General features: G+C 43.6%; 1 protein-coding gene across 1 annotated transcript; it reads left to right on the top strand.

Moving 5' to 3' along the window:
• The first annotated feature begins 43886 nt into the window (after window positions 1-43886).
• Window positions 43887-120925, top strand: ATP6V1H (ATPase H+ transporting V1 subunit H). Its single transcript, XM_083187097.1, has 16 exons — window positions 43887-44043; window positions 46837-46885; window positions 48865-48911; window positions 51698-51817; window positions 58386-58485; window positions 59898-59987; window positions 69137-69250; window positions 70232-70336; window positions 75570-75623; window positions 84284-84381; window positions 88600-88792; window positions 96835-97013; window positions 106353-106478; window positions 110863-110964; window positions 114196-114309; window positions 120535-120925. The coding sequence occupies exons 4-16, from the start codon at window positions 51714-51716 to the stop codon at window positions 120593-120595; spliced, it is 1440 nt and encodes a 479-aa protein (XP_083043223.1). The 5' UTR covers window positions 43887-44043; window positions 46837-46885; window positions 48865-48911; window positions 51698-51713; the 3' UTR covers window positions 120596-120925.
• Window positions 120926-144179: the final 23254 nt, after the last annotated feature.

The raw sequence follows: 144179 nt of genomic DNA, 5'->3' as shown, positions 1-144179 counted from the left end.
ACCACACATTTTTGGGTAAAGTAAAAAAATTTATTTCTATACATGTCACAGTCAATGCCACTGTGATGCAATGACCAAAAAATACAAAATCAAAAAAATAAACAACATGGCAGGAATGTAGCAAAATAAATAATAATACAAAACAAATATAATTGCACACAGATGGACTCCAGCACCTCCTATGTGCCACTGCACATGCAGCCAGTGGGAAATGAGGATGCTGCTGGCCCTTCTACAGCAGGGCAACCTGCACCTGACCATTCTACAGCAGGGCAACCTACACCTGGCCCTTCTGCAGCAGGCCAACCTGCAGCTGGCTCATATGCACCATCAGCAGAATCATTTGGAACACAACTGGGGACTTCACAAGATAGTACCATGGCCATCACTTAAAGTACAGCTGACAGTAATGGCAGGCAAAAGAGGGCAACAGGGGAACCAAAAAGGACATATGAAGCAAGGGCTCATCTGGTTACCCTCAGCACGTGATTGGACACAAGAAGCTGACACACACAGCACAATGGAAGATTTGGGACCACATAACGGTGGAGATTAATGCAGCCACAAGTTCATTTGCGACCACGTTTGGCCTTGGTAGGCTCCTTGGCCTGTGCAGCAGCTCTTCGGGGACGGCCAGATGCTGGGGCAGGTGGAGCAGATGATGTTGAGGGGTTGGCTGGTCTACCCCTCCTGCCAGCAGGGAGTGTTGCCGGTGGTAATGCACCAGAAACGGATGACATTAGGACCCTGTTGCTGGTAACCAGCTCCACCATAAGCTCATTATGGTGGAGGAGGAGATCATTTTGGCGGGTGGCTTGCTCGGCCAGCACCTGAGCACTTGCAGCCATGGCCTGATGTGACTGAGCCATGGCCTGCATGCTCGCAGCGATGGCCTGCTGGGTGCTGACCAAGCTCGCCAGGATCTCCTCGGTCCTATGCATCCGTTCTGATGCCAAGTCTCCCTGCTGGTTGATGTCCCCAAGCATCTGGGCCAAGGCGGCCAAATCGGCTTGGGCCGATGGCTGCTGCTGCACAGGCCTACCGCTGGGGCCAGGTGGCACGGACTCCTCCACCTCCTGAGCAGAGTCGTCACCAAGCGGTGGGGTGTCTGTGGAAAAAGATAAACACAATTAGGAGACATTCTAAGATAATTACTTGCACAAGTTTATGGCATGACCAATATTTACCTTCCAGCAAAGACGCAAACACTTCAGCTGGGGCCTCGCTATCCATCGTGCTCACCCCCCTGATCTCCTCAACTGATATACAGCTCTCGGCCATCAACTCCAGGGGGGTGAGCTCTAGCCCTGATGGCATGGGCCCGGCCCCAGATGTCTGGCTGTGTTCCCACCGCTTGGTCATCTTCCTCTTCAGGTTGGTTTTGAAGTCCTGCCACCTGCAATGTAAGTTGACATATTAATACATGTCACTCCAGATGTTAGCTGTTGCAGCCATTGCTCTGTGCTACATATTACGACATGTGATTAATGTCCAAAAGATAATATTATATGCAACTATGATATCCACCGTTACAATACACATTCACAATCACCCTACTCTAACTCTCACCGAAATAACATGGCAATAATGTATGTGTATCGTAACAACCTCACGGGCCATTTGCTAAATCCATCTAAGCATCAATTCAATCATTACTTGGCTATTACTGGGCACATGTATGACAAAACAACTTGCCTCTTCTTCACATGGTCCGTCTCACGAACTTGTGGCGCTACTTCATTAATCTCTGCCGTTATCTGTTCCCAAATCTTCCATCTGCGTGTGTGTGTCAGCTTCTCCGATGGACACTCAATCCAATCACGTGCTCGGGGAACCAGGATGGCAAGCTCCTGTGCTTCATATGCCTTATTTTTTTTGGGTGGTTCCTCTGTTGCCCTGGCTCTCCCCTTGCCACGTCCTTGGCCACGCCCCCTGTCACGTGTCGCTGCACTTGAAGTGCTGGCCATGGTACTACCTTGTGAAGTCCCCGGTTGTGTTCCAATCAATTCTGCTGATGGTGCATATGAGCCAGCTGCAGGTTGGCCTGCTGCAGAAGGGCCAGGTGTAGGTTGCCCTGCTGTAGAATGGTCAGGTGCAGGTTGCCCTGCTGTAGAAGGTCCAGCAGCCTCCTCATTACCCACTGGCCGCATGTGCAGTGGCACATAGGTGGTGCTGGAGTCCATCTGGTCAAATAGTTGCTGCAGATCTGGGTCCACCTCTGGTTGTGATCCAGACATGTTAGCAACAACATGGTCACCTTCTAATACACCTTTATATACTGTTTGTGTAGCCTGTTTGGCGGACATCAGCGGCAGCTGCGTTCCGTGCGTGAGCGTACGTCGCTGTTTTTTCGCGCCGCATACGGTGGCGGAAATTCCATTGTGTAAAACCTGGCGAAAGTTCCACATGAAATACTGGGCACCAATGCTAACATTGCATAGAATCTTCTGATACACCTGTGACTATTGCATAATACACATGCTATTTGCTAGCATGACATGACATTTGATTCATGACTACTGTGGTATTGTGGCGTTTGATTGCAAGCTAAAAGTAGCCCAATCCCTTAGATAATCCAGGCCACAAGTCATGCAATACTCATCTCTACTGTTATAGACCACACATGTGAGAGCCCTATAAATAGTGACTTGCTGCTAGAATCATTTGTCTCCAGATCTGGACTTGTCAGGGTCTAAGGTAAGCTCTTCCATGCTCCTTGTAGATATGATATCCATTAACAATGTAAGTGTATGAATGTATGCACAATTGCCTCACTGACTACAGATTGTTGGGCCAGCAAAGTGCGTGTAGCATTATTGCAACATGTCACATGTTCACTATTTCACTCACAGGTCTTAAACCTGTGTGGGTTCATCTATTGCAGGACAACATGTCCCAGCAATAGATGAAATGTCTCATAGTACATGATGTCGGCAAAAAATGCTGACACCTTTATCTGTGTGTTTAGGACGGTGTGTATTGAGTTCATATTATTGTTACATCATTATAGAGTCAAATGGATCTGCGGGATTTCACGGGGCGGCCATCTATTGTACGTATTGAAGCCTACAAATCTAGTTGTAGTCGGATATGGCCATTATGTGCATAGGTGCATCAGTATTTATGTTCATTTCTTTATAGGTTGCTGAAGCAATGATGCGCTACATGGAGAGGAGGCTAAGGGCACTTGCGGCTCTCCCCACTCGTCGCCCAAGGAGGCCAGGACGTGCTAGAATCTATCGCACACGGGTGACTCTGTTTGCTATGCCCGATGATGAGGTACTTACTAGGTACCGGTTACCGCCACATGTAATTCTGGATCTGCTCACGTTAATTGAGAGCGATCTGGAACCTCTTCACGGGATCACGACAGCAATTCCGCCTCACACACAGCTGCTGGCGGTGTTGCATTTCTGCGCCTCAGGATCATTCCAACAAGTAGTGGCAGTACTTGCTGGAATATCTCAGCCGGCCTTCTGCCGAATCCTGAGGCGTGTGACGTCGGCCATGTTTAGGCGCAAGGGGCACTTCATGGCCATGACATTTGCCACCGAGACCCTGCGCAGAAGCCAGCAGGCCTTCCATCAAATTGCTGGCTTCCCTAATGTGATAGGGGCTGTGGATGGCACCCATGTACCATTTGTGCCTCCATCTCGAAGTGAGAAGATATATAGGAACCGCAAATTGTTCCACTCACTGAACGTGATGGTGGTATGTGGCCCATCCATGGAAATTCTCTCCTTCAACTCGAAGTTTCCCGGAAGTGCCCATGACTCTCATGTTATCCGACAAACCGGGATTTGGCAAAGACTACAAGAGCTGGAAGGCCGTGATGCGTGGGTTCTGGGTGACTCCGGTTACCCATGTACGCCCTGGCTACTTACGCCGTACAGCTCCCCAGCAGCGGGCCCACAGGAGGCATTCAATCGGGCGCATGTTGCCACCAGGCAAGTGGTGGAGCGCTCAATTGGCCTTTTAAAGGGACGATTTAGAGTGCTCCACCGCACTGGTGGTGACTTACAGTATGCGCCTGAAATGGTGTCGAGGATCGTGGGCCTGTGTGTATGTTTTCATAACATTGCTGTGCGGCGTGAGATACCCTTTGATGAGTGGGAGGTACCATCTGAGCCGCAAGATCCGCCCATGTGCCCATCCCGCGCCCCTGATTGCCGGAGGGGATACCAGCTGCGGGACTCTGTGGCGCAAAGATACTTCAGGTACATTTTATCGAGTTGACAGAACACACCAATTGTAGTCAAAATCAGCCCTTCAAATAAGTACAGTGTGTTAGTTGTCAGTGTTACAAAACTAAAATTAGCCAGCCTGCCCTCCTAATGGCAAAGAAATAGGAGATATTTATCATATGTGCTTAGTTTTGGGGGAAGTTCAATATAGGTGCTAATTATTATACCTTGTACAAGGGATCTTATGTGTTTGTTATATCTTCATTATTGTAGTTGATACTATCCCTGATGACTGGTGAGTACATTGATTTATTCTCTAATGTGTTGGGGATTTTTTCCTGTGTTGATGTATGATTTGTTTGCAGATATATATATATATATATATATATGATATTTGAATTTATTCACATGTTTCAACATTTCAAGGAGCAGGCAGGCAGGCAGGCAGGCAGGCAGGGCTGGTGTATAATGCTGGTCTCAGGATACCTGCAAGTATGTGTATGTGTCTTTGACACATAAATGTACGCATACACATAGATGCATAGAGTAAGTAATGCTAACTACAGCTATGCGTTGCTAAGCTATAGCACGCGTTGCTTGGCGGAGCCAGGCGTCATTGGATTTGCTAAGTGCATACACACTGTGTTTTATATATATCAGATTTGTTCATTGCCATACATCAGCACTACTGTTTTTAAGGCATGCGAATTTGTCACCATTTGTGTTGGCGCAGAGACGCTGTTCATGTAAAGATGAACAATAAAGTTATTAACACAAATAACTGTGATCAACCAATGCCACCACCTGATTGGTTGATAGATGCCATTGTTAACATGGCGGAGACACGAAGGGCAGACCCCTTTACACATGCGGAGCTGAGGGTTCTGGTCTCTGTCATGGAGACAAGGCTGGGCCGTGCGGGGCCCTTTATAACTAACCGCCATAAGCGGAGGGCATATGCTGCGGCAGGGCGCCGTATTTACGCCCGCACTCGGGTGCGTAGGTCCCTCGGGCAGCTCGAGAGGCGGTGGTCGGACCTCCGCAGGCGCCAGCCCCAGCTATTGCAGCAAATCAGGGGCGAAATTGCTGAATGTGAGTATTTTAGCTATGAAATTTCGCAATTACAACATAGCATATATAAACAATAACATGTGTCTCATGATAAGTGGGTGTCCATGGGTTTAAAAGTCCATAGACTGTTATGTGTGCTTCTTCCTGGTTAACATGCAGTCATGTGGCTTTTATATGTAATGACATAGCATTGAGGATTCTGATGCATACAATGTGCCAGATCTAATATGTGTTACACATTGATAAATGCCAGGGTTGTAATGTTTGAACAAATTACTAACAATCACATAATAATTTAAATGTCTCATTTTTGAGTCCATTAACAGTAAGGAGCTACTTGCCTGCATCGTTTGCCATCATTATCACCCTTCCATGTATGTCTTGTTATGGATTAATACATGTGCCCCAATGACCCGACATTGACCATGATTTTTTTTTCTACCACACAGCACGAGCCCGAGGCCGACAGGCCCGTGAAGAGGCCGAGGCAGCCCTGGCCCAGGAGGAGGCCCAACACCCAGAGGAGGAGGTGGCGGCAAGGGTGGAGGAGGAGGAAGTGGAGGAGGAGGAGATGGTGGAGGAGATGGTGGAGGAGGTGGTGGAGGAGGAGGAGGTGCCTGAGGAGGTGGTGGTGGAGGAGGTGGAAGAGGAGGAGGTGTTGGTGGCGGAGGAGGAGGTGGAGGAGGAGGTGGTGGTGGTGGAGGAGGAGGTGGAGGAGGTGGAGGAGGAGGAGGAGGAGGTGGAGGTGCTTGTGGCGGAGGAGGTGGACGTGGTGATGGTGGCAGAGGAGCTGGCGGAGGAGGGGGCTGAGGAGGCCACGGTTGCCCCAGAGGAGTCAGATTCAGAGGGGGAGGAGGCGTGCCAAGCCCCGGAGTCCCAGCAGATCGGTATGTTTACATAATGCATCATTCATGAAGTAGTTGTACTGGTATTTGTTATGTAGCACTGGTGATTAAAAATTGTGTTCCAATACTATTCATATAGACCCCAAAGTGGGTAGCTACAGATACAGGTACGGGTTAGATGGGGTGTCCAAGGCATCCCTTTCATCCAGGACACCTCTCAATTACACAGGTTTGTGGGATGGGTTGGAGCTCCATTTTGAATGCCACATAACCGTTGTAGTTAAACAGGATCCTGGAGTAAAGGGATGAGTGGATCATTTGTGGATTAAATTCACCTGCTGCAATCGTAGATTATGACCCATCAAATAGTGGAATCTATATTGTTGGTGAATGTTATTTATAAACTCTAGGATGTATGCTATAAATGGAGTATGGCCCGGCCTACCTTGGAATGGAGTCAGAAGTTGCCAGTGTCCCAGGAGCCTCCTCTACCTAAACACCCCCTGTAGTTCAGATTGTTTTTTTGCCCTCACAGAATTGTAGGTTGGTTTAGACAGAATTATGATTTTGAGGATGTGTACTGTGCATTCCTGACATTTGCATAACTCCCATGCCACGAACCATCACTGAACTTAGACTGAGCAGATTGTGACAAGTTCTTATTGACGGAGGCCATGACATGCTTGTCATTGGTTAGTCATGGGTGGGTTGTGACTGAGAAGAAACACTATGACTGTTATGTCTTCTGCAGAGTAAAGGGTAGAGGCCAAAAAAGACAGTATGTAGTAAATAAGTTTGCATGTATGTATTATGTATGTGTCATATCTATTTATCTATGTGTGTCTCTATCTCTCTACATAGATAGATATATATATATATATATATATATATATATATATATACACACACATGTCACCTAGCATTTGTGCAATTTATGTCGCAGTATGTGAAATGTATGCATGAATAACATGACTAATTTTTGCCCCTTTGACATGCCCACAGATGACACCACACCGGCAGATGAGGGGGTGCGTGGGGCCCTCCTGCGGGCGGAGCACCACTTGAGGCTCCTGCTAGCCGACCTGCAGGACCTCAAAGATCTGCTTATTTAATTTATGTTTTGATATTTTTTTATTTATATGTTAATTGTTTTTTCTAATAAATTCTTTATGCAAGTTCACAGTTGTTGGTTTTCTTTGCACATTAAACAGTATATGTGTAGATTGTTTATAATCTTTTACACAGGGTCTAATACAAACCATTGCACTTAAATTGCTGTAAGGGTTAATGTGTGCAATGCATGTGTTAGGCATGCTTGTAAGGATATATTGGCATCTAATTGATTCCAATTCCAAATAAGCAGTTTTTTATGAGGATAGGTAATTGAATAAGTGGGTCATGTGATGTCTTGCAGAAGATACTTAATAGTGGGTTGTTTGGCGTAAATACTCCGCTTACGTGCGGTAGCACCGCTTGGCTCCCGTTCGGATGCGGTATTCCCGAGCATACTCTGTAATACTCTGTAATACCGTGCCGAATCGGAGTGTTTCTCCCGCACACGCATGGTTTGTATGTCGTCCGTAAACACGCCCTGTTCTTAAAGAGTGAGTCCGTCCGAATGCGGAGGACACGTGGGCGTTTCTACGGACGATGGCCGCATGCGGCAAAACACCGTAGCGTGCGGACCGCTCCGTAAGAATGCGGGAATATCCGCACCGATCAGAATAAGGGCCATTGTTAGGATCTTTTAATTTTGCATGTCGCATTATCCCTATGGGTAGGGTGTTTTGCCGTAAGCTAGAGAGGTCCACGGCGGGGGTTAGGCACCCTCATCACACAGTCAGATTGTGTCGAGAGATGCGGGACGACCTTTTGGTTTGGTCCGCGTTTCTTGAACAGTTTAATAGGGAGCTCATCTGGCCTTCCGACCCCGCCTCTAACGTGGAACTGCAGTTGTTCACGGACGCGGTGGGATCCACGGGCTTCGGGGCGTCACGGTCAACCTGCTGCTCCTTGAGCTGTTCCCTATTATAGTTTCAGCAGAGCTGTGGTGCTCCCGGTTAGCTAACCAGAACATAGTATTCTGGTGTGACAACCTTGGAGTGGTGCATGACATTAATAATCAGCGGGCGCCCTCCCTCGAGGCTTTACGTCTTCTAAGGCATTTAGTTTTGCTCTGATTACGGCACAACATTCAGTTCAGCGCCAGGCATGTCCCGGGGGTGGATAACAACATAGCAGATGCCCTTTCGAGGTTTCAGTTCACGAGGTTTCGCGAGTTGGTGCCCGGGGCTTCGCCACTAGGGCTTAATCATCCCCCTTTTGTGTGGCAGATCATAGAGCCGGCATGAAGGACCTGGCTTTATTGTCCTTGGCCCCTTCCACCCGTAGAACTTATGGGGCTGGCAGGACTGGGTGAAATTTCTGGGCTCTCCCGAGGCCAGCGGTAAGTCGGTCGAGGACCGGTTACTCGCTTTTGTTTGGGGTCACCATAGGCGGGGCAGGTCAAAGTAGGCTATGGCGGCGGCATTGGCAGGCATCGCCTTCTATTCGTGCTTGCGCTGCGATTCCGACCCCACTCGGTCTTTTGTACTGTCCAAAGCCATGAAGGGTTGGGCGAGGGTGCGTCCGGTGCCCCCGGATTCACGCAAACCCATAGACGAACATATGCTGGGTGAGCTGATAGGTTGTTTAGCTAGAGTTGCTGAGAGCGCATACGAGGTGTCATTATTTCGGGTTGCGTTCACATTCACGTTTCATGGCGCATTTTGCATCAGCGAGCTAGTGGCTGCCAGCAAGCTCTCCCACTCTGGCATTCTCGGGGAAGACGTGGTATTCCGAGAAGGGCAAGTGTTATGCAAGATCAAGAGGTCCAAGATGGATCAGATGGGTAGGGGCCACTGGGTTACCCTAAATGCACAGGCTAACGCGGCTGTATGTCCATTTTCCTTGGCTAAGGAATATAGCTCCCGCAGACCAAAGGCGGCCGTGCAATTCTTGGCACATAATGATGGGCTACCACTGACCCGATTCCAGTTTTCGGCGGTGTTTTGGCGATGTCTGGTAGAATTGGGTCTGCGGGATTTCCTTCTATTGTGGACTAATTCAATTGGCTGTCCCCTAAAGTTCACAGGAGGTTTTTTTCACCTTCACTTGGGCCGTAGTTCATGCATTTTCGTTGTGTTTAAAGTATATCATGATGTTAACCACTAGGTTTTTTCTTTTTTCAGCCCCTCCCCCTTCCGATTTGACTCTGGGTAGGGTTTGGTTCGTAGGGCACTCTATTTTTTGGGCTGCTAGGCACCCACTAGCCTCCAGGGCTCCTGTTCTGGAGAGGGCACTTGATGTTCAGTGGTTCGGAGTCAGGGGCCTCCGCTGGGATGTTCTATGGGAGCTTTTATCCGCCAAAGCCCGTAAGTGGGGCCGCCCCAATGTTATAGTTATTCACTTAGGTGGGAATGACCTGGTCAAGAGGATGGGCATTGAGATTACTATCCAGATTGAAACAGACTTGGTAAGTCTGGCGGACCTCTGGCCCGGTGTTAAGATTGTTTGGTCCGACATAGTTCCCCACGTTAACTGGCGGGGTTGCCGGAACGTGATAGCAATTGAAAGGGCCAGGAGGAAGTTGAACCATGTGGTGTCTAGGCATGTTGTGGCTCAGGGCGGCACGGCGGTTAGACATCCTACTATCACAAAAGGTTCCATGGGAATGTATTGGCCGGACGGTGTCCATCTTTCTGACTCAAGCATGGCAGTGTTTTAAGAAGACATTTTCTCTAGTTTAGGTTAGTTTAGCGTAGGTTGTTATTTGTTTAGGATGGCGGGGCCTGGTTACGAGTGGTGACCCTGCGGGGTCTTTGTAACACAGGCTGTAGCGAGAGGGCGCTCTCGACCAGCAGTCAGGTGGGGTGTCAGGTGGTCTCTGTGCGGTATTGCCCCCCCTTTGCCAAGAAGGCGGGCGAGTCCCCAGCTCCTGCTGGGGGCGTTGGACCCTTCATGGAAGGTCCACGTCATGCAATAGAAGGGGGCGGTATGTCCGTCACAGCGCGGGCTGTACCCACAAGAAGGGGTGTTGTCAGAGGCGCTCCGGTCGCTGCCATGGCAACACCCGGGACTGGTGCTGGTCTCAAGTGCTTTCTTTGCCATCCCTTATACAAATAGGGGTCATACCACTTAAATAAACAATTATGACCTTTTTAAACTTACGCAGTTGGTGTCCGTGTCGTTATTTTTAGATATGGTGTTTGTGTCATTTAGTTCTAGGTATAAGAGTTAAGTAATGGTATAGGTTAACAGCAACATAATTCATTAGGCGCCTTATAAGATGTCAGCTGTCCCAGAGCTAATTCTTGAAACCAGTTATCTCACGGCTTAGCAAAACTATGGCTGGTTGATTGATGTACAATTTTAAAGGAATTACAAGGATTCAGGCAACACAGGAGCCAGACTGTATTATAATGCAGGGTTATTTCTGTCTGAAGGTCAAAGCAAAAGAACTGAGAACTGAGAAAACATTTCTAAGTGATGCTTAGGCTGTTTTTTTTTTTTGGGGGGGGGGGGGGGTGTTTCGGGGCGGGGGGTTCAAGAAATTGCAGAAACCATGAATCAACACAAAAGGTTTTATTTAATTTCAGTGCTATAAGCAGCGGCTCTTACCTTGATGGAGGTGCCGCTAACTGCGCTGCGGGTCCATGCCACCTAGTTCTTAATGCCGGCACATGTACAAGGATCCTGGCTTGGCACATGTGCAGTAGTGGTCTGCCTGTATAGTGTTTGTGACTGCCTGGTAGGACTTTATTTCCAGTCAAAGTGAAAGCCAGTGCAATCTCTCAGACGGCATTTGACTCATTGATATAAACTGAGGTAACTTATTTTAATTGGGGGGGGGGGTTTGCCATAAAAAAATCAGAGACAAGAGACAAGAGGAGCGGATAAGCAAAATGGATGCCAGTGCACATGCCACCACCCATAACAATCAATCGCAAAACCTGTTGTTGATACCACTTTGGGGTGACCAACTGTGAAAGTTAACAGAAGCTGGAAGCTGCAGGTGGACTTATGCCTAAACTGTTGATATGCCCTATTAGTATAGAACTTAGAAGATTTACAGTAGACACCAGTGTAATGGTGTGCCATGCTTCGGGCACACCATTTATTCTCCCACCACGCCCTAGTGGATGGTAGGGCATGAAATACCGACTGTCGCACATGATGGCTCAAAAAAAAAAGAAAAACCCCATGTCGACCTAACGATTGTCGACCTAATGACCCTGTCGACCTTCCTGCATGTTGATGAAATTGATTAATTCATGCCTGTTTCTTTTCAGTCCTTAACAGCAAGACCTACATTTTTCACTGACAAAAATAACGAGCAACCAAAGAACCAAAGCAACCAAAAAAATTACATGGATTCAACATCAGAAATTATTATTCTCGACTGATAGAATTAAACATTTGAATTTTTTTTTTAAGGAATTTCATGACAACACCAACAAATAATACTTCAATAGAAACATTCTTCATATTGATTTAGAATGAGATTAAGTCGGAACAGAATTTGAATAAACCGTTCCGCTAAAATTTCTGTAATTCATAATCACTTGCCATACGGTCCTTACATAACAACCTGAATATTATTATCCACCCCACGATAAAGGCAGAGGGATAGTAATTATGAATAGAACCAATTACATTGCAGAAAATAATGAGGCAGTTAAGTGATGAGAATTTTTATAAAAAAAACTTACCTACCTCAAAAGAGATAGATGCCGTCATTAAGATTGGTTTATCCAGTGGATGGACCTACTCTAATACAGTCTCCTTCCTTGAACAGGACTTCCTGAAGATACCATTATTGTATATACTGTATTAACCAAGGTCCACAAGAGGATGGTTCCCCCCCTCTTCACCCTCAGGCAGGCCACTAAGCCAACCCAATATTTATTCCATAAAGTTGAAGTTTATTCCATAAAAAAATGCAGGGTATATAAAAATACACAAAATAAAACGAATCCCTCCTTACCCAGCTGAAGAGGTGGAGCCAGGGATGGTAATAACAGAGTGTTTCCAAAAGATATGGGCTCACCCTGTAGGCTCCACAGGTTTCTGGGCTGGGGACAGGTCCTCCTTGCTAGTCTGCAACCCAACGCGTTTCGAGTCGTGGAGACTCTTTATCAAGAAAGAGTCTCCACAACTTGAAACGCGTTGGTTCAGGATTGCAGACAAGCCTCCCCCGCAAGCTGGGACTTGGAGAACCACAAGTCCCAGCATGCGGGGCATTAAAGGGCCCGCTGGCACTTGTAGTTCCACAGTATGAAAAATAGTCAAATAAACACACACACTGACACATGAAAAATAAAACTTTAATACATCCAAAGCCCACACATACTGATACTTACCTATCTTGAGCCCGTCGGTAGGTCCCTGGGTCCGGGGCTCCATGGTCCAGGGTCTGGTGCCTTGGTTCCTTGGTCCGGGGCTGCAGAGTCCAGGGTCCGGGGCCTTGGTTCCATACAGCATAACCACCATATATAAGTCATGACAACAACACCGAAAATATACTGAAGTGTGCCGGTTAATGGACAGTCAGAAACCCGCCGGTCAGTATTCCGACATTGGAATCCCGACTGTTCATATTCCAGACATGACAGGGGCTATTCTCGGAGAATAGAACCTGTGGCGAGCGCAGTGAGTGGGCAAGGGGCTTCTTTGCGCTCGCCACCATCAGAGTAACAGTGGTCTGGATTTGGATATCGATATACTGATAATCGGAATCCCGACTGTAGGACCATCATAACACACCCATACTGAGAGGGCGGCATATCTGATCACAGTACAAATTTGTTCTCAAACTGGACAAAACCATGCTGCACTGCAAGTGGGGCAGATGTAACATGTGCAGAGAGAGTTACATTTGGGTGCGGTGTGTTGAAAATGAAGTCTAAATTGCAGTGTAAAAATAATGCAGCCAGTATTTACCCTGCACAGAAACAAAATAACTCACACAAATCTAACTCACTCTATACATGTTACATCTACCCCACCTGCAGTGCATATGGTTTTGCCCATTTTGAGAACAAATTTGTACTGCGATCAGATCTGAATAAGGGCCCCTGTCCCAACAAGTAATGAACTGTCGGCAGTGGCGTAACTATAGCACCGCAGCCCCTGCGACCGCGGAGGGGCACTGTGCATGTGCGGGCGCCGGGGGCTGCAGTGCTATAGTTACACCCCGCCGCAACGCCGCCATCCCCCGCAGTCTTTACCTGTCTTCAGTATGCCTCTCACCAAATCACCTCCTCCCACTCCCGTGTCCAAGACTTCTCTCGCGCTGCCCCCCTGCACTGGAACAACCTCCCGCCACCCATCAGGCTTTCTGATTCCCTTACCTCCTTCAAGCGCTCCCTCAAAACCCACTTTTTTCGACTAGCCTATCCCTCCTCCTAAACACTTTTGATCCTCCTATCCTGCCTCCGTTCCTCTCCGTTCCTACTTATCCTATTGTTTTTCGTTCGTCCACCCACCTATTTTTAGTATGTTAACTCTTATGAGTAGGGTCCTCCTTCCTTACGTACTCATCCTACCTCTTTACCTCACCTGTGCTCCTGTCCTGTTCCTCCCTTCCTCTACTTCATCTTCAGTCTCCTCGACAATTTTGACACCTACTTCTGAACTGATGCTGATTTTAGTTCTACCAGCTATACCCCTATTTATGCTGTATTTTATCAACACACCCTGTACGTTACCTTGTAATTTGTTTTTTTGTTTGCTATGTACGGCGCTGCGGACACTTTGCGGCGCCCAGGGGCGGATTGGGATGTAAAACCAGCCCGGGAAATTTATGGAAGCAGCCCTGGGGGTGGGGTCTGCTGAGGGGGTGGAGTCTGTCAAGAGGGGGCGGATCTAGAATCTGATTCAGAGTTGCATGCAGTTGCAGCCTTCCTTTTATTTTTTGATGTAGTTGCATATGCAACTTTATGCTAATGCTGTTCCACCATTAGCTACATTATTAAAACTTTCACCAGCCCTATAATAGGTGCAGTCCATCTGTCTCAGTATGGCCTCCAAAGCGAGCAAATCCGCTTCTCTGTATGCAACCACTATCAGCAACTCGCCCATATTACTCCCATAACACGCCCATACTGTGAATAGCTGACACCCTGTATCCCCAAGGAAAACATAACACATTTATAACAGATTTGGTGGTGCTTGCGCATCAGCAACTCTGTACGAACACCATTACATTGGCACCCAAATAAATAAAAAGCATTAAACCCACAGGAAAAAAAACCTGACCCCCAACAGGTAACAAACATACTGATCCCCAATAGGGGGGAAAAACCCCAAAGAAAACAAAAACCTATTCCCCTACACGAAAAAAAAAAACACTGACCCCCAAAAAAACAAACATTGGCCCAAACAGAAAACAATGCACCAGACAAAAAAAAAAAACATTAAATGCTAGCCCCCACAGGAAGAAGAGGTGTGGCCGGACCATTTGGGGCAGGCAGCTTCAGTGCTTCCCGCTGTACTTTGTATTAAAAGTGAGCAGTGTGTCCGGCACCACCATTACATTACACAGCGGGCAGCACTGCAGCTCTCACCGCATGCCGCTCCTCCACTCATTAAGGGAGTGCCTTTCTCATACTTGGGGAGAAGGCATAGAAAAATAGAAACATAGAATTTGACGGCAGATAAGAACCATTTGGCCCATCTAGTCTGCCCCTTTCTTATCCTTCAGGTAATCTCAACCCTTTTTGATCCTTATTTCTTTGTAAGGATATTCATATGCCTATTCCAAGCATGCAAGCATGTGCTGTGGGTATGTATATATATATATATATATATATATATATATATACTCATTACAGAACCTCCCCATACATATATATTAGAGCAAAGCTTTTCCCTGGTCATATGCTTGGCTCTAAAACAAATAGTGTACCAATATCAATATATATATATATATATATATATATATATATATATATATATATATATATATATATATATATATATATATATATATAAAACAAGAACTGGTGCTCCTTAGTGCAATAACGCTTTTTCAAAAGCATGTATTCCATTTAAAAGACACCGATAAAGCGGAAAGCTTTGCAGTTTACCGAGTCAACAAGAATGAGGGCCAATATGCAGAACACTGTAATGCCCATTACACATTAAGCCACAACGTAATGCTCATTGCACAATAAGCTGCACACTTTAATGGCCAAATGACGTTATGCCACACATTATGCTATGTGTAATGCCCCAAGTACTTTTTATACACATAATGCCAACAGTAGTGCCCCTTACACAATGCCCCATTAGTGCCCCTTACGTATTACACCCAGTAGTGCCTATTACACATAATGCCAACAGTAGTGACCCTTACACAATGCCTGGAGTAGTGCCCATTGCAGTATGCCCCCATTACTGCAAACTGTGTAATCTAGTCTAGTCCAGCCCGGAGCCGAGCATCTGGCATCCCGCCACCGCCGCAGCTGCTGCTACTGAAAACAGAGAGAAGAGCACAGCCTGCAGAGGCGCTGAATTGATTTTAAATATGGTGCCGGCTCGTGAGCCAATTGAAGAGAGCAGTGGCTGCTGGCAATTAGCAGTGAGTGGTGTAGTAGGTGGTGCACCCACAGTGCAAATGGGCAAGGCACCACAGGCACACACCTAGTTACGGTCCTGCACATCACCTAGTGCCCCATGTTCACATTATGCTTCACAGTAGTGCCCCTTACATAAAATATCCACAGTAGTAGTGCTGCTTATACATATAATGCCCACAGTAGAACCCTTCCACACACATAATATCCACAGTAGTAGCGCTGCTTATACATATAATGCCCACAGTAGTAGAAACCTTACACACACAAAGGGGGACATTTACCAAAATGGATTCGTAGAAAAAAGGTGTATTCGTAGGCAGAAATACACCTTTTTTTTTACGAATTTGTATTTTCGGGATTTACAATCCCAAAAATACAACAATTCGTAGTCCTAAAGATGGAACATTCGTATTTGTATTTACAAATACGAATGTCCTACACCATCGATAGGATACGACAGAAATCACCATTCAAAAGAATGGTGATTCCTGATTTACTAAGCAGCCGTATGGATAATACGGCTGCTAAGTGGTGTAAAACACCCAGGCATATACGACAGGAAAATACACCTTGCTTTCCCTGTCGTATTTGCTTTAAGCCTGCACGGATCAGTCAGATCCGTGCAGGCTTTAGTGTAAAAAAATAGAAAGAAAAAAAGAAAAAAAAAAAACGGCGTGGGGTCCCCCCCACAGCCATAACCAGCACCAGGCTGACGGAGCCGGGGCCGGTAATTAAAAATCAGGGAACCCGACAAATAGGGGTTCCCCGATTTTTAACAACCAGCTCCAGGCTCCTGCTCTGGGGCTGGTTCCCAAAATACGGGGGACAAAATGACTAGGGGTCCCCCGTATTTTAAGAACCAGCCCCAGTCAAAACCAGCCAGCAGGGTAATGCCACAGCCGGGGGGAGACTTTTTATACAAGTCCCCCCGGCCAAAGCATTCATCCCTACCGACCAGTCAGCCTGGCCAGGGGCCCTGGGGGAGTGGGGACCCCCCAATGAAGGGGTCCCCCCCTCCAGGACTTACCTGACCAGGCTGAAGCCTGGTACTGTCCCCGATGCCCCTGGGCGGTGGGCATCGGGCTGATTATGGGGTAAAAAAAAAGATTAAACTATTTGTTTTTTACTGTGGCACTACAAGTGCCAGCAAGCCTCCCCAGCAAGCTGGGACTTGGAGAACCACAAGTCCCAGCCTGCTGGGCATTAAAGGGCCCGCTGGCACTTGTAGTTCCACAGTTAAAAAAATAGTACAATAAACACACTGACACAATGAAAATAAAAGTTTAATACACACATAACACACACACTGATACTTACCTTTCTTGATCCCGTAGGTAGCCCTGGTCCTGATGTCCTGTGTCGTCCTCCAGGTCCATGTCGGCTGTCTGCGTCGTCCTCCAGGTCCATGTCGGCTGTCTGCGTCGTCCTCCAGGTCCATGGCGGTGCCTGGGTCAGAAGAAATCCATGTTGGAGCTGTGGAAGGAAATCCTACTCACCTGGTCCTGCGCTGAAGAAGTCTTCTCTTGGTCCGACGTAATCCAGGTAATGTTGAAGCTGTCGCCGGTCCCCGCTGTCTCCGCATCGCGCTGAGGAGAGATGCTGAGATATTTCATACTCGGCGCCTCTCCTCAGGATGAATTCTATTGGCCGCCTAGCGGCCAATCAGGAGCCGAGAAAGTCGGCTCCTAATTGGCCGCTAGGCGGCCAATAGAATTCATCCTGAGGAGAGGCGCCGGGTATGAAATATCTCAGCATCTCTCCTCAGCGCGATGCGGGGACCGGCGACAGCTTCAACATTACCTAGTACCCCTAGTCATTTTGTCCCCCGTATTTTGGGAACCAGCCCCAGAGCAGGAGCCTGGGGCTGGTTGTTAAAAATCGGGGAACCCCTATTTGTCGGGTTCTCTGATTTTAAATTACCGGCGCCAGGCTCTGTCAGCCTGGTGCTGGTTATGGCTGTGGGGGGGACCCCACGCCGTTTTTTTTTTAATATTTATTTATTTTTCTATTTTTTTTTACACCTTGCAGCCTGCACGGATCTGACTGATCCGTGCAGACTGCTAGAAAAATTCGTATTAGCGGCCGTATATATGGCCAGCTAATACGAATTGTTACACCATCGGAGGGTTACAAAGCAGTCGTACATGACTGCTTTGTAATTTCCCCTCCGGAACACGACTTTGCATACGACTAAAACAGTCGTATGCAGCCGTAGGGGAAATACCAATACGAAAAACTAGGTTTTTAATATTGGTAAATTTCCCCCATAATGTCCACAGTAGTGGCACGGTTTACACATAATGCCTACTGTTGGCCACAGTAGCAGCATCGCTTATACATAATGACCACTGTTGGCCACAGTAGTAGACAGTAACAGCGCCGTGTAACGCCCGCACCAGTTGCTGACAATAGTAGCACTGCATAACACACTCACCAGTTGTCGACAGTAGTAGCACTGCGTAACACACTCACTAGTTGCCAACAGTAGTAACGCTGCTTAATACCCTCACCAGTTGCCGACAGTAGTAGTGCTGGGTAACGCTTGCACCAGTTGCCAACAGTAGTTGCGCTGCGTAATGCCCACACCAGTTGCTGACATTACTAGCGACATTACTAGCGCTGGGTAACACCCACACATGTTGCCGACAGTAGTGGCGCTTTGTAACACACTCACTAGTTGCCAACAGTAGTAGCGCTGCTTAATACCCTCACCAGTTGCTGGCAGTAGTAGTGCTGGATAATGCCTGCACCAGTTGCCAACAGTAGTAGCGCTGCGTAATGACCACACCAGTTGCTGACAGTACTAGCCCTGGGTAACACCCACACCAGTTGCCGACAGTAGTAGTGCTGCTTAATGCCCACACCAGTTGCTGACAGTAGTAGCGCTGCGTAAAACCTGCACCAGTTGTTAACAGTAGTAGCACTGCGTAATGCTGATACCAGTTGCTGACAGTAGTAGCACTGCGTAACACCTGCAGCAGTTGCCGACAGTAGTGACACTGCGAAATGCCCTCACCAGTTGCCGACAGTAGTAGCGCTGCGTAATGCCGATACCAGATGCTGACAGTAGTAGCACTGCTTAACACCTGCACAGGTTGCCGACAGCAGTGACACTGCATAATGCCCTCAACAGTTGCCTACAGTAATAGCTGCATGATGCCAGCACCACAACTTTATTTACCTTAAAAGCTGGCTGGCTGGCAGTGGATCATCTACTTCTTTCTTCCATTATCTGTGCAGCTCCGGTGTAGCTCCGCCCCCATCCAATTCCACGCATGTAGCTCCGCCCTCCACTTCGTGTAGCCCCGCCCCCTTTCCAGGACCAAATGTCATGATTACTGATGACAATCAAAGGAGGATGGGAGCCAGGAGGAACTGCAGCTCTGTGGCTGTGCTGCCGGGGCTGCTGCAGTTCGTGTGACAGTGTACTGGCAGGCAGCCGGCAGCCACAGAGTGAGGACAGCAGCGGGGATTTATAGCAGGGAGAGCGCATCTCACTGCCAGCGCCTCCCTGCCAGCGCCTCCCTGCAATCAACCATCATCAGGCTCACACAGAGGTGGCAGTGCACAGACAGAAGTTGGAACCGCGGGAGCAGCTGCGTGCGGCCGCACATGCGCACCAGCTCTCCCGCGGCAATTTAACTTCTGTAAGAGTCAGTGCTGGCCGCAGCCATATTTCTATGGGGCAAAGTGCTGCGGCTAGCAGAGATGGCGGCTGCGCGGTCCGCGGCCCAGCCAGGCAGGTAAGCGGCCACTTTATCACTATTATCGGAAATACCCCGGTTTCCCGCCAGGCCAATCCGCCCTGGCGGCGCCTTATAAATAAATGTACTACTACTACTATGCGCTGGTCCCGGCTCCCTTCTTCTGCTATGAGGACCACCACAAAATGTCCGCCCCCATTTAGCAGACAGTTCTCTGAAACTGTCTGCTGTATGGGGGCGGACATTTTGTGGTGGTCCTCATAGCAGAAGAAGGGAGCCGGGACCAGTGCGTACTGAACGTAGGTAAGACTGCGGGGGATGGGGGGGTTTGCATGGGCGGCGGGGCGGGGGTTGGTGCGGCGGGGTGGGCGCCGGTCGCCCTCCCTTTAACGGCGGGGGGGGGGGGGCGCCCAAAACCGAGTTATGCCACTGACTGTCGGTAATTAGAATGAAATGCATATAAAAGCTGGCCTTAACTTTTCAGCTTATAGAGCCTTAACAAATCAGTTATTCTGCTGGTAAAGTGCATGTCAGAGACGTTTCATAAATCCCATCTGCTGATTTTAGCCTCAAGTTTTATGTGAAATGTTTTATTCTTGCATCTGACACTTTGCTACATTCAAGTACAGTCTGACAATAATTTGTGAACAACATTTATTGCATTAGACATGCAAGAACTGTGGCCACTTCCTGTCAATCACATCAGGTTTTTCTCCTCTGATTTCTCTTATTATGGCCCTGTGTATTCCAGACATCCACATTAATCAGACGTAGTTTGTTCCAAAGTCAGGCAGCGTATTATACCAGCTGTGCACATTAAACATTATAATTGGAAAGCATACCTCCCAACTTTTGATCTCTCGAAATAGGGGCGGGGCATATGCAAATGAGGGCGCGGCTTATGCTAATTAGCCGCGACCTCATTTTCATACGAGAATAGACGCTGTGCGCATGCGCACAGCGTCTATTCTACTAGTTTGGGGGGTCTCTAAACTGTCACCCCCCCGCAGCGGGACAATGCCTGCCGCGGGTGGGACAGCGGGACAGTACCCGAAAATCGGGACTGTCCCTCTAAAATCGTGACAGTTGGGAGGTATGGGAAAGTTGCTCTCTTGCTTACACCATGGTGCCCCTTGGCAAGTGGAACACTACTGGCAGAATTCATTTTTAGGCATACTCCTAGTGAGATGAATAATAGGTATGCAAAAACACATGTTTTTTGTATTATACGCTGTACCCTGGAATTATATAAATTTAATAGTGTAGTTTGGAACATGCATTAAACTGTTCAGTATTAAAATCTACGGTATAAATCCTTTTATATGGTCAGAATATTTGTGTGCTAAATAAAATCAAACTACTTTACTGTAATTATCAACAGTTATAACTTGTTTAACAATATCCCAGTACTTGGCTGATGTGAAATTAGGTTTGAGAGGTACTAAATAATGCATGGCATGAATGTGAAATGCCAGCCAGTGGGTTAATAACTAGGTAACTAGGGGGCAGATGTATGGACTAGCGTTAAGTGCATATCTGCACTTCACACTAATTAACTGGGGGGGTTACGTTTTTTATATATGTACTAACAGCGCACCATACGTGCGCTAGGGACAGCCTGCCGAGTAATGCTTGATGGGGCAATCCTATGCAATCCCTCCCAGTAATTAGCGGACGGATAATGTATGAACAGCCTCCAAGGCGTTAATCCACCCCGACCGCTTCGCCAGCTCAGGGCCCACTGCGGGAACAACACTAGCCCTGCTGCTGGCTCCGGGCTGCGCACGGGATCTCCTGATAAACACAAGATCTCGCCTAAGCCCAGAGAGCCGGCCGGGGGAGAGAGGGAGAGTTTTATAGAATGCGCATGCGCAGGCCTGAGGGGACACTGATAAGGAGACCTCTCCTTATCGTTGGGGGGGGGTGGGGGGTGGGGGGTGGTGGTTAATACATTCGGCTATAACAGGTTTTATGGGCAGGTTAATACATCTGCCCCTAGGAGTGTGTCAGTGGTGCCTAGCCTACAACGCATCTGCGCTGTGGGTGCATCTGCTGCCACACTCCTAGTCTGGAGTGCTGCAGGAGAGAGAGGCCGGCAGGAGAGAGAGGCTGCAGAACTGCGGGGAACAGACAGGGGCAGCAGTGAGCAAGCATCACTCTCAGAAGTCATGGCTCTTAGTCAATCAGCAGTTTCCCAATTGACAACGCACGTAAGAAAGCACCCTCAAACTGATTACACCATTGTCTTCGACCTGCACTGTATCCAGCCCACACTGTATCCAGGGCCGGTGCTAGAGTGTCCGGCGCCCTCTTGCAATCCATAAATTTTGCGCCCATTGCAACAAGCTGCAGCTCAGGGTGAGGGAGCAGCTTTTCATACTGCCGCCCGCTGTCAGACAGGCGCTGTGGGCGGCATGCAGGCAGTGACAGTGAGGGCTGAGGCAGCTTTAGCAGAGCAGGGAGAGAGCGCCTTTTCAGCATGGCACCGCCCTGCTTTGCAGGAGCTGCTGAGTGGGTAGCACCTGACTGTATCCCAGCTGTATCTAACCCACATGGTATTCATTTCTCATTGTATCCAGCCCACACACTATCCCACATTGTACCCGACCAATGCTTTATTCCACCTGCACTGTATTCTTCACTATATCCAGCCCACATTGTATACATCATGCCCTGTTTCCAGCCAGCACTGAATCTGATCCATACTTTATTCAACCTGCACTGTATCCAACCCACCCTATATCCAACCCGCATTGTATCCAACCACACTGAATACAATCCACACTGTATACAGAACTATATGTAATCTGAAATGGAAAGGTAGGTATCAGGGATACCAATCAGATCAATCCCACCACCAGCGCTGTTCAGAAATATCTACCATACGTCCCTTAGGATAAATGGGTGTCTCCTCTTCTCCTGAATGCTCAATGCATATTATCCCCTCTGGACACTTTCATATATGTTGCTGCCTCAGTATGGATGATCAATTCCACAGGGTGGGAGGAGCGGTATATGAAATTTGAGGAAAAAGGTATATAGTGTAACACCGTTCTATTGACAAAACCACATCAATGGTAAATTAAGAAACAAAACAAATGACGTCCCACAAGAAAAGGGGTGGATTGCCAGATCGGCTCTCAATCAGGCATGGAGTGGAAATGGATGTTAAAGTCCTGGGATGGTTCCACTTGTAATGCTAGATGAGAGCCCACCCTTTATTCCGCGGGTTCAGTACAGCCCCCCAAAGCATTTCGGACACCTTCCTTTGTCCTTTATCAAGGAGAATGACTGCATGTGGTATCCCCCTGCTTAAAATATGGGAATCTGTAATTGATGGTCCAATCCCTGGGTTCCGCTGTGCCACGGGCGGTGACTTCTGGTCACGGCTGTGAACTTCCGTTCCCGGTTCTTTGCTTGAGATGTCAGGACTGTGGAGCACGAGGTGCCTCACTTCTGGTGGCTGTTGCCCCACTTCGGGTCACAGCCATCATGCAAATCTTTTTGCAACACTTCCTCTTGATGTTGACTGTCTGGCTGCGGCCATATTTGTTATTGCATAGATAAAGTCTCTATATTTAATGTGATCGTCATATAGAGGCGGGCAGATGATAACTATAATTTTTAGAAAAATAAATATTAACAAATATATATTACAATATAAAAGGTGTTTCATTTAAAACCATGAGTACACAGAATCTATATAAATACACATAAAAATGCAAATAATTCGCACATTAAGACGACAGACATCCGTTTTAAAAATCATTATAAAAACCTTTTAACTTCGAAGTTGGAGTTTAAGCCTTTGGGTTTAAACTTTAAGGGTATCAAATTCATAAATCATTTTTATCTCCTTCGCTAGACGGGTATTTATATTCTTATTCCTATAATCGCCTTGTGCAATTTTTATGCCAAAAAAAACATAGAAAGTGAGACTGAAGAATTATGTGTGCTTTTAAAATGTTGGGACAATGAATGGGATTCTAATCCTTTTTCAATATTATTTAAGAGCTCACTGAGTCGTACTTTAAAAGTCGTTACAGGTAATAAAACCATCAACCATCAAGGTTCCATTGATATTAATCTCAGTTATTTTACTGGTCCCATTACTTTTTACCTCTTTACATGCTTTGCATAATGATTTAATTGGGTGTATTGTGCTCCACTATGGGGTAGGGGTGGGTGGGGTGGTTGCGGATGGGTAGGTGCTGCACTCTAGGGTTTTTCCATAACCCTAATGGTACTGGTATGTTTAGATAGAATGTACACTCATACGGGGCTGGAGAAAGGGGAGGGGGGGGGGGGTGAATTGGGAAAGAACGAAGAAAGGCTCAAATTCAGTATGGGGTGAACGATTAGTTTATTGATGCTTGATAATGGGGGATGGTACCCTAATTGGGGTACTGGAATCACTGTGGTAATCATAGGTGGTCACCACAGTGTCACACTTGGGGGACCTAAGAGAGGGTAGAGGGGATTCCTTTTAGGGGAACCCTTTATCATAGGATCCTTTCCTGGGTCCTACTGTATGTTCCCCCTGGTGATTTGTTGGTGACCTTGTTGCTATGAGGTGAATACATCCAGTTCAGAAAAGTGCCTCAGCACCTCTACCTATAGGTAGGTCAATAAATGTCACTGTGTAAGTCGGGTGCCGGACGGGTTCCCGACAGTCGGGATCCCGACAGTCATTTACCCGACGTCAGAATCCCTACAGTCAAAACCCTGACACTCGAGGTCCCGACGGCCACCGGCTATTCTCCCTCGTGGGGGTCCACGACCCCCATAGAGGGAGAATAGAATAGGTGGAGAGCGTAGCGAGCCACTGTGCCCGCAGCATGGTGAGCGCAGCGAGCCCGCAAGGGGCTTTGTTGCCCTCGCCATGCTGTCTGAGTCCGGCCAGTCGGGATCCTGACATCGGTCTAATGACTGTAGAGATCCCAACTGTCGGAACCCTATACCGCACCCGTGTAAGTCTCTGTGGGTTTGTGTAGTGTGAGCACAGCGGCATCCCGCTTGTATACACTCACTCTTCCTGGTATACAGTCTGCCGTGTTGAGGTAACGGTGGTCAGCTCCTTCCCTCCTGTCACTGCAGATGGTGTGCGTCTGCACAGGGGTACATAATCCACATCTATGGAACCCCTTTGTTTGGGTTCTCCCTTGACATTTTGCATTGGGGAGAGCGCTCCTAACTATTCTTGTTTTAATGTTTGGAGCCCTCCTGTAAATAAATTTGGGACGTATGGGTAAATGTTCCCCCAAAATGTGGTCAATATTTAAAATATCCCAATTTTTCTTAAAAAATGTTCCAAACTTTTATATTGGGCATTATAGCCTATGATAAAAGCCAAATTAAAATCTACTTTATGGTTTTTTTCTGAACTCTTTAAACCTAATAGTTCATTCGTTTCTAAGGCTTCAGTCGAATTTATTAGGGAGTTCATGGCTTCTGAATCATAACCACTTGTCGACCATTTTGTTGGCCTGTTCCTGGAACACCTCTGTTGTTTGAATTGGCCACCAGGGATGGCATTAAGCCAATTTCGGTAGTGACAGCTGGTTTTATGAATGTATGATTGTGTGTCCGTGTGTTTGGAAAAGGGTTTTGTTTCCCACCCATCTTTTCCTTTTGAGATGGTTATATCCAAAAAGTCAACTGATATCTGACTTATATTGAAGGATAACTCTATATTACATTAATTTGTGTTGCGGTGGGTACAGAAGCTAAAATTATAGAAGATAGAACTGCGCAACAGCAGGAATTTGGGTTAATCAATATTACATTTATTAATATTAAGCTCCAATAATGGGCACAATATTATACAATTACGTAACAGATAAAAAATACAATAAAAAAGAAGTATAGAAAAAGCACAACCGGTTGTGGGACAAATAACACCTAAAAAGGCATAATACCTATATTGCACATGTATTAATTAATCATTAGGCGGCAAGCGTTATGAGCAAAATATTGGGTTAGTGGATAAGCAAGATAGTTTTGGATTAGTCCATTCGTACTTATTAATAGGCAGTCCTGTATCATGAAAATAACACCATTAGTTGTTAATGTAAATCACCGGTTAGGCTTAAATACTTTTAATAAGCAGAGATGATGCAATGATATTTGGAGACAACTGTCCATTTTTTTTTATGCAAACTCCGGATAAAGTTGTTCTACAGATTAATCAGCACCAACGACTGGGAGGCTTGGGAATGAGAAAGTGACAATCTGTAAGGTACCCTTGTGAATTAGTCTGGCCACACACACATAAGAAACTGGAAATTTGTCTCCAAATATCATTGCATCATCTCCGCTAATTAAAAGTACGTAAGCCTAACCGGCGATTTCCATCAGCATTAACAACTAATGGCGTTATTTTCATGACACAGGACTGCCTATTAATAGTACTAATGGACTAATCCAAAACTATTTCGCCTATCCACTAACCCAATATTGTGCTCATAACGCTTTCCACAACAGGATGTGCTTTTTCTTTTCTTCTTTTTATTGTTTTTTTATCTGTTACGTAATTTTAGAATATTGTACCCATTATTGGAGCTTAACCCCTTCCTGACAGAGCCAGTTTTTGCGTTCCTGACAGAGCCCTTTTTTTCAAATCTGACATGTCTCACTTAAGTGGGGATAACTTTTTTTTGCTTTTACTTATCCCAGTGATTTTGAGATTGTTTTTTCGTGACACATTGTACTTCAAATTAGTGGTAAATTTGGGTCGATACAGTCTGTGTTTTTTTGTGAAAAATACCAAAATGTCGGAAAAAAATGGAAAATTTAGCAATTTGCAAAATGTTAAATTTTCTGCTTGTGAGACAAATAATCATACCACTCAAAATAGTTAATAACTAACATAGACCATATGTCTACTTTATGTTTCCATCATTATTTCAACTTCCTTTTAATTTTTTTGGACACTAGGAGGCTTACAATATGAATAGCAAATACTCAAATTTTCAAGAAAATTTCAAACACTGATTTTTTTAGGGACCAGTTCAGTTCTGATGTGACTTTGAGGGACTTGTATGTGAGACACCCCCATAAATGATACCATTTCAAAAACTGCACCCCTCACAGTATTCAAAACAGCATTTTGGAAGTTTGTTAACCCTTTAGGTGTTTCACAGGAATTAAAACAAAGTGTAGGTGAAATTTCAAAATTTCATTTTTTTTGCAGATTTGCAATTTTAATACATTTTTCTAAGGAACACAGTACATTTTACTAGAGAAATGTGACTAAAAATTGATTCCCCCAATTCTTTTGTTTTCATAAATATCCTATATGTGGCCCTAGTGTGCACGTTGACCAAACCACAGGCTTCATAATAGAAGGAGCACCTACTTGATTTTGGAGCCTCCTTTTTATGAGATAATTTTTTAGGCACCATGTAGGTTTCTAGGCACCATAAGATGCTAAAATGTAGGAACCCCCCCACAAGTGACCCCATTTTGCAAACTACACCCCTCAGGGAATTCATCTAGGGGTATAGTGTACATTTCAAACCCCCAGGGGTTTCACCAATTGTGGTACAACTGGGCAGTGAAAATGAAAAATTATTTTTTTTACACAAAAATGCAGTTCTGGCTCCAAATTTGTCATTTTCAGAAGGTATGAAGGAGACAAAGCACCCCAAAATCTGTGCCCCAATTTCTCCCGAGTACGGCAATGCCTCACATGTGACCAAAAAATACCATTTGGGTGCATGGCAGGACTCAGAAGGGAAGGAGTGATTTTTGGATTTTGCAGCTCAGATTCTGGTGGAATTTTGGTGGGTGCTATGTCGCATTAGCAAGACCCCCCAAGCACCAATACAGTGGAACCCCCCCACAAGTGACCCCATTTTGCAAACTACACCCCTCAGGGAATTCATCTAGGGGTATAGTGTACATTTCAAACCCCCAGGGGTTTCACCAATTTTGATACAAGTGGGCAGTGAAAATGAAAAATTAAATTTTTTTACACAAAAATGCAGTTCTGGCTCAAAATTTTTCATTTTCACAAGGAATGAAGGAGAAAAAGCACCCCAAAATCTGTGCCCCAATTTCTCCCGAGTACGGCAATGCCTCACATGTGACCAAAAAATACCAGTTGGGTGCATGGCAGGACTCAGAAGGGAAGGAGTGATTTTTGGATTTTGCAGCACAGATTTTGGTGGAATGAATGGTGGGTGCTATGTTGCACCAGTACAGTGGAACCCCCCCACAAGTCACCCCATTTTGCAAAGTACACCCCTCAGGGAATTCATCTAGGGGTATAGTGTACATTTCAAACCCCCAGGGGTTTCACCAATTTTGATACAAGTGGGCAGTGAAAATGAAAAATTAAATTTTTTTACACAAAAATGCAGTTCTGGCTCAAAATTTTTCATTTTCAGAAGGTATGAAGGAGAAAAAGCACCCCAAAATATGTGCCCCAATTTCTCCCGAGTACGGCAATGCCTCACATGTGACCAAAAAATACCAGTTGGGTGCATGGCAGGACTCAGAAGGGAAGGAGTGATTTTTGGATTTTGCAGCTCAGATTCTGGTGGAATTTTGGTGGGTGCTATGTCGCATTAGCAAGACCCCCCAAGCACCAATACAGTGGAACCCCCCCACAAGTGACCCCATTTTGCAAACTACACCCCTCAGGGAATTAATCTAGGGGTATAGTGTACATTTCAAACCCCCAGGGGTTTCACCAATTTTGATACAAGTGGGCAGTGAAAATGAAAAATTACATTTTTTACACAAAAATGCAGTTCTGGCTCAAAATTTTTCATTTTCAGAAGGTATGAAGGAGAAAAAGCACCCCAAAATCTGTGCCCCAATTTCTCCCGAGTACGGCAATGCCTCACATGTGACCAAAAAATACCATTTGGGTGCATGGCAGGACTCAGAAGGGAAGGAGTGATTTTTGGATTTTGCAGCTCAGATTCTGGTGGAATTTTGGTGGGTGCTATGTCGCATTAGCAAGACCCCCCAAGCACCAATACAGTGGAACCCCCCCACAAGTGACCCCATTTTGCAAACTACACCCCTCAGGGAATTCATCTAGGGGTATAGTGTACATTTCAAACCCCCAGGGGTTTCACCAATTGTGATACAACTGGGCAGTGAAAATGAAAAATTACATTTTTTTACACAAAAATGCAGTTCTGGCTCAAAATTTTTCATTTTCAGAAGGTATGAAGGAGAAAAAGCACCCCAAAATCTGTGCCCCAATTTCTCCCGAGTACGGCAATGCCTCACATGTGACCAAAAAATACCAGTTGGGTGCATGGCAGGACTCAGAAGGGAAGGAGTGATTTTTGGATTTTGCAGCACAGATTTTGGTGGAATGAATGGTGGGTGCTATGTTGCACCAGTACAGTGGAACCCCCCCACAAGTCACCCCATTTTGCAAAGTACACCCCTCAGGGAATTCATCTAGGGGTATAGTGTACATTTCAAACCCCCAGGGGTTTCACCAATTTTGATACAAGTGGGCAGTGAAAATGAAAAATTACATTTTTTTACACAAAAATGCAGTTCTGGCTCAAAATTTTTCATTTTCAGAAGGTATGAAGGAGAAAAAGCACCCCAAAATATGTGCCCCAATTTCTCCCGAGTACGGCAATGCCTCACATGTGACCAAAAAATACCAGTTGGGTGCATGGCAGGACTCAGAAGGGAAGGAGTGATTTTTGGATTTTGCAGCCCAGATTCTGGTGGAATTTTGGTGGGTGCTATGTCGCATTAGCAAGACCCCCCAAGCACCAATACAGTGGAACCCCCCCACAAGTGACCCCATTTTGCAAACTACACCCCTCAGGGAATTAATCTAGGGGTATAGTGTACATTTCAAACCCCCAGGGGTTTCACCAATTTTGATACAAGTGGGCAGTGAAAATGAAAAATTACATTTTTTACACAAAAATGCAGTTCTGGCTCAAAATTTTTCATTTTCAGAAGGTATGAAGGAGAAAAAGCACCCCAAAATCTGTGCCCCAATTTCTCCCGAGTACGGCAATGCCTCACATGTGACCAAAAAATACCATTTGGGTGCATGGCAGGACTCAGAAGGGAAGGAGTGATTTTTGGATTTTGCAGCTCAGATTCTGGTGGAATTTTGGTGGGTGCTATGTCGCATTAGCAAGACCCCCCAAGCACCAATACAGTGGAACCCCCCACAAGTGACCCCATTTTGCAAACTACACCCCTCAGGGAATTCATCTAGGGGTATAGTGTACATTTCAAACCCCCAGGGGTTTCACCAATTGTGATACAACTGGGCAGTGAAAATGAAAAATTACATTTTTTTTACACAAAAATGCAGTTCTGGCTCAAAATTTTTCATTTTCAGAAGGTATGAAGGAGAAAAAGCACCCCAAAATCTGTGCCCCAATTTCTCCCGAGTACGGCAATGCCTCACATGTGACCAAAAAATACCAGTTGGGTGCATGGCAGGACTCAGAAGGGAAGGAGTGATTTTTGGATTTTGCAGCACAGATTTTGGTGGAATGAATGGTGGGTGCTATGTTGCACCTATACAGTGGAACCCCCCTACAAGTCACCCCATTTTGCAAAGTACACCCCTCAGGGAATTCATCTAGGGGTATAGTGTACATTTCAAACCCCCAGGGGTTTCACCAATTTTGATACAAGTGGGCAGTGAAAATGAAAAATTACATTTTTTACACAAAAATGCAGTTCTGGCTCAAAATTTTTCATTTTCAGAAGGTATGAAGGAGAAAAAGCACCCCAAAATCTGTGCCCCAATTTCTCCCGAGTACGGCAATGCCTCACATGTGACCAAAAAATACCATTTGGGTGCATGGCAGGACTCAGAAGGGAAGGAGTGATTTTTGGATTTTGCAGCTCAGATTCTGGTGGAATTTTGGTGGGTGCTATGTCGCATTAGCAAGACCCCCCATGCACCAATACAGTGGAACCCCCCCACAAGTGACCCCATTTTGCAAACTACACCCCTCAGGGAATTCATCTAGGGGTATAGTGTACATTTCAAACCCCCAGGGGTTTCACCAATTTTGATACAACTGGGCAGTGAAAATGAAAAATTACATTTTTTACACAAAAATGCAGTTCTGGCTTAAAATTTTTCATTTTCAGAAGGTATGAAGGAGAAAAAGCACCCCAAAATCTGTGCCCCAATTTCTCCCGAGTACGGCAATGCCTCACATGTGACCAAAAAATACCAGTTGGGTGCATGGCAGGACTCAGAAGGGAAGGAGTGATTTTTGGATTTTGCAGCACAGATTTTGGTGGAATGAATGGTGGGTGCTATGTTGCACCTATACAGTGGAACCCCCCTACAAGTCACCCCATTTTGCAAAGTACACCCCTCAGGGAATTCATCTAGGGGTATAGTGTACATTTCAAACCCCCAGGGGTTTCACCAATTTTGATACAAGTGGGCAGTGAAAATGAAAAATTACATTTTTTTACACAAAAATGCAGTTCTGGCTCAAAATTTTTCATTTTCAGAAGGTATGAAGGAGAAAAAGCACCCCAAAATATGTGCCCCAATTTCTCCCGAGTACGGCAATGCCTCATGTGTGACCAAAAAGTGGCAGGACTCAGAAGGGAAGGAGTGATATTTGGATTTTGCAGCACAAATTCTGGTGGAATGATGGTGGGTGCTATGTCGCATTAGCAAGACCCCCAAAGCACCAATACAGTGGAACCCCCCCACAAGTGACCCCATTTTGCAAAGTACACCCCTCAGGGAATTCATCTAGGGGTATAGTGTACATTTCAAACCCACAGGGGTTTCACCAATTTTGATACAAGTGGGCAGTGAAAATGAAAAATTACATTTTTTTACACAAAAATGCAGTTCTGGCTCAAAATTTTTCATTTTCAGAAGGTATGAAGGAGAAAAAGCACCCCAAAATATGTGCCCCAATTTCTCCCGAGTACGGCAATGCCTCATGTGTGACCAAAAAGTGGCAGGACTCAGAAGGGAAGGAGTGATATTTGGATTTTGCAGCACAAATTCTGGTGGAATGATGGTGGGTGCTATGTCGCATTAGCAAGACCCCCAAAGCACCAATACAGTGGAACCCCCCCACAAGTGACCCCATTTTGCAAAGTACACCCCTCAGGGAATTCATCTAGGGGTATAGTGTACATTTCAAACCCACAGGGGTTTCACCAATTTTGATACAAGTGGGCAGTGAAAATGAAAAATTACATTTTTTTACACAAAAATGCAGTTCTGGCTCAAAATTTTTCATTTTCAGAAGGTATGAAGGAGAAAAAGCACCCCAAAATATGTGCCCCAATTTCTCCCGAGTACGGCAATGCCTCACATGTGACCAAAAATTACCATTTGGGTGCATGGCAGGACTCAGAAGGGAAGGAGTGATTTTTGGATTTTGCGGCTCAGATTCTGGTGGAATGAATGGTGGGTGCTATGTGGCATTAGCAAGACCCCCGAAGCACGGTGAAATTATGAACCTAAAAATCCATAGATGTGTGGTATATTTTAAAACACTCCTTTATACATAGGCCGGGTTTGTCGGGGCAAGTGTCACACTGGAAATTAGTTTGCTTTCTTATTCCCTTTTTATAGCAAACTTTGCACCTTTTTTGTGTCCTGCCCTTTTTTCCAGTGGAGGGGATTTCATCAGGAAAATGCTGCCCTGGTACAATACGGGGGCCAGTACTAGAAGTACTGGGGCCCTCTGCCTGCTGGTTCCCAAATATTAGGCCCTTTATGACTTCCTCTTGAAAGTGCATAAATGTCCCCCTCTGGCCGGTAGAACGGAATAGCACGTAAGCGTTATACAGTGCCATCTGGATGATATACACGGCCAGCTTCTTGTACCAGATTTTTGTTTTCCGCAGGGCACTGTACGGCTTCAGTACCTGATCTGAAAGATCCACTCCGCCCATGTACCTATTGTAATCCAGGATACAATTAGGTTTTGAGGTGTGGGTACTGGTACCTCGTACAGGGACGGAGGTGGTACTGTCTCCGTGAATTGTTGTCAGTATAAGGACATCCCTCTTGTCCTTATATTTGACCAACAACATATTTTCGGTGCATATTCCCCTGCTTTCACCCCTTCTCATTACTTGGGCAATGTGCGTTTTTGGGAGGCCTCTTTGGTTCTTGCGCACAGTACCGCAAGCTGCTGTACCTCTTGAACCAAGGGCCTTAAACAGGGGGATGCTGGTGTAAAAGTTATCCACATATAGGTGATAACCTTTATCCAGGAAGGGGTGCACTAAATCCCAGACAATTTTTCCACTAACACCTACAAGGGAGGGGGGGCATTCTGGCGGTTCAATTCTTGAATCCTTCCCTTCATATACCCTAAACCTGTGAGTGTACCCTGAGGTGCTTTCACACAGCTTATACATTTTTATGCCATACCTTGCCCTCTTACTGGGAAGGTACTGGCGGAATTTAACCCTTCCTTTAAAATGTATAAGGGACTCGTCTATGCAAATGAATTTATCTGGGATGTACATGTCTTCAAATTTGGCACTGAAATGATCAATGACCGGCCTGACTTTGAATAGCCGGTCAAAGGTGGGATCATCTCTGGGTGGGCACTGTGCATTATCGTTGTAATGCAAAAATTTAAGGATCGTCTCAAATCGAGCCCGGGGCATGGCCATACGGTAAAATGGGGTGCTGTACAGAACATCTGTACTCCAATATTGCCTAATTTCTGGCTTTTTTACTATGCCCATATGAAACACCAGACCCCAAAACGTCATCATCTCTACTGCATCTACAGGGGTCCACCTAGCAAATGATGACGTGGGGTTTTGAGCAATAAACTGCTGGGCATATAAATTAGTTTGGTCCACCATTAAATTTATAAAATCATCAGAGAAAAATAATTTGAAAAAGTCAATTTCTCTGAGACCTGTGGAATCAAATTGGATTCCTGGCATGGCCAAAAACTCAGGAACCTGGGGCTCAAAATTGTCTGGTGGTGGGGTCCATACGAGATCAATTATTGGGGGGGGGTCTCAGCTGCTCTACGGGGGCGTCTTTGAGGGGGACCCTCATCACCAGAGGAGGAAGAGGAGCTTAAGGCGAATCCTTCAAATTCCCCGCTTGCATCACTGGCTGTGTCAGAGTCAGAAGCAAGCATGGCATATGCCTCCTCCACTGAATACATTCTTCTGGATGACTGGGATGACATTTGGGATGACATTTGGGATGCCATTTTTATTTTTGTGTTACTGGTAGTGAAATGTTTCAACACGTGTATAGTGTAGGGGGGGGAACAAACTTTATTTCAACCCGGGGGGTATGTAGTGTGTAGTGTGTATGTAGTGTAGAAAAAAAAAATACTTTATACAAAAAAAAAAAATTGAAGGGGTTAAAAAAAAAAAAAAATTGAAGGGGTTAAAAAAAAAATTGAAGGGGTTAAAAAAAAAAAATTGAAGGGGTTAAAAAAAAAAAAAAAAGGTCCTGCGCCAAAAATTGAGCACAGATGTTGGTCAGTAACGTCCGTCACTGAACAGCGCTCAAAGGCAACAGGAATTTGATCAAAAAAAAAAAAAAAAATAGATCAACCCTGTGCCGAAAAAGATGATCAGTGATGTACGTCACTGATCAGCGCACAGCGGCCACAGGACACCCACAAAATCACAGTGTGTGTAAAAAAAAAATTAAAAAAAGACCCCACAGCACACACACAAAAAAAAAAGGTGATCAGTGATGCGACACTGATTACCAGTGAGGGGCAGCAGGTGCACAACCTTTGGTGCAACTGACAGTGCAACTGGCAGGTATATATAAAAAAAAAAAAAACCTCTGCACCCCCAAAAAGTTGCTGATCACCTCAGATATAGTGATCAGCACAAAAGGCGGGGGCAGCAGACACAAAATTTAGCACTCTCTATCACTCTCTGTCACTATCTCTCTCTATCTCTCTATCTCTCACTATCTAACACTCTATGACACTGCAGCGGCAGCAGTGACAGGTATATATATATATATATAAAAAAAAACCTGCGCCCCCAAAAAGTTGCTGATCAGTTAATTTATACTGATCAGCACAAAAGGGGGGGCAGCAGTCAGTTATATAAAAAATATATAGCACAATCTGTCACTATCTCTATCTCTCTCTCTCTATCTCTCTCTATCTCTCTATCTATAACTATCACACTGCAGCAGCACAAAATATAGCACTCTCTGTCACTAGGCCTCTCTATCTCTCTCTCTCTCTCTCTCTCTCTATGGCCCTTATTCTGATCTGTGCGGATATTCCCGCATTCTTACGGAGCGGTCCGCACGCCACGGTGTTTTGCCGCATGCGGCCATCGTCCGTAGAAACGCCCACGTGTCCTCCGCATTCGGACGGACTCACTCTTTAAGAACAGGGCGTGTTTACGGACGACATACAAACCATGCGTGTGCGGGAGAAACACTCCGATTCGGCACGGTATTACAGAGTATTACAGAGTATGCTCGGGAATACCGCATCCGAACGGGAGCCAAGCGGTGCTACCGCACGTAAGCGGAGGATTTACGCCAAACAACCCACTATGAAGTATCTTCTGCAAGACATCACATGACCCACTTATTCAATTACCTATCCTCATAAAAAACTGCTTATTTGGAATTGGAATCAATTAGATTCCAATATATCCTTACAAGCATGCCTAACACATGCATAGCACACATTAACCCTTACAGCAATTGAAGTGCAATGGTTTCAATTAAAGCACTGACAAGCGTCCTATTAGTGAGTAATGAGTAAAGGAGTAGATTGTTATTGGGTTCAGGTGTTAATGGTTGTAGTCATTAGGCGTACGTTCGCCTACCGCATGAACGAGTGGTGTCCGCAAAGCAATAGTACACTTGTGGACACCGCACATTTCAGCCCTTTTTGCTCGCGTGCATTCGGAGTGGTTTCCGAATGTACGCCCCCCAACATAAGTGTACTCCCCCGTGTCCGCCCATGTTTCCGCCCCGTTTTGCCCACTTTGAAACTACGCCCATGTGTCATTCCGCATGACGCCCATAATACGCCCCTATTTCCCGACTGATTGCGGTGACCAGTTTTGGACGGGCTTTGTCCGAACTGGTACCGAGTCAAGGCGTGGCACATGCGCGTAGCGTTCTCCACGCATGCGCAGACGCCGTAAAGACGCGATCCGTAAGAACGCGGTAAAGTCCGCATCAATCAGAATAAGGGCCTATATCTCTCTCTATCTCTCTCTATCTCTCTCTATCTCTCTCTCTATAACTATATCACACTGCAGCAGCACAAAATATAGCACTCTCTGACACTATCTCTCTCTATCTCTCTCTATCTAACTAACGCTATTACACTGCAGCAGCACAAGTTCACAACACAGGAAGTCACAAGTAACAGGATCCAGGAAGCATCCAGCACACTACAAGCAGGCAAGATATTTGCAAGGATCAGGTAAGTATTTTGCAAGGTTCTGGTCAGTATATCGCGGCAGCTAGGCACGGTGACCGCACTGCACGCAATTCCAGACCGGAATGGCGTCTGCAGTGCAGTCACCGTTAGTTTAAACCCCCCTCCATGGCTGTGATTGGTCCGTCGGTCCGACGGACCAATCACGGCCTTTGGGGGCGGGCGGGGTGAGGTGGGGTGACACCAGTGTCACCCTTACACCCCGCGGTGATTGGTGCTGTACTTTACAGCACCAATCACCTCCGATCGCGTGTCACCGGCGAACGTTATTCGCCGGTGACACAGAAAACGCTGTAATTGGCTGTTCACACTGAACAGCCAATCACAGCGATCGCCGACGGGGGGGCGGCATCGCAGCCCCCCCTGGGCATGCACGGACATGTCTGCTGTCAGGGACAGCAGACATGTTGAAACTGTCACCGCGTCTATAGACGCGGTGACAGTTAAATGCCATGACGTACATTTACGCCATGTGTCGGGAAGTACTTCCCGACCATGACGTAAATGTACGTCAATTGTCGGGAAGGGGTTAATATTAATAAATGTTATATTGATTAACCCAAATTCCTGCTGTTGGGCAGTTCTATCTTCCACAATTTTCGTTTCCTTCTTTTTGGGGCATTGAGCTACCCCAATTAGAACAGCTGCAATTGACGGGAAAGTTGGGTTATCCTAATTAAGTCTGGCCGTATCATCACATAATTTTCATAATTTGTCGACTCTCTGTAGCACAGGACTTTATTCTTCCAGGTACAGAAACTGTTCAATTCCTGTCCATCCCCTTTCAAAAAAAAAAAATATCATCTATATAATAGACCCAGGACACCAGACTTGGTCCAGGCTGGGCATAACTCCACACATGGTTCTGCACCTACTTACACTGTATCCAACATGCGCTATATCTTGTACTGTATCCAACCCGCACTGTATCCCAAACTATATCTAATATACAATGTATCCAACCCTCACAGTATCCTGTACTGTATTCAACCCACTTTGGATTCCACACTGTATCCAACCTGCTCTGTTTCCCACACTGTAACCAACTGCCACTGTATTCAACCAATTCTGTATCCAAACCACACTCTCCCACTCTCGACCTGATCATAGGACAAATTTGTTATCAAAATGGTTAAAAACATGGTCATTGCAGGTGGGGCAAATGTAACATGCAGAGAGAGAGAGAGAGAGAGAGAGAGAGAGAGAGAGAGAGAGTAATTTGGGTGGGGTGTGTTGAAAGTGAAATCTAAATTGCAGCGTAATTTTATAAAACAGCCAGTATTTATACTGCACAGACACAAAATAACTCACCCAAATATAACTCTCTCTCTCTCTCTCTCTCTCTCTGCATATTACATTTTACCTGTCATGCCTAAGGTATGGTCAGAACCAGAAGCCACAGGTTCCCCACATGAACCGGGGAGCCTTGAAAAGGCTCTTGTGTTTACAACAGGATATGGTGACAACTATGGTTGCCCGAAGGCGTGACCTGAATGTAGAAGATGGTATTTTGAAAACAAGGGGGTTATTCTGGTTGATTCGCAAGACTGCGAATTCGCAGTGCCGCCGGGTGACTGCAGGGACAATACACTGCATATACAGCTTGACCAGACACTTAAGGGGTAAGAAAGTCTGTTTTGTATCCTGGATCATGACATGCCCCACCTGCAGTGCACATGGTTTTGCCCATTTTGAGAACACATTTTTCCTGGGATCAGGTCTGAATTAGGCCCTCTGCTTGATGTACATGGTATCTTCCCTGTACTATGCTAGGGTTCTTTATTAACTTTGCCCACATAGGAGGGCAGACCTCTGAGTGAGAGGTAGAGTCCAGGGCCCAAAGCAGTGGTTACTGATATGAGTTCAGTGGAAATGGTAGAGTCTGAAAATAATGTGGAACAGAATGAGGATTGAAGCCGGACTGGAACTGGAGGAAGACTGAAATCGTCTGGAATCGAAGTAGAGTGGATATCAGATCGGACTGATGATGACCATCGATGGTCAGATGGAGATAGAGATGAATACTCTGCAGGTGAGTTGTAGTAAATCAGGAAATGTACCACTAATGCAGGCACAATGGGAGTCCACCGATAATGACAGTCACTGATGTTTGCACACTGACAGGGGCGGATCCAGGATAAAATGACAGGGGGGGCACCATGATAAAAGAGGGTTTATGTGGGGGAGGGGCGGTGTTAGTGGTGTCAGTGTACATGCTAAGAGAGCGGCAGAGAGAGGGTGGGCATGGGATTGAAAATAGGCCGTGGCATTTAAAATACGCAGACCCACCATGGCGACAAAAGCGAAGGAAGTAGTTGTGTGCGCGCCGAAGGCGCGCTCCGGAAAAAGGGATGTGGCCACTCAACAGGGGGCGTGTCCTTGAGTGTAGTGTACAACACCATATACAACTTCTACACAAAATACTAGACTCCATTATACTTGCCCCTTACACATTATGCCAAATGGAATGAGCTAAAATTCACATAATGCCACATGGATTGAGCCAAAATTCACATAATGCCAAATGGATTGTGTCAAAATTCACATAATGCCACACAGATTGAGCCAAATTCAAAAAATGCCATACGGATTGAGCCAAAATTCACATAAAGCCACACGGATTGAGCCAAAATTCACATAATGCCGCACGGATTGAGACAAAATTCACATAATGCTACACAGATTGAGACAAAATTCACATAATACCACACAGATTGAGCCAAAATTCACATAATGCCACATGGATTGAGCCAAAATTCACATAATGCCACACGGATTGAGCAACAATTCACATAATGCCACACAGATTAAGCCAAAATTCACAATGCGCTTCATAAAAAGGGACATTGTTCACCAAAGGCGTGCATTAAACATTTACACCATAATGTCCATTAAACGTTAAGTTACACGCCATTATGTCCATTATGTATTATGCCAAACACCATAATGCCTATTAAAAATTATGCTACATAAGTGCAGCTTATCTACATGCTCATTGCCAAGGGTTCCATGCTCGTTGCCATGTGGGATTACATGCTCATTGCCAAGGGGGAATACATGCTTGCGGTAAATGGGGGACAGCTGCCACCAGGCAGAAGTGATAGCCACTGACAGTGGCAGAGCCTGGCTGTATTCAGATCACTGCAGGTCCCGGCTATTTGAAATAATACCCCTTTTGCACCAGAAAATGCATTCCCAGGTTGGCCCCTTTTACACCAGCCTAGTCCCTGCATTTTCTGGTGTGAGGGGGAGAGAAAACCACCCCTCCCCTCTTTAACCAGTTATCTCATTTAACCAGCTATATCTCTGGTACCAACTGACCCATTTACATGAGACAAGTATCATATTAAAGAACTTTTGAGTGGGCTTTGAATGATGTTGGTCCAGTGAAACTGGAACATTTGGTTCAGAGTAATATGCCCTCAAAGAACATGAACAGCCATGAAATTACATTTCAAAAATAAAAAAAATCGGTTTACATATAATATCTCTGGAACCGATTGACCGATATGGACCAGCCTGGTATCATATTGAGATCAACCACAAGCTTCTGTGATGCCAGGGGGGGAAGTGGCAGCCGTCGAAACCGGGTGGGGGTCGGAATTAACGGGTCCCATATTATCCTATGGGGAAAAACGTTATAGCTTTGCCAGGCGATATCTCCGGTTCCCGGGGGGCTAGAGACACGGGGCTGGGCTCATTGGAAAGCCCTGGTCCTCAGCTACAAAATAAATGACAGGGGGACACGTGCCCGGGTGCCCCCCCCCCTGAATCCGCCAGTGCACACTGATGGTGAACAAGAAAACAAACAAATGGTGGAGCGCTAACACAAAATTACATATAACCAATTGGGTATCACAAATATTTTATTTACTAATAGCTAAAAGGTTGATACGTTTTTAAAATGGCAATTGCAATTTATAAATAAAAAGAGTGTACAGCCTATTAAGGAACATATAAATATAACAATTGTGCAGTAGGGGGGTATCTCACTTGTTCCTAGAAATGCTCTCCAGAAATAGAGTAGGGCAATCTCCCACAAATGAATGGAAAACTGGGATGGCGGGTGTCCATAAACCTGCTGGAGTTTCCTTGGGACTTGATCCTGATTTTTGTTGGACCATGGAATTCAGTCCTTGGTGTAATGTCTCCAGATGTATTAGCAGGTGATGGTTTCCCTTGGATTTTCCAGTAAATGTCCAACGGTGGGGAAAGATGGAAATGTGGAGGGCTGGTTCAAGTGAGAGCACACTGATGGTGGTTGAGATTAACATACCTCCCAACAAGACCCATGCCAGGAGGGACACATTGCTCTGCTCCTTCCACTTTCCTCCTAATGGATGATTGCCATCACCTCTTTTTGATCAGGTTAACTAATAAGAACAGGTGATGGTGATAATATATTAAGAGGAAACTCCAGGAGCAGAGCAATGTGTCCCTCCTGGAGAGGGTCGTGTTGGGAGGTATGGATTAATAGTGGCTCTCTGACTGGTAACTGGTAGAAGAGGGTGGTACTTTAGAAGGTGAGCTGGCAGGCAGATGTAAGTAATCAGTGATTGATGGTGAATTGAAGATGATCTAAATGGTAAATGATAAAGGGTTATAGCAGAAGTTATAGGAATAGGAGTTAAATGGAATTTACCAGTCTAGCCACTGGAGGGAGCCAGGCTGTGCAGCAAATGGTGGTTTTCACAAGACTGTAATTCAGCAGGATTTTCACAAGAGCAGATACACAAGATATTTCTATGCTGGATACATCATTGCACTGGTAGTCTAATCCCAGTATACTTATAGGGGTTATTCTGGTTGACTCGCAAGGCTGTGAATTTGCAGCCTTGCGAGTCCGCCAAACCCCACCCGGCGATTGCCGGGCTGCCTCCATAGCAGCGTGGGTTCGCCTGCACTGGCTGCAAATGGATGTTTAACCTTACCATAAATACGCAGGCTGGGGGGAACACAGTGGCGTAACTACAGAGGGTGCAGGGGATGCAGCTGCTATGGGGCCCGGCAGCTTGGGGGGCCCCAAAGTTCAGCAGGCTATCCCCTGCACCCATTAAAAGTGTGCTATTTAAAAATAGTGGGCAGTAGCAGCGAGTTCGGGCCAGCGTAGATGGGAAGGGAGAGAGGCAGAGCCGCTGCCTGGAAGGCGTTGTTGGCAGGATGGGGAAAGAACTGCTGCTGCCAGGATGGAGCCACTCCGAGGGGAGAGCAGAAGAGAACCTGCTGCTGCTATAAAGAGCCGCTCCGTGCTAGAGGCAGGCGGGAGATAGGGAGGACCCGCTACATGGCAGGGGGGAGGAGGAGAGGACCCACTCTTGCCCATAGCTTTCCGTGTATGGAGAGGGAGAGGTGGACACGTTGCTACCTCCCAAGCTGCTCTGTGGAGGAGGGAGAGAGGAAGATTGTCGCCAGGCTGATCGCATGCATCACTCCCAGCCCCACTGACACTCGCCTCTTCTGGGGACACCAGCAGGTATGGGGGGGGGGGGGGGGGGGGGAGTGTCTGTTTGCCCCAGATCCATGTACAACAAGTGTGTGTGTATATGTGCCCCTGGTCCTTGTACAATGCATGTATGTATGTATGACTATGTATATATGTGTTTGTGTGTATCAGTGTGACCATACAACATGTATGTGTGTGTGTGCCTCTGGTCCATCTACAACATGTGTTTGTGTGTCAGTGTGGCCCTGGCATATGTGTGTGTGTGTGTCAGTGTGCCATAGTGTAGGAGGATGTAGTGGACCCCTCACACTGTTTCACCGTGTGCCACAGCCTGAGCAGCTGCAGCGCCCAGATGTGACACAAGTTGCTTGTTTTAGGGGATGGAGCCTATTGCTATGAAGTGTCTGCCCCATCAGATATCTGCATCTGTGCTGTAGCCAGGTAGCACTCACCTCGCTCTCACCCTCCTCTCTCTGTTTCTCTCTCTCTTGCATTATTCTCTCTCACTAACACTGTCTCGCCTCTTTGATAACACAATCTCCATCTATCTGTCACTTTCTCCCTTACTTTCACTAACACTGTATCTTGCTCTGACACTCTCTCTCCCCCAGCCCCGCTCTCCCAATATCTCTCTGTGTGACAATGAGTGGGGGGCCCTTTCAGGATTTTGCTATGGGGCCCTTAAGGCTCTAGTTACGCCTCTGGGGGAACAACCCCCATCATTCCATTGTAGCTGACCATCGAATGATGGCGAAGGTGCATGCATATCTAAGTGACTCTCAGATCACTTAGATATGCGTGCAGCCTCGGGAGGAAGTGGGCGGGCAGCTGACATCCGGAGATGTCCGTGTCACTGGGCAATTTGCACTGGAATGCCCAGCATTCTCATGAGAAAGCCCACGAAATGCTGGGCGTTCCCATGGGGAAATCACCTGGCCCTCCGCCGAACGCCCCCCCCCCACCCCCAACCTGGGTGCATGTGCCCGGGAAGCCTCCTATGTGCCGTGGCTGCAGCACCTTGCATCTGCACATATGCAGAAATGCGTCTGCGCAAGCGCAAAACATTGCAAGTGGACCTGAATAAGGTCCATAATGTCTCTAGACAGCTGATGGACAGGCTGTAGCAAGGTGATGTCAGGATTGGAGTCACAGGGTTTGGTTGTGGAAAGTCATGTGACTGAGACCAAGGTGGCTGCGCCCATGTTTGGGAACTTGAGGGAAACCTGGCATGATGGAGGCATGACTGTGGCCTGTAGCATGGCGAAGGGAACTCTCTGGGCCAGCTAATTGCAGCAAAGAATGTGAGTGATGGGATGGGTACCGCTGGGTGACCATGGGTGACTTAACACTGCCCTGGAGTCTCTTAGAAGTGCACCTCAGAGCAAGCCTAGATAGGCTCTTTAGCTGGATCATGACAGCAATGTGGTGTTACACTATGTGTGCTGTTGCCATGCAGTGAGATCTTATGTGCTGCTGCAGTGTAATGTGTACAAGTGGCACCATGCGGTTCAATGTTAAGAATGGACACTATTGTGAATGGTAGTAATGTGAATTGGTACTATTATGTGGCCATGCCCCTTCCCCAGTAAGCCACGCCACTAAATGTTTTGCGCGCATTGTTCCTGTTTTGAGTATGGGGTTCCCTTTCACCCATTCCCTTTCACAGTCTATGCTTGACATACTCCCCTCTTCACTATCTACGCTTGACTTTGTTACCTACTCCAGAGACAAATGCAGGATTTTCATGGACGCTTCTGTCTAGAGATGTGCGGGATTGGATTTCCCTGATCCGAGCCCCCACGAACGTCATCAGTCCGAGCCCAGATCCGATCGGCGCTCGAAGCTTCCCACCTGACTCGGATTCGGGCACGCGGGCAAAACGTCAATGCCCGGCCCCGGATTATCACAAAATTCGGACCGCTATATAAATATTGAGCATCCGCCACCATTTGTCACTCGTGATTTGAGCTTCTTAGAGTAGGGATAGTCTGTGTGCGGTGCTTTGTTAGGTTAGGTAGGGAGCTGTGTTTTTTTTGCTGCTTTGGCGACTGCCAGTGCCTACTAGTGCCACTGTCGGCTCTGCTCTCTGGTGGTGTGTGCCCTGCCAATGGCTGCTAGCCCAGCCAGTACCTGGCAACTTCACTCAGTAATAGACATGTGTATATCACTGTGCAGTGTGCACTGTTGTTAAACTTAATTAAACACTTGTATACCAGTCTGCTTGTGCATCTGCTGTATAATACCTCCCTGCTGATGTATTTACAGCCTTATATAGCTAGTAAATATATTCTCTGCTGGTGCATCTACTGTACTGAGTCTGACATATAAATAAATATTAATAACAGTAACATGGGTCCCATAGTCTGCTTCTGATTTTTCAGTTGCATTAACCAGGGCTAATTAGTGAAATGCAACAATGAATCAGGAACTATTGGTGCAGGCACATAAGTGGGAAAAGCAGATGAAGACCAGCAGTAACCTAACCCGACGCTCAGTATACGCCAGCCTACTACTACTATTAACAAGTTAACAACAACACAACAACACTACCACTGGCTAGAAGAACTGTGATGGATCACGTGATCTCTGTTCTCTCCGCTGCTTCCTGGCTGGTCACCTGACCGAGTTCCTGTCACATGACTATGCCGTGTCTGTCAGCTGTGCGCTAGCTGCAGAGAGGTCACCGTGTATACAGCGCAGGGAGCCAGGAATCTGCTGGGATCGCTCCGGTACTAGTGCTGGGACGCAGCCCGTGGAGAGAGTGAGTGATGGTGATATTGTCTTCTCGGGGTATGACCGGTCGGAAGGGTGTGACGGTTCTGCGGCCTTATCTGCCTGGACTGGTCTAACTGATGAGGGTGATGGACTGCTCTGGCACTTGGGATGTCCTATGGGCATGATGAACTGGCAGAGGCCTGCTGTGTGGTGCTTGCTGCATCTCATCCTGCCTGTCCTTTCATTCTCAGTAGTCCTCTGTCATTAGTCTGTGCAGCTTATTACCCATTACAGTGGATGTTTGGTTACAATATACCTCTACCTGTCCAGTGTCCCTCCTATAAAACTGTAGTGTGCATAGTGGTCTGTATAACCTGCTGTCTGCTTGGATATCAGATGTACAGTATAGCCGCTATCTGCTTATTCATGTCTATGAGTCCTATGTATTTATACATGTGTAGTTTATTAACAGTTTCTTATACAGTTTAGTGCAGCACTTTCAGTTGCGCTTTGTGGAGTTTAAGATTAATGGATTTTAATAGTGTTTCAGGTATTGGCATTCTCTTGGTTAAAGAGTTAAGTTCTCCATACCAACCAACTGACTTTGTGGAAGCATTTATCAAGTACTGTACATTCTATAAAAGCTGGTTGTTTACATTCTATAAAAGCTGATGACTTCTATATTTGTCCACTGCTCTCACTGGTTGATCTATCTCCCCTGTCTTTAACTTTATGGAGTAATTCCAATTAACTTGCCCCACTTGCAAGATGAGTGAGTTGTTGCTGAACCAGCATGTAAAGCAGCATTGGAGCTCACCACAGGTTGTGTACACAACCATTGGGGCTGGGTGCAAACATCTGTGAATACAGGGGGTACGGTCAGGGTGGCATATATCATGGCTATTATATTAGTGCAAGTTCTCATAATATCTACTTGTTATTGAACTGTGTTATAGAATTGTATAAAGGCCAACATCCACTAGTGCGATATGGCCACTTATGTGATTCTGCTGCATTTCTGCGATGGATCGCATGTCATTTACTAGCGATGAGAGGCGCATTCCTGTGCGCCATGCATTGCAGTCGCAGCTGCTCGGGGCTGGCATAAATATTTATTGTAGCCCTTGATGGTATCACATATGATAAAGTGTATGCAGAATGTATCGTATGCGATCCTGCAGCTCAGGTGAGTAGATGGGGCATTTAATTTTGTATTTTTTTTAATGGCGAATACAGATACAGTATTGGAGATTTTACTCTCAGTGGCAGAATCAAGGCCACATATACTTTTTTATGGTAGTCCATAAAATGTGACTATTTAATTTATTGCTACTTGCTTATTATTATTATTTAGAAAAAATCCTGAAACTTTATCCGCCATTACATCTCATCTTGAAATGAGACATATTACATATAAGAATACCGTATTCCAGTATGGCATGTTTGCATATCAGCTCTTCAGAATGAGTGCATGAAGTACACGTTTGCTGACCTTTCAATTAGCTAATACACATACATGTATTATACCGATATACAACTGCCGAGTATTCTGTATTATTGTTGCTGTCAAAATGGCCTGACCACTTCCTTTATTTCTTGACACCCTTCTCATAACTAGAGTGACAGGGATCATGTAATGAGGTTATTATTATTATTTTATTTATAAGGCACCACAAGTGTTTCACAGCTCTGTACAAAGGAACAGTACAGGGGACAAAACATAACATTACAGTAAATAAATAACATAAAATAGATTACAGGTAAAATGAACGCCACAGTTCAATACACATTACAGCTTAAATGTAAGTAGTGAGGACTTGATCAACGTACTACTAGGGACTGAGGGCTAAATGTAATAGGGTGAGAGTTCCAGAAAGAGAGAGATTTTGGGAGAGTTTTCCCATGTTTTTTAAAGCAGCAATCAATTGCATGGCAAAATCAACCTGGTTTTGCAGTGTAATTGATTGCTGCTTTAAAAAACATGGGAAAACTCTCCCAAAATCTCTCACTTTCTGAAACTCTCACCCTATTACATTTGGCCCTGACTGTTTAAGTACGGGAGAGCTGTGAGTGAAATGTGAAGAGAAGAGCGCTTAGACGACAGGAGGGAAGAGGGCCCTGCTCTGAAGAGTTTACAATCTAGTACAGGACAGGCCAACCTGTGGCTCTCCAGATGTTGTGAAACTACAAATCCCAGCATGCCTTGCCACAGTTTTAACACTCCCTTATAGCAAAACTGTGTCAAGGCATGATGGGATTTGTAGTTTGATAACATCTGGAGAGCCACAGGTTGGCCAGGCCTGATCTAGTAGGAAGGGGCAACAGACAGATTACATGAGGTGCAAGCAGGTTGGAGGTGGGTTGATGAAAGGATGTAAGTAGTCAGAGACGGTCAACGCATGTGGCATGGGTCAGAGGACAAGCCTCAGGACTAAGTTATGCAGTGGAAGGGTACACTGATGAATAGGTGAGTTTTCAGTGCCCATTTGAAGCTTTGCAAGGTTGGGGAGAGTCTAATGGAGCGAGGGAGTGCGTTCCACTGAAGGGGTGCAGCACGGGCAAAGTCCTGAACTTTAGCATGTGAAGAAAGATCAGGGTGGTGGAGAGTCGACAATCGCTGGCCGACCGAAGAGGTTCCAGCTTCTTGTAACTGTATTCATTGCTTTATTGTGAATGTTTTACTTTTTTTCTGTTTAGTTTTCCTAGCAGTGTATTATAATAATAAAATAAATAAAATAACACAAGATAACCTTGTTCTTTATAAGTCTATATAAATCACAATTACAAAGTGCCTTTTAGTGCTACAAAGCTTTGCTTAATAAAAACATTTATTTTACAGAGAATCCATACATGAAAATTATTGGTCCCTAAACATTCATTATTTCAAGGTAATCTACTCAAATGAAATGACCTGTCCGTTTAATGTTTGTTAGAGAATATTCATAAATTTAGCTGCTATAATAGTACCGTTTTGAACTAGCGGGGACCTTTTGTATGTTGATGATCACATACATTTATGCAATTTGGGCTGGTTTCCCCCGATTCTGTTGGATCAGCTCGAGAAATCGTTGTTAAGTTGGTCAAAATCGCATGTGATGAACATCCTATCCGATCTGATGCATGGCCCTGTACGGATCAGATGTGTCCGACCTCTGACCCCTCCTGGTGGTGAGGAACAGGTTCACATGCAAAAGGACCGCATGCAATATATGGCATACAATCCTGCCGCCCAGTAAGGTCCCGGGCGGCTCAAGGGGATCGGATGGCCATACACTGCTGCGAGAAGACACAGTAGTGTATGGACACCTATAGCCAGAACTTTTTTGTTTATTTCAAATTCTTTGTCTGCTAAAACCTTTGTTTACATTATAATATAAACTAGAATTATCACACGTGTTTTATTATACCCCTTTCACATCGCTGACACGTTTTAAAAACCGGTATTTTAAAACGGTAATTAAAACGGGTCAGAGCCTTAACATTGCCGCAGATTACCGTTTTAAATACCGGTTAAGTCTCATTCAACATAGCAGTCAAACCGTTTCAACCCGAACATGTTTCAAGCCAGAGTGTCAACATTGCCTGTCATTTTAAAGGGGACAGCCTATCACTGCTCTGTAGCTTGTGTTGTTTGCCTGAAATACCGTTTCAGACACATTGCACACATTCACATTGCTCAAAAAACGGAAAGGAACCGTGTAGGACTCTGCTTTTTACACGGTTCGAAATACCAGTTAACTTTAAACGGTAAATCGGCTCTGGTGCATTCACAGTGCAGGCTTAAACGTTTTAAAATGAAAAAAAATCGTCAATTTACCGTTTTAAAAGTGCGATGTGAAAGGGGTATTATATACGTGTTTATGTCCATTACCATCAGCATGTTTTTGCTGTTATTTAAAGACAGCTAAAATAGTGGCTAAAATTAATTTTCAAGAGATGTTATATGTACCCTTGATGACAATTAAACACTGTAAAAAAAAAAGTGAGTGAATGTTTTATATTAATTTTGTTGTAAGTAGCGCAAACTATGTTTTCTTATTAAAGATAATTTAGGTGAACTTTTTTGATTTTTGTATACATGTGTTTATAGTTAAAAAGTACTTTTGGGTAATGTTGAAAAAGTTGTATTATTAGTCTTCATATTATCTCTGATCACTGTATCCTGTTACTAGGTTGTAAACTTGCAGCAGGGCCCGTAGCTCCATGTCTGTTTTTACCCAGTTTGTTCTATCAATTGTAAAGCGCAATGGAATTTGCTGCACTATGGGCCTTATTCTAGTTCACTCTTTTTGTCAAAATCCTTCTTAGATGGCCAAAACCATGTGCACTGCAGGGGGGCAGATGTAAAATGTGCAGAGAGAATTAGATTTGGTGAGTTATTTTGTTTCTGTGCAGGGAAAATACTGACTGCTTTATTTTTACACTGCAATATAGATCTCACTTTGAAGTAATACCCCACCCAAATCTAATTCTCTCTGCACAAGTAACATCTGCCCCACCTGCAGTGCACATGGTTTTGTCCATCTAAGAAGGATTTTGTCAGAAGGAGTGAACTAGAATAAGGCCCTATATGAGAAAATAATCTAGCAACAACCTATAGATGACTTTTTTTTTATTCCCATTTACTAATGTTCTTTTTAGAGGACAGTCGAGGTTCTAGATACCGTTAGTTAATTGTAGAACAGTACAAGGAATGAGTTAAGTTTGAGGTTATTTGAAGTATTTAGCATGTAAGCATAAATTCTTCCACTGCTGTAAAGAAGCGAGATTATTGGGTGCTGTTACAATGCAGTCTTTGTCTGGTGCTTGCTTTTTCTTTTTTTCTTTTGGGTAACTTTTATTTCTGCTGTTATTTCTTCCCATCCAGCATTATACTGCCAGGATCCACATTCTTCCACTTTTTTGCTGCTATAGGTAAGGCAAAGGGCTGGAAAGAACCTGTCATTGTGTGGATAAGTGGGTTACGCCCTCCAGACAAATGTTTAGAGGAAACAAAAGCTTTGTTGTGTCATCACAGGCCATTCTGAAGGTTATGAGAAAGGGTATTGGGCCTGATTAATGTTTGTGAGTAAAGGCCCCCATACACTAGCCGATTTTGGTCAGATTTCAGCCAGATCAGTCGGATCTGGCCAAAATCGGCTAGTTTTGATGTCCCCTCAGATCCGATGCGCGGTCCCGTGCGCATCGGATCTGCATCGGGTGGTCGGACCTGCTGCACGTCCGACCACCCGACTTGGGACCTAGTGGGGCGGCGAGGCGGTAGAGGGAGCAGGGGGGCTGGGGACGCTGCGGGGGACACAGGCGGCATAGAGCCGCGCAGGGGAAGCCGGCGGGAGCTGTCAGTATTGAATAAAAAAAAAAAGCCCATACAATGCATGGGCGGCCTGTGATTGGCTGAGCGCTCTCTCAGCCAGTCAGCAATTGGCTGAGAGAGCGCTCAGCCAATCACAGGCTGCCCATTCATTGTATAGGCTTTTTTTTTCTAGCACTGACAGCTCCCGCCAGCTCCCCCTGCCCAGCTCTATGCCGCCTGTGTCCCCCGCAGCGTCCCCAGCAGCGGGGGACACAGACGCTGTCCCCGCAGCGTCCCCAGCAGCGGGGGACACAGACGCTGTCCCCGCAGCGTTACCAGCAGCGGGGGACACAGACGCTGTCCCCGCAGCGTCCCCAGCAGCGGGGGACACAGACGCTGTCCCCGCAGCGTCCCCAGCAGCGGGGGACACAGACGCTGTACCCGCAGCGTTACCAGCAGCGGGGGACACAGACGCTGTCCCCGCAGCGTCCCCAGCCCCCCTGCTCCCACCTCTGTAGCCCCCCCCCCCCCCCCCCCCTGCTCCCCGGGTTTTTTACATGTGATAAATCAAGACGATTTATCACATGTAAAAAATGGCACATCAAGTGCCAATCTAATCAAGCTCCCCCGGGGAGCAGCCGGGGAAGCTCAGGGGGAAGTCGGGGGCGACTTGTCCTAAGGACAAGTCGCCCTAGTGTATGGGGGCCTTAACTTTGTGTCTAGAACAAACCATGGTACCATGCAAGGGGAGGAAATACATTTATATATTTTCTATGCAGGGTGAATTCTGTTTTGTTTTAAATGTAGCCAACAAATGTTAAGCCCCATACACACTAGGCGATAATGTTCACACATATTGTGGACAATATCGCCTAGTGTGTACGCTTCCTGTCATTAACAATGCGCACTCCCCCTCATCTTTAACGACCTCCACCGTTGTCCAAGCATGTCCGGACGAGGGAGGTCATCCTTAATGAAGGCCATGCTGCAGCTACAGCACGACCGTCTCTTTCCCCGTCGTCCCACTGCCATCGCTCACCTCTAAGCAGGCATTGGCAAGTGCATATGCACTTGCCAATATCGGCGGCAGGGGCATTGGCTAGTGTGTATGGGGCTTTAGACAGGTTTATTTTTTCCACTGCAATTTTGATTTCAGTTCGAACCCACCCCACACAGATCTAAAGTTCAATACACACTGAGTGGATTTCCCCCTGCCTTGCGCTGTCGGGGGGGGGGGGGGGGGGGAGGATTTGCGGCTTTGCATAGCGCAGCACTATGGAAAGCTGTCCACAAAGGTAATACCAGCAGATGAGCAGTGGCTGGCAACGATAATGCAGGAGTGCGCAGCAGCGCTCACTGCTGCCCCTGTATACACTAGGGACGAGAAAACTGAGCGGCTTTCACATGAAGGTCGACCAGTGTGTATTGGCCTTTACTCTCTGCGTGTTAAATCTACCCCACCTGCAGTGCAACATGGTTTTGGCCAGTTGTTGGGTTTTTGCTTTACTTACAAACATCAATCAGACCTTTTGTCATAGATTCTTACAATTTTTTTTTTGCATTTTAATTGCACTTTAAATGGTATACCAGCATGGGTCTTCAAACTGCGGCCCTCCAGATGTTGTGAAACTACAAATCCCAGCATGCCTTGCCACAGTTTTAACACTCCCTTATAGCAAAACTGTGGCAAGGCATGCTGGGATTTGTAGTTTCACAACATCTGGAGGGCCGCAGTTTGAAGACCCATGGTATACCAGGATTGGTTATTGTGTGGCTTTCCTATGTTGTGTAACCATAAAGGCCCCTATACCCTACAACGATTTTGCACAATTATATTCGATTTCGATATTTCGGTCCGATATATCGTTTGTAAAGTTTCAAATCATATGTGTTTTCCATCCAATCCGATGCACGTGGAATAGGAGCCCCTAGATGCCTCACACTGCACCATTGATTTATCAGAATCAGATGGAAAAAGGTGTGCCTTTTGTGCATGCAATATATCGTTTGCAATATATCGCAGGCCGTTTGACTAATGTTTCCAGTCCCTCTAGCCCCTAATCCAACCCATCAGATCTATCTCATGGTACAAATGTATAACAAGATACATATCATGAGATTTATCTTGGCTTGATCAATCACATGAGCTATATCTTATGCAAAAAAGACACCAGAGTACAAAATCGGATGGAATAACTTCAGGTCAGACCTATCGTTGTAGTGCATGGAGCCCTTTAAGTCCAAACTTCCAATGCCAGACTTTGCTGGGACTTGTAGTTCCACTGGGGAGCCACGGGGATCTACCTTTTGTTATAGATTACTCTTAACATAAATAAAGACAAAAAATCTCCTAAGAAAATGTTAGTTTAAAATATGTGGAGAAGTAATGAGATTCCTGTGTCTGAAGGAACGCGGAAGAGAAGATGGACATTCGAGGTGCTGTCGATGCTGCGGTCCCTACAAACATTATTGCAGCCAAAGCTGCGGAGGTCCGTGCTAACAAAGTGAACTGGCAGTCGTATCTCCAGTAAGTGTTTGGTACCCTTATTCCACTGCTTCCATGTTGTTTCTCCACTTGCTCTGTCCTTTCTTCCTAGCTGTAGAAGCCATTAAAGGGATCACGTGCTCCCCAGAAACCACTGCACATGCTTGTTGGAGACAGGGCTGACCTTAGAATCTTTATATAGATGAGACAGGATGCAGATTCTACAGGAATTCTAGCTGTATACATTCTTAGGAATTCAATAGAGAAAGCAAACCACAACTTTGATTATTTTAAGTTAGAACACAGGTTCTCAAAGTCCGTCCTCGGTACCCCGCACAGTGCATGTTTTGCAGTTCTCACTGAATCAAGTGAGATAATTAGCTCCACCTGTGTATTTTTTTAAAATGTGTCAATAGTAATGAATGCACCCTTGCACCTGTCGGTAGACCTGGAAAACATGAACTGCGTGGCGTCCTGAGGACCGAGTTTGAGAACCACTGAGGGGTAGATTTATTAAGCTCGGTGAAGTGATAAACTGCCTGGATTTTATCACCGACCAATCAACTCCTACCTGTCATTTTTCAAACAAAGCCGGTAGCTTCACAGGTAGGAGATGATTGGCTGGTGATAAAAAACAGACAGTTTATCACTTCACCGAGCTTAATAAATCTGCCCCTGAGTTAGAATGATCACTTTAACAGGCCTGAATCATACTGGAAGTAGTAAATCCACAACATAAATTCAGACTTTCGCATTTTATAATTCTGTATTGAGGCATTTTGCTACACGTGAAATGTTGGATGTTCTGAGTCTCACTCCCGCATGTTATTGTGATTTTATTTTGGGTTTTTTATGTTCAATTTTAAAGCTTGACATTTAAATGTAACATGATTTGACAGGGTAGAAAAGGTTACATTCGTTAATTATTCACTCCTATAATATGTGATTAAAGTCATGGATACTTGTACAGAGAGGTCAAATTGTAGTTAACGTGAAAGGTGTCACATATTCCATCTTCTGCATTTACATTGATAAGAACAGTCTCCTGTGGAAATTGCTGTACTGTAGACCTTTTTGCAAATAGAGTGTTTGCTGCCTGGGACATGAGCAGACCGTGCTCTCATTAATAACATTGTGTTAGCTTAAATTTTACTTTGAACAACATCAACTTCTAAGCATAAATGTCAACATGGGAATGATCAGAGGAAAATGTCAGTTTATCAGGATTTTCGTTTTTACTTCACGATCCAAGTGGGCATAGAGTAAAGCTGACCATAACTACTGCAATGTATTGCAGCAGTGTATGGCCACTTGATCCCCACGAGCCACCCGGAACTTCCCGGGTGGCAGGATCGCACGAGGTCCTTTCACATGGGATGTATCGCATTGGGACCCCTGTTCCCCACCACCGGGAGGGGGGTCTGAGTCGGAGGTCAGACCTGCATGCAGTACATACGCATCGGACCTGAGTTGAAGGTTGGACCTGCATGTGACATCAAATGCATCCGATTTCTTTGATGCAAAAAGACAAAGGTTTGGGATAAATCCACTTTCAGCGCCACAGATGAGGAAGGGTAATATTCAAGGAAATATGCGTCCCTTATAAATAAATACCGTTCCTCTTCTCCGTATATGTCACTCGAGGATTCAGTCGAAATGACAAACAGTATTCAAATATCCTCTAAGATGCCATCCTGTTCTCAGGGTATTTCATCCAATGTATATGCAAAAGAATGTGCAAAGGAAATGCACCTTTTTTTTTCAAATATAACACATACTGACATATACATAAAAAACACGCAAGTGGGTAGTGGAGGGAGAACTGAGAAAGAAAAGGCGGTCTGTAATTACCAGATCAATTTGAGAACTCCTTTTAGGGAAATTCTCAAATGAAGCATGGATTGAAGGGATGGTGTTCGGTCCTGTCTGGATTCAGTTCAATACAGTGTCCCCTCTGCTGGCAATCGTCGCCTCTGTCCTCCTCAGTGCCTCCACAGCCCCGTACACCAACGCGTTTCGATCGCTGACTGCGATCTTTTTCAAGGTAAAAGTTTCATATCCTATGCGGGTTTAAATCCCCTTCTCAATTAACTCGCCCGCCCTCACGCCAGCCTCCTGGCGTCCTTACGACGTGACGTCCTGTGCTGGCGTCCTCTTAAGCGTCACTAGTTGCTAGGACGCGGCTTCCCGGCTTCTGAGATGGCGGTCACGTGCTCCCCTTACGTGGCCGCGTCATGCGCCGGCATTGTGTGTGAGTCTCTCGTTGCTAAGAGACCACATCACCTGCGTCTGATGTTTCAGGGTCTATTTGATATATGTTCTTAATGCGTCTCCTTGCCCGCGGCCGTCCTCCATTACTGCCTTACAGGGATGCAATCAAATTCCCCTTTTCTCTATTCAGTTGGAATAACCATTGTTCACATTTTCTTTCGTCCCAAATGGATAGCTTTGATTTGTTCTGCCCGGGATCTGCAATCAAAGCTATCCATTTGGGACTAAAGAAAATGTGAACAATGGTTATTCCAACTGAATAGAGAAAAGGGGAATTTGATTGCATCCCTGTAAGGCAGTAATGGAGGACGGCCGCGGGCAAGGAGACGCATTAAGAACATATATCAAATAGACCCTGAAACAGCAGACGCCGGGGATGTGGTCTCTTCGCAACGAGAGACTCGCACACAATGCTGGCGCATGACGCGGCCACGTAAGGGGAGCACGTGACCGCTATCTCAGAAGCCGGGAAGCCGCGTCCTAGCAACTAGTGACATTGTACACTACTTTTTCTCATCCGATTTCTTTGCCCGATCCGTCAGGAATGGGTGAAATCGGCCCAAATTGCGGTAGTGTATGAGGGCCTTTACATTATAGCGCCCGAGATATGCGTGGGGTCGCGGTACACTTGTACAATGTCCCTGACACTGAAAAAAACATAAGAAATCCATGTTGACCTTTTCCTGTTTTGACCATTCCCATTTCTAGTTTTTGCTTGTGTCGACCTAATCACTGTAGACCAATAGTGGTCAAACTAGTGACTGTCGACCTGAACACTGTCAACCATTTATTCTAAAACCCTAAATCTAAACTAAAAACTAAGCCTTAAAAGGTTCTTAAATCTTCTTACCTACCATCCTATTTAAAGTTGCTATCCGGTAGATCAGGGGTGGGAACCTCTGGCCCTTGGGTCGTAAATAGCCCCTGTAGCCCGTTTGTTTGGGCCGCCCACCCAGGAGACACGGGAGACAAGTAAGGGAGTCTCGCGTGAGGTGGTGACGTGGGTGGGAGCGAGCTCACGTGAGAGGTGTTCAGCAGCCGGCAGAAGTTATTCAGCGGCAGCCGGAGCGTGGGGCGTGGGGAATCGGGGTACTTTTGAAGTTGCTAATTTTGATATGGCCCACAGAATGATTTTATCCATCACAAAGGGCCATAGTAAGAAAAAAGGTTCCCCACCCCTGCGGCAGATGATGGAGATACACGGGTATATTTACCATATGTCAATTTATTCATACATGTCTGCTCTCCGGATTGGCCGGAAGGCTCCCAAAAATTGTGTGGTTCTGCCAGCTCACGGAAGAATGGCTGGCATCCCCCACACCCACACATTAGCCCTCCGCTTGGAGGGGATGATGACATGAATTGCGCTTAATCGCATCATTATAATCTTGGTATTGTGGGGGTGGGGTTGTCGCCACAATGATGTGATTTCACAGACCCGTCCCCTTTACATCATTGCGCCCGCTAGCACGCCCCTATATGCTGTGCCATGCCAACCCCCTGCGCAATGCTGACGTGGCTGGAATCGGCCTGATATTCGCCAAGTATGATTTTAATAGATTTTTAAATCTATCTAAACTCACTGACATTTGAAAATCAGTATAAAAAAAAATTGTAACTGAAACGCATCAATGATATAGAATTGATTTTTTTCAAATATACACCTAACAGTATACTGTATATTTGGCGTTCTAAGGTGGAAAATGTATACCCTCAACCCCCTCCTAAAAAAAGGGGGTTGGGGCTATATATCATGGTTCTGGAGTCCATCCATCAATATGTATATTTGGTACTTCTGTAGTTTCACGGCGCCAGCATGGCGCCGCGCTACTTCCGGGTTCTACGCTCGCCACGAAATATGTCAAAAAAAGTAACTTAACTCCATGCCAACATGGATAGTTCATACCCCCACTATCCATGTTGGCATGGAGTTGATTTTAAATAGCGTGGCGAGCCACCGAGCCCGCAGCGTGGGCGAGCGAAGCGAGCCCCGCAAGGGGACTCAGACGCAGAACTACAGAAGTACCGTATATTTTGTATACAACTTATGCTGGCCATACACTTATGCAATTTTGACCCGATTCCTACCGATTCCAATTCATTGGGCAAATCACATGTGTTTTAGATCCAATCCGGAACCTGTGTTGAAAATATTGAGTCTATTTTTTCCCCTCATTATATCCTTCTCATCCTTTTTTTTTTTTTCTACTTCTAATTTTCATTTAAAAAAAAGCATGCATTTGGTGCAATACCTACTACTGCAGGCTTCATCTCTGCGATTGGTGCATGCCGAAGCGGCTGAATAAAGTCTTCTACATTAGCAGCATTTTACGTCCCATAAAATAAAGATTACAGGGAGGGTCCAGCATTACGCAGTATGCCTACAGTGGTCAGCATGAAGCCGTAAGATCTGCCTTTGTTGGGTAGGCTAATATTCCGAGAAATAGCACCTCGCACCTCTCCTTTCATGGCTGCAGTTTTAACAATGGACACACAAATTTTCCAGTGAAAATTATTTTATACTGTACAGTACTTTCTGAAAACTTGTGGGTTTGATGCAAAGGTACAGGAGGATATGTATATGCATTTTATACAGCAGACCTATGTGTTCTACCAATTAGTAAACTGTGATCAGACCGCTAGTATTGTTGTTTGAAGGTAGATATTATGTTGAGGGAGGAGGGCATGGAACCGTGTGAATGCACCAACCTCATTGGCATCTTTAGCCACTATAAATAGTGATTACTATAGCTCTTCAAGGAGTCAAAGGCACACCGGTGTACTTGGCCACACCCTCTCTTGCAGTTGGTCATGTCTCGGTAGTACTATTAACAACTGGTTAGGTATGAATGAATCAAAGGAGAGTCTGGATCGATATGGGGTCTTTACTTGGAGACTTGGCACCATTATTGTATTGTCATATTAATTTATGCATCATGACAAAACTCTATTCACAGAATGCAGAACGTTTCTCTAATAATACATTGCCTGTATTGGTTGGAAATTTAAGAGCATCGGCACAATCCTACTGAGTCTGTCGAATGTTTTAGACACAATCTGTGCCTATATTTCACACAGGGGGAAATATCCGCACTCGCCTATTCAATGCCGCTGTTTCCGACAGCATTGAAGGTTGTCAGTATAGTCTTTTTTTTAAACACAGACTGTTCTGTAGGAAACTGCCGTGGATTGTCGAATTCGCTGCCATTGAATTCCAACTGTCTAGTTTGTGCCGGAAGCCGTCGAAAATGGACGGGATTCCGACAGTCGGAATCCCTGATTGAATACCCCGAAAACCTTTTGCTTTTTCAAATGATTGCCACTTTGAAACATTAGCTAGACTTGCTGGTATCTTATGATGTAAAGTATTTTTATTTCCCCCTAAATATTAATGTTTCCAATCTAATGATATTTGATGTCCTGCAACCAGTTTCACTTTATTTGGCACCACTGAGATCACTCACATGGATCTTGTAATCATCATCATTTCGCAAAACTTGGTTTTCAGAATTTGTGCAACAGTAGCCTATATATATATATATATATATATATATATATATATATATATATATATATATATATATATATATATATATATATATATATATATATATATATTTTCAATCTTTTATCAATGCATTGTTCTGGTCTATTTATTTTTTAAATTTTACTTTTGTCAGCTGCTCACTACTCATTCCCAAAGTTGTTGGTCCTTTATTACCATTAATATACTGTGTAATGCACGTGTGTTATCTAAGTAATGTTCAGGTAAGGGAGACGTATAAAGCTTTCTAAAGAGTGGACAAGTTGCCTATTGGCTCCTACTCGATAAATACTGTTAAGCTGATTGGTTGCTATGGTCACCCTCTGTACCTATCCACTTCTTCATTCTTTAGAAGGCTTAATACATGTAATTAATAGATGTGTACTGAATTAATGCATATTAATAAAATGCAAAAATGTAATGGTAAAAAATTTGGTTTTCTATGTACTGTTTTGTTGTTTTAAAGGAAATCTAATTACATGATTAACTAGAATAAAGCATACAATCAGTCAGAGCTGGATTTCATAATAACCAATAATAATGTTAATTAAAATAGTAGCGATTTCCATGAACACAACCCATTTCACCCCTGTACCATATATTGCTATTTATTTATTTGTAACCAAAAAAAAAAAACCTTCAATATAAAAGATTATTTTGGTGTCACCAATATGATGTGTAATGTACTTTATTACATGTAACATCTCTTAGAACCCACTTTGCAAAATAACTTTTCGGCATAAGTCACATACACTACCCACTGTTCCAGTCTTACACAGAACTGTGTCATTTCAGGGGTCAGATGATTTCCGGAGATGACTGTGAATTTATCTTAAGGTTTGAAAATGCTAAATCTGAGGAGAAGAAAGCTATACTAACCAGCGAAGGCAATACGGTATGATCCAATTACACAATGTCTTCTATTTTGTTAGAATGAATGACCGATCATTGAAGAGATCTACTAAAGGTTAATCTCGCAGACACAGTGATTAGTTAGTAATTTACATGGATATTTACTTATCGCCAAAGGTATAACAGCAAGTAGACCTATAAATCCCCCGTTTTCCAAAACGCCCCCTCAAATAACCAGAAAACAGTAAATCAATGAAAGAGATTGTTTCAAAATGAAATGATTGCGTTTGGTACAGAGGATAACAAACTTTATTATCCCTGAGATATTTTCCTTTCTATCTAATGCTGGTGTATTGATTTGAATGGGCAAACCTCTGTCTACATATATCGCTTGGCAGTGCTCAAATAAAACCGCAACATACACCCTTCCCAATGCCAAACTGGTCAGAGCCATTCTACGTAGATAGAAATTAATTGGAATATCTTTTTTTTTAATTTTTTTATTATTATTAAGGATTTTCTCCCTTGAACTTTTCACCCCTTCTCTAGGAGACTGAAATCTTTTTTGTTTTAGACTGTGATCCTGGGTAAACTGTCATTTAGTCGACACATTAGTTTGACATACATTGGGTTGATACATGGAATAGGTCGACATGGTTGAAAGGTCGACCCAAGCATTAGGTCGACAGTCAAATGGTCAACATGTGTTTCTCCCTTTTTTTTTTTTTAGCCGAGATGTGCTGACAGGTGGTATTTCATGCCCTACCATTCACTAGGGCGTGGAGAGAGTAGGAAAGTGTGCCCGAAGCATGGCGAGCACAGCGGTACACTTTTGTTCCCAAATGTTGACAGTGTCCATGTCGAGATTCGGGACAAAATGTGTGAAAAACTCATGTCGACGCCAATGCTTCCTAGTTGACCTTCAGTGGTCAAACCATTACATTTCGAACTAATGACCCATACCCCCCTGTGACATAGATTTGTGATCATCAATCTGGCATTTTGGCAACATTGGCACAGATGGAGCTGCTCCTGGCGACAGAATCGCCAATCACCGCTGTGCACCATCCGGCAGAAGGGGACGCGCGCCCACACGAGACGCTCACGTGCCCAGTTTTGTCGGAGCCGGCTGTCATCCTCCGTTGTCTCCCCCGTAGCCTCCACTCGCCCTGCCCATATCCCTGAAGCAGAGACAGGCGGGGAATCCACGCCCCGCCGCCGTCGTGCTCGCGCGTCCCCATCAGTTGAAGCTCCTGTCCGCCAGCCTGCACCAGCTCAGGAGATCTGGTGATTCTTCAGGCTGACTGAAAAGCGCTCTATCTGTACATTTATAGTCCTAGAATTGTGTGACATAATTGGATATGTTTATCTTATTAGTATGGAAGTTTTTAATATGTGAAGATCTTATGTGTTTTTATACCTCTTACATTTAGAATATTTGTGTTCACTTTGTAGTGCGCTAAAACCTTCATCAACCTGATGACTCACATTTCAAAGGAGCAAACCGTACAGTATATTTTAACAATGGTGGATGACATGCTTCAGGTAAGTTATTTGGAGCTATACAGGGGTGGGGTCCTGGAGTGTACACCAATTGAGAGGTGCGACCCTGCGGAGACCTTTTTAGTAGTACTGCATACAAGGTCAAGGTTGCACAATTCAAACTCCGAATTTATTAATAATAAACATTGCAATAAAATGTTGCATTTTTAGCGAGGTTCTTCGCATAATTATGGCCACAAGTAACGGCTTGCCCACCACGTCCAGGTGACTTCATTAATCGGGCAAGTCCCTAACACTTTGGGGGGGTGCAGATCTAGGGCAGAGTTGCAAATTACCCTGATAGAATGGCTAGGTGCACACACACACACACTTGCACACTGCCTGCGAGTCATCATATTGCCACGGTGGCCGAGGAGATATTGTCTGAGCTCTGTAAATATTTATCTTTCATTATTCTTCTTGTGGCTACAGTGTTTGGGGTCCTGTTTGTTTATGGTTAGTCGCCTTCTATTGCCCAGCCTTAAGGGTATATTCAATTGATTTCAAAACTGCTGTCTTGCCGAAAAGATGTCAGTTTTTGACATGAATAGACCGGAAGGGGTTCCGATCTATTCAATGCTAGCTATTTTTTTTTTTTCTGGTAGGTCGAAATGTTCTGACCTGCCGAAAATCAGGTGGATTGATGGAATAGCTGCTAATCCACCTGCTTTTGACAGAAACACAGCCAAAACTGAAAGGTTTTAACCATGTTTCCGGCAATCTCAATGCAATATGAAAAGATGTCTGAGGCAGGGAGGATGGCGCCAGATGAGCAGCAGGGTGAGAGCAGCTCACCCGGCCCTGTCTCGGCTCCCGCTGCCTCCCGGGCAATTGTGCTGCCTCCCGCCGCTGTGCTGACCCGGTCCCCGCATCGGCCAGGTGAACATCAATCAGCGGCCAAATCCGACATCCAGGTTTGGCCGCTGCATTGAATAATGGATGCCGCATCCATTCCGTCAAAATAATTTTGGAATGGATCGGCATCCATTGAATTTATCCCTTAATGTTGTTTAATATATTATTTGGGCCAATTTCCATGCTGACATTATCTACAAATTGACATTTACATAGGAGAGAAGTATAAAGAAAACATTGAATTCTAGCAGTAAAACATGTATGTCAAATATATAGCATCATACAGTGGCGTAGCTACGTTTTGGGCGCCCCCCGCCGTTAGGGGGGGGGGCGCCGCCCCGCCAAGCACCCCTACTCCCCTGCCCTGCCGCCTCGCCGCCTATGCAAACCCCCCCAATCCCCCACAGCCTTACCTATCGCGCTGGTCCCGGCGGCTCCGTTCTTCTGCTGAGGACCACCACAAAATGGCCGCCCCCATACAGCAGACAGTTTCAGAGGACTGTGTGCTATATGGGGGCGCCCATTTTGTGGTGGTCCTCAGCAGGAGAACGGAGGCGCTGGGACCAGCGCGATAGGTAAGTCTGCGGGGGATTGGGGGGGGGGGGGGTTTAACTATAGCACCGCAGCCCCCGGCGCCCCCACATGCACAGCGCCCCCCCGCAGTGGCGGGGGCTGCGGTGCTATAGTTACGCCGCTGGCATCATAAGTGTAAGGCTGAATACACGAAGCTCAAGGATCGGACTGACATGTCCTTCACAGCTAGTATTGTGTACCGACTACTGCGCGCTCCCACCCACCTACATGTTAGTCATCACAGCTGCTGTACGGTCAGTGGGATGACCCAGTGGCTGAATGTCTCATACGAATACGCACTATATTGTTCAGGGTGTACAGCCGAACAACATTTCTCCCCATTGTCCCACAATCACCAAATAGTTTAATGTGTACCCAGCCTGAGAGGTAAACCCTTAATTAGATGAGTAAAGGCTGGCATCGATCATTGGATTCATTGTGACATTGAAATAGGACCACAGCTGCAAATTGCTATTTCATTTATATCTATATAATTAAAGTACTGATAAAAAGTAAAAACCATCACATTGCGCCCACAGATAATACTGCCCAGGCTATATAGTAGACACAGTCTGTCACTCACTGGTTTCATAAAAGAAATTCCCGCTATGTGCGATCTGCAGCTACAAGTCACGGACTGCTTGCAGTATCGATGAAGGCAGCGACAGCTCTCTGGTCCTTAGAAATAATGACTCCATACAGCAGAGTTGAACTGCAACATGTGAAACAAAACATGTAGCATTACTGCATGACACATCCGAAAGTTCGCCTAATGCCCTCTGGATTATCAGCAAGGTAGCTAAAAAGATAGAACACCCAATGGTATCACTAGGATTGGCGACACCTAGGGCCTTATTCTGGTCCACACGCAACGCTGTAAAATTCACAGCATTGTGTGTGGATGAAATGCTGCTCACACAGCCGACTGTACAACTGATGTTCAGACAGTATGACTAATATGAGGAACAGTCTGCTGGCCGTGAGGGGAAGCAGTGGTCTGCCTGCTTTGACCTGGCAGGAAATAAATAAATTCCACACGTGAGAGTTCTTGTTCCCTTACTTATTATACCACCCTTGTTTAATGTCGCACATGTGTCTAGCGGTTGCATGCTAGAGAGAACAGGAAGGCCCTACTCGCAAAGCTCTCACTGGCTTGGTTTACTCCACCCTTCTCTTCCTCCCTCCCCCACCCACCCCACATTCTACCACCCAGTCACCTGAGTACCTAATCGCTGGAACACGGACACTGGAAGTGCATAACCTGTGTTTGCATTAGCTGTGCTCCATCTTTGTCCTCCTGACACAGGGATGGAAAGTTTTTTAAGAGAAAAACTCGCAAGAATGTGGAAATTCTCATTTTGCCTGCTGAGAATAACTCAAGATGCTCCATAAAGCTTTCACGGCATTCATGGATCTGGATAGGAGATTTGGTTGTCTAATGTTGAGCACACACGAGACGAATCCACGACTGCTGCTTTAGTTTTTTTTTATCGGCGGTGCCAAGTGAGAGCGATATAGTGTATACACCCTGGCCAATTTCTTTCACGATATCGGTCAGTGACCACACCCGCCCCTCCCCCCCGCTTTGTATATGCAGACGCTGATGATCTAGAACTATCTCATTATTGTTCACAATATATGTCCCAGTGTGTACCCAGCTTAAAACGTCCTTGAATCAGCACATAGCAGTAGTGACCACCGTCTAGGGTGTTTATTAATAAATTATAGCACGTATACATTGCTTTTATTTAAGCAGCCCATACACGGTCCGTTTAACGGATCCATTTGGGACTTAATTAGCACACATCGGATCGGATCCCTAGTGCATGCAGTGTGCATGCACTGCGATCCGATCCGATCCGATGTGCACCTAGTACAAAAAGTATGTGCAGCACATACTTTTTGTACCGTACTATGTGATGAGCGGGAACGCGCATCGCATAGTACAGAACGGAGCCATACACAACGGACTGTGTATGGGCTCCTTTAAGGTGCCCATACACTAGTAAGATTTATCTTCAGATCTGACTGGTTGGAACAAAAACATGGTTATGGATGAGTGACAGTTTGTCAGTTTTCCTGCATTTCCAAGCAAATGGTCAACTGTCATTTGCTCTCATCCATAACCATGTTTTTGTTCCAACCAGCCAGATCTGAAGATAAATCTGCGTGTGTATGGCCACCTTTAGTCTGATACACTAGTTGAAGACTATTGTGGGTCACCGTGGTATTAATTAAGCCACAGTGAGTTTTAATTAAGTCACTATGCGTGTTGTAGAGAGAGACTGTGATTGTGAATAAATTAATCTAAATAAAATTATGGAGACCAATGAAATCTGCTAATTTGCTTATGCTTTTGATATTTACAAAAAATATTAATTTCAATTATTGATGGGGCAATGCATTTGCTTGATTTCTCCTATCTGTTTGACTAATGGCAACATTTTAATTAATCTGAAAGCCAGCGAGTGGAACTAAATTTCTAATTGAGTGTATTGATGTCCTTTGATAATGAGGTTTGTTTGGTTAGGGTTTCGTTAAAGAAAAAAAAAAAGATATTTTCAACTGTTAGCATGTATTCATCTCAAGCACAGTGCAGTAAAGGTTTTCCACGTGTGATAGGACAGCAACATTATTTATAAAAATGTATCAAAGTAAATGAACAAATTCATAAAAGTCAATGAACAAAATTGCATGTAAGCATATATGTCACACTGGGCTTTCAAAGGGCAGTCTTATCCAATGGATAGTCGAATATGCAGTGTAAATGGGAATAATAATAAAAAAAAAATTCACACAAAATTATTTTTTTTTAGGGAAGATTGTTACTATGTCAGTGACGTGAAATGACAAATGTTTCTTAATGACTAAAGGTGCATACACACTGTACAATTTGTTTGACCAATTTAATTGAAAGACATTTCCCTTGAACCCAGTGTCCTGGATGAAAGATGTTGACGAAAGACGAAAGATCTAGCTACAGTTTATAGGCTATTTTTGAAAGATATCCAAATTAAGCTGCATGCACAGTTGACTAACAACCTTGATGAACAACTGGCGGGTATGCGCATCCTCATTCGTCGTTCATCGCAGTCATACTGGAAGAAATTTTGACCAATTTCTTTCAGAATGGCTGAAATGAACGAAATTGGTCAAAATTGTACAGTGTTTATGCACCTTTACAGTAGAGTGTTGCCTATTACAGTATTCCAGAATAGAATGTTACTGTATGTTATATGGTATAATATATGTATAATGTATGTATAGCAAACAGAGATCCTCTATCCATTCCACAATAAGTTGTTCTATAAGTTCAACACTAGGCTCCACCATTCCTCATTTGATCCTTATTGCAGTCAGGATTTAATATACAGAAATGAGAGGATCTGTGGTATAATTTATATTGTTTTGTGGATGTGTTTTTTATTGTTTCTTAATCACTTGAAAATTTTAGTAAAAGGACAAAAGTGTAATATGATTTCTCATTCAATTATTTATAACCTCCATTAAAATAGGTAGTTACTCTATCAAATTAGGTAGAAAGTCACAGCACCCCCTAGTGATATTTTATACACTTTCTACTTTTCGAATGTGTCTTTCGCCTATCTTCATAATAAGGACTAGTAGTGTTTGTTGTGTTTCTGTAGTACAGGGAGCTTTCTTTCTCTTTGCTTCTGCTTATAGGTGTGTGCCAGGTGTGCACATGCACAGCCTAATGTCTGACACCCCTACTCACACCAAGCCTGGCCCTACTGTTTCGCCAGGAACACAGCTAATTAGAGCGCTGCAGGACAGAGGGTGCTGAGCGGTGCAGCCATGGAGAGAGAGGGGGTGTGGTTTGGCAGCTATACTGAGACAGCATCTCAGGGGCCGGGGGCTCCATTGCATGACTGGAAGAACATCCATCTCCGCAGATTGCAGCATTTGGCCTCCCTTACCACCGGATCCAGCAACTGGGGCACCACTATCTCATCTACATCTCCCTCTGCTGGAGCTCCCATCTGACAGATGTGCACCTTGGTTGAGCCATGCCTGCCACTCCTCACAAGCTGACAGTGTACAGAGGGAGATACAGCAGAGCTGAACTCCACAGACTAGCATACAGATGCCTGAGGTGCCGCCAGAGCATACCCAGAGGTACAAGAGTGAAGAGCAGGCCAAAATCAGGCTTTGGCAGGTTCCGAGGTCTAGAGCAACATTGTACTTTGAAAATGATTTGTGCAGATTGTAGGATAGTAATTATAAAGAAATGGGGGGTTGATGGCTGTACGCCTGCCCATACTGATGCATAGGGAGTAATTTTGTTCTGGGTGTCCCCACTATGTGCCAGTACAGAAGTTGTCTGCACACCCAGTGCAGTTACCTTGCAAGAGATGCCCATACCCTTGGGTATCCTTTTCCGCCAGGCTGGCCATGTCCAAGGAAAACTGAGCTCTATGGTCACAGAGATCAGACTATTCAGCAAAATTGTATTAAATTTGAAATTCACCGTAACAGTCAGTAAGCAGATACAGTGGTGGTCATACACAGTATATAGGCATTTTTCATATTTATTTTCAGTTTTTTATATAGTGCAGCAGATTTCGTTGCGCTTTACAATGGTAGACCGTGATATAACAAACTAGGTAACAGCAGACAGACTTGGAGGTAGGAGAGCCCTGCTGCAAGCTTATAATCTAAAGGGATATAGGAGGGAAACACAAGGACATATCACTTTAATCAGCATGAGCTTCTTGTGGATCCTTTTTACAACATTTTGCAAAATGAGACACATTTTCATGCAAAACATGCTCAGCACTACTGAGTCACATCACGACATGGCGTGACTAGAAGGGTTGTGTTCAGTGCAAAGAGGCTAGATTTATGTGGACACATCTGTACCCCATTCCTCCCTATACTGTTTGAGAGGTCTGTTGATCAAAAACAGCATTTTGCTTTTAAATGGAGTAATTTTTGTAACATTTCAAATGAACAAGAAAGTAACATAAAAAACAATATACAAGATGCAATAAAATTTGCAGTTGGTAACAGAATGTACATAAAAGCCGCTGACAACAATTAAGGTTGTAGGTCATAAAAAGGCACCGTTAGTGTAGCAAAAAGCAGCAGGTAATGTAATGGTAGCAATAAATTAGATGAAACCTAACAGTGCAATAAAAAGAAACGATAAACCCCTACAGAATGTTACAGGCAGGGTCTGATTAAGGTCTGTGGGCGCCCTGGACAGCAAAATTGTGGTGCCCCCCCCACCCCCGGTCATGGAGGCAGGTGGTACCTGGTCCCCCGCCCTACGGATGCAGGTGGTACCTGGGGACCCTGCCGCTGACTTCTCATCTGTCACAGGGGCTCCGCCATGGGCATCCCATCGCACAGCACATAAAGTCTGTGCAGTCCGTGCTTTTAGTACTAGATTGCATCACATCTAGTACAATAAGCGCGGTGCTGTAGCACATTGTATGCTTTTTGTACTATATGCTATGCAATCTAGTACTAAAAGCACGGAGTTCATCGCACCGTGTATGGGCACCTTAAGATTTGGGTGTTATTTTGTTTCTGTGCAGAGTAAATACTGGCTGCTTTATTTTTACACTGCAATATAGGTATGAGTTTGAAGTACAAACCCCACCCCAATATAACTCTCTATGCACATATTACATCTGCCCCACCTGCAGTACACATGGTTTTGTCCATTAGATATTATTTGCTTTTGCAAGTGAACCAGAATCAGGACCATAATGTAGACTACGCACAGTACTTGTTAAAATGCGCTATAAAACAAATAGTGCTTTAACCCTTTGAGTGGTGAGTTTTGCTGGGGCAGGATAAACCTACCAGGGCCCATTCCCCCCCCCCCCCCCCCTCTTCTGTTGCTCCCTGTCATCTCTGCTCTGGCGATCGTACACTGGAGCTCCCCTGCCGCTGCCCCAGCCGCCACTCACAGCAGACAGTGACCAGGAGGCAGGCTCGGGGATGTCCTGAGTGCTCCTGAGTTCACCCGAACATCCCCGAGCCTGTCGCCTGCTCACTGCAACTAATGGCAGTGGGGGCAGCGACAGGGGAGCTACGGCGTATGATCGACAGAGCGGAGGTGCGAGGGTGAGCGACTGAAGGGGAGCGACCACTGTGGGGGGTGCCGGGAGGGGTGTGCCCCAGTGGTGCACAGCTGCAGGCACCACTGGTGCACACCTTCATATTGGTGGTATGCCCAGAAATTTTCCAGGAGAGCCCGCTGCGGCAGCGCAGCTGAGCCCGGAAAATTTAGCATAGCACTGAAGAGGTTAAAAGCTTTCCTGATTTTGGTTTTGACCTAACCGGTCTATGTTTCTGCTAAAATACCATTCCTGTAAAAGCCTTTAATATTTAACCGTTTGAGTGCCAACATTGCTGTGAGCGATCTTCAAAATAACCACTAAAAATGCCAGTGCCGCTCACAGCAACACTTTTTCTAGTATAAATAAATACAAATACGGCCAACTCCATTAATTGAAGTTTAGGTGATTATTGCACCCAAAAATAGAACAGTGGCTGTGAGCGGCGCTGGCATTTTTAACGGCTATTTTGAGGCTCTCACAGCACCGTTGGCACTCAAAGGGTTAATAAAAAGGTTTTCTTGGCAATTTTCACACCTATTTTGACATTCTCTTGGCACTCAAAGAGTTAAACGTATGATTGAGGCACATATGATTCTAACGTGAAAAGCTCATTTGTCAGTGTCTTCAGATTCTCGGGAAGTGAGAAATAGGAACTGCTGTTTGTAAGATCCTGGAAAATTGATCTGGCGTCCAGCATGGATGCAGAGGGCCTCATTCACAGTGTGTTTTATCACAAACTAGTTGTTTTTTTTTTTGTTGGTGCACATGCCTATCTTCACAACATGCGTCTTTTTTGCCATATAACTGATCTAAGACTGCAAATGACTACATGTGGTCATATAGGCATGGGGAGTGGACATGCAGATATGGCAGGTGCAATGTGGGTATCTAGTTTCAAATTGTGACTTAAATGGCTGATCGTCACAAATGTAGGAGCAGGGAAAGGTCCTCCTTTGTGTGTGTGTGTGTGTGTGTGTGTGTGTGTGTGTGTGCGCGTGCGTGCTAGAACTCTGGTGTAAGGGGCATGATGATGACTGCATCTGATTGGTTGCACTACAGATGAAGCCACACTCATCCATTGTACCAGTGTGCCTAGGCGAGGGTTTTGGCGTTCCACTTTTGTAGCGCACTTAGGCGCACTGAGGTGCATTGAGGCATGCCATCCAATATGCTTGCAGTACACATCGCCACCACTGGGTGGACAATGGTCCACTAATCCAGTGCATCTCATTCTCGGCGAACGGCGCTGCGGCTCAAACTGTACAGTACAGTACAACATAAGCTTGGGCAAATGGGCCGTGTAATGTGGTGGAGCGCGCGACTGTAGTTAAAAACCTATCCATAAATGCCAATTACTCTGTTTTAAAAAACACTTTTCACAGCAGTATCTTACACGGTAGGATAAGTTAAGCCTGTATATATGAAGTGTTGACCTAAATAAAAAATAAACGTTTCCTATTTGTGCCTGCTTCAGTACGCATTTCAGAGGATCCAACACACCTGTTTACTTCTTATCTGCTTTATGGTTGGGATTTGGAAAGAATTGCAGCAAATGTACTATACTTGGAAAAAGAAAAAAAAAATTAAACCATTTGTTGTTTTTGTCACTAAATGTATTTTTTGGTTTTGTAGGAGAATCATCAGCGCGTTAGCATATTTTTTGATTATGCGCGCCGTGGAAAGAACACTGCATGGTCCTACTTCTTACCAATGTTAAATCGACAGGATCTGTTCACAGTTCACATGGTAAAGTAATTCTTGTCTATCAGTAGAAAAAAATAGTGCACCCACTGAGATAATGTTAAAAAACAGTTTTTTTCATAAAAAACACGAATAGCCGGTAGCACACGTTTGAAAGTTTCTGTCCATGGTTTGCATCCAATGGACAGTATAGTCCCAAGGTTTCAGTCTATGGGGGTTATTCAATCCCGGTTCACGACTGTCAGGTCGGCCCGAGAGTCTTGCCCCAGTCCCGTTCATGGTCCCCTCGACTGCATCTCGACAGGCAGGATTCAATGTCCCGTCTGTCGAGTGCCGAAAAGGGGGCATGTCCAGAAGCAACAGCCATGGATCGTCGAGATCCGGCCATGAGCTCAACAATCCCCAGCTGTAAAATCGAGCCCGACTGCTTTTAAAGTCGATATTGGTTTTCCGAGATGCCTGTTCAGTGGTGTTGGGAAAGACAACATTGATTAGGTGGCCGCCGCTATTTCCCCTGTCGGAAATAGCAGCCGGGGATTGAATACCCCCCTATGACTCCATTGTTTGGTGCCGAAGCATACCCGTACCTGGGTTCCCTCTTAAGGGATTGCTCTCCCCAATACAAACTGGTGAAACAGCAGACGGCACTCCAAGACTTTCAAATAGAGAAATCAGTCTTTTTCAGGGGTCTATGGGTAACCAATCATGGAGTTATGGGCTACCAATCAGATTCTGTCTATTATCTTCTAGAAGGTAAAAAATAAATAAGAAGTAGCTTCTGATTGGTTGCTATGGGCAACATCCCATCTTCAATACAACTCCCTTCGTAGTACATTTACCCACTTGAGTGCTGTCTGCTGTTTCACCTGTTTATATATACAATGTGTTTATTTAATAAATGAATATATTGCAATTTCCTTCTTTCTTGCTTAGTTAACGCAGCCTGAGTTGTTGTTGCCTGTGTGAGTTAGAAATAAAAATTATATAAATCCATAAATATCATTTTTATTTGAACCACTCTTTCAGGCCGCGCGGATAATTGCTAAATTGGCTGCCTGGGGAAGAGAACTGATGGAAGGCAGTGATTTGAATTACTACTTTAACTGGATTAAAACTCAGCTGAGCTCCCAGGTATACATATATATATTTTTTTAAATATATTTTTAGCAAAATGTGTTCTTGGTATAAAATTTACTTTTGCAGGAAGTAGCACAGTATTGTAATTCCTTTTATATTGAACATCCCATAGCTAGTGGTTTTTGTCCACTGTAAACCTCTAGATCAGACATTCCCAACCACGGTCCTCAAGGCACACCAACGGTGCAGGTTTTAGCGATATCCAGGCTTCAGCACAGGTGACTTAATTAGTACCTGAGTGATTCTGATTAGACCATCTGTGCTAAAGCCTGGATATCACTAAAACCTGTACTGTTGGTGTGCCTTGAGGACCGTGGTTGGGAAAGCCTGCTCTAGATGTTCAGGCACTTCATGTGAAACTCCCAGAGAGCTGCAGATGGACTCTCGTCGTGGCCATCCCCCGTCCCTCGCCAGTGTCCGTCGCCCCACTGCCCCCCCTTGCTCTCTCCGCCCGGCTCTCTGGTCACGGGCATCCCTCGCCTGCTGCCGTCCCCCGCCCGCATCCAGGCTGCATATGAGATTTAGCAAAAGGATGAGAAATATAAAAGGTTAATCAATCTAGTTGTTCCACATCTCTTCAGTCATACATGTTATGTTGAAGAGAAAGCTTAAGTGATACAATGTGCTGATAACTTGTGGTTTGCATTAATTGATTATGTCCTTATGATTTTCTATGATGAAATTATGTCTATATAACAACTACTACTCTCAGAGTACTTCTTTTAGGGCCAACTGTAGTCCAAAGATTTACCCTTTCCTTTTTTTACCGTTGCCAGTGGCTTTGTTACCAGCATAAAGTGAGATGATCACTTCTTAGGTTTCCCCAGTGGTTTGGGAGAGTATCTGGATTAGCTGCAGGGAAATGCTTGGTGCTGCTTAGGGTGTATAGAGTATCTACTGTATTATTTCTGGCAAAGGGCCCACAAAGCACAAATGTAGCCGAGGTACAGCGAATATTGGGGGCTATTCAGACCTGATTGGTTCTAGCTTGCAGAGCTCTGCGATATGGTAATCGCCCCAGCCAGAGTGAAATCATGCCCTGTGCAAGCTTGCGAATCAATGTGCCGATCAGCAATTTGCAGGAATTTCACAACACAACATGCTCACCATCCAATGATTTTCCAAGTATGTGTAATCTGTGCGTAGCCCAGGATTTACTCGGCTGCTGTGTTAGAAACAGATGGATCTTGGCCGGGGATGATGTCACATGACTTCCCTTCCAACACCTGGACACACCTGCATTTTCCCAGAAAAGAGACGGTTACCACCAGTGGCAGTTTTTACCTATGGGCTGCTGTGCTGCAGCCCCCCCAGGTAAAATCTGCCACTGTCTCTGCCTAAAGTGAAGCCAGATGCAGTCTGTGAGACTGCTCTGGCTTCAATGTGATTGGAAGTCCGACCTGCCAGTCACTCAAGGCAGTCCCATTAGGAGGTGTTCCCTCCCTCCGGGATGCCTCTCTGTGTGCAAATGGGCAGCAGCCCCCAAAACGGTTTCTGTGCATGTGCAGTAACGTGAACCCTACTGCGCATGCGACAGACCCAGGAACCCGATAAGCCTCCGGGGGCTGCTGCAAAGGCAGCCCATGGAGGCTTGGGCCAGTGCATGCGCAATATGTATGAAGTTACTGCGCATGTCCTGGCCCCGTGCAGGGGATCGGCGGCCGGGTAACGTGGCGGTTTCAGCAGCATCGGAGAGGGGGGGGGGCGCATTGCGGCAGCCCCTCCTCCAAAACGGTAAGAGCCACCACTGGTTACCACCCACAAACACCGGCTTTCTGTCAATCAACTTGCGTAGGGCCAGAAGGATTATATCGCAGATGGCCTCACACATGCGTATTACAAACCGTATTCACATGCAGCCGTTCAATTTTTGCCAGGCCTGCGATTTTACAGATGTGAGATCAGATCTGAATGACCCCCCCCCAGCATCTACATCAAAGGAATACCTTAAGGATAATTTTTTGCAGTATATTTTCCAGTGATTCTGTCTTAAAATTTCTGTGAACAATTAAGAAGACTAATGGGCCCCATACATCAGCAATCACAATTTATGGATTTTCAGATATTGGGATATTTTGGCCAGATAAATGGATTTTACAATCGATCTGACTTTGCCCACACATTACAGATTTTTCCATCTAAAGATTGCATCTTCATATCTGGAAATTGCCCCAATCGATTGTCATTTCAGCTGTTTATAATGTAAATACATGAAGACGACGAATTGGGAATGCCCACACATCTAAAAAAGATCTGCAGATAATACCAGATTATTAAACATGTTTAAAAACCTGATTAAGCAATCGATTGGCGATTTTGATTGGGATTGCCAAAAGGGGGAGCCCACACATCTAAAATTAATTGTGGCAATCATCTCCATATCTGAAAATTGTCACAATTAATTGCTGATGTATGGGGACCTTAAAGGCAGCTATAGACTGTGCATATGCTGCTGGAAAACCAGCAGCACAAGGTAAGGGAAGGGGACTATGGAAAGAGTCTGCTGCACACTGTGTTTATCACTCCCCCTCCTGGATCTGAACCTGGCTAATGGGCCCCATACATCAGCAATCACAATTTATGGATTTTCAGATATTGGGATATTTTGACCAGATAAATGGATTTTACAATCTATCTGACTTTGCCCACACATTACAGATTTTTTCAGTGATCGGCAGCTTTTTCCATCTAAAAATTGCATCTTCATATCTGGAAATTGCCCCAATCGATTGTCATTTCAGCTGTTCATAATGTAAATAGATGAAGAAGACGAATTGGGAATGCCCACACATATAAAAAAGATCTGCAGATAATACCAGATTATTAAGCATGTTTAAAAACCTGATTAAGCAATCGATTGGCGATTTTGATTGGGATTGCCAAAAGGGGGAGCCCACACATCTAAAATTAATTGTGGCAATCATCTCCATATCTGAAAATTGTCACAATTAATTGCTGATGTATGGGGCCCTTAAGGGGCAGATTTATTAAGCTTGGAGAAGAGATAAACTGGAGATAAAGCGGAGAAAAGGTAAAAGGAGATAAAGCACCAGCCAATCAACTCCCAACTGTCTTTTTCAAACACAGCTGATTGGCTGGTGCTTTATCTCCTTTTACCTTTTCTCCGCTTTATCTCCAGTTTATCTCTTCTCCAAGCTTAATAAATCTGCCCCTATTGACTTTTTTTCAGTAACCATGGCAATTTCAACAAGACTGCTCTGGAATTAAAGTGGCAATTGGTTAAGGCAAAACCATTTGCTTCTGCCTTAAATTACTATACCAAATCGAGTCATCATTCCTGTAATCTACTCCCCAGATTTTTAATCGACTACTAGACTGATTAAAAAAATAATTAGAAATCAAATAATTGTCCTTAATACCATGTCTTGTGCACTGTACTCAAGAAAAAGAAAAATGATTGCATCTATTTATATATGCTACTTCCCATTCTTGAGTTCAAGATTTTGCCCGTGCTGCACCCCTTCAGCGGAACACACTCCCATGTTGCATTAGACTCTTCCAAACTTTGCAAAGCTTCAATTGGGCATTGAAAACCCACATATTCATCAGAGAGTACCATCCGCTGCATAAGCTAGTCCTGAAGCTGCTCCTCATACCACCTGCCTCATGCCTGTACCGCCTCTCTGCTTTGCTTACATCCTGCCATCAGGCCATCCCCGCTTTCTTGCACCTCGTGTCATCTGTCTGTCGCCACTTCCCCCTACAATGTTAACTCCTCAAAGCAGTGCCCTCTTCCCCCTTGTTGTCATAGCCCTCTTTTCACATTTCACTTACAGCCCCTCGGTACTTGTTTCCTAGCACGGCACCCCCGATGTCCATTGAACGCCAGCGCATCGCATGCCATATAGCCGCATGCGATGCGTTTTTTAATTGTACAAGCACCCTGATGGGTGCTTACAATATTAAATGCACCCCCACGCCACCCCCACTATTAACGCAAAGGCGAAGCACAAACCCGAAGCGTGGCGAGTGGCGGCGGTACGCGTCCTCCGTCTTTTTCATACCCCCACTATCCACGTCGGCGTGGAGTTGATTTTAGATAGTGTGGCGAGCGCAGCGAGCCACCAAGCCCGAAGCGTGGCGAGCGGACGCCTATTACTTCACATGTATTCCGTGTCCCCTCGTGGGGCTTGCTGCGCTCGCCACACTATCTAATATCAACTCCACTCCGACGTGGATAGTGGGGGTATGAAAAGGTTGGAGGACACGTGGCTCGCTGTGCTCGCCACGCTTCGGGTTGGCGTTGATCCTGGGGGTGGCATTGACTATGGGGCACCATTTAACTTTGTAAGGACCCATCAGGGTTCTTGTACAATAAAAAATTGTATACGATCGCATCGATCGATGTGATGCGATATTTTATTGTACAATATCGCGTCGCATCGCATACCATCGTATACCTTATTTAGTATAATGGTATGCAATACGATGGGTGCCGTGCTAGGAAACAAGTACCCAGCCCTCTCCTGCTCCGAGACCACCTTTGCCCGCGCTCTCTCCTCCTGGTAAAGTCTCATCTCTATGGCTGCCATTCCTAGCAATACGCTGTTGACTCCCTTGCTACTTACATCTAAGCTGTAGTGTGTCTTGAATTGTGTTGCTCTTTGTTACCTGTACTCAATGTTTGTTATTTATTTACTGTAATGTTAAGTTCTGTCTCCCCGTGTTGTTCTATTGTACGGCACTGCAAAACACTAGTGGAGCCTTATAATCAAAATGTAGTAACAATAAATTTATATAATATATATAATGTTTTTTTTAGAAGATGGCAATAATAAAAAATTGATCAAACTGGAACGTTCATCAAAACCATTGCTATGTTCATTTTTATTTTTATATTTTTACCTATTCCTGTCCACAGTATTTTTATAAACTTTCCTTTCATTTATTTTTTTAAACCAGTGTGCAGATCTCTGTGTGAGTTTATTTCTGTTCATTTATACCGTGAACGCTGTGTTTCCATTGGAAATGTTAAGAATTTTTCTACTTCACATTAAGAAATGTGAAGTGACCTCAATAATAGCTGCTATTTAACGCATACACCTGCATTATTTTCTGTACATGCAATGAAACATTATGTGCAGATGAAATATCTGTATTGATTGAAGATTAATTAAATAATCCAACAAAGTAAAACTGCAGGTCTTTAAACAAAATGCCATGTAACCGAAAATTGTTTTTTTTTTTTTTTCTTTCACCCCCTTAGAAATTACGAATAAGTGGAAACGCTATGGAAACAGGAACCGTATCTCCAAGTGATGTAAGTGTTCAGTAAAGGGAAACTAATCATACAGTGTGATAGTGAATCATAGGTGAGATCATTGCTACTTGACGCTAGCTGACCAGAGCATGTTGGTTACTGCTGGTTCCCTGCTGCTCCAATACGCTGTTATTTTTTTTTACTCACTCCAGCAATATATTATGTTCTTTGCCTCATTTATGCCACCCACAATTCCCCTGTGCCTCTTATTAAGCAAGACTAGAGCTGATGTAATTTGACTATAATTTGTCAGAAACATTTAATAGATAGGCACTATAAGTTGAAGTGTTCATGATTTGTATGTGAAACATGAGAAGGTATTCTGTAGGTGAGTATGGAGGCTGCAGGAGAGGTACTGAGACACTCCCAGTGGGAGACACTCTCCCAGTAAGATGTTATCGAATTCAGTTTGTACTGTCATTTAATGTGATATGTGTCATACAGAATGTTTATAATAATTGTGTTTTCCTTTGCCAGTTGCATTGATCACTGGCTGCAGCTGTGACCAGTGGTGTATCTACAAAGTCAGCACCCCCCCGACGGAATCTCGGGGGCAGACATTTTTGTGAAGGTTATTTTTCATTTAAAAACAGAGCAGAAGTCACTAGGAGTGCCGGGACTGATGCAGACAAGTAGATCTGTGGGTCCTGGCGGCGGCAAGCAGGGTGGGAGGGGTGTGTGTGTGTGTGTGTGTGTGTAAGGCAGGTCTCGGTGGCAGTGCAGCACAGCGATAGCCCCGCAGACCCCCAGCACCCTCACTTACTGGCTGTGGCCTGTATAGTGTTTATAATCACTAGGGTGGATAAACTCTTATGTATAGCTCTCTACATTTTATTTTTAACAATTGCTTTTTTACAGAGCAGTAAAATGTAGATAGCCCAAAAACCTAAAAAGGGAGAAATCCTATACACAGATTTTAATGTGTTTTACCCATTCATAAGCATTACAGTAGCGCTAATATTGCTAACATATACATATATAGAAGGCCTATGTCTTCAGGCAACAGAAGAGCAAAGAATAGCAAAAGCAATAATTACTCCAAAATATGAATACCATTGAAAATATGAGAGTTCATTAGGATGCTCTAGTTTCCGTCATAGTGCCGTTGATGCTTTATTTATCCTTTTGGGTTTTTGAGGTCTACGTGTATCATTTTATATTTTTTGTCATTAAACTGTAGTTGTCACATCCTTGACCATTTTTTCTAGTCTTCTTAGTTCTTCAGTTATTTTTTATTTACTCCTCCTGATCTGCAATATGGCATCTTGTCAACAGCCTTACTAAATTTCTGGTTCTTTATTATATTATTATACTTTATGGTGTATTGTACTCAATCCACTATGTATTGTATAATTACTTGTATATTCATGATGTATAGTAGCACTCATTGCTTCAATAAATAATATTTTAAAAAAGCCATCCTAAAGTGTAGCTATGCTAGATTGATGACCACTCCATCATCTAGTGTTTTAGTAAACCTGTCTAAAGATTCAATAAGATTGATTTGGCATGATCCAAAGAGCATGCTTTTATAGATTGACTGAGGGGCAGTCAATCTGTAAGAGCATGCTCTTTGGAATCCCCCGTTCTCACATTTTAATAGTTTTTCCATCCATTTTGCCTACTACTGATTCAAGGCTCACTGGTTAGTTGCTCACCTTTACCTAGCTTCCACTTTTGTGCATTGGGACAACCTTTGCTATTTTCCAGTCTTTTGGAAGCACTTTTGAAGCTATTAACTTGTTGAATAATTCTGTTAAGGATGTTACAAGCATCCCTTTGAGCTCTTTTTAGTATTCTTCAATGTATCTCATCTGGTACCATTGATTTATCCACTTTCAGTTTTGAGAGTTCTGTTAAGACTCTCTCATCTTTAAATTTACTTGTATCTACCTAATTTTTAAGAATATTCTTACAACTTAACTATGCCTTCTCTCTATTGGGTAATTATTTTAATGATCTGCAATTGCCTTGTTTCTTTTGTCCATAATCTCAATCTATATCTTAAAGATTTCTTTCCCCCTTTACCTACTGATTGAGCTATTTATACTTATACTTTATACAAATATCCATTATCCAAATTATTCCGAAAACCATAGTTTCCAATATGTCCTTTGTGTGTGTGTGTGTGTTAAAAGCGCTACGGGGACATGATATGTAACTGGGACTACTGGGGACATGATATGTAACTGGCACTACTGGGGACATGATATGTAACTGGCACTACTGGGGACATGATATGTAACTGGCACTACTAGGGACATGATATGTAACTGGCACTACTGGGGACATTATATGTAACTGGCACTATTGGGGGCATTATATGTAACTGGCACTAAATATGTGCAAGCAAATGAATGCTCGACATTCAAATTCAGTGTCTGAGAGAGTACGCAAACCTTGTATCATGCACAAATCAAATATATTTGTGTGGATTTCATGTGTTTATACAAATGCAAGATACGTCATTGAAATGTAAAAGTATTCTGAAATATGGAAAAATCTGTACATGGCCTCGGCTATCGCACGTTTTTGGCCGTTTTAGGAAATGTAAGCCCTATTGAGCAATCTTACAGTGGAGTTCCTGTAGTTTGCCAAAGCAAAGAAGGAATAACTTGTTCCGGGGAATCAAAATGAGAAAACTTCACCTCTCTTATACCCCTGACCAGAGCGTGTCAACATTTGTTGGCATAATATGTGTATGTAAAAATTTAGATGGTCTGAGCCATTGACAGTGGAACCACGAGATAAACCTTCAATCCTTTCATTATGCATTTAGAAATTTTATAACGAAATATGAATTGGGAACCTCATAAGCTGTTGGAAGGAATAAAGACCACCACTGGAATCAAAAATGTCATGGATCGCTGCATTTACTTTCTTCCCCGACAGCATTGAACAGGGATCTCGGCAGATTGGGCCTGACTTCACAAGCAGTCGGGCCTGTTCGGCCGGAAATTGTTGAGCTCCGGGCCGCAGCTCGACTATTTACAGTCGTATTATTCGTCCACGTCCCTTTTTCAGCACTCGGCAGGCGGGACATTGAATCCCGCCTGCCAAGCTCTTTAAGCTTGTTTTAAATTCTAATACTGTATTCGAATACTGTATATAAATTCACAACATGCTGAACTATACGTCTGAGACCTACTGACATAACAGCATTTGCGTTGTACCCCTTTTAGTTCAGTAACATTAGAAACCATGCACATTCCTAGCATTGCTATATTGTTACCAGTCCTAGGCAGGTATGTAATGATTGCTTTTGTGTTTTGAATTTAAATGTCCTTTTAATATAATTAGTCATCAACGCCATATATTAATAGACATAATAGCATTGGGTAGGAAAAGCCTTGAATTAGACCCGGTACTTTACAGACAGCACCAAAACAGCGCATGTTCCTTTTCATAAGCAAAGAGTTTTATCTATTTGTTGTACAGGTTTTTTGTCCCTTTTATGTAGATGTTGTCTGGATAAGGAACATATTCTCTTCATAACAGGAAAGAGCTGACCTTGTATGCTGCTGCTAAGCCTAGCTCTTTAATCATGCCTATTTTGCACTCCTTTTCCAAAGTCACCTACAGTTTAAAACACTAAAAGTGTATATATGGTGTGTGTGTGTGTGTGTGTGTGTGTGTGTGTGTGTGTGTGTGTGTGTGTGTGTGTGTGTGTATATATATTGGTGGGTATTCAATTAGGTGAAAAATCATCACTTTTTGCCGTGATTTTAGGGGATCCACCCAATTAAGTTAAAGTGCAGATTTTTCACCTAGGATTTGAATTAGCTGCCGAACTATGTGTTTTCCTAACTTTTTGGTGAATTTGTGGGTGTTTTAATCAATATATTTTATTGAGATGATCTTTTGCTTTACAATTTACAAAATATGGTACTTGTGTATTATAGCGGCGCCCCCGATATACATCGTACGATGAACGTATCGCATCGCATGCCATGTACCCGATGGCATGCGATGCGACGCGATTTTGACCCCCTATACGATGAAAAATCGTATAAGCACCCTAAAGGGTGCTTTTGAGCACCCTAATGGGTGCTTGCAATGTTAAATGCACCCCCACGCCACCCCCCCACTATAAACGTGAGCCCGAAGCGTGGCGAGCGCAGCGGTACGCGTTCTACGACCTTTTCATACCCCCACTATCCACGACGGCGTGGAGTTGAGAATAGAATAGTGTGGCGAGCGCAGCGAGCCGGAAGCGTGGCGAGCGGACGCGGATACCTTCACAGGTAAACGCGTCCCTTCGCGGGCTTCACAGGTATCCGCGTCCCCTCGCGGGGCTCGCCACGCTTCGGGCTCGCCACACTATTCTATTCTCAACTCCACGCCGACATGGATAGTGGGGGTATGAAAAGGTCGTAGGACGCGTACCGCCGCCCCTCGCGGGCTCGCTGCGCTCGCCACGCTTCGGGTTCACGTTTATAGTGGGGGGGTGGCGTGGGGGTGCATTTAACATTGTAAGCACCCATTAAGGTGCTTAACATTGTATAAGCACCCATTAGGGTGCTTATACAATGTTTAATCGCATCGCCTCATATGGCATTGTATGCCATGTACAATGGCATCCAATTTGAAAATTGTATGCCATCGTACACTATCGAACGATATCGCGTCGCATCGCATACCATCGTATGCGTTATGGTATGCGATGCGATGGGCGCCGCCAAAATACACAAGTACCCAAAATATAAGAATTTCAAAGGTACTTGTTTCCTAGCACGGCGCCCATCGCATTGTATACCATAAGACTAAATATGGTATGGTATGCGATGCGATGTTGTACAATAAAAAATTGAATGGCATACAATGCGATGGTATACAATTTTTTATTGTACAACCACCCAGATGGGTCCTTACAATGTTAAATGCCCCCCACTATCAATGCCAACCCGAAGCGTGGCAAGCGCAGCGGTACGCGTCCTCTGACCTTTTAATACCCCCACTATCCACGTCGTCATGGAGTTGATTTATATAGTGTGGCAAGCCACCGAGCCCGAAGCGTGGCGAGGGGACGTGGAATACATTTAAAGTAATCGCGGGGCTCGCCACGCTTCGGGCTCGGTGGCTCGCTGCGCTCACCGCACTATCAAAAATCAACTCCACGCCGACGTGGATAGTGGGGGTATAAAAAGGTCAGAGGACACGTACCTCCGCCCTGCTCGGGTTCGCGTTGATAGTGGGAGGGTGCATTTAACATTGTAAGCACCCATTAGGGTGCTTATACAATAAAAAATCGTAACGCATCGTATCCGATGCGATGGCATAAGATGAAAAAATTAGGCGCCGTGCTAGGAAACAAGTACCATTTCAAGAAATACATACAATAATAAGGGACAATGTCCTTCAAAATATTGCAAAGTACACTGTGACTTTTCAAAATATAGGAAAGTACATGGCGCCATAAATTTTTAACTCAATCTTATTTTTTAAACAAAAAAATGTGGGTGTTTTAGCCCTTTTTTGGGTAATTTGTAGCACATGCCTTTTAAACCCCCCAAAAAAGTGAAGCTGTATAAGGTAAAAATATCTTGACGCGTGTGAAAATGCCGGCAATTGAATACCCACGGGTCGATTTAGTCCCATATTGTCGCCTATTCGAAAAAACAATGCCAATTGAGTACAAAAACAGAGGGCATTTGCCGGTGGTACTAAGCACTAGTTTCTGCTAACATATATTCCTTTTTTGAAAATTTAATTATGAGGTTGTTAGCATACATTTGGCCAAATTTCTGAACCTGCCCTCCGTTTTAAGGTCACCTCTATCGAGCAGGTCCCCAGCACTATGGGGTTCACCCCCAAACCGGTCCAGCAAAATCACCCCAGGGCATCACATACATAAAATATAGCATTGAAGTGTAATAGAGTATAAGGTGTCATAGTATGTAGGGTATGTGAAAGCAACTAATAGTGATAAAAGGTGTGTCAAAAAAAAAAAGTTAAAAAATACATCTAAAAGAAGAGGTACTCAGAAAAATGATATGTTTATGTGAGTCTATGTGTTAAACTTGCATGCTCTGAATTGGTCCAGCCAGAAAAGCCCATGGGGCCTTGCACCCAAACATTCACCCCAAGAACACTAACATTAAGAATAATAGGACTTACTTGAACTTATGCCTTGCTCACAATTTTGCAGTCACTGCTAGTCCCTGCTTAAAAACCGTTTTGAGGGTGGTGGGGGAGAGGGGCTAATCTAGGAAGAAGCAATATCAAACGTAAGAATGCACATAGAAAGAATAGGGGGTGTTTTCATTCTAGAACCCTGCACCATTCAAATCCTGTTGAGTTCCTCTTGCCTGTCTGGGGTGTCGCTTTCTGCTTTGGTACTTCTCTCAGCATCTAGTATGTATCTCCAAACTGATATAGAGATCATAAGCACCAACAGCAGAGAGCGACACCCCAGGCAGGAAAGCGATAAGCAACCACTTCAAAACCCTTGCAGTACCTATGGCCAAATATTTTGGAAATGAACATTGTCTGGTGTTTAAATGAAATCTAGTTTTTAATGTATTAGATGAGCACTAAGGATGAATGATTTCTTATTTAAATGGTGTGGTCACCTATCGCTTGCAATGCGGTAGGCTGAGTGGTATGGATTAAAGCCAACTATTTATGTATTAGAAGGACACAGTCATGTCCATGGTGTTTGAGGGGCTACACCTCAGAAATGATTGGATTTACTGAGCTGAAATATGGCAGGGATGCGTAGAATTGTCACCCGGTGCTGCATTCCACATTTCAGTGCATGAAAACTAAACTAAAATTTTAAAAAGTTGAAACTCCGTTTTTCTTTTCCTCTTCCTGTTTGGTCAGAACTGCCAGTAGCGCATTGTTTGTGGGGAGGAGGTGCAGGGTAGTGGTGGTACTGTAGTGCGGTGCAGGGTTAGAAGCAGTATGTGTGGGTTGTGAGGTGCAGGAAAGCGGTGGTAGCATAGTGTGTGCAGGGAGTGGTGGTAATGTAGTAGTAATTCCAATCATTGTCTCAGGATCATTGTCCCAGGTATCTAAACCAAGTTCTGATATTTTTACCATGAAATAGGAATTTTCTGCTACTTTTCACTTAATTTACTTATGTGATTGTTAACTGGATACAATATCTTATTTAGGCAAGGCATACTATTTTCATTGCCATTTTATGTGAAACATCTCTGCAAATTGGATTTGTATGCGGAGATTAGTATTATGAATATAATTTCAACATCTATTTATATAAAGTTTTTTTTTTAGCATTAGCTGCGAGTCTAGTTCCATCCACGGATGTACTTGTATGTTCTCCCTGTATTTTCTATGTATTTATGCCCACATCCAAAAACTGTTAGGCTAATTGACACGTGAGCAATAGGTGTTTGTGTCTGCGAAGGGACGTGCAGCTGTAGGAAATATAATTTATGAGCTCCCCTGGGGCAGGGACTGGTGTCATTAAATTGTCTTTGTAAAGCACTGTATTATATGAAGGCATTAATTTGAAAGTTATCTAAAGTTACCACCCGCTAACTCTGTTTTCGTGCTAGTGAATGCTCATCTGACACTCATAACTGGCTCATTTAAATTATGGCATGGTGCATTAAAGTAATACAGTATACCTTATGTGTTGGTGTTCCAGGACCATATCAAATTCGTTTTGGTCAATGTTGTTGGCAAAACCAACAGATGGAGGCTGCCCATCATAAAATATGTGAACAAACAGAAGCACAAACTGCCACATAAGTGAACCTAAAAAATTGTCCAGTAAGCACAAATTACTTTTGTCTCTTGGCTGTGATTCAATAAAGTTTTGTGAACCGCTGCCTTAAGTTACGTATGCCATTTTTTTCCCTCTTCGTTGGTGATTTGTCAGCAAACTGGAAGCCCCAATATTTTTGCTACACGCTAAAAGACTTTGGATGATGTCAAGGAAAAACATTGGAAATAAAGTCAAACTATCAAAAATGCCCACACACTGCACAATATTAATAGATTGAGGCCGAGATTTTCCGTCTTGGCTGATCCAATTATCGAAGGAGTGTGTCTCTTGCCATGATTTTTCACATTTATCGGTGAAACTTCGAAAAGAACCTGACAGCAGCTATTAATAAGTAGAAACTGGTTTAGATACAAGGGGCCAGATGTAATGCAGTGCGAGTCTGGTGGCTGTGCACAATGGTGGCCAAACTCTGAGGGTTTTTGAATTGGACAGTCATGTACAAGGCAAAAACTATTTAACTGCCCCTTTAAAAAAAAAAAAATCGGAGTTTGACCATCGTCTCACACAGCATTACATCCAGCCCAACATTACCATAGAGAGGGGCTCTTGCATTATCGACTTTTAAAACTTAATTTAAAAAGTTTCAGTTAAGTGTATTAATGCTTCCCTTCAAATGATGTGGCATTGTAATGTTTCAGTAATGAGCCATCAGTTCATCCATCTAGATATCTCTGTTTTAACTGACAGCGACAGAAATTTGCTTATATAATTGAACACGCTATTATAGAAGACCTTTTTAACTGCATTCTAAAATGCTCCCGACTGCTCTACCGTTGCAAACCGTTTGTTTCACACTAAATGGAAATGCATGCAAATACAATGCTTTCTTCTTTTGTTTCTGCTGCAGGCCCTTAAATCTCCCTTCTGTTTTCACTCCTAATTTCTACCATTCTTCCACCTGTAGAGTTCCCAGTATGTACAGTGTGTCGCTGGATGCCTTCAGCTGATGCTTAGGGTTAATGAGTATCGCTTCGCGTGGGTGGAAACAGATGGTGTCAACTGGTAAGGCTCTTTACAAAGCGAAATGATAAATGCTAAGAAGCTTCTAAAAGACAATTGCTGTCACCATGGAATTTACTGCATCCTGTGTATAACTGTAATGTGATTTATTGAAAGATAAGGCTCTCAACAGTACAGCAAGCAAGTATTGCTTTAGATAAAGCCATAACATTTTGAGGCGTAGGAGTGAGCTATACATGAAATTTTGTGTTTATGTCTACAGATCTGGCCAATAAATGCTTATTTAGAGAGGCATACCATAAAGGTATTTGTCGGAAATGTGTCCTGATTTCATTGTTTAGAAAAAGTTAAAGAACACACAATCCGATAAAGTGTGCTGATCTAATAAACGTTCCTATCTGATAGAGCATTTTTCACAATGGTATGCACCCAAACACACAGAGTAGTTTCTTGTTCAGTGTGTACTTTCTTTTGATGTCTTCAATGGCCCCTTGAATGAATTACTTGACAAAGAGCCAAGTCCCTAGAGACTAGGTGGAGGTTGTGGCAAACGTCAAGTCAAGAAACCTATTTTTTGCCAAAAAAGGTATTGGAATTTTGAGTTGCGTTAAGATGAGGCCAACGTAGTATACCCTTTCGACGAGTTCATAGTGGGTGGCAGACTATGCTAATTCTTACAAGAATTTCAACTACTACGGACTAGTGGATTTTGGCAATGACAAACTAATTTGTGCTGAAGTTCCTAGACCTGTGTCCACCCAACAATTTTCAAAGAACTTTAACTGTCAGAATGTTGATGTGAAATGGGGTTGCTCTGCAATCACGATTAGGGTTATGCTAAAAATTACTTTGACATTCTGACGGTTATCATTTTGGCAGTGGGGAATTTTTGCTCATGTCAACTGTATGACTGTTGCCATGCTGAGTGTCAACATTGGCTTTATTGACACCATGTTGACATTTAGAGAATGTCAATATGAAGAAAGTAGTTATGTCATATTACACCCCTTAAAGATGTCTACCTCTTTGTACCAGTTCACCATGCACATCAAAATTCTTAAGATTCACTATTGTAATTTTTTATTTACATTATTTTTATTTTTTTCATTCTCAACAAAGACATTCACAAAGATTTTGGTTGTTTTGTGATATTCCTTTTTAAGAAAATAAATAATATCCTTCTGTCCTTACCTTGTTAAAATCCTGATAATATTACACGTTAAATGCACTTTAAACCACCAGGTAAGCTATTATGTTTTCCCCCAGAATGCACATGGAAGAACATTGCTTAACTAGTGTGGTCTTCTATACATTCAGGAAACCTAAAATTATCAATATTTGAAATTTAGCGGATGTGAAATTTGAATGAAAAGTATTTTGTATCTATATACATGAAAAAAAAATTCTGGTTTTCTTAACTCCTCCATAGATGAATATTACAATCCATTACTACTAATATGTTATAGCTTGGACATAACCAGAAGAAAGAAGCAGGGCTTTGCCCTATATACCATGCATGTGTGTCTTCTTTCGTGTCCTCACACTGAAGTAAAAACAATTGACCCCAATGTATAGCCATACAGGGAAAAATGCATATAACAACCCACCCCCTCCTTTCCCATCCACCTCTGACTTCTTTTTCCCTGTATTTGGAGATGCGGTAATGTCCTTCACCTCCCCACAAGACTATACCCCCTCCCGCTTTATCTGCTACAGTTCTCCTTCTGCCTGTTCCCATCTTGCCCACCTCCTCCAATATATCTTTCTCTCTCATCAGGTTCTGTGCCCTCTGCCTTCAAGCATGCCCTTGTCTCCCCTATTCTTAAAAAAAAAAAAACCTTTGATCCTAACACTCTCCAACTAATGTCTCATCTATATCCTCCTTTTGCTCCTTGAGAATATTGTCTACAGCAGTCTTATTGCCTTTTATTCCTCCCACTCCCTGCTTGACCTATTTTTAGTTTGGCTTCTTGACTCTTCACTCCACTGAAACTGCAATGACCTCTATGGTTCTATATCCAAGGGCCACTAGTAGTAGTAGTACGTTTATTTATAAGGCGCCGCAAAGTGTCCGCAGCGCCATACATAGCAAACAAAAAAACAAATTACAAGGTAACGTACAGGGTGTGTTGAAAAATACAGTAGGAATAGGGGTATAGCTGGTAGAACTAAAATCAGCATCAGTTCAGAAGTAGGTGTCAAAATTGTCGAGGAGACTGAAGATGAAGTAGAGGAAGGGAAGAACAGGACAGGAGCACAGGTGAGGTAAAGAGGTAGGGTGAGTACGTGAGGAAGGAGGACCCTACTCATAAGAGTTAACATACTAAAAATAGGTGGGTGGACGAACGAAAAACAATAGGATAAGTAGGAACGGAGGGGAACGGAGGCAGGATAGGAGGATCAAAAGAGGTTAGGAGGAGGGATAGGCTAGTCGAAAAAAGTGGGTTTTGAGGGAGCGCTTGAAGGAGGTAAGGGAATCAGAAAGCCTGATGGGTGGCGGGAGGTTGTTCCAGTGCAGGGGGGCAACACGAGAGAAGTCTTGGACACGGGAGTTTCACTACTATTCTGCTTCAACTTTCTGCTGTTTTTCACATTGTGGACTACCCTCTCCTGCAAATCCTAAACTCCATTTTCCTGAGTGATGCTGCCCTCTCCTGGCTGACCTCCTATCTCTCTGAATGCTCCCTCTCTGTCTTCTGTCATGTCTCCACCTTCCCTTACACTTTCCCTAACAGTAGGTATCCCCCAAGGCCCTGTTTTTTTGGACCCTTTCCTTTTCTCTCTATATAAAGTATGTCCAATGAGCGCATTCACTCTTTCGACTATATACCGTTTTATACACTGTATCTATAGTGCCTTTGATAGGCTGCTGTATCTATGTAGATTCCTTGTTAGTAAGAATAAGAAAAACAAATTCGATAACAATAGTAGGTTGGAGCCTTTTAAATGGCTCCAATTATTGCCAAATAAAGAATAGGCCTGTGGTCCTTTAGTGCATGGATATAAAAACGTGTCCAAGTTGTAGAGTCCAGACATATATATAGATTTTTTTAAGTATTTATTTTTCTCATAAAAACTGGTATGGGCATGCGATTTTCAATCTGTAACATATTTTTCCAACCTTTTCAAGATTTGATTAAAACAGGCGGTCCACCTTAAGTGACAAAACCAACACGCTTCGTCTCCTAGAGATTTCATCAGGGGTACATCAATGGTTATGAAACCTAAAATTAGTAATCCAATAAGGACTTAACAACTACTAACATAATTAAAACACAGGTGGAGTATTCTATAATTAAATAACTTTAATACAATGTTATAGGTGATGAAGGAAAATAAATGATGATGATTTTAACAAATTATTGTCAGATTCCTTCCCATGGTTTTGACTGATGATCAAAAAGACAAGCGTGTGGCAATTTTACCGCAAACTTTTTTTTTTTTTTTTTAGCAATAATTAGAGGCATTGAAAAGGCGCCAACCTACTATTGTTTTCTACTAGTAAGCCTGCTTGAAGCAAATGCCTTGAAAGCTACTAGATGTAGAGTTTCACTTGCTTTCAGAGCCACACGGATATATATTAGAGATGTGCAGGTTCTGATTTACTCTGATTTCAAAGCAGGTTCTTATTGGCTATCCCAAATCACATGACAGTTGTTGACAGTTGATAGCCAATAAGATCCTGCTTTGAAATCAGAGTAAATCAGAGCCTGCACATCTCTAATGCAAATATATATATTATGGTTTGTTCGGTCCGGCACTCTCCTTCAGGATACAGCTGCCCCTGGTGCCTTTCACATAGATGAACACTTGCAAAACTGAAAGTTGGCACTCCAGAGGGACTGAGGTGAAAAAACTTTATAAAAACTTTATAGTTTGTGCACAAAGAAATGCACCAACATTTCGGGGCTGACCAGCCCTGTTTTCAAGGCAAAAAAACCCAGCACTTCACCTTGTTTTTTTGCCTTGAAAACGGGACGTGCCAGCCCCGAAACGTTGGCAAATTTCTTTATGCACAGACTTTTTTTTCACCTCCGTCCCTCTGGAGTGCCATCTTTCTTTTTTGCAAGTATAGATAGATAGATAGATAAATGTGTGTATGTGTAAATATACATATAAAAATACATTAATTTGAGAAACCTGCTTCATTGACCGAAGACTAGGATTACAAAGGGAGCATGATGACTATAGGAGTGCTCTGTTACCAAGTTATAATGCACAAACTTTCGTGGTTCTAATACAGTTTTCATGTTTTTTCAGCATTATGTCTGTATTGAGTAACAAATGTGGATTCCAACTCCAATATCAAATGATCTTCTCAATCTGGCTGCTTGCATTCAGTCCACAAATGTGTGAATACCTGCGACGGTACAACATTGTACCAGTATTGTCCGACATTCTTCAGGAGTCAGTCAAAGAGAAAGTGACGAGAATTATCCTAGCTGCTTTCAAGGTAAATCATACCATATAATGATGTACAGTACTTTAATGAAGCGCTATGATGAAAGAGGGGAAAGGAAAGCTGCTCTACTTTTTGTCCTCCTTGTTTGTGAGGTAGAAAGATAGAATAAAAGATAGAGGTGCGCTCAGGTAAGTGGTATATCAGTACAAATTCAATGCTAAAAAAAAATCTTAATTTTTATATAAATATCTCTATAGTGCCATTTTAAAACTTAAAATGTGTTAAATTCTTTACAACATTTTTCATGCAGAATCACCACAGTCATGGATACCTTTCCAATTAGGATGTGTTAAATTATATGATGTCTAATATGAATTTTTCACAATATGTTCCAAAATGGCATTATTCTTCATCCAAAATTGGTTAAACATACGAGAAGAAAAAAACATATCCTACGCGTTTCGTCCTTTAGGACTTCATCAGGGGCAAATGAGCAGCACGCAGAAGATGGTAAACTTTTACTCAAAAACTGATTCAGATAGAATATAAAAATGGATTCCACCTTAGATCCTAGAATAGCTTGGTATGCAAATCTTATCTAATAGACCATATTGTTGCATAAATACCCAAATGTCAATAATCAACTGGTATCCTAAAACCATTTACGTAATAGCACATTAAAATCACACAATACAGCACAACAGATAGATTTAGTTTACCCTCACTCAGGGTATGCTTGCGATCCCCCTGCCCACACTAACCCTAACTCTCCCTAACCACAGACTAATCCTAAACCTCCCAAATAATGCCTAAACCTAACCCCCTGTCTGACCGGAACCGGCCCAGCATTCGTACCATTCTGGATGCTGGCTGTTGAGATTCTGGTGTCCGCTTCCTGATCCTTTTGAGGTTCCCAGTGCTGGCATCCTGACCACCGGTGTTCGGCTCTGTAAATCGTGTTTCAGCTGAGATCTTAAGGGAGCTGGCTACTCTCTACTAGATGTGTGGGGTTAGTGATTTCTGCAGAATATATATTTTGTTGTCAGAGGCATGGAAACTGGCATTAGGAGCAGGTGCTAGTCCAGACATTCCACATGGAGCATTGTGGGGTTGCTCCAAGGAAGGCAGCTCTTAGTTTAGGTATATTTAATTAAGAGCCATTCTCATATGGCTCTATACTAGTTAATTAAAGGACCCACACTGATGGGTCCTATAAAGATGAGTTTGGGTTGCGGTGCCCCTGGATTGGTGTGGCTGGGTGGCACTGAGCTGGCACACACATTTTATTTAACACTTCTCTCTTACTGATAATCTCACTAACACTATTCCTTTAATATTTTAATTCCATTCATCACTTTTTATCACTTTCTGTACATAGCTGTGGATTCCTAACACTATAGGTTATTAACACTTTACTTTTTTCAGTGGTGTGCTGCTCTGGGCTTTCTGGCTTAAGTTGATTTTTGGGGTGCAGCACCTTGCACCCTAGATATAGCATTAGGGAACCCCAATACTCAGAGAAGCCTTGACAGTGGGCTTTGGTGCTTTCCATATATCTGCAAACATATGTAACTAAGATCTAGTGAATTCTATTATTACGTAGGTTTAAGGGGGGGGTATTCAATCCCGGGTCACGACTGTCGATCCGTCCTGACAACCATAACCCTGGCCCAATTTCTGTTTGCTTGACAGCATATCGCCAGGCCGGATTCAATGTTCCGCTTGGCAATCAGTGAAAAGGGGGCTTGTCCGCGTAAATGGCCGTGGGTTGTCCATATTCGGACATTATCGTCAAAATGGGCCCAACAGCTTTTACAGTCGGGCCCGTTCTATCGACTGACGATAGTGCCATTGAAGAGCACTGAAACGTTGATCACTAATTGACACTGTGCTGTCGTTTTTTGCATCTAAAGGAATCGAGTGCCGCACCTACCTGCTTATGTGTATTGCTTTGATTTCTGTGAAGGCACCGCTCTTGAGAAGATTGAGGAAGTTTGGTATGGGCGCCAAAATTCTGACCAAGTTTTATAGACGTAACATGGAGAGCTTGTTGACTGGCTGTGTTATGTTGTGGTATGGGAGCTATTCTGCCCAAAGTCACAAGGCACTACAGCGAGTAGTGAGAGCGGCTGAGCGAGCCAGCGGCAACAGACTCCCTGCCATCCAGGATATCTATCCCCAGCGGTGCCTGCTGAAAATTCACAGTATTATTCAAGACCACAGTTACCCAGTTTGCAGCCCTTTCTCACTGCTACCATCGGGGAGGAGGTACAGGAGCATGGCTGCTCACACTACAAGACTCAAAAATAGTTTCTATCCTCCGTCTATTAGGTTATTGAGCTCTAACCCATAGCACTGTATTTTTTAATCCTGATCTTTGACATACATTTTTTTTTTTGCCGAGTTGACTTTGTGTTAAACTGCATATGACAAATAAACGAAACTTGAACATTGACAGGCTTGCGAAGGGCGGCATTACACTCTGGTGGGGTGGCAGCTAACTATCACAGGGGGATCGCACCAAGTGCTAATTCCCTGTTCAGGTCTGAATCAGGCCCCTATGATCATTCTGTCTGTTAAGCGTCTTGAGTGCTATTGGAGAATACTATATAAATACAGTTATTATTATTATTTTAAGAAATTCCCCAGACAATAAATGATCTTCTCTGATAACAAGTGGGACTGTACAAATCACCCCAGTGTATTCATATTCATCTGTAATCAATAGGTCTTGTTTACAGATACTTGAGAAGCTCAATGAGTGGTGCTCTTGTGGTGTGGAAGTGCTGGCAGTATTAGATGCTTCAATGGATTTATTGTTGTCATGGCAACAGCAACTCTTGGGGGGGGGGGGGGGGGACAACATTTTAAATTCTAAACCTTTAAAGCACAATGGCATCTATGATGATGTGTATCATCTCTTCATCTTGCAATGCAGTTGTTAGGTACAGGTTCTGGGATATGGGAGCTGCACTGACAAATCAAGGCTACTTTCTAAATGCCGCTGTAATTGTATGTGTGCATGGATAATGCTACCATAAACTCTACTGTAAGGCAATAGCACTCGCTAGAATCAGGTTATAAATGCACTTCTGTGTCTGAACCTTTTCCATTAGTGTAGTATTGTTGTCTTTAAAACATGGGTGTTTGTACGTGTAGTAGACCTCAATGTCACAATGCAGAAAAAACTCTAGGAAAGGAGAGTCAACGTGTATATGTATATATATATATATATATATATATATATATATTTCTGCTAATAAGTTTACATGCCCTAGCAGAATTTGTGCTTTTCTGTCCATTAGAGAATATGAATGATAACTCGCAAATTTTTCTTTCACTCATGGTTAGTGGTTGTATGAAGCCATTTATTGTCAAACAACTGTGTGTACTCTTTAGTGTTCAATCTAGCACTCGCCATCTTTGAAAACATCTTGGTACTTCTTTACTTTCACGGCGCCACTCTAGATAGGACAGATAGGATACTAGATAGGATACGATTTGTATGCGATTTGACATAAGATATCGCATAAGATATAGGATAGGACAGATAGGATACTAGATAGGATACGATTTGTATGCGATTTGACATAAGATATCGCATAAGATATAGGATAAGATTTACTATCCATTTCATTACCCCACTATCCACTAGGGCGTGGAGTGAGAATAGAATAGTGTGGCGAGCGCAGCGAGCCACCGAGCCCGAAGCGTGGCGAGCGCAGCGAGCCCCGCGAGGGGACACGGATGTTGTTTGAAAGCAAGTCCCCAATATCGCATGCCATTTGCATGCAATTCCATAAAATACATTCCGTGTCCCCTCGCGGGGCTCGCTGCGCTCGCCACGCTTCGGGCTCGCTGCGCTCGCCACACTATTCTATTCTCACTCCACGCCCTAGTGGATAGTGGGGTAATGAAATGGATAGTAAATCTTATCCTATATCTTATGCGATATCTTATGTCAAATCGCAAACAAATCGTATCCTATCTAGTATCCTATCTGTCCTATCTGTCCTATCTGTCCTATCTAGTGGCGCCGTGAAAGTAAAGAAGTACCACATCTTTGAAAACACATGCAGTTCCTCTTCCCTGCCTGGGGTGTCGCTGTCTGCTGTAGTGCTTCTAGCACAGCGTGGTCTGTATATCAGCACTGATATGCAAACCAGACCTGTGCTAGAAACACCACAGCAGACAGCGATACACCAGGCAGGGAAGAGGAACTTCATGGGTTTTCAAGATGGCGGGTTCTAGAATGAACACTACTTTTTTTAAAATCATAATGACAACAGAAACTACCCAAATGACCCTGGTCAAAAGTTTAGGTACTTGTGTATTATCACGGCGCCCACGATATTCAGTTGTATGGCATTGTATTCCATTTAAAATTGTATACCATTGTATATGGCATACAATGCAATGAGATGCGATTTTAAATTGTATATACAATCTTTAATTGTATAAGCACCTTAATAGGTGCTTACAATGTTAAATGCACCCCCACGCCACTGCCACTATCAACGCCAAACCGAAGTGTGGCAAGCGGCGGCGGTACGCGTCCTCTGACCTTTTCATCCCCCCACTATCCACGTCGGTGCGGAGTTGACTTTATATAGTGTGGCGAGCGCAGCGCATTACTTCACATGTATTCCGCGTCCCCGCGCGGGGCTCGCCACGCTTCGGGCTCGGTGGCTCGCTGCGCTCGCCACACTATATAAAGTCAACTCCCTGCCGACGTGGATAGTGGGGGTATGAAAAGGTCAGAGGACGCGTACCGCCGCCGCTCGCCACGACTCGGGTTGGCGTTGATAGCACGGGTGGCGTGGGGGTGCTTTTAATATTGTAAGCACCTATTACGGTGCTTATACAATTATCTTATAGGGGGCACATTTAACATTGAAAACACCCATTAGGGTGCTTATACAATTTAAAATCTTATACCATTGTATATGCCATACAATTCGATGGTATACAATTTTAAATTGTATAACATCTGCTAACATTGTATCGCATTGCATGGCATATCATTGTATGCCTTATGGTATGCGCTGCGATGGGTGCCGTGATAATACACAAGTACCAAAGTTTACATACCCCAGTTCTTAATACCGTGTATTGCCCCCTTTAACATCAATGACCGCTTGAAGTCTTTTGTGGTAGTTGTGGATGAGGCTCTTTATTTTCTCAGATGGTAAAGCTGCCCATTCTTTTTCGCAAAAAGCCTCCAGTACCTGTAAATTGTTGGGCTGTCTTGCATGAACTGCACGTTTGAGATCTCCCCAGAGTGGCTTAATGATATTGAGGTTAGGAGACTGAGATGGCCACTCCAGAACCTTCACTTATTCTGCTGTAACCAATGACAGGTCGACTTGGCCTTGTGTTTTGGATCATTGTCATGTTGGAATGTCCAAGTACGTCCCATGTGCAGCTTCCGGGCTGAGGAGTGCAAATTTTTCTCCAGTATTTTCTGATAACATGCTGCATTCATCTTGCCATCAATTTTTACCAAGTTTCCAGTGCCTTTGTAGCTCACACATCCCCAAAACATCAGCGATCCACCTTCGTGTTTCACAGTAGGAATGGTGAACCTTTCATCATAGGCCTTGTTGACTCCTCTCCAAATGTAACGTTTATGGTTGTGGCCAAAAAGTTACATTTTGGTCTCATCACTCCAAATGACTTTGTTCCAGAAGTTTTGAGGCTTGTCTCTGTGCTGTTTGGAGTATTGTAAGCAGGATGCTTTGTGGCAATTGTGTAGTAATGGCTTTCTTCTGGCAACTCGACAATGCAGCCCATTTTTCTTCAAATGCCTCCTTATTGTGCATCTTAAAACAACCACACCACATTTTTTTCAGTGAGTCCTTTATTTCAGCTGAAGTTATTTGTGGATTTTTCTTTGCACCCCTAACAATTTTCCTGGCACTTGTGGCTGAATTTTTTGTTGGTCTACCTGACCGTGATTTGGTTTCCACAGAATCCCTCATTTTTCACTTCTTAATTAGATTTTGAACACTGCTGATTGGCATTCTCAATTGCTTGGCTATCTTTTTATATCCCTTTCCTGTTTTATACAATTCAATTACCTTTTCCTGCAAATCCTATGACCATTCTTTTGCTTTCCCCATGACTCGTCAGTGCAGCACTGGATGAAAGATGCAAGGGTCTTTCAGGAGACCAGAAACTCACTGACCTTTTATACACACACACTGATTACAAGCAAACAGATCACAGGTGAGGATGGTTACCTTTTAATAGCCATTCAAACCCGTTTATGTCAACTTGTGTCCATACCTGTATTATCAGGCCAAAATCTCCAGGGTATGTAAACTTTTAATCAAGGTCTTTTGGGTAGTTTCTGTTGTCATTATGATTTAAAAAGAGTAAACACAGTTGTTTGACAATAAATGGCTTCACCCAACCACTAACCATAAGTGAAAGAAAAGTTTGTGAGTAATCATTCATATTCTCTGACAAATGGCCAGAAAATCACAAATTATATTAGGGTATGTAAACTTATGAGCACAACAAAGGCCTTAATATAATACTGATTGCAAGTCAACCTCATTGTCTATCAAAAAACCTTGGTTACTGTACTCATTTAATCCAACCTGCTGTCCTTTGAGTGTGAGACGCTTGAGTTGGATTCTGAAATGTTATGGATTCATAATTCAAAGATATAGTATTCAGTGACATAAAGGGAAGGTACAGATAGCCCTGCTAAGAGGTGTGAGGGTACATATGACACACAAGGTAGCGCAATAGCAGCTGTAGCCTTTGATGCCATTTTATGCTCAAAAATAAGGACAGACTGCAAGTTCCTGTCTCTAGGTCACAGGAACAATGGTAGGGGTATTTTACCCTAGTTTTTCTGTACTGAACTTCTGAGTATATGATCTATAGAACTCTAAAGAAGCGTGTCTCTTATTTGCTGGTGGTACTGAAGAAAAACAAGTTTAAACACATGTATATCGTGTATGTGTGTGACAATCAATAAAATATAATTTTACCCACAAAAAAAGTTTAAAAGAAAAAATATATATAAAAATCTCTTTTTATATTTATAACGTATGTTTTAATCTAAATCTATAAAGGTACTTGTTTCCTAGCACGGCGCCCTTCGGGTCCCATACCATACCATAACTTAAGGTATGCGATGGTACCCGATCAGACCAGACCGACCCGATTTTAGGCCTTTAAAGACGTTTCCCGTGCAATTAAAAATCGGTCGCATCGCATGCCATTATAATAACATGCAATGCGATGCGACCGACTCGATTTTTACATTGTACCCAATGTTAAATGCCCCCCCATTGTTAACGCCATGCCACGATCAACGCGTCCTCCTACCTTTTCATACCCCCACTATCCACGTCGGCGTGGAGTTGATTTTATATAGCGTGGCGAGCGCACCGAGCCCGAAGCGTGGCGAGGGGACGCATAATACGTGTGAAGTAATGCACGTCCCCTCGCAGAGCTCGCTTTGCTCGCCACGCTTCGGGCTCGCTACGCTCGCCACGCTATATAAAATCAACTCCACGCCGACGTGGATAGTGTGGGTATGAAAAGGTCGGAGGACGCGTTGATCGTGGCATGGCGTTAACAATGGGGGGCATTTGACATAGTAATTACCCATCAGTGTGGGTATACAATTAAAAATCTGGTCTGGGGGGCATTTAACATTGTAATCAGCCATCAGGGTGGCTGTACAATTAAAAATCTGATCAAATCGGTCGCATCGCATGCTATGCGAATGATTTTTCCGACCCCATGTCATACAATTGAAATCGGTGGCGCCGTGCTAGGAAACAAGTACCTATATAAACAATGACTATTGATTTGGTAACCCCATTCATGTTCAAAGACCAACACGTACAAATAAATATATTTATTGATAATGATTTATGAAACAACCTAGTGAGAAATTTACCCCTGAATTTATCTGAGTGCTTAGAACCCCCTGTGTATTTTTTCTTTTTCTCCCCGTGTGTTATTTCTGCTCAGTCTGGCTAACAGTGGCAGCATAACAGACTTGATAGAGTTAAGATTCATAGGGACATCTGTAGATAAGCAGCTAAATGCGTGACTGTTGGTTCTAGAATCTACTGGAAAAGTCAACCGAGAGAGAAACCCGACAGGATTATGCTCTGGCCATGATCCAGTGCAAAGTCCTGAAACAGCTGGAGAACTTGGAGCAGCAGAAATATGACGACGAGGATATAGTTGACGATATCAAATTCCTTTTAGAAAAACTAGGAGAAAGTGTTCAAGATTTGAGGTTAGTATCGAAATGTGTTTGCAATTCATTGTAAATTGTGTCCATAATAGATAAGTGTGAACATTCAAAGATTGACATGTGCTGGAGACTACAATAAAACATTTAATCTAAAGTAACAGTATGTACAGTAAGTCAGCTATTCTCGATGATATGTTACTGCTAGCGTTTATGACCTTGGCTTCTGTAGTGTGCTGCTTGGTATTCAATTGAAAGCTATCTTTTCACCCACGGTCTCTGGAAGATGGGGATTTTATTCATAAAAAAGAAACCTTGAATGAGTTTTTCAACACTGACAGTTACAAGTGAATTCAAATCCTTTCCTCTTTGTCAGTACTCTTCATGTGGCCTTTCTATATATCTGAAAATCTCCGTATAGAGTTGCAGCGCTATTTCATTGACGCTCATTGATATACAGGTGTATAAATATAATAGGTGATAGATGAGTGTTCATCATACTGGCAAGGGTTTATCTTTCCACCAAATTGAGGACACCCATGCTTATTGTGCCTTCAATGACCTTTTCAGAATGACAAGAATCTCCTACCTGGATTAGTTTGATGAGATATGCTAGTGCCACCCCAACCTCCCCGCCATGACAGCACCTGATCCCTCGCCAACATCTTGGGGCAGTATCCTAATAAGACCTGACATAAGACAGGTATATGAGGCTGACATGACAGGTGTGGGTTATTAGATAGTATATAGATAGACCGTAAATAGGTAGACCCCAAAAGGTCAACATGTACAATAGGGTGACAGGGTCAAAAGGTCGACATGGGAACGGTGAACGGGGTCAAAAGGTTACCCTGAAAACCGGTAGACCCGTGAAAAGTGTAAAAAAAAAAAAGTACGAACAAGCCGGTTTAAATAAAAAAAACTCATGTCGACTCATGAAAGGCACGGAGGGGGTGTGGTTGGCCTGTCATTCTGGAAGGGGGAGGAGAAATCTGGGTTATTTAAGGCCCCTTTAAGTCTTTATGAACGATGTCAGATTATGGCTGGTGGCTAGGGAGTTGGTCTCTGTTAGGAAGTAACATGAACATCCTACTCTTCTAAAGTTACTGTTTTGCGGTCATCAAATGAGCATTTGCAATCTGCTTTCTTCTACTATAAAACTGTGTGCCCACGGGGTAATTTCATACCTCCCAACATGACCCATTCCAGGAGGGACACGATGCTCTGTTTCTGGACTTCTCTCTTAATTTATGATTGCCATCACCTGGTTTAAACAGGTTAATTGATAAGAAAGGTGTTTCACCACAAGTGATGGTAATCTTAAATTAAGAGGGGTGGCCAGGAATAGTGCATTCCAGCCCTTTGAGTGCCAACATTTGTGAGAGCTGTTTAAAATATCTGCTTAAAATGCCAGCGTCGCTTACGTTTGTTATATAAATGTAAAAACAATGTTGTGTAATAAAAGATTGTGGGGGGGTATTCAATCCCGGGTCACGACGGTCGATCTGTCTCGTCAGCCGTGACCCTGTGCCGTTTTCGTTTTGCTCGACAGCATATCGCCAGGCAGGATTCAATGTCCCTCTTTGCGATCGGTGAAAAGGGGGCGTGTCGACATAAACGGCCGTGGATTGTCGAGATTCGGCCGTGATCGCAGCAATTCACGGCTGTAATCGAAAAAAAGTCGGGCCCGTTCTGTCGATCTGCCTCTTTCAATGCTGTCACACAAGACCGCATTGAATAGGCGCTCGCCACTATTTCCCCCCTTGGAAATAGCGGCGGCGATTGAATACCCCCCCATATTTCCTATATTTTTTACACCTATTTTGACAAATTCGCTTGGCACTCCAAGGGTTAAGCACATCGCTCAGCGTGGGGCTCCCGTCGCCCCGTGTGTACGGGGCTTAAGGCTTCCCTACCACAATGTGTATACGTATTACAAATAATTGATATAATTAAATATTTGTTATTTTAATTGCAGATGACAAGGATCTGTTTTAATTTAATCTTTAAGCGTACCAGTTTATTGCAAATGCAATTATTTATAAACCATTTAAAGTTATGTACATAATCATTTATAACGGTAACAGAAGGGTATTTTGCAGATGGCTGCTGGCATGTACTGTGCTCTGCTTGAAGAATACATTTTGACTGCTAAAACATGTTGCATCCTAATGTAACATTAATACATAATGTTGCTTTAGTAATAAAATTGCTTAGGCTGAATTTAACGTACTGTAGGGTCATGCTACAATCAACAACCAATAAACCAGAATGTCAAAATATCTAAATCACCTGTCCATAGGCAGATTTGTAGTGTCTACAGTGCCAGCAGCAGCAGCAGCCTTAGAATATAATAAAAAATAAGCAGGATTGAAATGATACTTGCAATTTGCCCTTTATTAGTTCTGTATTATCAGTATGTGAAGACAACTTTGTCTTTTTTTTAATTTTTTTTACGACCAGCTGATTAACCGGGATACCAGTAAAACTAAATAAGAAATGGATACATTTTGCTTAGACTCTACCTAAGGGCCAACAACTGAGACACTGTGTACTACTATTGACTAAAATCAGACGCACACTTCCAGAGAACCAGACATAATTTTAACACATTCATGACCAGACGCAGCTTAATATCCTAAAGCCTAGAGCAGTCTGAGTAAGGTTCCTATTTAGTTTTTCTTCTTAAAATGATGGAGGTCCTTTAATTATTTTTGTTTTTTTTTGTTAATGCAGATGTATTTAATAATGACTTTGCATATGACATAATAGTCCTAAACATACAAAATGTACTTCTGATATCTCTCCATACAGTATTTTTGTTGTTGTTACACAATGCAGAACATTACCAGTATCTTAGCCCCAAGCGTGGGGATTCTAGATGTATGTCTCCATATCTTTCAGAGCTGTGCTTTTTATTTGCGGCATTAGCAAAATGACTGGAGCAGACTGGTTGGGTCAATCTCTGTCCACTTTATCTTCAGGGGGTATTGAAACTGTGGTGATATTTCTGACAGGTGGAAATATCGTCACCTAGCCTGTTCAATGCCGCCGTTTCCCACAGCATTTAAGTCTATCCATTTTAACTTTTTTCAAAAATCGCATTTGTATTGTGAAACGGCCGTGGATTTTCGAATCCGCAGACCTTTTTTGACAATCAGCGGCCGTTTTCGCCAGTCCATGGACTTTCCGACTCTCGACAGTTGGAACATTGAATTCCGACTGTCGAGTTAGTGTCAGAAGCCGGCGAAAACGGACAGGATTTGGACTGTTGGGACGTTCACGACAGTCAGAATGCCGGATTGAGCACCACCCCAAGACCTTATGGGCCATACACAGGGGTCGATTTTTGCCTGTGTTCTAAGCGATCTGTATAGATTACTTAGAAATTATGCAGAATCGCTCTGTGTGTGCACCCCATAGCGATGGCGGTGTACAGTCCCATGTGTCGCCAGCAGCCGTTTTGATCTTTAGCAAATGCAGGCAAAATCTTGATAGATCATCTGCCATTTGCATAAAGAACATTGGTTAGCACAGATCTCTCAGCACAGATCGCTATGTGTGTATGGCCGATCTAGTCCCCGGGAATCTCAAGGGAAATCGCCTAACCTACATCGCTCAGCACAAACGTAAGCATACTTTACATCTCAACATGTGTATGCCCCTTTAGTACATAGACCCCCTAATTCCTATACACTAATGGGTAGAGAGTTAACCCGAGTACACATTAGCCAATTCTTTGTTAATGATATGCATGATAACGATATTGTAATGTCTTACACATTATATCACTCCTACAGGTCGTTAACAATGGCAATATAATTTAATGTGTGTCGGGCTTTATTCTGTAGATTGGGTCATGAAGAGAAAAAAAAACAATAGAAAACTTCTATACTGTAAACAGTCCTAGATTTATTGTGACCATTGTCTCAAGGAACATGCGACCTGGGACGGTGTAATAAAGTGCCAGGTTACTTCAGGCTATCATTCTATGGATCAATGAGCTGCCCCTGATCTGTCCACATAGACCCTTCCTGCTGCCTATTTGTAACAGTAAGCGAAGGTATTACCATAGTGAAAAAAATGGATCTTAAAAACCAATATAATATGAGTTAATATCAAACTTGACCAGGCATTTTTTATTTGTATACAGTGAGCATATATCTAGTCCAGACTATTGTGTCAGATTTCTCGTAACGCAGTTGGTGCTCTGCTCCATTTTGGCCCAGTATCCAAAGCAATAGTCGCGCTGTCCATAGAGGGCGCTATGATGGTTTAGATGTGTATCTGGTACTCCGCTTCAGATCGCTAAATAAATAAGTAGACTGATACAATGTATTCTCTTGAGCCAGTAGTTGTACAATAAACTTTTTATATGGTTACTCAGAAACTTCTCATGTAAATCGCCATATATCTTATTACGGGATACGGCCCGATTTAGGTCGTCACCGTTGGGTCGACAGGGTTCTAGGTCGACATGGTTTTAGGTCGACATTGTTTTAGGTCGACAAATGCTTTAGAGCGACATGGGACAGGTCGCAAGGTCGACATGTTTTTTTTTCACTGTTTTTTGAGCCGACATGTGCCGACAGACTGTATTTCATGCCCTACCATCCACTAGGGTGGGAGAATAAAATAGTGTGCCAAGTGCAGCAAGGCACCGTGCCCGAAGCATTGCGAGCGATGGGAGGGGCTGCCGTTGACTTCCAACTGTGTCCATGTCGACTGTGTTGACATTCGGGTCAAAAAACAGTGAAGAAACCTGTCGACCTAGAACCCTGTCAACTTAGTTGCCTGTCGACCTAAGTTGGGTCGACAATACAATCCACACCCCTTATTAATTGTCTGCTTATGACCTTTTTGCAACTTTTAGAAAAAGGACAAAAACAAGAGGTTTAATGCTCATTCTGTAACATGGTTTAAGAGCATTTTTGGGGCAGATTGCAGTTTGTATGACATTTACGTTTGACCCAGGCTGAATTTCTGAAGACCCATGCCTGGTGGTTTATTTACACAGCCCGGCACTTCTGATCATGTTACAGAAGGAATTGATTTGTCTGTCTCTAGTAGCAGAAGGCCGCTTTATAGAAGTTGGAGATCTCATTAATATTCCTTGCACATCCAGAGTTTTACTGGCCTCAGATGTCTGGATAACTTTAGTTCGCAAAAGATTTACAGATAATTGGTCACTGTCCCCAGTTTGTTTTAAAAAGTTATATAGACGCTTGGATCTAGGGCAATGGTCCTTAAGCAGAGACACACTAATCTTACAAATTGACATGTTTACTGGACCATTTTATGGAGCAAGATTTTTCTTTGTTAGTGTTAGTGCCATCTCTGTAAATATCACAATTTGTCTACTTGCTCTTCTTGCTGGTTGTGCTATAAACCTGTGACAAGGCGACTGCAGCCTGAAGAAGTACATTTTTCTTCTTTCCCTGGGTTTTCATTGAGCTGAAGGAAAATGATATCAAATGTTAGTCTATTTGTTTTTAAGTCCGACCTACTGTAAAATCAATATTTTAATTTTAATATAAATTAAAGGCTTTGACTGTTAAAGATGATTAATGGATATAGGTTGAATATCCCTTATCCAAAATGCTCGGGACCAGAAGCATTTTGGATAATGAAGTATTCTGTATTTCAGAATCTCTTATATATTTGGCTACATCTGTCACTCAAAGTGTGTCTGGAGCTGTAACGCTGGGTGGAGCCTCTGACTCACATGACTGACTCACATGACAGAGAACCAGCCCAGTGAGCCCACAGACAGTGCCAGACACCCTCTGCCTCTCCATGTTACACAGCAAAGACACAGCTACACACCAGACACACCAGGTGAGCGCCCCACACCTCCATACCTCCCAACATGACCCTCTCCAGGAGGGACAGAATGCTCTGTTTGTGGACTTCCATCTTAATTTATGATTGTCATCACCTGTTTTAAACAGGGTAATTGATAAGAAAGGTGTTTAAGCACAGGTGATGGTAATCCATAAATTAAGAAAAAAGTCTAGAAACAGAGCAATGTGTCCCTCCTGGAGAGGGTCATGCTGGGTATGCACCTCCCTCCCTCCCCCCCCCCCCCCGTTCACGCCATTTCCCACGATTAAATGGCACATGCAAAACACTGACATGGCTATGGTCGACAATGAAAAAGGTTGACAAGATTTATTTTTCACTTTTTCAATGTTTTCATATTCATTCTCATGTGTCGACATGGACACCAATGAAGTGCCACACTTATGTCAACATTTACATGTGTTGACCTTTCGCTGCACCCCACGTCCCCCCCTCCCGCGGTTCACGTTGCCCCCCACGACCCCCCCTAACGCGATTCTCCACCCCTGACCCCCCCTCCTGTCATTGCGGCAACCCCCCGCCCCCGCGACCCACCCTCCCGCAATTCACTGCAACCCCCTGCGCCCCCCTCCCACGATTCGCGGCACCCACACACCCCCCCCCCCCCCGCAATTCACGGCATTCACCCACGACCCCTCCTCCCTTGATTCGTGGACACCCCTCACCTCCTCCCTCCCACCCCTGCGCGATTCACGGCAACCCCAGGATTAAATGGCACATGCAAAACACTGGCACGGCTATGGTCGACAATGAAAAAGGTTGACATGAGTTTTTGAAGATTTCTTTTTCTTTTTTTGAATGTTTTCATATTCATTCTCATGTGTCGACATGGACACCGATGAAGTGCCACACTTATGTCAACATTTACATGTGTTGAACTTTCTGTGTTGATTTTTTCTTGTAACAATTTTTTTCCAGTGACAACTATGAACTATGTGCACGTCAACCTACACATCAACCAATTCTTTGTATAATATATAACATCTGTTCTGTTTTACTGTAGGTGTTTTAAGTCAGACCTTTTACTGCTACTATTACTGTTTATGTAAATGCATTCTGAATGACAGCAACATCCTACCATCCTTCTACAAGAATATATAACCAACTAGGTGATTCATCGCGCCCCGTGCCCCCCCCTCCCGCAATTCACGGACCCCCCGTGCAGCCCCCTCCCGCGATTCGCAACCCCCCCTCACGCAATTCACGCCCCCTCCCACGCTTTGCGGACCCCCGCCCTCTCCCGCGATTCGCCGACACCTGCGCCCCCCCCCTCCCTTGATTCACGACCCCTCCCGCAATTCACGGCACCCCTAAGCCCCTCTTTAGTCCCCCGTATACTCACACACCCTTATCACTACCCAGCTTCCTGCTCTCCTGAACCGTAACTTCCACTACTGGGGAGTCGCTGACGCTGTTTTGCCCACATGCCCCTATCATGCCTCATAGCCCAGCCTCCTGCTCTCATGCAACCGAACTCCCACCCAGTAGGAGGAGACACTGACTAAGGGCCACCATCCTGTACTCCTGTACTGCCACGCTGGACCCTCACCCACTGGCAGAAGCTGCACAGTATCTCCCACCCTCCTCTTTAGTCCCCCTTTTGCCCACACACCCCTATCACTAACTAGCCTCCTGTTTTCCTGTGTCGTGACCTCCGCCAGTGGGGAGCCGCTGACTCAGAAACACCCTACTATACTATTGCACACACACAGCCCTCCCCACACCCACAAATGTCACTGTACCCTCCACACTATCAATGTACATCTTACTCTTAACCGCTTTTTAATTAAACAAAACAATACACACCCCCTTCCAAATCATATGCTCTCTATTTAACACATTTCACCTATAACTCAAGTTGCAATACAGGCCATCTTTCATACAATTCTAACCATCTTTCTCATATACAAATGTTCACAAATTAAGGGGGCGCAGCCCCTTACGACGGTGTGAAGAGCGCCCGTAGGGCGCGATGAATCACCTAGTATTTTTATATTTCAGTAAGGTATCTTGAGGACGGGACCCATGTGTGCACACAAAATGCATTTATGTTGTAAAAACACATGAAATACACACTAATATATTTTATTTGTGCATGAAACAAGGTTTCAAAACATCTCAGGCACTGAATTTGAACGCTAAGCAATTATTTTCTTGCAAATATTTAGTGCCAGTTACATATCATGTCCCCAGTAGTGCCAGTTACATATCATGTCCCCAGTAGTGCTGTTACAGATGTCCCCAGTAGTGCCAGTTACATATCATGTCCCCAGTAGTGCTGTTACAGATGTCCCTAGTAGTGCCAGTTACATATCATGTCCCTAGTAGTGCTAGTTACATATCATGTCCCCAGTTGTGCCAGTTGCATATCATGTCCCCAGTTGTGCCAGTTGCATACATATCATGTCCCTAGTAGTGCCAGTTACATATCATGTCCCTAGTAGTGCCATTTACATATCCTGTCCCCAGTAGTGCCATTTACATATCCTGTCCCCAGTAGTGCCATTTACATATCCTGTCCCCAGTAGTGCCATTTACATATCCTGTCCCCAGAAGTGCCAGTTACATATCCTGTCCCCAGAAGTGCCAGTTACATATCCTGTCCCCAGTAGTGCCAGTTACATATCCTGTCCCCAGTAGTGCCAGTTACATATCCTGTCCCCAGTAGTGCCAGTTACATATCCTGTCCCCAGTAGTGCCAGTTACATATCCTGTCCCCAGTAGTGCCAGTTACATATCCTGTCCCCAGTAGTGCCAGTTACATATCCTGTCCCCAGTAGTGCCAGTTACATATCCTGTCCCCAGTAGTGCCAGTTACATATCCTGTCCCCAGTAGTGCCAGTTACATATCCTGTCCCCAGTAGTGCCAGTTACATATCCTGTCCCCAGTAGTGCCAGTTACATATCCTGTCCCCAGTAGTGCCAGTTACATATCCTGTCCCCAGTAGTGCCAGTTACATATCCTGTCCCCGGTGATGCCAGTTACATATCATGTCCTCAGTAGTGCCCGTTACATATCTCCACACTAGTGCCAGTTACATATCGTGTCCCCAGTAGTGCCAGTTACATATCTCCACAGTAGTGCCAGTTACATATCATGTCCCCGGTGATGCCAGTTGCAAATGTCTGCAGTAGTTCTTTTAGCAAAAGAAAGCAGAAACTATGTTTTAACAGGTATCCGGAAAAGGGATACTCAACCTGTACATATTTTATCTTCTTTCTTAGAGTCTGCTAAACAGAGACCAGCACACCACCACCAAAAATTTAATTCAAAAACATTTTGAATAATCCGTATAGCAGCATTGAGAGGCATGATACTCATCACAGTCCTGTTTGATCCTGTTATCCATTTCAGTCTGCCCGACTATTGGTTCTGTGGGGAACCACCTCCCTTGAGAACATATCTATTGATATACAGTATATTATAAAATATTAATAGATGTAAGCAAGTGTCTGTAGTGTGTGTGTAAACGTGATGTAGTCATGGTGAGAGTGTCATGGTTTTCTTTGCTGTATTTGCAGCTCATTTGATGAGTACAGCTCAGAACTGAAATCCGGAAGGTTGGAATGGAGCCCAGTCCATAAATCAGAAAAGTTCTGGAGAGAGAATGCTGCAAGATTAAATGAGAAGAACTATGAGCTCTTGAAGTAAGTACTTGTGTCTCAGAAGCATATCGAATAGACCTTTTATTCAAGCATCTGGAAAATGTTCAGAAGTTAAAATGATACCATGCTGGTTATATTTGTACTGTTAGTTATACATTATTTAGATTGCTCTGAGGAAGCATTTAATTATGTTCTACATCTCAGAGAATTTTTTCACACACAACATACCGAACACGGCACAATGCTTGGATTTTTTTTTTTTTTGTGTTCCAAAATGTCAGCTTTTTAGCATCATGTAGGATTAAAAATAATTCATGGTTTTAAAAAATAATAAAAAGTGATGGTTATTTAACCCCATTTCACTTATTGATTGATTTGTTTTATTTATATTTTAATACTAGCTGGAGAACCTGGGGTTGCCTGGTATTTTAAGAATGTTTGTTTACAAAAATCTATTTAAATAGTAAACACACAGTATAAATAACATCGTGAAAATCATTTCTGATGTAATATTAGCAACAAACGAAGTTCGTTTACATACAACCTCCAATCGCAAAGCGTAATTTGGTATAGTCAGAGAGCTGAAAATGCTGACAAAGCCTGCTAAAGCTCACTGCGATAATAAACATTAAGATCATGTCAAAACATTTAACATAAAACGCTCGCTCCCAGGCGTAGTGAGGCCCCACCATGCAGGAACGTGTGTTCGGGGGTTTTAACAACCACCACTACACGTCACTGCCCCAATAAGCGTACAGCAAAAATTTAGTTTTTTAATTGAAAAAAAAATTAAAGGGCATTCTTATTTCAATTTTTTTAGTTAACTTGGCCGTGTTTTATTACGCTTGTATGTAAAATTTCACAATCTTCGCTGGTAAACTGTTTTTTTTATTGAAAGACAAGACAAATTTTCACTTTTATATATTAGATAGTGATCCTCCTGTGTAGTACTTAAGGTATTCTAATCCGCTAATGTTACCTACAGTAAATGTTACTTGAGAACAGGCGTAAGACCTCTACAGAGATAACAGCTGTGGCAGGATAATTACCCTTCGATTGGTATAATTCTTAAGCTGGGTACACACTATATTAGTGATCTCAAACTTGCAGCCCTCCAGCTGTTGTGAAATGGCACATCCCAGCATGCTCTGCTTTATTTTTAGCTTGGCTTAAACCTCTGCTGAGAATAGAGTTCAAGGCTCCTGATGCTGAACAAGTTGGCCAGGCAGTAGCATACCTACCAACATGACCCTCTCCAGGAGGGACAGAATGCCCTATTTCTAGACTTTCCTCTTAATTTATGATTACCAACACCTTGCTTCTCAATTAACCAGTTTAAAACAGGTGATTGCAATCTTAAATGAAGAGGGAAGTCTATGTACAGAACTTTGTGTCCCTCCTGGACAGGGTTCTGTTGAGAGGTGTGCGATAGGCTTTGGATGGTGGTAAGCAGGGGAGGATCTAGAGGAGAGGCTACAACTCAGTTCAATTCAAATAGGGGACGCACAGCAACTGCCACCAATTGAAATTCTAAACTGGCTCACAGGCAGTTCATGTTTCCCCCCTATTTGAATTTTGGACCGTGCTGCAAACCCTCCTCTGGAGCCACAACTGGTGGCATGCATCCGTGTAACTGCTTCATAGTGTACTGCCACTGTAACCTTCTTCTTATAGAGAGTGGAGTTCTTGTGCTCCATTCCCCAGAGCGATGTGTCTGTGACGCTCTGTAATAATGAATAGGTACACTGTATATTTACTACATTTCATACCCAATCCATATTATATGGGCTGGGTATGAAATCCCGGTTGACAGGATCTTTTTTTTAATTAATGCTTTTTTTTTTGTATTGTATTGAATAGTTTGTTTTGAAAAATCAAACTACAGTTTTGCTTTGAATTTGGTTTATTTTTATCATCCCCTTTCATGGTCTTTAGCATTCTGTTGTGTGCTTCATAGGACAGTGTATAACAGCGAGATGCATATTACTGTCGCCAATTAATTCTGTAGCCATGTTCAATGACTCTGCTCCTGGCAGGGTAATTTGGTCACTGGGATTATATCACCAGCACACTTACTGAGCAATTATAATAAAAGTATGTTCACCTTACATTCCAACTGCCACTTAATTATTTCCTTGTATGTGGTTATCTCATTAAGCTCTTTAATAGGAAAAGCTATGCATGTTTGTAAGGTTATAGAAAATTGTTTATTGGCATTAAGATCCCATTAGATGCCTACATAAAAAACTCCGACTGGGGACGAGACAAAATGGCTGTAGTTTTTCTTTTGTTGAAAAGGGTTAATTCTTGACAAATGGATTAATTTTCTGTATGCCTGAAGGGGTCATTTTAAATTCACATCATTTAGATTTAATTGAATGCATTTCAGCAGCTGGCATGATCAGCGGTCTGTGCTTGATGGTGGTGGGTTGAAACGATTCCCTGGTTTGCTAACACATCGATTACTTTTCTGCATAGTCTCTGAATTGACCCGCATAGTATTTTATAATTTAGCCATCTAAAAAGAAAATTGTCTAGAAACGATGTTCATAGAAAGCTCATTCTGCTTAGCAGATTAAAGCTGCTCAATTTAAGTGAGACGCTAAAATTACCTTTGATTTTCTTTTGTACAAATCTAAATAGATATCTCAATTGATTAAAAGAAATGAAAGGAGTTTTTCAAAGTTTGTCATTGTGAAGATTCCGTTTCAATCCATTTTGAATTGTGGACGGATTAAAAGTTTGTGCTTAACAGTTTTTTTAAAAGGAGGAAATATTTCTTTCAAGTAGCGCACGTCCCTAATTGCACAGATTGTTCCATTGCTGTACTCTGTCCTCGAGCTCAACAGATGGGGTGTTTTTTAAGTCTCTTAGGTAGGGTATACAATAGAAGACCTCTTAGAAGGTATACTTTTCAGAAGCAGATTGAAACAATATATTGTCTATATCACTCAATGTGCTGCACATCATGTGGGCCAACCCTGCTGCATTGGGTAACGATATATAATGTGATCGCACACCGAAGCGTGTTTTGTGTACAACTGCACAATATATCGTCCTAGTGGTCCTTGGGTGGCTGGGGGGATGCATTGTACTGATGTGTACCCAGCTTTAAAGTGGATTCATTAACTTAAGCATAGGATTATGGATTTATTTAATTTGCCATTTCTACACTTGTCTTGTGAATGCATCAGATCTGCTTCTCTAGGTTCTGAGGGTGACTAATATACTACCGGCCCCTAATAACATTTGGAGGGATGTTGTTGCACTGGGCAGTGTATCCTAACACATTCTAACATGGCACAAATGTATGTATGTCTGCTCTACCATACAGTAGCTGTGATCTCTTTACCCCTTAGCCCCACTGTGAAATCCAGTGTTAACCCAGCTTTAGATGCTCGGCCAATCACAAGCGGTTTCCTGTGCTTGTGGCAATCACTGTTCTGTTAATGTTTCTGCTTCATAGGTTGCTATAGCCGATGTTCTTTTTTTTAACTTTTTTCTAAATGTAGTGCGCAACTCCGTTAAATTAAATAAATTAATTTTATAAAAATTATAGGAATAATATAGCGCAATGCTACTTAAATAATTTCTTTAAAAAAAGTAGATCTGAATTAGTTTAATTAAGTGCAGTGATATCCTTTGAACTTACTAAAGTGCAATACGCCAAAATGGATACAAGAAAACTGCATGCAGGTACAACTACAAACACAAAGGTACACAGAGGTTTTGAATGGAATGAGTTCTATTAGTAGAAGATGTAATAATCTGCCACTTGCAGTGACTGCCTAGCAGCTGCCGTGACTTTCCACTATTTAGAGCTTGCTGCTAATCGCGTAGGGCTATCTGTTCCAGGTCAGAGGCGTTTTCTGCCACTGGGACTGCCAGTCTGGACTGTGATAGCAGAAAGTGTATAGGAAGCCACTCCCCTGCTATACCATCAGCCTTACCAACTTCTAGGGGCTGCAGCTGATGCAGTCCCTATAAGTCACTGTCTTGTTATTTTGTGTGCATGCTCGTGAACGCCATCACGTGCACAAGTACACTACCACTCCAGCCCCCCATCCACACACACAAACCACTCCCATCTGGCTGGTTCTATCCAACATGCAAGTAGTCTAGCACAGCATGTACACGACAGTGGTTAAGTGACTGTAGACCATGAGATTAATATTAAATACTTTCATCTAAATATGAACTAATATGGTATACTGTCATCTTGGATGATTTGCAATAAGTAAAATAAGCATTGTAAAAACGTGTTCGTTTTTATATCAGTTTAGAATTTATTCTTGTGTTACATCATATGTCAAAAAAAGTTGATTGAATTCATTTCTACTGTGTTGCAAAGGTCAAGTACGATGATTTTAATCTTTGCTTGTGCGAAACCTTGCTTCAATGTTCTTTGCTTTTTAATATTTTGTAGAATCCTAACAAAGCTTCTGGAAGTCTCTGATGACCCACAAGTTCTTGCTGTAGCTGCCCATGACGTAGGGGAGTATGTACGACATTACCCAAGGGGAAAGAGGCAAGTGGTTCCTTATAATATAACTGCTAGTACAGTATATGTTTCTGTCTTTTACTAGCTGTTACATAGGGATTTTTCCTTTTATTATTTTTTAAACTCTTTAGATAAATATGGAAAATAGTGTAAACATCATTTGATACTACTCTTATTATTATTTTTTCATCACTTTTAAAACATCCTTTTTAGGTATGGTATATGGGCGTGGCTAACTATTCCATGTTTATCATTCACCGACAGTTTGGAAAGTTGAAAGGGGTGTGTTATAAAAGGCAGTCCTTATCTGATTTGCTGACTGTGGATTTTTTTTTTTTTTTTTAAGAAACTGTTATTGCCGCTCTGAATTTTTCCATAACGATTTGTCTTCCTTGGAGGAATTGACCTGTGCTCTAGAAGCAGCTTTGTGTTACTTTTACCAAATACATGAGTCCTTAAAAAGAAAAAAAAAAACTTGCATTACCCTCAGTATGCACAAACTTGGTTTTTGGTTCATCGTCTATATAGCAGAGATTTTTTACATTTTTAGTTCCAGATGTGTCCATTCGTCTAGCCTCAATAGGCCACGCAGCGGGAGATGCCTGGTGTGAGGGGGCTGACAGGTCCCTTGTAATTCTGTTAGCGTTAGGCGTCTTTTTTGTAAAAAATGTGTTTCTGAGTCTGTGTATGAAGCAAAACGGAACTTGATGTGGAAAAATGCTGTAGTCGCTTCATCAAAATGTTTTGTATACAGATTCAGAGACTCCGTCTCACAAAGATAGGAATGGGATCATTGGGTCGAAATAAAGATTGACAGTCATTAGGTGGACACCACTAGGTTGACATACTGGAAGGTCAACAGGGATCTAGGTTGACATGGCACAAGGTCGACAGGTGGTTTGGTCAACACCAGCATTAGTTCGACATGGTCTAGGTTGACAGTCAAAAGGTCAACATGGGGTTTTTCGCCGGTTTTTTGATCCGAATGTCGACACAGTCAAGATGGACACAGTTTTAAGTGCACCGCGTCCCCTCGCATGGCTCGCTGCGCTCGCCATGCTTCGGGTACGGTGCCTCACTGCGCTTGGCACACTATTTTATTCTCCCACCACGCCCTGGTGGATGGTAGGGCATGAAATACCGCCGGTCGGCACATGTCGGCTCAAAAAACAGTGAAAAACCCCATGTCAACCTTTTGACTGTCGACCTAGACCATGTCGACCGAATGATTGTGTCAACCTAATGACTGTTGACCATCTTTAGGTCGACCAATCGACTGTATCCTCACAGTTTGAGGGCCAGTTTGACACCACTTCAGCAAAGATGCGTGAGGACACATCTGTACAGACTGATACAGTATACTGTACATAATGTACCGTACAGTACATATTATATGTTACATGTGCATTTATTATGTATATTCAGAGAAGGTTCCACAAGCTGATGCTCTGTGTATTGCCAGTGGCCGGGCATGCGCAAGATCTCACATGCAGCCAGGAACCAGCGCAGCCAGGAACAGCTCTGTTTCTGGCTGTGCCGGTTCCATGGTCTCTACTGTAGTAAATGGCCAACGACTCCTGCAGCTGTTGAAATCAATAGCTGCAGGTGTGGGAACTGTTAGTGCTAAGGTCCTTTCATACATTGCCTGGCATATCAGTACACTGCAATCTTGAAGATAGCAATCCCAATAATAACAGGGGCTCTATGTGTACACATCACCAAAGTAATACATGGGGAAGAAGCTCTCCTATAATACGTGTTCATACATCTACACCTTAGTCTCCTGAAAAATTATATGAATGTTGGATTTAACTCTATGACTAGTAGAGCCGTATTAGATCTGTTCTGCTGAATCTATCTTTAGGAACCCCTTTAAAATTCCATAGGCTTTTAACCTAATCACCTAATCACCTTCTCCCACTCCCGTGTCCAAGACTTCTCTCGCGCTGCCCCCCTGCACTGGAACAACCTCCCGCAACCCATCAGGCTTTCTGATTCCCTTACCTCCTTCAAGCGCTCCCTCAAAACCCATTTTACTAGCCTATCCCTCCTCCTCCTAACCTCTCTCGCTCCTCCTATCCTGCCTATGCTACCCCTCCATCCGTTCCCATCTGTTCCTATCCCATTGTTTTTGGTTCGTCCACCCACCTCCTTTTAGTTTGTTAACTCTTATGAGTAGGGCCCTCCTTCCTCATGTACTCAACCTACCTCTTAATCTCACCAGTGCTCCTGTCCTGTTCTTTCCTTCCTCTGTTTCATCTTCAGTCTCCTCGACAATTTCGACACCTACTTCAGAACTGATGCTGATTTTAGTTCTATCCGCTATAACCCTATTTATGCTGTATTTTATCAACACACCCTGTACGTTACCTTGTAATTTGTTTTTTGTTTGCTATGTACGGCACAGCAGACACTTTTTGGCGCCTTATAAATAAATAAACTAACTACTACTACTACTATGGTCCCCTTCGATTACTTGCAAAAACGACTGCAATCTGTGTTGCAATCTTGTGGTGGATGTAAAAAGTAAAGTGTTTTCTGGGTCATTGCATGTACCACTGTGGGAGTAAAAAAGGGTTCAGGTGATCCTTTTAGGGACCCCATTAGAATTCCATAGGCTTTACTTTTTCCACGTTTTGTTATGTTACAGCCTTATTCCAAAATGGAATGAATTCATTTTTTTCGCTCAAAATTCTACACACAATAATACAATATGACTGTGAAAAATATTACTTTCCGGGTGCACTTTATGTAACCCATTTTTCTATTCTGAGCTTGGTTTCTGTGGATATTTACATGGTCTAATATAAAAGAAGCTAATATTGGAAATTTGGTAAAAGCTCAGACATTCGCTTAACTAAATGGCTTAAGAATTGTTTTCTGTTGAGATATCAGACCAAGACCAGTGTTTAGAGATGTGCAGATCCGGATCTCAAAATGGGATCTTATTGGCTATCCAGCTGTCACATGTTTTGAGAGCCGGGTAAATCCGGATCTGCACATCTCTAAAGAAAATATATGTTTAATTTAGCCTTTTATTCGTTTTTGAATTTCACGATTGTTGTCCATTTAAAATTGCGCTTTCTGAAATGCAAAGTGTTAATATAATATAAAAACTATTGTAATAAATAAGAATTTGCTTTAGACTCCACTGTTTGAATTGCTAAAGAGCTCTGCTCTAGTCTTCCCCCATAGCTGGGCTAAATCCATCAGGAAGATCGATACGATCAATATGCCAAGCTTCTCTCTCTTTTGCAGGGTGATTGAGCAATTGGGTGGGAAGCAGCTGGTAATGAACCACATGCATCATGAAGACCAACAGGTTCGCTACAATGCTTTGCTGGCAGTGCAGAAATTAATGGTTCACAATTGGTAAGTAACAGTTTGTGAATACACATTTATAGTCATTCTGTTTCCATGAATAACGTGGTTTACGGATCAGTACAGGTTCGTCTGCTATGTTAGCATTTGTGGAGAAAGAAAATAAAATTTCCCAAAGGAATAAAAAGACCAGTGGGATATTGAATCTACTCATATTTATCTGTAATTACTTCATGTAGTCCCAAATCTGTTTCATTCTTTCCAAATAATTCATCTTGTACACTAGCACAGCGCCGGGAATCACCAGGTTGCCCCCGCTGGTGATTGCCGGCGGAGAGGCACTCTATCTAACTCGGACGCACAAGCGGTGGGGGGAGCGTAAACTCTGCCTGCCTCTGCTTCAGGGAGACGGGCAGGGTTGGGGGTGCAGAGAGGCTATGGGGACGCAATGGGAGGCAGCGGAGAGCTCAGTCAGAACAGGGTGCGCGCGAGAGCATCTCATGCATGCCCCCTTCTGGCAGAGGCTGGTGGCTGGCTGAATGACAATGGCTCCACCTGTAGGTATGAAGTTTGTCTCCTAAAAGTCTGGCAAGCACCAACTTAATAACAATACGATCTCTTTTTTTTGCAATAGAGTTTGCACAGCTATGCAGCGGGTAGATTTGCCATTAGTACAGTTGTTCCCAAACTTTTTTGAATCACGGCGCCCTAGAGAATCACAGTGGTTTTTTTTTTATGTTTTTTTACAGCACCCCTAAACCAAATGTTTCTTATTGAGAATTAAAAAAATAAAAATACTAACTTCAGTAATTTATGTTAATATGTCATTCTTTGGTTCAATTATGTGGTGAGGGACAGGATTCCCTTCTGTTTGTCCAGATAAATTATAATTGAAAGCCACAAGCACTGGTTTTGCCTATTACTTTGATCATTAATAAGGGGTGGAACTGGTCCACCAACCCTAGGCACCCCTGCAAGTGTCCTGATGCACCCCAAGGTACCACTGCGCATAGTTTTGGGACTACTGCATTAGTGTCTAGTATTTAACTTTGTTCTTCTGGGAATTGAACATGACCACCAGAGGGAGCACTGAGGCTACTTAGAATAAAATAAAAATAAAACATACTCATTTTGGGTAGGGTTCTACTGCAAGTGCCCCGGAAATCTGAGAGTTAAGGGGAACTTTGGCATTTTAGGTAGGTATAATGTAAGTTTCTAAATTCTTTCCTAACACCAATTTACAAAACTGGGTAAATTAAGATGGGAGTTCTATTGAAGATGAGATGATACCCATACAACCAATCAGATTATGGGGTCGATCCAATTAGGTGCGTATGATTCAAACTCTTGAATCATCACAGCACTGGGCAACACTTTAAAGCAGACTGAATTTTCTTAACAGTGCTCGCCCCTCGATAGGGTTTGCTGACAATTTTAAGCAAATTCAGCCCAGTGAAGGGTGTGAGATCAGCTTAATTCGGGTGCTGTTTTCAGCGTTTAAATGGCATCTGAACTGCACATCGACCCCTACAGATGGAGCAACTCCTTGCAATAAAATCGCCATTCGCCAGCCGACGGAAGGGGGCACACGCACAAGACACTTGCGCGCCCAGTTCCATCGGAGCCCTCCACCACCCTCGACAACCTGCCCTAGCTCCCCCTGATCCCCGCCCATCTCCCTGAAGTGGCCATATATTGTATCAGATTAAAGCAGCCCAAATCGGAGGTGTTTGACATCAGATCGGATCTCATGCGCATTCCCGTGCGCAATGGATTGGATACTAGAGATTTTATGTGCAGCACAAAAAACATAAATCGTAACTGGACCATCAGCGGCACATCGCGGGTGCTTTTTTTTTTGGCACCTCCAATGTATCACATCCGATGTCCCTTGAACTCCCCCGGCAGCTCTCCCCCCCCCATTTATTGCATGTAAAATATGGCACATCAAGTTCCAAGTCGGATGGAGCCCACCTGGGGAGCAAATCTGACCTGTGTATGGCCACCTTAAGACGATAGAGGACTAAGTTCAATTGTCTGCCCTTCTTCTGATGGATCTGGGGTCCCAGTGCTACAGAAAACATAACACTTTCACCATCTATGTTGTGGATATTGTCCAGCACTTTAATTTCTGCTTTCAGCACTATAGTAATCTTCTCTATACGGTTTCAAGAACGTAGGTCTTTGTTACAATATATCTTAATTCAACAAAAACATTTCCTGCGAAAAATCCCCCCCCCACATTTTCTACATTACGGCAACATTTCACCAGCAGCTACATTAGTCAGATGTGTTCCGGCTTTCAAGAGACATCACTCACTAATAATCCTAATGGGCTCTTAGTTCTCCTAATATCAGTACTGTTGCTTTATTCCAGTAGCTAAAATAACCGGTATCATAATCTGTTTAAATTTCAATCCCAATCCATAAAGTTGTTTAGCATGGTTTACCCACCTATTTATACCCACTGTCATTCTGACAGACAATCCTGATTCTTCTTGTCATTTTGTATCCTGTTACTTAGATGATTGACTAAGGCACTATTTTACTTCAGTATTAAATCAAGATTGCAAAGCACTTTGCATATATTTTCTATAGATGGGTCTTTAAATCCACAGGGATCATGAGCTAAACCATTAAGTATTATCAAAAGTAAACTCTAGTGGAACTTCACATCCTGTGTCTGGGATTTTAGCTAGATGGAGCTGTCAGTCAGTTTTCACTTATTTTAATAGGCTGTCATTTTGATACATACTAAGTTTTCTTTCTTTTTTTGTTTTTTGTTATTTAAGTTGGGTTTTACTATTACCACAGCACCATATTGTGTTCAGCCTCCATTTCCTGCTCTTCCATAAGGTTCTGTTACTAGTTTTTAGCCAGTCACCAGTCAGAATAACATCAGCATAGCCAACGCCATCATCGATATAGTCTAAGCATAGACTATTCAAATTTGTACAGAATTTTTTAGGAGTTTAGTGTTCTGATCTTGTTGTTTGAAAATCTGAGAGAGTTTTAGGCCAAATTTCATCAGAAATATCGAAAATTTTGAAGGGTCCACACACTTTTAGCCGCATGGCCCTCGTTACGAGATAATAGAAATGCTGTAGACTGTTCTGCATTTCCATCGGGATCAAATTGGTATCGGGTGATTCATAGCTCGGTGTGATTTGCTATGCAATTTTGACGGGATGCAGTTAAATTCCCGGCGGTTGGGATCCTGTCGTTCAGAATCCCGACGCCGGAATCCCGACCGTCGAAATGCCGACACATTCTCCCTCCTGGGGTGTCCACGACACCCCTGGAGGGAGAATAAATTAGTGTGCCGAGCGTAGCGAGGCACCGGGCCCGCTGCGTGGCGAGCGCAGCGTGCCCGCAAGGGGGGGCGATCCACGTCCCCCCCTTGTCGGCATTTCGGCTGTCGGGATTCTGAACGCCGGGATCCCGACCGCCGGGATTCAATACTGAATCCATTTTGACTAGTAGTCAAAATCGCTAGTGCAAATCGCACCATTTGTACACAGCATTAGATTGAAAGTTTTCAGATATTTTGACTAGCAGTTCTTGATTTTCTAGAGGGGGCGTCGGCACAAAGAAATATTTCTCTTTACTACGAGTTGTCCTGGATCTTGTACATTTTTGGCCTCTAAATTGCCTTAGTAAAACTTTCTAACACATCCATACCATGAAACATGCAAATAATAAACAGGGTTTTTTTCTCTATCAGATTACTCTCATTAATATTTTTTTATGACGGAGTTTTACGTTATCCCATCATCACGAAATGAGGGGGCTCTAAACCCCAAGATCTTTTGGTGATGCCAGACCACGTGCTGTCTTGACCTGCACCTTGATATTCAAGGAACATCTGGAGGATGGGCTGACACCCCACCCACTGAAAACTGATGAAAATGATCCATCTGTTCTGATTAGGTCTGTCTAATGAGATCCGTGTCCTCTTAACATAAGCTGCTAAGAAGAAACGTCTAGGCCAGCAGTCACTGAGCGATTAGCAAATCTATGGTGATAATTACATTCAGCAGGATGTATAGATCTTTGTTATAGATGACAGATTTATGGCTGCTATCAGTCTGCAAGACTGTAATGAAGCGAAATTAAGTATCGTCAAATGGAAAACGTCCATTCATTGAAAACACCTACATGGTATAAGGAACCTTTCAGACATGTATACGGGCTTCCCATAGATTGTATCTATACCAATGTGATTTTCGTATAAGAAATTGTGAGGGTAAGCGCCCAGGTGAAAAGTGGGACCATCAGAAAATGATCTTCACAAAATAAATACAGGCAATTAAGTATTTAGTTATTTTCACTTAATTGTAATATATTATTTACTATCTTTGTTTCTGTTATTTTCATTAATTAAGTTGGACTGAAGAATGTATGGACAGTATACATGTTTAGTATTACTGCCTCATTGAGGTCATGGGTACAATTCCAACCATGGTCCTAACTGTGTGGAGTTTGTACATTCTCCCCGTATTTACATGGGTTTCCTCCAGAATTATAATGGTACTTGGCTTTCTATAGTCTAAGAGGGTATGCGATCTCGGATCACAGCTGTCGGTCCCTCCCGACAGCCGAGATCCTGGCCCGTTTGCGGTTTGCCTGACAGCCTATCATCGCAAAGGGGGCGTGTCTACGTAAACAGCCGTGGATTGTTGCTACACGGCGGGATCGCGGCAATCCACGGCCGTTAACGGCAGACCGGGCCAGACAGCTTTTAAAGTCGGGCTTATTCTGCCGTGATGCCTCTTGAATGCTGTATAGGGCCCCGCCGCTATTTCCCCCATCGGATATAGCGGCGGAGGATTGCATACCCCCTAACACTGTATGAAAGTCGACCACTAAAGATCAACAGGGCTTGGGTTGACACATGAAATGGGTCGGAAGGTCGACAAGCATTATGTCGACAATGAGAAGGTCAACAGTCAAAAGGTCAACAAGTTTCTCTAATTTTTTGGTCTGCATGTCAATGTAAGTTGACTTGGACACAGTATCTGTGTACTGCATCCCCTCACATGGCTCCCTGTGCTCGGCACACTAATACATCTCTCTGTGAGCTGCCGGCATTCCTCCTTTCCCCACAGCTTCTTTTCACTGCTGCATCCATGTTCATCTAAAATAGTAAGGTGCAGTGCAGAACCGTTGTGGATTCCTTGTACTCTTCTATATTTCATACAGTAGATATAATAATAACCTCTAAAAGAGGACAACTGAGATTATAGTTTCCTAACTGCTCATAATATAATAAAAAATTCAATATGTGATTTACTGACGAAGAGTCAGGGTGTAAAGCCAGATAGAAGCCTTACCCTTTCAGAAATTGGGCAAAACATGCACTGAAGCATCTACTAGCAAAACACAACTAGTAAAAGCAGTTTATATATAAATATTGACAATAAACATTCTCCGTAGTGTTCGGTTTTACAACCCGACTCTTTTGTAAATAAATCCCGGTGTAATTAAATAAATTGCTTGCGTGGTATCTTTCTACCCGTTCTGAAAGATTAGTGCCTAAGATTATAGTCTGAGAAATACAATGTACTCTAATGTGAACTTGCTGTTAAAGTCCGATGTACAGATGGAGCCGGCTTTATTTTTGCCCGGCGCTCGCCAGAGACTAGCTAGTGTCCCAGTATCACAGCGGCTGGGCAGAGTCTCCCTGCCCGTCACTGCTTCAGGGAGACGCCGCCCAGTTCGGGGGGGGGCGGGCTAGCCAGAGGTTCTGTTCTTCCTCAATGGGCGCCATGGACCCTCATGAGGGAGAATAGCCCCTGTGTGGGTCCCCCATCCTAAGTATAACCATCTGTGGCCTGTTTGAGCTGGTTCCAAATATACAGTGGAAAAAAGATGTAGCCCGTGATATAATGCGTCTCTTTTTTGCGGTTTCTAAAAGTCACTCGTATTCAGATACTAGAATGTCTATTTTCCAGAACTTGACCAATGTAATGGTGTGCGACTTATATGCCCAATATGCAAATAAGATGCAACTTCCCTGAATTTTTAGACCAGGAAGCTTCCGATTTATACGAAGCAACTGTAATTCAATGGATACCGTATAACAGTTGCAGGCCATGAAGTAATAGGATCCCAGTTAGCAGATCTAAACCACCGCCAGCCCCTGCAAAGATGACAAGCATTACATCTGTATTACTAAACTAGTGATGTGCTTTAATGAGGGGCAGTCATGTTTGATGCATCTGCCCAGAATATCTGTTGTAATTAATATTGTTTTCTTATTCTAATATCTTTTAGGGAATATCTTGGGAAGCAATTGCAGTCAGAACAACCTCCAACAGTCACCGCAAGAAGTTAAATATGTCTAAAACTGGCCGTCATTTGCACGTTTTGCTTCTGTATCAGCCATTTATTATCTTGTGTTTTTGTTATCCGTAGCCGTTGTTTGTGTGTTTTGTACTTTGTTTTGCCATTACAATCCATCTTCTTGTTGAGCATAAATGTGAAGCCGTTCTAGTGTGTTACAAATCACTATTACATGGTGGACGGAGGGGATACAGGACATGACTTATCCAGGTTACGGTACAGAATTTAAGAGGAGTATTCCACACATATCTGTATCCTCTGTAATTTATTGATTTGTGAAAATGACAATAAAATTAAACATTCCAAAAAAGGAAAAAAAAACTTCTGTTTTTGCTTCTTCTTTTTTAATTTTTTTAACTGTTGTACTTTGTTTGGACATATAGGGGGAAATTTACTAAAGGAAATTTGTAAAAAATAGGTGTATTTGTATCCAGAAATGCACTTATTTTTGACATTTACTATCCCGAAAATACGGCAATTCGTATTGATAGCACATCGAATTATTTTCGGGATAGTAAATGTTAAAAATAAGTGTATTTCCGAATACAAATACACCTATTTTTTTTACAAATTTCCCATAACCTATGTTATTAGGAGAAAATTAAGGTTGCCCTTTATATGACAAAAAGAGAATAATAAAGCGGTACAAATGAATCCAACAGAGAGTGGTCTGTCTAGTTTTCAAATTCTTTTCATGTATATTACATATAATTGATAGTTTAATTGCAACTTTATCTTCAATTATTGATAGTCTGACAAAGAGACTTTATATTATGGCTTTGTATGAAAAATATTCATTGTATTTTAAAGGAATTTTAATGGGGTTTTGAAATCTTTTTTGCGTATTTCTCAATGCCCGAAGGAGATTATATTAATAATGCATGAGCATATCTAAGCCTACTGTGGGGTTATACCATAAGAAGAAAAATCCCTGAAGACAAAGGTGTAGCTGACAATACTGTATGCAAATTATTATACTTATATTATGGTTTTATGGTTTTTGTTTCTGTAGGGCTAATGCCAGCATTCATGCGGCTTCAAACAGCAAGTCACTTTGCCCACTAGAATTCCATCTACAGTCCGATCTGTCATCATTGTATCAGAATAGAAAGTTTTTTTTTAACCCAATGGGTTTTGGAGAGTATTGTATGCCACAAGTGTGGTGGTGCTCCTAGGAGTTTGTCAATGAGCATATAAAAAGGGGCACAAAAACAAAACTCTTTTGACATACAGGAAAAATAATACATATATTATGTTTTTTAAATGGTATGATTTCTCACTACAGCCTTTTTGTCTATGCTAAAGGGGCATACACACGTTGAGGTGTGTTCTAAGCATTTTTGCTAAGCTATTTAGGGCGATTTCCCAGTGTCTAGAGAGCCCATACACATGCAGCGATGTGTACTAAGCAATTTTACTTAAGCAAAAATATAGAAGTCAGGGCAGTGGTTCAGGATGATGTACATTGTGATCGCTATCACATTCTGTACAGACAGAGTGATTTGCAGTCACTTGCTAAGCAATTTGACCAGATTTTGACTGCATGCACCGACTTAATTAGTGGGAGATAGCCATCGCTCGGGTATACAAACTTACTTTCTAAGCGATGCGCTCCCCTCTGAAGGGAAGCAGTGGAGGAGGAGGAGACGGACAGCAGCAGGACACCGGTTTCTCCTCTGCCCGACAGCAACAGCAGACGGTGGCAGCAGCAGGAGCAACAACGGTGAGTTGTGCTGCTGCTGGGAAATTCTGGCAAATTGGTGGCATACCGGTTTCTGGCACTTTGTGGGTATACCTGGCACTGCTCTATTGGGGTATATGTGTAACCCCCCCCACCCACCCCCACACTATGTTCATTGGCCGCACCCCATGCGGCTACACCCATTTTCTTACATGCACCTTTGCCTCGCGCACACAGTACCGCAACAGTATTTATTTAGACTGGCACCACAATCTGGGGGGCATTATCTGGCACTGCTTGGGGGCATTGTTTTTCTGCCATTGCTGTGGGTATTTGGGGCATTGTGGAACTGGCACTGCTGGTGGCATGTGAATATATGGCATTACTGGTGTCACTATGTGTATATATGGCACTGCTAAGTTTATGCAACAGTTGATGCCCTTCCCCTTTGGTAGCTCCACCCACAGTTCCTAAATCTATTTTCCTACAAAAATAGCACTGCCCATACGTCACTTCTGCCTGCACACAAGGGGGAAGATGATGGCACCCTGTAATTCTGAGCTCTGTCCGATGCTTTGTCTTGCCTGAAAATCCAGGCAAGTTTTATCGCCACCCTCCCCCGGGCTCAGCGATGGTCCCCATTCCATGTCCAACCGCTCATCACTGTGTGGGAGAATTGGTGGAGACGCGCTACCAGCAGCTGGAGGAGGCCGCCACAATCTTCAGGACCAAGGCCCCTGGGTCCGCCATGTACACCCTGGTCTCCCGGTCTGAGCTTTCCTATGAGAGGACCCTGGGAGAGGATTAAGGTAAATGGGGGAGGCTGGGCCCTTGCTCCTCCACATCATTCAGGGGAATCCCCAGCAGCCCACCATCAGCGCCCCCTCCTCCTCACACTGGGGTTTTGTGTGTGCCCCTCCCCCAATCCAACATGCAGGTGTCACTTTCATATGTGCCTACTACATGTATAACCCCCCCCCCGTATACCATACACTATACTGCCCCATACCCTCTACACTTTCAGATGTGGCTGCTACATGTATAATATCCTCCCTTATACTGTCCCATATCACCAACACTCGCATATGTACCTGCTCCATGTATAATACCCACCTTTATACCATACATTATACTGCCCCGTATCCTCAACGCTCTCATGTACCTGCTATATGTATAATACCCCTCCTGTAGACCATACATTATACAACCCCATATCACCTACACAATCATATGTACCTGCTGCATGTATAAGACCCCCCCCCCCCCCCCCTGTATACAATAAATTATACTGCCCTATATCCTGTACACCAGTGATTTTCAAACTTTTTACCTTGCGGCACACTAAATAAGAAGATTTTAAAATTGCCAAGACACACTATGAGATCCCCACATTGGCCCCCACAGGAAAAAAAAACGAACTTATTGGTCCCCATATAAAAAAAAACAATCCCACCGATCCCCACAGGTAACAAAAATATAATACATTCAACTGGGGGTGACTGTAAACTGGTTTGGGCATCTCTAGATCTGGGGGCACACTAGTGTGCCATGGCTCAGTGGTTGAAAAACACTGCTCTACACTCTCATATGTGCCTGCAACATGTATAATACACCCCCCATGTATACCATACATTATACTGCCCCATATCACCTACATACTTCAAATTATTCATGGAGTCTTTAAAAGAAATTGAGTGGGAAGCATTATTTGAGGGGAAGAATGCAGAGGAAATGTGGGAAACATAAAAATGTGCTCGAATCACTAACAACTAAATACATCCCTATAAAAGCAATAAAAGGTAACGTCGATAAGAAAAAGCAATCATGGTTGGATAACAAATCAATCAACAATAAGACAAGAGCATTTACATTTTTTAAGGATAACATAAATGACGAGGCATTCAGCAAATACAAAGAAGAAAAGCGAAAATGAGGAGCGCATAGCCTCTGAGAGCAAAACAAATCCCAAGAGGTTTTTCAAATACATCAATAGTAAAAGAATAATTAAAGAGAACATAGGCCCATTAACCAATATTGATGGTAAAAGCTTTACAGAGGATAAGGGAAAAGCAGAACTGTTAAATTAATTTTTCTCATCAGTGTTTACTAGGGGAGAACAGACATTGGAATTTACAGATACCACAAATGGGACGAGTGAGCCAGATCTTAATATTGCTTTCACGGCAGACGAGATAAAATTGCGACTCCGCAAACTCAAAACAGACAAATCACCAGGCCCAGATGGGATTCATCCTAGGGTACTAATAGAATTAAGGGAGGAATTAGCAACCCCCTCTGTATTGCATTTTTGAAAACTCACATCGGGTAAGGTACCAAAAGGCTGGAGATTAGCTGAGGTAGTGCCAATTTTCAGTAAAGGAATAAGGGATGACCCAGCTAATTACAGACCTGTTTAACATCAATAGTGGGTAAATTATTTGAGGGATTTTTAAGGGATGGTATCCAGGAATATTTAGATCTTCATAGTTTAATTAGTATCAAACAACATGGGTTTGTGAAAAATCGTTCATGCCAAACAAACTTACTAGGCTTCTATGAGGATGTCAGCAAAAATCTTGATAATGGAAAGGCTGTAGACTTCTTAGATTTTGCTAAGGCCTTTTATACAGTGCCACACAAGAGGTTGATAAACAAAATGGAGGAACTGGGACTTGGGGTAAGAATTTTTAGATGGGTAGGGAACTGGCTGTGTAATAGAGAACAGAGAGTGGTTGTGAATGGAGCAGTATCAAATATGATACCAGTACTAAGTGGAGTACTCCAAGGGTCGGTACTAGGGCCCATTTTATTTAACATATTTATTAACGATATTGGGGTGGGAATATTCAGCAAAGTTTCCATCTTTGCTGACGACACAAAAATTGAGCAGAGTTATTAGATCAACCGAGGATGTCTCCGCACTTCAGAACGATCTTAATAAACTAGATGAATGGGCGAACAATTGGAAAATGAGGTTCAATGTGGATAAATTCAAGGTTATGCACCTTGGAAGACCAAACCAATGTGCTAGTTATAACCTAAGCAAGGAGGCATTGGGTAATTAAGAACTTGAAAAGGACCTAGGAGTCCAAATAGATAACAAATTGGGGTGCAAGGCTCAATGTCATATAGCAACAAACAAGTCAAACAGAATACTAGCATGTATAAAAAGGGGTATGGAAACTAGGGATTCAAAAGTAATGATGCCACTGTACAAAGCATTGGTTAGACCACATCTTGAATATGTAGTACAATTCTGGGCCCGCACTATAAAAAGGACATCATAGAACTGAAAAGAATCCAATAAGGAGCAACAAAGCTAATAAAGGGTATGGAGAATTTAAGCTGCGAGGACAGATTGAACAAATTGGGATTGTTTACGCTAGAGAAGAGGCATTTAAGGGGGGACATGCTTAATATGTACAAATTTATCAGCTACTGTATACGGAACTGTCAAACACCCTTTTTACCACAAGGAAGGACTTTTGGACACATGGTTCCCTTAGAAGGAAAAGTTTTTTGACGGTCAGGGCAACTAAACTATGGAACTCTGGAGGTTATTCTGATCGGAGCGGCCAAACGTGCGTACGTTCACCATTAACGTACGCTAGCCTTAAGCGGCCGTTAGGGTTAAGTCCACCCACAAATCAGCCGCTTACGTACGGGCGGAAATACCGTGGAAGGGGAGTGGCGTACAAATGAGCGTACAGCAACGTACGCGGACGGCCCAGCCCTTGCACTCCGACAACAGGCGTACAACTGAGCGTACGGCGCCGTTTACGGACGTCTTTCGTCCGTCTCCCCACCGACTTCTTGCGGAGATCTGAGCGTACGCCAGTTTGCACGGACGGGTCCCTATTGTTTTCAATGGAAAACACAGCTTATGTCACCGCTCGTGAGAGTGAGCGTACGTCCGTGTACGCTGCCATACCCTTCACATATATGGACCTGCAAATCTTGCCTTTCAACTACAAATCTCACAATTGATTAATTAATCTATTTGTTATTCAATTATTGTTTTCTATTAACTCAATTGTCTACCTTAATAAAGACCTAATAAAACAACATTTGAACCCTCATTACATGTATATTTGTTATGTTCTAATGTGGCATTTTAATCACTATCTATGTGTCCCCATATTGCTGTTACTTTTAAATCAAGTTATGTTGGTGTTTCTGTATATGTACTAAATTATGTCCATAATTAGTTTGTCCAAAATGTGTAACATGTATACCTACCCTGATGTTATGTGTGATGTTTTAATCGAACAACATTAAACATTCATGCATTTTCACTATGTGTTATTTTACTCAAAAACACACACATTCACACATCAATCATTACCCCTCACCTCAAATTACAAGTATAACTTACAGTACACATCTGTATGTACCTACCCTTACAAGCCCTCTAACATATTTATTAGTAAAAACACAGGCAAGTTCGAACTGTACATAAACTTTTATTTTGGACAACAATAATAAGGGGGGGGGGATAAAAAAAAATTAAATCCGGGCCTCCAGAAGTCCAAACAGGATCTGGAGGTACAGGAGGGTCAATACAATCTCCCTCATTAGGGCTGCCACCTCCTCCTGCTGCTGTTCAGTGTCTGTAGTGAAGGGATAAAAAAAAAAAAAATATATATAACATACACAAATGTTTGTTGTATTTGTACATAATAAAAAGTTCAGAGTTATGTGTGAAGGCCACATACATTTTGAAACTACATTGAAGATGGGTCTGCTGTAAACACAGTACTAAAAAATAATATGTTAACACACACATACTGTACATAGTAAATAACATTAATTAAATTACTCCTTCATGGATGAATGTATGCTGTATCCCAATTGGTACTTTGGTTTTGGGGGACTGTCCTCTAACCTCACAATTAGGCTGTGCTATTTAAGGGTTATGACATTGTTGTGGCTTAAGCACTCCTTACTATTTTAAATTTAGGACATTGCTGTACAAATTATAGGCCTACAGCTATGTTTGTAAAGCATGCATCCGCATGGCCTCACACACTATTAACAAAACAATCTCTACATTTATGTTGCACATCATGCTGGGAACTGGAGTTACCCAACACCTGGAGCCACATTACTACCACACCACTAATGTCGGATATCTCATTGGATGTACTGTTATGTCAATTATTCAAGGGGTGAGGCATGGCCACACTCAAAAAAACCACCAAGGGGACCCTTGTTCCTGGAGAAGGACAGGACACACCCAGGGGCGTAACTAGGTTTTCAGCGCCTCCCCGCCGGATGTTTTTTCGGCGCCCCCCCCCCCCCCCCGCCACCCGCCACCCGCCACCCCCCCACCTAACCTGACCCCCCTTCTCACACTTACCTGTCCCCGCAGTCTGCATCGCGCCCGGCTCTCTGCCGGGACCTGCCTGACGTCACGGTCCCGGCCGGCTCCTGCAATGAAAACTGACTCTTAGAAAATGGCTGCCCCCATACTGCAGACAGAAAACTGTCTGCAGTATGGGGGCAGCCATTTTATAATAGTCAGTTTTCATTGCAGCAGGAGCCGGCCGGGACCGTGACGTCAGGCAGGTCCCGGCAGAGAGCCGGGCGAGACGAAGACCACAGGTAACTATACCTCCGCAGCCCCCCCAGCGGCGCCCCCAATTTCTCTGCGCCCCCCCGCCACCGCGGGGGCTGCGGAGGTATAGTTACGCCACTGGACACACCTCATGGTCGCCCTGCAGTGATATGTTGCAACTAATGTTGATGTTGGATACACATATGTGGTTGTTGTGATTGTTTATGTGTAGAAATGTGTAGGTAAACATTAGACACATTATTTACTTACGGCTACTTGAGCCATCCTGGTCGCCGCTGGTTGGCTGTGCGGTGGTTGGGGGGGTCAGGAGCAAGGGGGATGGGAATTTGGATAGAGGTAGTGGGTGTGAGTGGGGATTGGAGAGGTTTGGGGTGGGTGGTGGAGAGGTGTAGGGGGGTTGGAAATGGGGTGGGGAGGGGGTGGGGGTAGGGGTGGGGGTGGGGGTGTGGGTAGGGGAGGGGGTTGGGGAGGGGGAGGGGGTGGGGGTTGGGGATGGGGAAATTGTGTGGGCCCAAGCTTGAGCCATTGTCTCGGCCTCCTCTTCCTCCTCCTCCTCTTCCTCCTTCTCCTCTTCCTCCTCCTCTTCCTCCTCCTCTTCTTCCTCCTCCTCCTCTTCCTCCTTCTCCTCTTCCTCCTTCTCCTCTTCCTCCTCCTCTTCTTCCTCCTCCTCCTCTTCCTCCTCCTCTTCCTCCTTCTCCTCTTCCTCCTCCTCTTCTTCCTCCTCCTCCTCTTCCTCCTCCAGGGCTGCCTGCTCCTGGGCTGCCTGGTCCCGGGCTGCCTGCTCCCGGGCTTCCATGCGTGCCCTTGCCCGTGCTGAAATGTTCATGTTGATGACATCGAAATCGAAGATTGGGTTGCATAAAAAACGGGGAAAGAATAATTCACATTAGTCATGCTCATAACCTTCCAAATTATCATTGCTGTTATATTTCCGACATTTATCATGCAAACTAATTGATATGCTACACCCAAAAACTGAGCAACTACTTAAACCCCCCCCCTATACACCCCCTATACACCCCATATACACCCCCTATACACCCCCTATACACCCCCTATACCCCCCATATACCCCCATATACACCCCATATACCCCCCATATACCCCCATATACACCCCATATACCCCCCATATACCCCCCATATACACCCCATATACCCCCATATACACCCATATACACCCCCATACTCAGGAACATATTTATAAAAAGTACACAAAACATTGCTAAAAAACGCTGACATACTAGTAATCAAAACTTACATCGGGCAATATGGCGGCGAAGGCTGCTGAGAAAAACCGGCTGCCGCCGGCGCAGGTCTGACCAGCGCCGCTCAACCTGCCCCAGGCTTCTGCGGACGCCGGTCGTCGAGAAGATCAGGCGGCGGGCAGCAGTATACGCCCGCCGCTTGTCCGCATTGCTAACATATGGGCCCCGGGGCCCCAGGTGACGGTCCATAACGTCGACCAGGGCCAACAGCTCAGGGGTGGAAAAGGGCCTAGCTCGATTACAAGTCATAGTGGCAATGGCGCAGTTATTAATTGCAGGTACATATATCACTTTTGGTGCTTGCTGATTGGTCGAAAAAATTGTTTGTTTGGTATTAACTTTATTAATCCCTCTTACATTAACAAACTGGATGCGAATAGAAACTTACGCGGACCGTTCCGATATACACACACCACAACCAACAGCATGCATTCAATGTAGAGATGAACTGTATATACAGTGTGCGGAAAATAATACACGCAACCATCAACTTATAACCACGCTGCTTAAAGGGGGCACGATACAACGATTTCCATGGAGAGGAGTACTGTATTTACAGTGTGTGGAAAATAATACACGCAACCCTCTACTTATAACTACGCTGCTTAAAGGGCCACAATGCGACATGTTGCTGTATGACAATTTCATACACATTACATATGTAAGGAAAGCATTGTAACGTGATGTTTTGAAATGTGACTCACAAAGCATACACGAACTCCAACAGATACCAGCTGACAACACTCATCATTGGAATGACAGGTGCACACATTTCACGATGTAGCCCACAATGCTCCACAACCTGTGTATGTGCATATACAGGTGATTGATCAGGTGCGTTGAGACCTGCGTAATGTAAGCGGGAATTATCGGCGGGAAATATCGGCGTAAATTTGCATCTACATTGCGTGGAAAAATATACGCCCCCTTGTTCATGGCGGGAGATTAACATATAAATATTCAGTCAGATGCAGCCCACAATTGCTGCAAACATGTCTGACTCAGACGATTCCGCAGCTGAGGACGCTCTGCAGAGAGCTACAGCACAATCCCTGCTTGATGCACTGAACAAGAGGGAACATGAGCAGAGAAGGAGGGCCCAAGAGAGGAGTAGCCTGCAAGATCAAGCGGGCCCCTCAGTAACAGGCCCTGTTGAACCTCCACCAGCTCCACAAGGGCCAAGCAACCAGCCAGAACAAGAGGTTGCATCTCTCCAAACAGGTGTGACCCAGCAGGTGCATGGTGAGAAAACTGGGGCCACCAGAAAACGTGCTGCAACATCTAGGGTGAGGACTGAGCAGGATACCACCACCAGAAAGAGAAACCCTGCATTTGTAGAGGCCTAAATGCAAATTCTAGTGCCCAGGGCACGCGAATGGATTGAATTGGCAACCAGGAAGCCTAGTGCCAGTGCAAGGAGAAACCTTTGGGAGAAGATCACAGAGGAAGTGAACCAGGTGGCACCAGTGGTCAGAAATTGGGACGCGGTGAAGAAAAGGTTAGTGTGTTTGTCAGGGCAATTTTTCAGCAGTCTCCAGCAGGAACTGAGGCCCTTATTCTAGTTCACTCTTTCTGCCCAAATATTTCTTAGATGGACAAAACCATGTGCACTGCAGGTGAGGCAGGTGTTACTTGTGCAGAGATAATCAGATTTGGGTGGGGTTTTACACCTGCCTCACCTGCAGTGCACATGGTTTTGTCCATCAAAGAAATATTTGGGCAGAAAGAGTGAACTAGAATAAGGGCCTCAGTTCCTGCTGGAGACTGCTGAAAAATTGCCCTGGTCTTTGTCCCCCTGATGTCATATGTGTGTACATATGTTACATGTATGTTTTGAGACTAATAGAAAGGTGTGTTTGTAGATAGTGCTACACTTCAATGTCCCATGTGAACACAACCATGTCTAATAACCCACATTGATATATGAAACATGCACCATTGGTGTGATGTGAGGTTATGGGCACAGTTCTGCTCATGTGAAGTATGTGATGGGACAAGAGAAAGTGTGTTTTTGTAAGAGTTGTTGTAACATGTTCCATATGATGCTACTGAAACAAGAATGACCAAACTGTGCACATGTAGCTGGTGAGAAACTACACATCCCAGTATGCCATTCCATAGTTAAATTACTCCATAATAACCACATTGTCAAGCTATGGTGGAATGTGTAGTTTCACACCAGGTGGAGGTGCCTAATTTGGCCATGGATGATGTCATTTCTGCATAGTGATGTATGTATGTGCATTTAGTGGCCTAATGAATGAGATGAGACACTGAAATGCCTCCTAATTTAGACATGAATGTGTGTGTGGGACACATATGGCAAAAAAACATAAGAGCACCCACACTAGGAAATGTCACGTAGCTAGGGGTACCACATAGTCCCTTTAATTCTGGACACATATTAATTACACAGGTTCTGTGGCTGGCTGACTTCAAGACTCCACTTCACCTAATTTTAAACTGCCACAGAACCTGTGTAATTAACATGTGTCCGGAATTTAAGGGACTAGGTGGTAACCCTACACGTAGCACAGTGGTGCACATATCTCATGGTGATATTTGTATTTTTAAACTTGTAGGTGGACTGACTTCAAAAGTACACTGAAGAGGAAGATGACTGACCGGTACAACCACAGCATGTCCACCGGGAGAGGTCCTATGCCTGACCATTTGGAGTATACCCCCCTGGAGCAGGACTCCTTGGACGTGATTGATGTGGGGGAGATCAGGGGGATCTCCAATATGGACAGTGAGCTCCCGGCGGAGGTCTTTGATGCTGCTTTTGATGGTAAGTCACAGTAATGCATTGTATTTAGAAAGATATTTTTTATTGCGTATGTGATGGTGACATTGTTTTCAATTCTTATCCTAGCAGAAGCAGAAACCCAGGATGTACCGGCAGCATCTTCCTCTGCAGAGCCACAGGTGGAGCAAGTGGTCCAGCCTCCACCAAGACGTCGCCCCCAGCCCCAGCCACAGGAGACATGGGATGAGAGCCTGTTGGTGACGCTGGAGAGGATCGAGCAGCAAGGGGTGGATGCTGCGATCCGTCAGCAGCAGGTGGCGGATTTTCTGGCGGAGTGGAAGGCCACAAACAAGCTGCAGGTTGAGGGCTTGAACCGCATTAATGAAACTCTGGCGGCTGGCATAGTAAGCATTGGCCAACACCTCAGCCGCCAGAATGAACTTCTTGCGGAGCAGCTGTCCACCGCCAGGTCCCTAAGGGACAATCCCCCATCTGCTGACCCACCCCAAGCTGCTCCCCAACCTTCCACGTCTGCTGACCCTCCTGTGTCGACTAGGGGAAGACGCCGAAAGCCAGCTGAGCCAAAGGCCCCTGTCCCCAAGGCCCCATCTAAAAGGGGCAAAAAAGGGCCCAAATGAGACCTGGTTCACTTCCTCTGTGGTTGGAGCCCAAAGGTTTAAATTGCACTGGACATCCGCTTCCTGAGTTGGCCATCGATCCATTTGCGTGCCATGGGCATGAAAGTTCGTATTTTGACCTCTACAAATGCAGGATATTTTTTTTTTGGTGGTGTGTATCTTGCTTAGTATTCACCCTGGTTGTTGCAGTACGTATTCTGGTGTCCCCATTTCTTTCACCATTGCATTTGCAGGGTAACACATGTTTGGAGATATGCAACCTCTTGTTCTGGCAGTTTTTTTATTTTTGTGTCTATTTTATTTGTTTATTTGATTTCTTACATTAAAGTGTGAAATAAGCTGTGATGCTGAACAGCAAATAAATTTCTTTTCCCAATTAAATCAAAATTGTGGTCTGTGTAATTTCTTGTGTGAAACAAATACTAGATTTATGTGTACTTACTGACCAGGGTATTTTTGAACATTTGATGAAGTGTGGTAGAAGTTTCCCATGTGTAACCCTCTCCATGGCCATTACCATGTTCCTATCCAACTTTTCCCAGCTAATTAGTTTGTGTCAGCACATGTGCAGAGCAACTTCATAGGTGAGAAAGCAGTTTGTGTGCAGGTGAGGTAGCTCCTACAGTAGTAGGTAAAAGCAGGTCCAGAACAATGCTTTCCTCATGGAGTGGGTGAGGCAGACAAACAAGGGTGAAAAGGTACATTTGTGTAGGAATGCATATGTGTCCTCCCTAAAAAAAGATGTGTGAATGGGCCAAACATGATAAAATAGCTTGTGAACAAACATGCATAACTTTTTAAATATATATGATTTGACAGTGTCATAAGCAGATGTAGGAATCCTTTGTTAGAGAGATGTGAGTGCAATAATGTGATTGGTGGCATCTTACATCCAGAGTGTAGTCAAATCCAATTCATAGCAGATAAGATAGTGGTACAGTTCAGTATTTTGGGTACTATACAAAGATTGTGTGCAAAATAGTGGTCATGGCCTTCAAACATTGCTGAAACATCCTTTGTAGGTGTTAGATGTGGTTTATGTTATTGTATCCTAAATAGAAAACCTATGTTTGTATTAGAGTGAACACGTTGACACATGTCGACTTGTGTAGATTGAGTGTGCTACTGTGTAAAGTCTATGAAAGCACGTAGTGAATGTGTCTAACTGTTTAGCAAATCCCTACCTTAGCGTATATAAGCAGGTCTTAAAAAGATTCTTACCTTAAATTAAACAAACGTTTAAATGTGGAGAAGTATAGAAAGAGAAGCTTCCAATGTGTTTGCGTGCTGTGTGTGTGGCTTGCAGGTAGTGAAATCATGCTTTGGACTTAATAGACTGCAGCATTGCTTATTACATTCAGGTGTATGTGTTTGAGTAGTAATCAGCGTTAATTAGCAATCCCAGGCGCACGCTGGCATGCGGTATCTGTAGGGGTGGTCTGAGCTGGCGGTTGCCGGGCGCCTGTCTGGTGTCCGAAATGAACGGTGCTTTAGGCGATCGTGCGGTAGTAGCACCGCTCATTTTTGGTGCACACCCCCGTGTACGCCCATATTTACGCCCATTTTCCCTCATTATTTCGGCCGCTCCCATCAACACGCCCCTATGCCGCCCCCACTACCCGTACACTCGCGTACAGGTTTTTTCGCACGTTGAGACCCGGCCGTAAGCGTTGTGGAGTGTTCGCGCCGGCGCATTAGCGTATCTGCACATGCGCAGATCATGAAAACCACCGGGACGTACGCGTACGGCCCGGCCGCTCCAACCAGAATAAGGCCCTCTGTTCCTGGTGAGGTGGTGTCGGCAGACACATTAAATACGTTTAAAATAAGGTTGGACAAACATGTATTGATTAAAAACATCCAGGAGTACAAATAAGAATAATAATCTGTCTTTAAAATAAAATATTAGTATTCACTACATAAGCTAGATGGACGCGTCTTTTTTCAGCCTTAACTACTATGTAACTGTATATATCTAGATTTTGAAGTGTAAATGATTGTCGCTTTAAAAAAGTGGAGATTTCTTACCAGATCTCTCACTTTCTGAATCTCTCATCCTATTAAATTTCACCCTTAGTTTAATTTCTTTCATTTTTTTAAATGAAAATTTCACTTCTATTTCATAATTATGTCTATTACCGCTTTCAGACAGCGACGGAGGAAAAATCACAGAAATTATCCGCGATTTGAAACACCGGGTTATTCAACCGCAAGCTGTCAGACCCCCTTCACACAGAAGAGCAAATCTTCGGGTCTAAAATTTAGACCCAGTAATTTGCTCAATTACATGGTTTTTTTTGCCTGCGTGAAAGGGTCAACACTGATCCTTAAATTCGGGTCTCCGACCCTGGTCATTTGCAGGGTCGGAGACCCGGAGTTTAAGATCCGGATTGACCCTTTCACACAGAAAAAGGTCCCGTGTATTTCATGACGTTTCAATTTCTGTGTTAGAGGGGGTTGGGATCATTTGGTCTATTGCATTATGGTAGAAAGTCATTAGGTCGAATCCATTAGGTCGACATGCTAAAAGGTCGACATGATTCTAGGTCGACATGGGAAAAGGTCGACATGATTCTAGGTCGAAAGGTCATTAGTTCGACAGGTCATTAGTTCGACAAGGTCATTAGTTCGACATTGTCTATGTCGACATTCACAAGGTCGACATGGGGTTTTTCACTGTTTTTTTACCTGAATGTCAACACAGTCGACATGGACACAGTTTAAAGTGCACTGCATCCCCTCGCATCGCTCGCTGCGCTCGCTATGCGTCGGGCACGGTGCCTCGCTACGCTCGGCACACTATTTTATTCTCCCACCATGCCCTAGTGGATGGTAGGGCATGAAATACCGCCTGTCGGCACATGTTGGCTCAAAAAACAGTGAAAAACTCCATGCATGTCGACCTTGTGAATGTCGACATAGACAATGTCGAACTAATGACCTTGTCGAACTAATGACCTGTCGAACTAATGACCTTTCGAACTAGAATCATGTCGACCTTTTCCCATGTCGACCTAGAGTCATGTCGACCTTTTAGCATGTCGACCTAATGGATTCGACCTAATGACTGTCGACCATAATGCAGTAGACCGAATGACCGCATCCCGTTAGAGGTATAACTAAATATTTCATGCATTTTACAGTGTTACTAATGGTTTTTTTCCATGTTCCAGATTCTACAATTTTTTACCATAGCGATTTATAAGATTTTCCCATTTTTTTAATCCATTACCTATAAAACAGAATATACAGCACAGTATTCTATACGCAAAATACACTCCATCTTGTTCAAGGGCAGTAATTCTTTTAATTGATTTTGTTTTTAACCTTTCCATACTTATAACCTTTCCATACTTTTATTAACCAGACACAATGCAATGTTTTGAAAAGTATGTATCTGTGATTGCACATATTAATTTAGATAATTGGTCATTCATTTATGGGACCTCACAGAGTCCAGAAATAGCGTTGACATCAAAAGCCTTTAATGAATTCCATTCACTAATGTAAGAACATCTCCAACCACAAAGTATGTGCTTTTACTGTTCCTATCTGGTCAATGCTTTTCAGCGCATTATCAGTATTTCCATTTGGAACAATTACGTTTTATTTAAGAAAAGTTACTCGCATTATAATGCTTAATAATTTAAGTGATTTTCTTTTTTCCTTTTTGCTCTCTTTGTTAACTATAAATCCTGCATTCTGTTACCACATATATAATTATTATAAGTATAAATCTGCATCTTTTATTGAGTAAATGATAGAATCCGTGTCTGTCATCTGAATTTAAGGTATTTATTTAAAAAAAAAAAAAAAACATATATATATATATATATATATATATATTTTTTTTTTTTTTTAAATAAGCATTTTTAATAAAGTAGTGTTTTGCTGTGTGATTGAGCAGACTTCTCTTGTTAAGTTTAATAGTGGTAGTGGAATGTTTTTTATTGTATATAATATTTATATATGTTAATTATATAATACAATAAGGCTCAATTCAGAATACTGCTACATAGCAACAAATCGGGTATTTTTTGTTTCAAGTCCAGCGTAAGAATAAGAAGGTATTGCACAATAGCTATGGGTTGTGCCACTTATTTCAAGTGAACCAGTATTCTTATATTGTCTATCAATATACTTTTTGTAAATAGATGTATAGCTGTAATGTGCTATAGCTGATCTTAATAACCCAGGACCTCAGTGCTGTGAGGCAGCAATGCTAACCTTTACACCTTCCGTGCTGCGCCTTAAGGCCAAGCGGGTATCCTATTAGTAGAGGTAATTTACTGCTGTGAATAGCTTCTACGGGGGCTATTCAATTAGCACCAATGTTGCACACCATCGGCACCCAAAGCATAATCCATGAAATGCTGACCCACAGAGCCGAGATAACCCATGGGATCAGGAGCTTATCCCAGATTCCATCTGTTATTGCAGGTCCTTTTTCCATTTCTAATTGGATACTACTTCAATGGGCATCAGTCTTAAATCCTGATATGAGGAATTTTTGTTTCATGGAAATCCTTTAGGATTGGATATGTTCAATGTCTACGCTTCATGTTCCCCCTTTCCCTCTACTTTTCCTCTTAATCCTGTGCAACTGGTTATTTTCAGGTTATACAGGTTGAGTATCCCTTATCCGAAATCCACGAGCATTCCAGATAAGGTAATTTTCCAGTTTTTGGAATACATTTTTTTTAGGCATACTTACCTGTCCCCTGGTGGTGCCCGGTGGTCCCTCAGTGTCCACGTTGTCCCCCGGAGTCCACAGCAGGCCTTCAGCACCGTCTCTGGAGTCTCCAGCGGTCCCAGGAGTGCTTTGCGCGAGTTCCCAGGCGCGCCGGTGACGTCACCGGCACGCGCGTGAACTCGCGCAAAGCACTCCTGGGACCGCTGCAGACACCGGAGAGGATGCTGAAGGCCTGCCATGGACGCCGGGGGACTTGGTAAGTATAAAAAAAAGGGTTGGGGGGGGAATTGTTCCAAAAAAACACGGTTTTTGGAATAATTCGGATACGAGATCTACGGATACGGGATACTCAACCTGTATTAATGTTGGTGTGTCAGTTCTTAATTTATATATATATATATATACATCTATATCCGTCAATCCTCTCACAGCTATGTGAAATCTCCTGTACACATGCCACTCCAGTAACTTACCTGCAGTTACTGGAGTGGCACGTGTACAGGAGATTTCACATAGCTGCGAGAGGATTGACTGACAAACCTCTCCATATATCGCCCTATTTGCCCCATTCCACACTGGAGTTGAATTTAAGGTCTGGTTGATTCAAGACTACTGAAGAACCAGTCTAGTCGTTGCTTCTTTTTATTATGTCTTTTTCACCCCTGATGAAGTCCGAGTGATGAAATGCGTTGGGTTATTGTAATGACTAGAGACAGGATTATATGCAACATAAAAAGCTTGAAATATGCATGCAAATATGCATGAAAAATACTTAATATATGCATGAAAAGTGTTAAAATATGCTACATTAAATAATAAAAAAGTAATTTTTAACTTATTTATTTAAAAATCAGCATACAATTAGTTGCAAATAAACCTCAAAAATAGGCCCACAGCATCTGCAGATGTCTAGTGCTGTACACAGGATTTTTTTTCTTCCTGGCTGCTACAGCATACTGCAGCGTCTAAAGCTGCTCTTGCATCAACTACACGGACTCTCATCTCCAGCCCCGATGGCTCAAATGTCAGCATAGCGTGTGAGGGCGGCGCAGTGGAAGGCTTCCTCCCTGCGCCTCACTGTGACACGGCATTTCCTCCGCGCCGTGTGATGTCACAACCCTTCTGCCCGCCTCCTCGGCTGCAGAAGTCTGTGTCTTGGTGTAATGTCCCAGGCCAGGGGCAGGCAAAGGTTTAGGAGCCTTGTCAACATGGATTGGCAGCCTAGAGAACTGTCAAACATAGCGTACATCAAAGGTTCCCCACACTGCGCACATATTGCCCCAGCCTGCACACTCTACCACTACCTGGCCAGCAGCACCAGAGCAAAGCAGTGCTGTGACTCGCGGGTGGGAAGAGGGCGGGGCCTAAAATATGCACCATTACTAGATTTTAGGTAAAATATGCAATAACCAGTGAGAATGGGCAAAATATGCAAATGCATATAATCCTGTCTCTATTCATGACTATATACAGTACATTGTTATAGAGAATGTATTTATTTTCATTCAAATGTATACAAAATTGTCCAACTGCAATGTTCAAATACATTACCATATTGATTCATATGTACCTTATTTTTTTTTATTAGAAACCAATGTTGTACAATACTTTCTGCCAAAATATAAATGAAACGTTTTGGGGGAAAAAATTGCCAATTTTTTACAAACCAAAAATGGATTTATGTAATTGCATATTTCCCTTGGGGTCTGATGCAGAGCGGGGTCTGTGCCTGTTTACCCATAGGCAATCTTCTGTTTAGAGGGGTGGGAAAGCATAGGCCAAGTACAGTAATGGCATGTTCATTCAAAAACAGACGGGATTATTCTCGTTCCCCGCACGTTAGCGTTCGGACCAGAATTAGTTCCCCCAGTGCGTTTGACCTGGACATAGCCACCTATATGCCTATTAGATGCCATATATATTGCTGCTGGTAAAAGGCAGGTGCAACATACTCTTACTTTTGATGATCAGATGATTGGGACACCTGAGTCTTACATAGAAGTGCAAGACAAAGCAAGCAACCAAAGATCAATTGACTGTAAATGTCAGCCTTTGGCATAGGCATGCTCTTCAATTTGAAATGTTATCTTTTGAGAATTCCACAGAGCATGCTAGCGCTGTCCGATAGCAATGTCTTAAACCACACTTGGCGAGGTAAATGTCATGGAGAGATAAATGCAGAGTTAATATACCAAAACATTAAAGTTATACTTTGAGAGAAGTCTCACTGCTGGAGAGGGAAACGGTCATTACGTAAACAAGCATTAGGTCGACACCACTAGGTCAACAGGTCATTAGGTCGACACAAGCATTAGGTCGACAGTCAAAAGGACGACATGGGGTTTTTCACTGTTTTTTTTTATCTGTATTTCATGACCTACCATCCATTTGGGTGTGTTGGGAGGATAAAATAGTGTGCTGAGCATAGCGAGGCACCGAGCCCGAAGCATGGCGAGTGAAGCGGTGCACTTTATCCTGTGTCCATGTCGATTGAGTCAAAAAACAGTGAAAACCCCCATGTCGACCTAGCCAATGTCGACCTAATGCTTGTGTCGACCGAATGACCTGTCGTATTTGAGCATCTATGGCCCCTTCAAAGTGGGCACCTTGCCAAATCAGACTCCTGTATGAATACCAGGGAAGGGCTTTGAAGTGGTATTTGTATAAAGTCGCAGATGCCCAATACGAAAAAACATGCAGATGTGGGCGCGGCAGCATTCATATTGCGAATCAGGTCCTAATATAGAAATTAACTCTGTAACTACCAATGTTTCTGTGAGAGATATGCATAACATCCGCTAAAAATGCCAGTGTCACTCACAGCGACTGTTCTTTTTTTGGCGCAATGTTTAACAAAACTTCAATTAATTGATTGAGATCATTTGCCGGCAATAACTAAAAAGTGATTCCGAGTTTCACCCTGGCATTTTTAGTGGATATTTTGCACATCTTTCTCATTAACAATGGTGCTCTAAGGGTTAAAATTTACAGTACATACCATCACATGCAAAGCAGAGAGTCCTGGTGGTGAGAAGATAGTGGCAAGTGGCTAGAAGACATCCAAAAAAGTAAGTGTGCTGGGTAGAGAGAAACGTGTGTGTGCTGGGGCTGGAGTCTGCAGGGATTTACCCATATATAAAGAAGAGAGGTTCAGAGGGCACTGAGAGTGAATACACAAATGTAAATGAAAAATATTTCATAAAAGTTACCCAATGAGCATAACATTGTATATATACAGAATAAAATAATATAATAACAATTACATAATAACTAATTTAAGCCAATCAAAGTGTGTTCTGAGGAACTTTCATTGGTGATTTTCTGCCAATAACTCAGAACCACCCCTATTGGACCATTGTCTCAAAATTTTAAAGGAGACCCACATCTTTGACAGATTATGTACAAATCACTCAATTGATATGTTGTTTTTACTGCCCCTGATGAAGTCATTCAGATGACGAAACACGTTGGACCATGCATACACACTTGATGTTTGTGAACTTCTGAAAGAATCTCATCCACTGCTGTATTGAGCTATATTATATTATTTGTATTCTGTATATACAATGTTATGCCCATTGGGTAACTTTTATGAAATATTTTTCATTTACATTTTCACTCTCAGCACTCTCTGAACCTCTCTTTTAATCTCTAAAACAATGGGTCCCCTCAGAGGTGCTGCTCTACGTATACTGAGAGCAAAATTAGGGTATACTTCTATTTGATCATACATAGGTCTATTTTAACAATAGTTCTATTTTAACAATATTCTTAAGCTGGTGAGACCCTTGTATGGGCCGGAGACACTTAAGGGGTGGATGAGGCTGTGGTGATGGGGAGCACAGCAAGGCCATGTTCTCTTTTTATTTGGACACCCCAATAAAGTTGCGGGGGGGGGGGGGTGGAGGTTTACCAGACAAAATCTTGCCTAGGGTACTGAAATGGTCAGGCCAGATGTGAGGGATGGAAAGAAAGGAGATGTAGGGGTGATAGAGATGACAGACAGGGTTGTTGACAGTGATAGAGTTAAGATACAGGGAGATGGGAGGAGAAGGGGCAGTAATAAGAGCTTGGTAGATGGGAGGTGAAGGGGACAGAAATGAGAGACTGGAAGATGGGGAAACAGGAGGGAAAAGGGGACAGAAATGAGAGACTGGGAGATAGGGAAACTGGAGGTGAATGTGACAGAATTGGGAGATGGGGAAATTGGTAAAGGGGATAGAAATGAGAGACTGGAAAATAGGAAAACAGGAGGTAAAGTGGACAGAGATGAGAGATTGGGAGATAGGGAAATAGCAGCTGAAGGGGACAAAAATGAGAGACAGAGATAGCGAAAAGGTAGGTGAAGGGAACAGAGAAGGGAGAGATTAGTTTGCTTTCTTATAATAAAAGGTTGAAGTTTTAAAAATATTGACCATGTAAACCAAGCTCTGCAAAATAAGTGATTATCCACTGATCAAGATGATCAACTGATATGCGACTCCTAAATTTACTAAAGTATATATGTGTAGAAGTTTATTATACAGTAATGAAAGATGCAGCTAATCATGCTTAGTCATTGGTCCTTACTCTTAAACAATGGTCAACACTTAAGTTTTCCTATCTTGTTTTGTTTTCAGGATTTCTGTTGGTGAAAGCAGGTGAGGTAATTACCGATCCAGAAAAATAAATGAACGCATCTGTTTATAATGAAAGAAATCCACAAAATATGACGTTAAACTATTGATCTAGAATTTCCAATGCATAGGAAACACAAACTAAGGCTAATTAATAATGAGGAATTGCAAGATGAAGGTTTCAATATAACCACTGATGGTAAGGGTTAGCAGGTTCTAAAACAATTCTTTAATGTAATTGAAACTCTGAATGTGCAACTGAAGTGGCAGAGCAAAAACGCTGATGGAAATCGCAAAGATACAGATGGAGCGGGTCCCAGCTTTGCAGGGGATGACGGAAGATTCGCCATCCGCCAGCAACCGTAAGGGGAAGTGTCCCCTTACAACGGGGCTCCCCTCGGGTCCCCGCCGCCTCACCGACGGTCGCCCTGGGCCCCCGCTGCCTTGCCGCACTCCCCCCCCCTAACCCTGACCGACTCCCTGAAGCAGAGATGGACAGGGTTCCCGTCCCCGGGAAACTGAGACGCGCGTGCGTGTGAGATGCACGCGCGTCTCAGTCAGATGAAGCGCCTCTCTGCCGGCGGACAGATTCTGGCGATCCTGGCGCAATAATGAGAGGCGCTCCATCTGTACTATGGGAGTTCTATTTCACATATTTATTTAGCACCTTCTAGAAGATCATAGATAGTATCTGAATGATTGCCCAGAGCAACATCCCATGTGAAAGGGATATCCCCCCCCCCCCACTAAATTAAACTGTTTGCTTCTGACTTGACAATAGAGTGCTCTTATAATTTCAGTGCCAATTAGATTGGGATGGAGTTTAAAATGTCAAATTTCAATCAGTTTCCATCCTCTCAAATTCCAGCACAAACACTACTTGCTATATTCAAACATATACTTGAGTGGTGCTTCAGTTCCGCATATGCTAATATTAATATACTGTAGCTCTGCAAGTATTCCTGAGTACCCAGAGTCGCAGCAGCATCTTGTAGACAGAGCTTCAGTAAACCTGAACTAGTGAGGAAATACTTACTGACATCTGGATAACACCCACCTAGACATTCTCCACTGAATGCAAAGTATGACGTTTCATAAACTTGATCTAAATAGCAAGCCTAGGAAGACATCTCTATCAACACGAGAGCAGGAAAAGGGATGGAAAAGGAAATTCCTATTTGTATTAAAAAGTGACCATAAGAGAAGAGGATAAACAGCAAAGAACAAATGGAACTGGTCTTGCATTAGGTGTAAAGAGGCGAATCGCCAATTCCCCAATGGACACTATGAGCTGCAAGTTGGTGAGCACATTCACTGGATGTCAATTACTGATTATCCAATGATCGGAACAATCCAGCATGTTACAAATCCATTCCTAATTGATTCTGGTAATTTTTGGGTTGGAACTGCCAAATTGAGAATTTCCAACATGTTGGATGTTCCTGATGGTGGTACTCAATTACACAGCTGTGGCAGAGGTGACATCCCGCACCACGATACCTTTAGATGATGGTGCTTCATTCAGAGATCCAATGGATAGAAGAATGAGAAAGTAATTTAAAAAAATGTAAATTTTTCTTCAGCTGTGTTGTTGAAAGCAGGAGTTTCTATAGTCTCCGTTTCTAGAGCTCTTAGGCTTTGGAGTATGAACCTACATACTGATATTGAAGAAAAAATGATCTAAACAATATATTTTAAAGAAGAGCATTTGAGTTCATGTGTGAGGCCTCTTTAGATGTTGTATCTATTGCAGCAAGATCTATTGTGGTTGGGGTTACAGTCAGAAGAGCATTGTGGTGGTTTATAAAAATAGTCACTTTGCCATTTGAGGGGTCATACCTTTTCAGTTCCAAGTTGGATGCCCTAATATACAGATGCATGAAAGGTAAATAAGTGAGGCTACCTCAAGACCAAAGAAACCAATGTCCTTTGTCATTGCATATGTCCTCGAGACAACATTACAGAGAGGCTAGAAGTCATAGACCTGGAAGACCTTATAGTCAGAAAGGTTTTTTTGCTATGTCCAGACAGTCCTTTCAACAGCGTTTTAGAAGAAAATCCAGACAATGATGACCACAGTTGCCCTGCTGTAAGGGCCTGTTTGTTTCAGTTTGTCATAAGATGGGAAGCCTCCATTCCAGACAAATGGGTCATGAAGAGCATGCAAAAGGGCTACGATATAGAATTTATCCAGACAACAAATGCCTTCTTGGAGTCGAGATTGCCAAAGATGGCAGTAGAGATACTAGAGTTGTTCAAGCTTGTGGACTATCTACTGGTCATCAGGGCTATAGAACCATTGCCGGCTATACAGAGAAGAATGGGCTTCTACTCCAGTCTTGTCCTTGTAAAAG

This window comes from Crinia signifera, chromosome 5 (assembly GCF_055691185.1).
Source record: "Crinia signifera chromosome 5, ASM5569118v1, whole genome shotgun sequence".
In the NCBI taxonomy this organism is placed as follows: Eukaryota; Metazoa; Chordata; class Amphibia; order Anura; family Myobatrachidae; genus Crinia; species Crinia signifera.
This window is presented reverse-complemented; position numbering and strand designations above follow the sequence as displayed.

Bases quoted from the DNA above. Each gene is read 5' to 3' on its own strand.
- ATP6V1H (XM_083187097.1), top strand. From the start codon at position 51,714: ATGGACATTCGAGGTGCTGTCGATGCTGCGGTCCCTACAAACATTATT. The intron at 106,479-110,862 runs GTAAGTACTTGT...AATATTTTGTAG, and splicing joins AAGAACTATGAGCTCTTGAA to AATCCTAACAAAGCTTCTGG. The intron at 110,965-114,195 runs GCAAGTGGTTCC...TCTCTTTTGCAG, and splicing joins CATTACCCAAGGGGAAAGAG to GGTGATTGAGCAATTGGGTG.